Source organism: Pristis pectinata, chromosome 4 (assembly GCF_009764475.1).
Source record: "Pristis pectinata isolate sPriPec2 chromosome 4, sPriPec2.1.pri, whole genome shotgun sequence".
NCBI classification, from domain to species: domain Eukaryota; kingdom Metazoa; phylum Chordata; class Chondrichthyes; order Rhinopristiformes; family Pristidae; genus Pristis; species Pristis pectinata.
The window spans coordinates 91,927,175-92,071,353 of record NC_067408.1 but is presented as its reverse complement, the minus strand read 5'-3'; the positions used below and the strand labels follow the sequence as shown (position 1 = coordinate 92,071,353).

At 40.3% G+C, this 144,179-nt stretch overlaps 1 protein-coding gene across 3 annotated transcripts; it reads left to right on the top strand.

Moving 5' to 3' along the window:
- Positions 1-85,227: 85,227 nt before the first annotated feature.
- On the top strand, positions 85,228-143,026 carry hao2 (hydroxyacid oxidase 2 (long chain)). Of its 3 annotated transcripts, none has more exons than XM_052014186.1 (8): positions 85,228-85,372; positions 134,334-134,486; positions 136,732-136,883; positions 137,592-137,875; positions 139,242-139,460; positions 140,994-141,152; positions 142,202-142,271; positions 142,823-143,026. In XM_052014186.1, exons 2-8 carry the CDS (start codon positions 134,356-134,358, stop codon positions 142,876-142,878), a joined length of 1,071 nt encoding a protein of 356 aa, XP_051870146.1. In that variant the 5' UTR covers positions 85,228-85,372; positions 134,334-134,355; the 3' UTR covers positions 142,879-143,026. The 3 variants fall into 3 exon arrangements, with proteins under 3 accessions (XP_051870146.1, XP_051870145.1, XP_051870143.1); XM_052014185.1 differs by lacking the exon at positions 85,228-85,372 and adding an exon at positions 110,159-110,279; XM_052014183.1 differs by lacking the exon at positions 85,228-85,372 and adding an exon at positions 113,515-113,643.
- Positions 143,027-144,179: the final 1,153 nt, after the last annotated feature.

The window sequence follows — 144,179 nt, the reverse complement described above, 5'->3', positions numbered from 1 at the left end:
GAAATATTTGACTATGAAATAAGAAAAAAAATGATACCGTTAATGTCAATGCTGTCTACACCTGCTTGTTTCCTTAATAAACATTGATAAGGAATGCATATTTTCCATCTTTAACTTTGAACTGTAGAGTTCTTTGCTGTCTCTGCTAGAACAAGCCCACTGGGTTGCTTCTACTATTTATAACATGTAAGCACAATTTTTGGATCAGACCAGATACAGAATATGACAGAAATAGCTACGTTGTACATCATTTCATAATTCCCCAGATGAAACATACATTTATTCATTATCGGTTCATTCTATGTTTTTTTTTAAACTTTTCATCGTCTAACTACTGAGAAAATTCTCAGCTCAGAGACATAGATGTAACAGTCAGCTCTGCAACTGAGCACATAACCTGATCAGAAGCAATATATTCTGTTCCTTGTGCAGCACAGCTGCCTATTAACTGGAGTTATGTAATATAAGTGTTATAGTCATCAATGATTAATAATTATTAAAAATCATCTTAAAGAATGACTAAAGCATCACTCTTGTTGTAATTATCTGCTTATAGCATTTCAAGAACACAACGGCAGGTGATAATTTTATCTCTCTCCTACCCCAGAAACCAGCTGTGTAGGCTTTAATCTAGAGAAGGTTAAATGCTTGCTCAAAGGCCTGATATCTAATGCACTAAAGTGCAATCTGCACCACAATTGACTCAAGAGATACAATATATTTACGAACAATACATTTATCTGTTCAGAAGGCAACTTGAGCAAAGTTTGAGAATCAACTCCAAAGATGTGAATAGATTGACACTCCCCAGCAAAGACAAGATTTTAGATAAAATGTAGCTGACATTGATATTCAGTAATCACAAGAAGTAGGCTTACAGCAAATCGATATCTCATTTCACAAACCATCTAATTTTCTTTGTCATTTAGACAAACAGTTCTAATTCCTCAGCTGAAGGTAGATGTTAGACAATGATCAACATGTGATTTCTTTACCCATGCTTGATCTGATGTCAAGAGATTTTATCGTACCTAAAGTCTATGTTGAGGATAATCAGATCCACTGATTCCTAAGTGCCTACCCCTGACCTATCGGTGAAACAGGACATTACTTGTGAGATTGGTGGACGATTCTGGGATATTAGCCAAAGGGAATAATTCCTTGACTATGACATTGTCACACTGTTGCATTATTAGTTGTGGGACAGCTTTCCCAATTTAGATATCAGGCTCCAGATGTTTGTTAGGAAGAGCTTACAAAGTCAACTGTGATGGGGTTGGCACTGACGCATTCAAAATTAGTGCGTGGGCCAAACATGGGTGTTACATCTGGTTTTATTCTTAAAGGAGTTTGACTCAACTAAACATTTTCCCAGGCCATTTCAGAAGACAGTTATGAATCAATTACATTGTTGAAGATCTGGGTTGGCAGATAGCCCAAACTGTTCAAGGGGTGCAGATCTCTGACCCAGTAGGACATTAGTGAACCAAATTTGTTTTTGCAACAGTTTGGTCATTTTATGGTCAGATTTTAATTGCCAGATTAATAAATTGAATTTGAGTCACTTAGCTTTCTGAGGGGATTAGAAGTTCAACTTCTGTTAATGGCACAACGATCATTCTGTGCTCCAGCTCTGGTTCTGTCCCCTAGTGTTTATATCCCAGGTATTATGTTTCAATTCCCTCTGCCATATATATGCCACTAAAGAACAGGGGCTGTGCTGGAATTATGAAGCCAGGATTGCAGAGTTTTGGAAGTACTGAGCTCTGGCCAGCAATGAAAGGGTGGCCCTTGAACTGTCAACCAGCTGATCTGAATGGTATAGTGGGTGACTGTAGCCTGCTACTCCGCACAGGATGAGCAGCTTTATTTTTTATCCTTACAAAATATTAAACAAACCTCATAATATTAAACCTCAAAATATTAAACAAACCTAATAATTTGGTGAACATGTTGATAAGGAACTCATTTGAATAGATAATGCCTGCCACCTTTTGCCAGAACCACCCAACATGGTCCTAATGCAAAATGACATCCCATTTAATGTGACTTATTTTCAAGGAAAGCTGTTCTGAAAAACAAACAGGTTGAAAAGACTTTGCAGGTTGTGTCATTGTTGAAAGATGTTTTACAACTAACATAAACTGGTGCTTGTTTTGAAGTTGATGAAAATTGGTGAGCTGCAAGCTGTATGCACTCTACTCATTGGCAACGTGCCTAAAGGGCAAGAAGGAAGGAGGGCACCACCAATGACATTTAAAGGCAGTCTGCGCCCTGGTTAAATTCCACAGAATTCCAGTTGAATACCCAAATTGGGAAGTAAAGTTAATGCAGAAAGGCACTCCAATTTTTGACATTGCTCCAGTTAAATCCCTTTTTCATTCAGTAGCTGAATGGACCCTTGGGCAAACTTCCAGACATTACTGGGCAGGCAAGCACAAGAAGTCTCGCATCCTAACTAAAAAACAGAAAGCTGATGAAAGACCTGTTACCATGATGATAATATACACCATTCATATCTTTCCTGCTTGGGATATTTGGGAATTGTAGAAAAGTGGACAAATTAATGGAATTAGTAGTGCAGGCACCTGGACTAGTGAAGTATGGACATGAGTTCAAATTCCAATACTGCAACAGAGGAGTTTGAATTTAACTAATTAAATTATCCAGAATTATAAAGCCACCTTCAGTAATGTAAACTTGAATTTACCTAATTATAGTGAAAACCCATTTGGTTCACTAATGAACTTTAGGGAAGGAAATTGGTTATCCTTACCAATATGTGACTCCATTAGTAATGTGTAATGTGGTTGACTCTTAACTGTTTTCTGAAAGGGCCTAGTAAGTCTCCCAGTTGCATATAACCAATACAACAGAACAATAAAACTGTTCAGACCACCTAGTATCAAACCATGCATTTGTTTAGAACATGTCAAAGCACAACCAGCTACATCAACCCTGCAAAGTTCTCCTTGCAAATATCTGGAGCTTGTGCGTAAGTTGGGAAATCTATCCCATTAGGTCATCCCTACATACCCCTACTCATAGAATTAGAGATTTCAGGCCCCGATATGAATATGCCTTTCTAATCAGCAAGGTAAACCTACTAGCACATTGGTATACAGTTGGGAGAAATGCCCTGGGAATATCAACATTGCTTCCACTCCTATGAAGTCTCATGGCATCAGGTCAAGCATGGGAAAGGAAACCTGCATCTGAGGAATAAGTACTCCTCTTGGTTAAATAGCATTTGGAAGAAACACCGAGAGTATAGTATGTTTGTGGTGGGGACCTTCAATGTCCATGGCTCACTTCACTGACTGAGCAGGCCGGTTCATGAAGGAAACTCCAAGCTGGCATGGCCAGGACCAAGTGGATTGAAAACCAACAGAAAGGGAAAATCATGCAAACATTTTCTCACCAATCTATCTGTTGCTGATACATCTGCCCTTTATGACATTAGTAGAGTGACCACTGCATGGCATTTGTGGAGATGAAGCTCAGTGTTTAGATTGAGGATATCCTCCAACATGTTGAGTGGCATTACTATCAGACTAAATGGGATAGGTTCTAGCAGTTCAAAAGTGATTGCTATTGTATGTACCATCTGCAAAGTACACTGCAGCCACTTGTCAATGCTTCTTCAAAAGCACCCCCTAAAACTGTGACCTCTAAGACCTAAGAGGACAAGGGCAACAGACACAAACAATGCAGAACAAGCCAAATAAAGGCAGAGGTTATCATAGAAGAATAATAACCATAAATAATACAATTATGCATCCACATGTGACAAGGAGACAGAACAAATATTTTATGGGAAACCTGACAATAACTATTTAGAAAACTGAGCTCTCTTTCCAGTTGCAGCTACAATTTTCTTTTGGTAAGTTTAATCCATGTGAGAATTAAAGTGAGGTTGAAACTGACAGATTTCCATTAAGATGCAAAATTTGGAAACAATTGAATTATGGTCTTTCAATCTTTTCTAAATGAGTGTAATTTAATCTCTGTTCCTGCTATCTTGTGGGCTTCCTGGTCAGAACCATGCCATAGCTTTCCTGCCTTTGTCTGTGTTTGATTCTCCCCTCTTTCTCACAGAAACGGAAGTGTGGTCCTCCCTGCAGGGGTGTTGCAATTTTTTGATGTGAGAAATTCCCTGCCGTTTCTTTTCATCGTTGTATCATTCCACAACTCGTGCCCAATGCCAAAAGCTGTCTCTTCATATTTGGAAGCACATTAACCAGTCTGGATCTTAAAGATCTCCAGTTACATTTTAAAGACATGTATCTGGAACATGGAAAAGAAATCTGTCCACATGCTTTAATTAGCCTCCAAAGCAGTATAATTAGCAAATGTTTAAAATCTCAACTATAGTGCTCTGTATTAATAAATCACTTTGTTTTTATACCCACAAAGCACTTTATGCAGTCCTGTATATCTTTATTAAGTGCAAAATACATGCATGCATTCTAATGCCAATTGTTACAAACAATACTTACAACAGCTACCTGAATACTGGAGTAAAATAGTTTGCAATAACATCTGTAAGACATGAAAACACTTGCGCTACAGGCGGTACCTGGTCACAGTACCTGCTCACATTCATTTACTGATTAGGAAATTCTGCTTTGATCAACTAATTTAAGCATGTCCTGAAGCACCCTCTTAATTGGCTGTGCTACTCAGCAAAGATGTAGCAACTTCAAGGAAAGTTGATGTGTGGTGCCGTAGAAAACAGATTAATGTTCTTCATGGGTCTTTGAAACCAAACCTACCACGAAAAATTTAACTAACGCTGTTGCTCTTGGGTATACTGGGTTTATTTCAGCCACTTTGTACACCTGTATCAATGAATACTAGGCGTTGAAAAGAGAATATTCTCTTCATTCTTTGCTCCTTGTCGTAATTTTAGAGGCAGTCATCCCTAGCAAGTAATTGGTGATCATTTCTTGCCATATGCATTTTTTTTTCATTAATGAATCTGTGAAGTACCTCAAGGTGCTTCTATACCTTATATGTGTAATTTAAGCTTGATATTGTTGATGTTGTGGGTGAGGATGCTTTCTCACACTAATGCTATGAAATTTCACACGTTATCTCTGTACTTTTGGTGTGATTAGTGGAAGCTCTGAGAAATTGCAAAAGACACTTATGAATTTTCATATTTCTCATTGCAGCATAAAACAAGGTCATCCAGTCCATTGAGCTTATGCTGGTTCTCAGAGCAATTCTATGAATCCTTACCTATTTCTCTATAACACGTTATCGCTCACATGCCCCCAATTCTTTTATCTCCCACCGACTCTAGGAGTAATTTATAGTAGCCTATTAACCTACCAGCCTCCACACATTTGGGAGGTAAGAGGAAACTGGAACACCTGGAGGATGTCCATTCAGTCACAGGGAGAATGTGCAAACTCCATACCTACAGCACCAGAAGTCAGAATTGAATCCAGGTGACTGGAGCTGTGAGGCAGCAGGTCTACCTGCTATGCCAATGAGCCAAACTATTTCTATTATAGCTCTGCCAATCTTCCATTAAAGATAAGATAAGATGTCTTTACTAGTCACATGTACATCAAAACACACAGTGAAATGCATCTTTTGCGTAGAGTGTTCTGGGGGCAGCCTGCAAGTGTCGCCACGCTTCCGGCACCAACATTGCATGCCCACAACTTCCTAACCTGTACGACTTTGGAATGTGGGAGGAAACCAGAGCAGCCAGAGGAAACCAACTCAGACACGGGGAGAACGTACAAACTCCTTACAGACAGTGGCCAGAATTGAACCCGGGTCGCTGGTGCTGTAATAGCGTTACACTAAACCTTTGTGGAATTTCAAGCTTCAATAAAACATCCAATGTGTTGTATCACTGGATGGATCAAAATAATGTAGTGTTACACAATGTAGTAGAATTAACTAAAGTAAAATACTGCAGATACAGAGAGTGGAGTCTATAGTTATCTATTTGACTTTTTGAATGCTTTGTGATAGTTGCACATGTGACACTCACAGAACCCTGGATAACAAAAGTGGAAACCTCAGTAACAGGTAGAAAAAATGGTGAGAAGAATTCCAGATTGCAGGGATGAAACTTCAAAGCCTCCCAGGATCCATGTGTGCCGTGACTTCTCAGACTAACTGAAATTGAGTGAGAAAATTAATGCAAATGTCACGATCTTCCAGTCACCATAGTCTTGAACAGAAATGGAGATCGTTACTCATCTATTTTTCATGATCTTGACATTGGTTGCAAGGCCAACATTTATTTCCCATCCCTAATTGCCCTTGAACTGAATGGCTTGGAAGGCTGGTTCAGGGGGCATTTTAAGTGTCACCACATTGGTGGGTTTTGAGATACACATAAGCCAGCCTGGGTGAGGTTGGCAGATTAGATCCTCCCCTGAAGGATATTAAGGAACCAGATGGGTTTTTACAATAGTTCAGTAGTTTAATATCATCTTAAGTAATGTCCATTTGAGATGCTGGGTTAGATTGACCTGGATCTCGGCTGCTGTCCAGACTTCCAGTCTGAGGTCCCTGAGTGCCCATACGTACTGATCTCGCTGACCCTCCATACCTGACAGGCATCTGGTAAGGTAGAGAAGGATCCTCAGGCAGTGCACCCTGACACCCATCAAAAGTTTTTTTTAATGTTTTTAAATAGCTCATGCAGCTAAAATATTAAAGTTAAACAAGTAAAGCATTTATTTGTACTCACCTATTTTCACACACCAGTGACTCCATTCAAATGGCAAAGTGGCAAACCTAGTAGAGCTGTTGCCTCACAGGGTTCTGTACTGACCTCGGCCCCTGTCTGTGTGGAGATTGCACATTCCCCCTGTGACTGTGTCAGTTTCCTCTGGGTGCTCCAATTGCCTCCCACATCTCAGAGATGCATTGGGTAAATAGCCACTGAAATTGCCCTCAGTGTAGATGAGTGATGGACCCTTGGGGGAGTTGATGAGAATATGGGGCAGAATAAAATGGCATTAGTGTAAATGGGTGCTTCATGGTCAAATGGATTCGTTAGGCTGAAGGGCCTGTTTCCGTACTCTATGCTCTATATGAATGGGATGCTATTTGTCTACCAGTCCTCCCTGGCATAAAACTGTGAAATACATCCAGACTCCCTCGTAATAAAGTCACTGCACTCCTGCTGAATTCACTGTCGTTCAATGAAAGAACAAACAATCGCATGTACTGATTTAGCCTTGTATTCAATTTGATTTCCCATAAAATACTGATGCCAAATTATTCATCATGTCTATCACTGACTGCACATTCCAAGAAATTTTAGTGCATCAGTAAAATACCAATTAAAATACTGTCCCATGTTTCAGTGTGATGAAAATTCTAATAGCAGAAGAAGCAAAGCCTATGCAAAGACATGCATGTCTAACTACTGAGGAAGAGGTCGAGAGCTGCCCTGCACAACAGAATAAGACTTAGCTGGTACAAGTTCCATTGAAATCCCTGAAAAAGCCCACCAAGGCTAAGGTAATCAATCTCAATTATCATAAAAAACAAAATTTTGCTCCCTAAGGAGCTGAAGACTTAATAGCTTTCATTTTTGTTGTTTCTAGATTTGTCCCCAGTCAGAGCGGCTGCAAGATTTGGGATGGGCCAACGGTCTTTGATCATTGGAAGTCCTGCTCCACTAGACTTGTACCAGTGGAACCAGCCCACTGGAATTTCACGCTCCTTGAATTTCAGCCCCAGAGAGCAATGTTCAGGGATTCAGAAGAATGAGAGCCCTTCAAAAACATTCCATGATTGGTTATCCACAGGTATTGAAGTTGGAATCTACTTTTAACATAAAACTAACATAAAAATGACAAAACTTGCTCATGGTATCAGCAAATTTCCACCAAAGAAACTCCTTTGGCCTTGGATCAGATTTCATTGTTTGCACACGAGTGAGGAATGCAAATGCAGAGAGCTATGCAGCCACGTGAAATCTGATAGAGTACACCATTGGCATGCTCAGTGTTTCTGTTGCCTGGACCATTCAGGTGGGGCCTTACACTAGTCAGCTGATTTGGTGCCATGATTCGTGGTGATCTGCTGCAAGTTAACCACCTTGCATTCATGAGGGCAGTCACTGCCACAAGTAGTATGGCAAATAGAAGAAGGATAAAAACGAGAAAGAGGATGTGAAAAGGAGTAAACGCAAATCAACCTTCCTTTCAGCAAACGTGATCAGCACAATACCTGCTTTGTTGCAATGCAAGAATAAAAACTATCAAATAGATATCCCAAATTAAATCTACGTAATAATTCATACCATATTGCAAATAAAACTTAATTAATTATCCTTGCAAATCTCTTGATGCCTCTTTTATGTGTGCCTTTACCTATCCTTATGTTTCTGGGCAGTGAGGTAGTGGCTGCAACATAGGACGTTGTGGACTGTGACTCTAGGCGTTTCTGGGCCTGGAGCCCTGGCTTTGGATTGCATCATCTCAGCATACAGTCAAGTCTGGCTGTCTGACAGGCAATAGCAGGGAGGAGTGGTGAGAGGTCAAGGATCGTATTAGAAATGCTGTAATCCTGATAGAGGAAAGCAAGCTCATACTTCATGGAGCTAATGCCAAGCTTGAGGCAATGCCTCACCAATGCTGGTAATCTGTTGGAAGGTGACTACTGGATCTCTAAGACAACTTGCAAGACCCTTGAACATTGCAGGCGAAGTGAACATTGCAGCAAGTTGATCTTAGATGAAGACAGTGAACACCACTGCAGCACTTAGGTGTTAGATGTCTGCTGCAATGGAGTTGGTCAGCACGTCCATACAGGAAAGGATGAGCTCCAGCTTGTTCAAAGCCCATCCCAAGTTGCTGTGGGCTCATCCATGCTCCCTCACATTGCCCACAGGTTTACTGAAAGACTTCCTAATGCGACATGTATTTCATTGTACGTGCTCCTCTGTGGGCTGCACCAGAGAAATGATCAACTTGTCAACCTCATCAGCCACAAACTGGACGAAGCAATATATACATACAATGCTAGTGCTCGAGCTGATGGCTACCAGTGTGTAACCATGGAAAGCTGATTCTGCACCACCTTTGACTTCTTGCTCTTCTTTCAATATCTAGTCAGTTTGCAGCTCTGAGATACCTGAAATAAATCAATTGTCAAGTATTGGGCTGTACGGAGGAGAAGAATATAAGAGGTCATCTGCAGCTTGTAGCTCAGAGCCAAGTGAGTGTGGAGAAGAGGTGATATACAAACAGGAGGATTAGGTATGATCACAGAACCATCGTAACTCACAGCATGGTTGGGGACCATTTGGTCTCTTGTGACCAAACATGGACTTTAGATTAAATCCTTTTCTCAGCTCTTGGTCCATAGCACTGCAGATTACAGTTCTTGACAGTTCTTAAACTGGAGATGGCCAATCACATTGCATTCAATTAGAGAATAACATGGTTAATATTGATTGGACATTGTAAGCATGAAAATAGGCAAGTAACACCAATTTGAGTTGCTGCTGCATTCCATTCATTGTGATTCGTGCCCCTATTTGTGGAAACTGCAATTTAGACCCAAGTAACTTTGTGGCCTTGAGTCCCACCATGCTGTAGGAATGCAGCCTTCTGCCACCTTAAAGAAGCTGTGCTGAAATTAATATTTTAATGAGATTAATTCTATTTTCTATTTGTGAAGCTCAAAATTATTTTTCTTGTTAAGTGATTAATGCTACTTTGGATGGTCTCTTCACCTACTTGGAGGGGAACTAAGAGAAGCTCCATAAGCAAAGGAAATCTAAAGATTTGAATTTACTTCTGAGATTTTTTTGAATTCATTTCTGAGTTTTACAATAACTCTTTTGGTTTTGGTTTCTATTACTAATTCATGTTGGCATGTGTAGAAAAGGCAGTGCAAGTGCGTTATTTCACTATAACAGCAGCTCAAGTGCGTGATCATACTGTCTGAATTGTATATGGCACATCACTTCTTAAATATATCAGTTATCAGGATATTATTTTCAAAGATTTATAAATGATTCACTTTATTCCCTAGTATTTGTGTTTTGACAGTTTTCAGTCAAATTGCCGATAAAACAGCACTCCAATTATATATGGGTCAAATGACTGAGTGACAATAAAATTGGTGGTGGATGATTCCCTGTAACTTACAAACAATTTTATTGATATAACAGACAGATAGCTGGTCTTCATTCATGCACCAAATTGGTTTTAGCTTTGGAATGTATTAGATCTGAATCACAATTATTTCAGTCACTCCATCATTTTATGAAAATTAATAATCTTTTGCAAATAATATTGTGAAGCTGGAGTACAACTTTCATTCAGACATGTAACTAGAATGCTGTTGTAACCAAAGTCAAGGTACTCAGTAACTTGATGTGAACCTGCTCTGCAACTCTTCCCTAAGTTCAACATGGTTGCTAGAAGCTTTCTGTAGGACACAGTAATCTACATGTACCATTCAGATGCCAACCAGCTTTTTTTCCAGTTGTTGTAGTCATAAGGCAGACCACCCAGAGAAGAATGGTGAAGCCAAGTTGTTTTCAAATGTTGCACTAGCATTCATCTTGATGCCAAAGCTGGTAATTGCTTGGCCTCAATTCTAGTTCTTTTTGTCTATCATAATGCCAGCTGCAATGAGTCTTCAGGCTAAAGGAAACCTTAAGTAGATTCAGCTTTCAGCTGGTATTACATAAGCTTTGTTTCAACCTATAAATGGACCCATTACTGTTTTATTCAGGAATATATGCGTCATTTGAAAAAAAATTATATCACTGAAATAAAGCTAAACTAAGAGCCAAATTACAATCAGCACCCTGGTGTTAAGTTGTATCCTTTCAATCTCCTCTGCAGGGAGGACTGCTGAGTTGTTGACATATCATTACAATAAGGTTGAAACTCTGAGAGCCAAGCTCTTCCCATCAGACTGACAACAAACAGCTTCTTAACAAAGAACACATTGGCTTCAAACCTTGCCATCCCAATGATGACAGCTGAAGGAAACGACTTCTGTTTCTCATACACAAGCTGCAAATTGAATTTATTTGCAGTAACCAAGAGTCTTGCTGACGTATAATATTATCACTATTTGCTAAATGTCACCAATACAGCTCTGACTTTCAAGGAGATCTTGTCAACAATTTCTGTTGTACAGTAAGCAAAATGGCTAGTATGTAAAATTCAGAGTGATGATTCAGGTATGAGTTTTCTTCAATAGCACCATTCTTAGGGAATAGCAAAGCTGTTTTTCTTGTTAAGTGATGAATGTTAATTTGGACATTTTAGGTTTCTTCTGTCATGTAATGTGAAAAGCTCAGGCAGATCTAAATTCTTTCTACAAAAGTACCACCTCTCCTGACCAGCTGAGATTAGTCATATCATCATAATAAAAGATTATACATCATGCTTTATATATATTTGCGTACCAAAGTTTTCATGGAAATAGTAGGTGTGACTGTCACTTAAGCAGAAAAGATATTTCTTTCAGGGTGCAGAAACATAATAATATTTTTGTAATCTACAAACTGAATTAGGATTGTCAAATCCCAATGATAAGTCTTGGTATGGGGCATAAACATCCAGGGTAGAGAATTCTAGAGATTTACCACCCTCTGCAAGAAGAAGTTCCAACATACCTTGGTTTTAAATGACTGCATCCTAATCCTGTGACAATGTTCCCTCATTTGGGATTCTCACATTAGTGGAAACTTCTTGACATCTAGCCTGTCATGCCCTCTCAGGATATTACAAGTTTCAATAAGAAACTCCAAAGGATATAGATCCAATTTCTTTAGCTGTTAGTGATAGGTCAATCCTCTCATTCCAGGAATTAGCCTAAGGTACCTCTTTTGGACTGCCTCCAATGCTAATATTTTTTAAATATGTGGACCAAACTGTGCACAGTACCCCAAGTGTGGCCACACCGGTTACCTGATGAAATACTCTCCACTTGCCTGGATGAGTGCAGCTCCAACACTCAGAGAACTCCAAATCATTTGGGACAATGTAACCTACTTATCTGGAACCCAAATCCACCAACTTCAATATTCATCACCTCTAACATTGGTGCACTGTGGCTGCAGTGTTTCGACATCTAGAAAATACATTGCAGTTACTTGCCTCGGCGACTACTTTGACAGCTCCTCCCAAACCTGCAGCCTGTATCATAGACTCTGATAAGAGCCTCATGGGAACATCACCGCCTCCAGATCTCACTCCAAGTCATGTAGCATCATGAGCTTGAAATATATTACCATTCCTTCATTATCATTCTGTCCAGATCTTCAAACTCTCTATCCAACAGTATTGTGGGAATATCTTCATTGGTGAGGCTGCGGTGGTTCAGAAGTTGGCTTACCACTAACTTCTCAAGGATAATTAGGGATGGGAAACAAATGATGGCCTTGTCAATGACATCCACATCCTGTAGATAAATACAAGCCAGTGAAAAAGTTGATATCACTGTTATAAAATTCCTTTAACATGACCAATTTTCAAATTAAAATCTACATTTTTTATATTGCTGAAGTAAAATTTTGGGCCATTGCAAATTCTTTCTACATATGTGCTTTACCCTTATAGGTGACTTTTAAGGTAACAATAACTGCAAACTTTCCGCTTACAATACATGTGTATGCATATAATGTCAATTGGAATGAGCTCAAAATCAACTTGACAATGAATATGAAATGATTCAAGCAATGTTGATTCATTATCAGTATTTTGATCTAATTACCTGTTTGGTGGCATTGGTAGCATCTAACTTTTGAAAAGAAAATATCCATTCACCAAGGGATTACCTACCAACTTTTGCCCATACTTCTTTAGTAGAGGGGTGCCATTTATCTGTACTTCATGAACTAGTGTATCTGAAAATTTGAGATAGCTTTGTGGTTTTATGATTTTGGTGTTCTCTTTCTTTTGCAAGTTGTTATTCATGTTGCTTAGTGACTAATTTCAATGATGTGATAATAGCTATTTGTAGGTGGTCCCTCATACATGGTGGTCCTTCGAAACTATTTGTCAAATGTTGATGACTCCCTGGTGGTTTAGAGATCAATGTAGAATTGACTAGCCTTTGGTACAGTTTTACTGCACTTAATATTGATGACTAAATTATTTTGGGGCTGAAAACATCTTTTGATGTTATTTTTAAGTTTAGCAGTTAGTTAATCAAAGGATTTAAGCATTATAGTCCAAATAGTAAACCACAATTTAAAGTAATAGTGGAACATATGTGCTCAGTGGTTTGAATTAATTTTTTTTAGTGTTGTACTCGTGTCGATTAAGAGCTATTTGAAGCAGATTTTATATCTGCTCTCTGGTGCAGCAAATATTAGTCACAAACAATCAATATATTTCTGATACTTAGAAAGTATCAGTCATTTGAAGAGCTATTGAAATGTATCACCTTGCAAGTAACCAATGGTTTTATAGGTTACATTAAATTATTTATTATAATTTAAATATATTATTAAATATTGCTAATTTCCTTTCAAAACTGACCAGGCCATCATTTGCCTCAAAATAAGAGTTAGGCTAATGGTGCTCATTGCTATTCAAATAAAACTTCAGACATGTCCAGATGCATAGTTAATTGCAGAAATTCAAAATTGCTGTGCAAGATGCTGTTAACTTTGTGAAAATGAACAAAACTCCTCTCAAAAATTTTAAGTCTTGTTCACTTCAGTCTAAGTGCCCTTTTAACGATGTAACAATTATCAAACTTATTGACAATGAGAATTAACTGCCAGAGGAGGTGGTAGATGATGATACAATCACAACAGTTAAAAGGCATTTGGACAGGTACTCAGATAGGAAAGGCATGGAGGGATATGGGTCTAATGCAGGCAAATGGGATTCGCGCAGATAGGCATCATGGTCAGCATCAACAGGGTGGGCTGAAGGGTCCGTTTTTCTGCTGTACGATTCTATGATTCACTAAGATTCTTGCAGTTTTTAATTGTTGTTGAAGACTTAAATGAAATAAAACATCATTTCATCATGTTGTTCTTTTGCTTTTTATCCAAATCCAACTTTTCTTTCTCTCCCACTCTTTAATATACCCGATTTGACGTTGAATTCACATATGCTAATTTATACTTACTGCTCACTACTAGAGTTGTTAACTTCACGATTCTTCAGTCTGATTGGTTAAAGAAATATGGATTTGTTTGTCCTGTTCAGTCTCGTCTCACCTACCTCGTCACAGTAACATTGTGAGCTTACTTTTAGAAAGTTACAGTGCAAAATGTCATCATGATTAAATGAGCAAAGACATATCTAGTTAATGCTTGGTCATTTGTTGCCATGCTGCAGCAAATTATATCACTAAAGAACAACAGAGGATAATTAGTTACATTTTCAAGTGAACCATCAGCAGAAGAATTGTTTGCAGAAAGAATTCTCCACACTGCCACTCAAGCCACTCATGTCATCCGATATACAAAGGCTTGACTGAAAAAAGCTGGAAATACACAACAGTTCAAATAGCATCTGTGCAGAGAGAAACAGAATGGAAGCTTCACGTTGATGACCTTTTGTCAGATGTTCTGATAAAAATTCAGTAACCTTAAATGCTATCTCTATCTTATTCTCCACAGATGCTACCTGATTTGTTGACTATTCGCAGCTTTTTTTGTCTTTGTTCCATATTTCCAATATTTCTGGTATTTTGCGTTAGCATTAAAAGTTTGAATGTCAATTTTGAGCTTAGACTTTAATGTCTTGTAATAAGACCAATGTCTTATGTTCATCAAGGTATCAAGGGCTATGGAACATATGGGTAAATGAAATCAACATAGAAAACAATCAAACATGAGGGGCTGAATAGTCTACTTCTGTTCTTCCATTGCTATGGATGGGATAGCTGTAAAAAATAGTAACATAATTGAGTCAATTATATTTTATGCTGTTACTACATAGCGTAATTGTAAGGCTCACATAATGAATCTGCACAGTGCTAAATTTATTATGTGTGGCAGCTCAGATTGTAAGTAATTCCTATTGTCCCAGTGTGTCAAGATGTGGCGTACACAGAAGTAAAATGGCCAATCCTTAAGCTCTGTGGCTGCTGTTTTTTTTCATGTTTTACATGTCAGTTAAAATAAGTGTTGGATGATATGGGAATTAAGTCCCAAAATACCAAATTCTGAATCTGTAATTCCTTTATTTCATTTTCACATTTACACAATTTCTAAAGAATTTTATACACATTGAAATTCTCCTCAAGAGTATCTAGGGACAACATTTTTAAACTCACAGCAAAGCAGCCCTGGGAAGTATATATTTTTCCATTTTCAAGTTTTCATTTGTAACTCTTTCCCCTCTGCTGGACATAAATTATTTTTCTCCCATCTTTCTACCTCTTCATTTTTCTGTCTTGTTCTCCCAATTTAGTTTATTATCAACCCCTTTTTTTAAGCTGTTCATTTTTCTCTTTCACACTATTTGACACTGACTATATTTTCTGTACCACCAATGATCCCCCAAAAGGAAACAAAGCAGACAGCCCCAAGCTACCAAAATCTGCAACTCCCATTCTCTAATTTAATTCCCACATTTTCAGCATCAAAAGAGTTTCACTTCTTATGCAGCTGTCACATAAATCATAAGTTTTACACCTTGGGAAGTCCTTGTGGGTGTCAAGAAGTCTTTTTTTTGATCCAGACACAAATCTAGTGTATTTGAGCTAAACAATAACATTGCTTTCCTTTCTTATCTGTATTTATAAATTCTGCAACAGAAAGTGTTCATAAAAACAAAAAACTTCATGGAGGTATCAAATAACGGAATGCTAAACTTTATGTTTATCTTGAATTTTTAAGGCTCCATGCTCTCACAGATACGGTATGGTGAGTTTCTGAGATTTCCTGAGATAAAAAGACAGAATGGGCCAAAATTAACCCTCAGATATAGTTGGCTTGAGATTAAAATGCAAAAATTTTGAAAACAGAAGGTGGTATGCTTCAAGCTCAAACACTTCCGGACATAAGATGAAAAGAAATGGAAACGAGTCTAGGTCTTGAAGCCTCTTGAGCCTTCACTTCAATTCAGTAAGACCATGGTTAATCCTTCAGCTCAGCCCCTCTTTGCTGCCCAATGCCCATATCCTTTGATTCATATGGACCTTAAAATTCTATTGCCCTCAGCCTTGAATCTATTCATCAATGGAGATGCACAGCTTCTGGGATAGAGAATTTCAAAGATTTATAACTTTCTAAGTGAAGAAACCTCTCCGTTTCTCTGTCCTACATGACTAACCCATTATCCTGAAAACAATGAGTTCAAGTTCTAGATTCTGCAGCCTGGCGAAGTGGCCTCACAATGTTTGGCATGCTCTCTTAGAACCTTATGTGTGAATGAGACATCAAAATAAAATTCATAGTTTAATGGAGGCAGAACAAGGAGTTGGTGATCAGTCTGCTCTCCAGACTGGATCATACATTTAAATGCTGGCATGACACTCGTCATGTTAACAGTCTTCTATTTTGTAACTCATTTTAGCTTGGCTTCCCAGACCTTGGAAATCAGACAGCCAAATGAAACTCAGAAGAACTTATTCCTCAACAAAAAGCGAACTGCTGGAGGAACTCAGTGGGTCAGGAGGCAAAGGTACAGTTGATGTTTCAGGACGAGACCTTGCATCAGGACCGATAGCATAAAGAGGTGAGGGGGTGGGTTGTGGCAGGAGCTGGTAGGCAATAGGTGGATGTAGGTGAGGAGAGGTCGATGGGCTGCTCCCAATGAGCACAAGGCCTCAGTTCCAGCCTATCCAGAGTCGTAAAATAATGAAATATAGAAAAATAAACAAAAAACTGAGCTAAACATATGTTTTTAACAAAGTTGAGTGAAGCTGAAGGTTCGTGAAGGAAGTGTATCTGTTCTTTGGACCAGGAAGTTCCAGAGTTACCCTAGATTCTATGGTCCAAGGGCCAGACCTGCTTGCCTTTGCTCTCTAGTGTATTCCATATTCACAAAATAGATTTGACCATGCTTTGGCCAATGTTTCCATTTAATAACCTTTCAGTGACCTGAGAAGTCACCACCCTGAAATATTGACTCTGCTTCTCCCTCCACAGATGCTGCCTGATGTGCTGAATATTTCCAGCATCCCCATAGAGTCCTGGTGTCATACAGCACAGAAACAGGCCCTTCAGCCTGCCATGCCCATGCTAACCATCAAGTATCAATCTGTACTAATACCATTTACCAACATTCTCTGCTCTTATTTTCAGTATTTTATTTCTGCACAGAAGTTTACTGCCAAGCTAAAATCCAGGCAATTGGCCACACATAAAGATGGCAGTGATAGTTCTTTTTTAATTTTGCTTAATTATTTCACCTGAGAAATAGACCACATTTTATGACAGTATCATAAGATATTACACATTAACATTTTTAGACAAATATGAAAATCGCACTTAAGCTTCAAAGATATTTATGAGGTTAGAATAAAATAACGGTAGTTCTCCTGTCATCACTTGTTTAAAAGTATTGAAGCTTCTCAATCTGGAAAGACACAAAAATCACATAAATTTAGCAATTTTTACTAAAGATATCACTAAACAACGGGCTGGGTTAACATCATTCTGTGTTTTAGGAACAGCAAAACATTGACCTAATTGAAAATACTGAAGCAGATTTTGGTCGGGCCTGTTTCAGGGAGTGAGTGGTGGTGCAAAAGACCAAGGATCACTGGAAATTGGTCTTTGAGCCTCCTCAGCTTGTGTTACAAACTCCACAGCAAACTCCCAAGACAGCAATTCCAGGCCACCTGCCTCTCCAACTGTGAGTCCCTGATAAGACATGGGAGCAGTCAGGACCGTTATAGAGTTGGAGCTGCACTCCTGCAGTCTATATATTCATTCAGCACCTGAAGCCTGATATTGTTTTTGTAGATATAACAAAGTGCTAAGTAAATTTTAACATCAGAAGTTCCTTTTTAGCTTCTATATTTTAAAATCCCCATAACGGGACAATGAACTATTAACCACAGAGTATGCAAATCTTGATCATTCTACATATACAAGTTTTTTTAAATTTTGATTAATTTTTATCTTCACAAATAGGTTTTCCACATGTCAAGCAGCAGCATTATCAAATATGGCATGTTTAAACGCAAAGAAAAATTTCCTCTACTGCAGTATTGTGCTTTGACCAGAACCTCAGAAGAGTAATAGCATAAGATTTTCCATACTGGCCTTCATTATGGCCTCTTTGAGTAAGATTGCCAAAATATATGAACTGTGGGCAGTTTTATACTGTGGTCTAATCCCAGAAGGACTTGCATGAAGGTGGTCAGAATTATTTTCTCGAAGGACCATGTTAAAAATCCTTTTTGACTGTACCTTTGGCATTTACTCCTAAATTTCCTTCCATATCCTATTTGGTATCCATCATTATTACTCTGTCTATGTTATTTTTATTACATTTTGGGGTTTTTCTAACAACTTTTTCTCATGCTAACAGTCTGACAACAATTTCCTCAATTGTACCACATCTTTAACAATCTGAACTCTGTATCACTTACTCTCTACTACACTCACTTTGTGTACCTTGGGTCTATTAATTAGTCCTGATCAGGATAAATTGTTGGCTAGAAATTTCATAGGATTTCCATTATGTTTCCTGTCAACCAGGAAGTCATAAAATATCAAACAGTAGACACATTTTAGACCAAAGCTACTGGCAGAATTTATCTACAATTAGATGATTTACTGAAACAAAGATTTAAACAGACATTATACAAAGCAAGTAGCAATTTAAGTATGCCCAATGTGCATGAGCTAATGTAGGCCAGCAAGCACTGGGGTGATGGGCAAATTGGATTTGTTGTAAATTACAGGAAGTAAAGCTTTGGATAAACTTAACTTTATGAAGGATGGAGGGAGGGAGGCCAACATCGAGAGCACTTGCATTTTCAAGTTTGTAGACACTAAAAAGACAGATGAAGTTTCAGTGGCAGATGCACTTCAGCAGGGTAAAGACAGGAGATATTATGGAGGTGAAAATATGCACCTCCATAATATAAACCTTTGAATATTACACATTGCATTTGGAAAACTGGCACTGCCCTTCCTCAATCCTTCATTTACCATACTAATTTTTATCCCATATTTATTTTTGTCCTTTCTCAATACACATGCAAAACAAGATTCTGCTGCTAACCACTTAGAACATACAAACTGAAAAAGGAAGGCAAAATTTCATGTGTCACAAATGTACTAAAGGAGCTGTGTAATATTATAATATCATGGCAAGTTATGCATGTTGCTTTTGTTCTAACATAAGTGCACAGAGAGATGTGTTATTCACTTTCTCCTTGTGCACCTTATTACTGTTTTGAGTATTATGTTGGCGTCAATGGAATATCAACAGAGGTTATTATTGTCTATCAATAATTGACTGTGAATGATGAAAGGCACAGGATTTCCTCGCATTGCAGTCATCCATTCCTTTCCAGAACTCATCTTGCAAGTGTTATTATTGACCTGCTGAAACATAATAGGTTCATGTAAACCCCTTCACTAAAAAACTAAAAACAAATAAGCCTCCAAGATTAACTAAACTCCACCTCACAAAGCAGAATAATCATTATGTTCCTAGACCTGCTAAAGAAAGGAGACCAGCACAACTCTTTTTTAAATGCTGACTTCAGTGTATATCAGTTACAGTATCTGATTTAGCCTCTTGATTTTGTGGATTAGGTATGCAGTAATTTTTGAAAAGTCATGACACTGTTGAGCAATGGAAGAAGCCAATTAAGTCATTTCAGTATATTTGACAGTCCTGATGAAGGGTCTTGACCCGAAACGTCATCTGTTTATTTCCCTCCATTGATGCTGCCTGACCTGCTGAGTTCCTCTAGCATTTCATGTGTGTTGCTCCAGATTCCTGCATTTGCAGAATCTCTTATGTCTCCATATTTTACCTTCACTTCTCGTGAAGTAAAACTAGAGCTAAACTGCTTCAAATTAGAAACTAGGCTTCAGAACAATAAGTTAGAAGTACACAGGTGGGCATTAGCAAAGAAAGCTGCAGCGAGCATTATAACAATACAATTTTCTACAAAACTTTGCAATGTTAGGTGATAATGATCCCACAAGGTGATCACATAACACCGTTAAATACCACATGAGATACAGAAATAACACAAAAAATGACAGTTATATGTGTCTTCTCATTTTATCAGACTCTCCCAGTTATTTACTTTTGAAGTATATTTACTGCAATTATGTAGATAAATTTAGCAGCCAATCTGCACATTGCAAATTCTACAAACAGTAATGGCATAACTGACAAGCCGATCATTTTTGGTAGTGTTAAGAGATAAATATTCAGCAGTTGTAGAGTAAACTCCCTGGGCCTTGCATAATACAATAGGATTATTTACACCTTTTTCTTATTCAGAAGATGGTGTATCTTCGGTGTAGCATTAATGTGCTACTTAAGTTTACGTGCTCAATTTCCGATTTGGGATTTGAATCCACAATCTTCAGCAAGAGAGGGACAGAGACTATTTAATGCTTAAGCATTAAATAGACTGTGTTCTTTATGTTCAGAGTCCATAATATAATCTCATAAAAGAAATCAACAGGAAAGGCAACATTTCCTCAAAACTTTCACGTCTTATAATTTTCTTATTTGCTTTCATTTGGTAAAATTGATCTTGCTGATCATTTCAAGGCTTATTTACAACACTGCGAAATGGGCAAGTTCTGGATGAATAACTCCTTGTACTTTTTTTAAAAAAATCTCAGTTAAAAATGTAAGTGTAGGCCAAAACACATTAATTTCTTCTCTAATTTCCTAGCCAAACAGTTGATGATAACCAAATGGCAACAATAACAGGAAATCTGTCTTCACCAATTTGTGAACCTTGAGAGAGATATGGAGCAGGATGTTGTGCTGTGCAGTTGTATTGTACTATAATACATACAACATGTACTGTTTCCCTGTAACACACCGGAAATAAAATCTGTCTCACCTTCTCTTCCTATCACATGATACTACTCCATTATAAGGAATAATATCACAATTCCTACGTCCTCATAATACCAATCAATGACAGTATCACCTTCCCAGTGTTCACACTAAGTAGTTTTATTTTATATTTCAGAAACTGAATATGAAACTTATCTATGTTATATACTGAAAACTCTGCAAGCTAGCTGCTCTCTCTGTGGCATATTCATTTTTCTCAGCTTTGTTGTAGCTTAATTGCTGGGGTTCCGAGCTGTTAAACTTATGGTAGCATGTTGGTTCTTGCCTCCTGTTGGAATGAGTTTTTGAATCATTTCAAATTCAGGTAGTTATTCTCTGAAATATCGGTTTCTTTAAACCTAAATCAGAACTTTGACTAATAAAGGAGACATACGTGGCTGCAGATACCGGAATCTGGAGCAAAAAACAAACTGCTGGAGGAACTCAGTGGGTCAGGCAGCATCTGTGGAGGCAAAAGAATGGTCGCCATTTTGAGTCGAGACCCTGCATTGCGAAACATTGACCATCACTTTGCCTCCACAGATTCCTCTAACAGTTTGTTTTTCAGCTGACAAAGTCTCTGTTGTACCACCGGGATGTCTGACCACTCCAGTTATCCAAGTTGCATGCTTACAGTGAGACTGCAAGGGTTCCAGTCACACTTGGGTACCGGGCACATATTACAACCAGGAGCATAAAGCGAGTACGTAGACATCAAATGAGAAAACCAATTATGTATTTACAGATCCATTACAAAACTGTTATTCACCGTTATGAAGATGTTAACTTATTCATAAAGTCATCGATGAAAGATCTTCATCCTTCCAGATGGCATGTTTCTGGTGATCATCACTACGTATCTGAACACTTTCAGATATCTGCCTTTGCTAGTTCAGGATATATACCATCTGTTCTACCTAGAAACAGTGTCTTGGGTGAATTTCTTCAATCATCCAATAAGGGATTATGCAGTTTTAAAAGATAGCTCTTCTTGAAATCCTGATGTGATTCACTTCTTCCTCTCTGACTTTGATGATCAGACATATTGCTCTGTTTGTTAGAGCTACCCCACACAAACTAAGCAACAGTATTAATAAAGGACATTATTGTGAATGAAAAATTCATCACTGAATTCATTTCTTCTGTCAAAGTGATCACTGGATAGTAAGAATACACATCCCAGACCAGCATGAGGCAGAAGTTCAAGGAGACCAAGTGCAGGAATGGGAACCTATCTAAATGTTTGCAATGGATTATTCAGTTCCAATACAGCAGTCATTCTGACCATTTGGTTGTTGTATTTGTGGAAGAAAACTCTCCCAGATCCTAGGAACACCTGATTGTAATAACAGTGATTATTTTACTCATTGAAATTGGATCTGAATTGCATAAAGTAGAATGCACAGTAATAGATAGCCTTGTGTGAACCAAGCCACTGCATTTCAAGCATTGCTTAAGATGTAATTTTGAAAGTGAAGCAAACCCTATTGAACACTGCATATATTGCCAGGTGTTACAGGGTGCAATGTGAAATAGCCTATTACCTTAAAGAGGAAAAGCAGAATGGATATTTTCTTGCATTTAGTGGAATTGGTGCAAATGATTAATTAGAGAATGATCTTCCTGACAAGCTAATAAGCCAAAGCATTTTTCTAGCTGGCAATATCTGTACCTGATACTTGTTCTCATATATAGCAAAATATAAGCCAAATCCCAATTAATGACAGTTTTATCAATGACCGGGTGTATTTTAGTAGTATCCAATGCTGGAGCAATTAAACCACACACTAAGGTCTAGGTTTTAGCCTGCAGGAATGTGAGAGTGCTGTTTTGAGGACAGGAAGCCCAGAAGTAGGGGTTTCCTGAATGAACTGAAGTTTTTAACTGTAGTACTGTATGTCTTTAATTTTGTTTCTGTCAGCTTTTTTGGTCACAAGCATTATGATTGATGGATTTAGAGGCCATTCGGGCAGGGAAGTTGATTTATTAGAGTTAGTAGGGAACAAGAGCAATAATAAGCCTCCTGATGCTGGGGTAGAGGAAAAGGCTGACGATGAGGAGTATGTGAGTGGGTCTTGATCTCAGGGAGCTTGGTGAAGGGTATGTGGGTGGTTTTGATACCGGTGAACATGGACATGATGGTGAGGGGTTTGTGGTTTGCCCTGATCCCGGACAGGATGATGGTGAGGGGTATGTGGGTTTTACCAATCCCAGGGAGCATGGGGGTGATGTTGAGGAATATCTGGGTTGCCCTGATCCTGGGGTACATGGGGGTGATGGTGAGGGGAAGTGGGTTGCCCTTATCCTGGGGAGGGTGGGATTGAGATATATATGGGTGTTCTCCTGATCCTGAGGAGGGTAGTGATGAAGATGAAGGGTATGTGAGAGGGTCCTGATCCTAGGAAACATTGCACTCATGGTCTGTGGTTCCTGTGCTCACCAACAGTTTTCCAATAATAATCCTCTTCATCTGCTTTGACTTCTCAGTTCTGGGAACCCGTGTTACTTTGTCTTCCCATCACAGAATGCTTTTCTGGTGTGAAAGACTGGAAGTTATGGATTTCAGTCCCACTTCAAGATCTTGAGTACAAAACCCAGAGTGCTGTCAGAGTGCTGTTTTTCTGACTAGACAATAATCTTAAGGGTACATCTGCACTCTCAGATCAATATAAAAGATTTCATTCACAGTAGAACAGGAACATTCTCTTGGTGCTTTAGCCAATGTTAATCCCTTGAGTGACATAAAAACAATTTGTGACCTGGCCACGTGATTCACTGGGATGGAATCAAATGCAAAATCACCTGCTTTACAATAGGAACTACACTTCAAAAGGGGTTCATTGATTCTAAATACTTTGGAATATCTTGATGGCATGAAGAACACATGCAATGTTTTTGTCTGTCACGTGCTACAATTTTCTGGGATCACTTAGCGTGTGCTTATTGGTTTGCAACACTGTCCCCAGTGATTCTGACATACTTGCACATGCAGGCTACTAAATGCCCTTTAGATGGTGCAGACCACTTACACAGAAGCAGACCCTCACAATGAATGTAGGTCTGCTTTGACGATGCTTAAAGGGGACTTGCTTTAGCAGCTCACACACTGGAGTCTGGTGCTGGGAACCTGCAGCAAGGAGTTAAAAACTTACCCCTTACAGTGGGTTTCCCTTGAAGTTTCCTAGTCTAACCACAACAACCAGCATTGCATCTCGACACCAACTCCACATCCAATCACAACATTGATATTCCCCCCAAAATCTACCCCCCCCACCCACTAATGCCCTTATGCAATCCTCAAGATTCTAGTCTGCTCTCCTGACTTATACACTATGCAACTCCACGAAGCTTCCCTCCAGTGGAACAACTGTGTACCACTGCTGATCTACGGCCAACCTCCAATCCGACCAGTTCTGCTCACTCTGATAGGGCTTAAGATCTTGTGCACAATAGAATTTTGTTGCTGCACCCTCTAGCAATAAACTGGCCTGTCGATCATCTCCCAGTCTGTGTGCCCTTCCAAGTACAGAACAACTATAAGTATAGGACTTGGACTTTATAAATAAATGTAGATACATTAAGAAATAAAATGCATCTTGCTGGATAGACAATTTTTTACTTTTTGTTTATCTATTTATTGATTTTGGAGTTTGAAGTTTGGATCAGGTTTCTTGCTAACTTGGAAAGACGAGGTCAACAACACAGGAAATACCGTAGACTGTAAGTACAACAGGAAAATGCAGTCATTTCCTGAACTGCTTTCCTTTCTTCTCTTCAACATTCATATTCTCCAGGACAATGATTTGGCAGAAACCATACATAAGCATGTGTTAGAAAATGACATTGCTTAAACTAACTTGAAAGTGTAAAACTTGGCATGATTGCCAGATTCAACACTTTGGGATTTAAAGCACACTTAGCATTTTTAAAGCTATTAATTTTACATCTTAGGTTTTTATTATTCTTGTCTTTTTACCTATTTTTTAACTTAGAGTCATAGAGTTGTACAGCGTAGAAACAGGCCCTTCGGCCCACTACTTCCACCTGACCATTGTGTCTATCTGTACAAATCCCACTCTCCTGCATTAATTGCATATCCCTCTTTGCCTTGCTCATTCAAGTGCCTGTCTAAATGCTCTTAAATGTTGTTACTGTTCCTGCCTCCACCACCTCCTCTGGCAGTCCATTCCAGATACCAACTACTTTTTGTGTGAAAAATGTCTCCCTCAGATCCCCTTTAAATCTTTCCCCTCCTACTTAAATCTATGCCCTCTAGTTTTAGACACTGTTACCAAGGGAAAGTCTGCCTATCTACCCTTTCTATGCCTCTCAAAATTGTATATACCTCTATCATGCCACCTTTCAGGCTCCTACACTCCAGGAAAAAGAGCCTATCCAATTTCTCTTCAGAACTCAAGCGCTCTAATCCAGGCAACATCCTTGTGAACCTTTTCTGCTTAATCATATATTTCCTGTAGTGTGGTGACCAGAACTGTACACAATTGCAGCCTAACCAGCATTTTGTACAACTGTAACATGACGTCCCAATTCTTATACTCAATGCCTCGACCGATAAAGGCAAGCATGTCATATACCTTCTTCACTGCTCTGTCCACCTGTGTTGCCACTTTCAGGGAACTATGTACTTGTATCCCTAGTTCTTTCTGTTCAATACTCCCCAGGGCCCTGCCATTCAGTTTGTATGCCTTACCCTGGTCTAACTTCACAAAGTGCATCACTTTGTACCAGATCTGAGTTAAATTCGATCCGGCATTCCTTTGTCCACTTTCCAAGTTGATCTGGATCCTGTTGTAGTCTTAGACAACCTTCATCACTGACCACTGTACCACTAGCTTTGGTGTCATCTGCAAACTTATGCTCATGCCATCTACATTCTCACCCAAACCACTAATACTGTATATATGCTGAACAACAGAGGACTCAGCACCGATCCCTGCAGCACACCATTGGTCGCAGGCCTCCAATATGAAAACAACCCCCACTACCGCCCTCTGCCTTGTACCACCAAGCCAATTTTGTATTCAATTTGCTATCACCCCCTGGATTCCATGTGTTCTAACCTTCCATGCCAGCCTACCATGCAGAACCTTGTCAAATGCCATATTAAAGTCCACGCAGACAATGTTTACAGCCCTGACATCATCAATCCTCTTGGTCATCTCTTCAAATAACTCAAATCATATTCATGAGACGTGATTACCGACACCCAAAGCCATGCTGACTATTTCTAATCAGTCCTTGCTTTTCCAAATGCAAATATCTCCTGCCTTTCAGAATCCCTTCCAGTAACTTCCTCATCACTGATGTTTGACTGGCCTGTAGTTCCCTGCTGCCCGTCTTAAATAAAGGCACATTACCAATCATCCAACCTTTCAGTACCTCACCTGTGGCTAGCAAAGACATAAAAACCTCTGCCAGGGCCCCAGCAATCTGCTCCCTTGCTTCCCATAACATCCCAGGATACACCTGGTCAGGCCCCGGGGATTTATTTACCTTTATGCGTTTCAGGACCTCCAACACCTACTCCTTCAAAATATTGATATGGTCCAGAATTTCACTGTTCCCTCCCCTGAACTCAGTAGCTTCCATGTCCTTCTCCCTGGTAAATACAGATGGGAGGTTTTCATTTAAGACCTCGCCCATTTCCCATGGGTCCAGACATAGATTACCACACGGATCTTTAAGTGGACCTACTCTCCCCTAGTTATCCTTTTACTCTTAATATACTTATTATAGAATCTTATAGGAGTCTCCTTTATCTTACCTGCTGGGGACATCCAAACAGCACCTCATTTTCCATCTTGGGACCTTACAGCCTAATGGCATGGACATCGAATTCTCCCACTTTAAGTAAACTAAAACCTCACCCCCCCCTCCACCAACCACTATGTCTCTCCTTTTCTTTTCTTCCCTTTCCTAGCCTATCTCTCTTTTTTCTCCTTGCTTACTTCTTTTTTTTCCTCTCCTCCCCTCCCCCCATGGGATGCCTGCCTCCATACCTGTGACCCATCCCCTGGTGGATCTGCTCTCCCCTCCTCCCCACATCTCCCTTTCACTGTCTCTCACCTGCATCTACCTATCGCCACCTTGTGCCCACCCCACCTCCCCTCTTTTGTCCACCTATCACTGCTCTGCTTTTCCCTCCTATATATTGGGCTTCCCCTTTTCCTATCTTCAGTCCTGAAGAAGGGTCCTGACCCGAAATGTCTCCATGGATGCTTCCTGGCCTGCTAAGTTCCTCCAGCATCTTGTTTTTACATCTCTTGCCCCTGTTTTTGCCCTCCTAATTTCCTTCTTAGGTGTACTCCTACATCCCTTATGCTCTTAAGGGCCTCGCTTGATCCCAGATGCCTATATCTGACATAAGCTTCCTTCTTTATCCTGACCAGACCCTCAGTATCCCTCATCAACCAAGGTTCCCTAATCTTGCCAGCCTTGACTTTTACTCTAACAAGAACATGCTGGCCCTGAATTCATATCTCACTTATAAAAGCCTCCAACCTGCCAGACATCTCTTTCCCTGCAAACAGCATCTCCCAATCAACTTTTGAGGGTTCCTATCTGTTGCCATCAAAATTAGCATTTCCCCAATTTTGGACTTTAGCTTGGGGACCACTCCTATTCTTTTCCCATGACTATCATGAAACTAACAGAATTATGGTCACTGGTCCCAAAGTTCTCCACACCGACACATCAACCACATGCCCAGATGCATTTCCTAAGAGGGCCATCTGCATATTGCTTCAGAAAACTTCCCTGGATACAATTAACAAATTCTGCCCCACCTAATTTCTTAGTACTAGGCAGTCCCAGTCAATATTAGGGAAGTTAAAATCACATACTATTACAAGCCTATTATTCCTACACCTAATTGTGATTTTCCTATACCCCTCTAATTCCTGCTGACTATTTGGGTGGGGGAGGGGGGTGGGGGGGGGGGGGGGGAAGCCGACAAGATAATCCCATCAAAGTGATTTCCTCCTTTTTTATTTCTACTTCTATCCATGTAGCCTCACTGGATGTTCCCCTGGGATACCCTGTCTAAACTGTGATATCCTCCCTAATCTCTTACATCTTGGGTTAGAAATTCTTTCACCCAACATAATGCTGTTGTGCACCATGTATGGTAGTTTAATCTGAAATGCCATTGGTGGTCACTCAGTTCCCAAACTTTCTTCCTGGTCGTTTAAACATAGGATGTTTAATGTTGCTTGAATGCAACTTGCACAATAACTTATTTGCGTATCTGAGGCCTTTGAATGAAACAGACCACTCACACAGAGGTAAGGCTTAACAAAACAGTTGAGGCCTACTTCTGCATCACTTAAAAGGAACCAACCTTACCTAGTCTTTGGCCATAGGGTCTGAGGGATCAGTCTTCTGTCAGGTTGGTCTTGCTTTAGAATTTCCTCTGGTGTGTGATTCCACTGACTATCATACCATTGCTGTCAATGCTGCTTGAGCTCTTGGATTGCATATCTGACTGTCCAAATCTATTCCCGCAGTGGTCTGATCACATCTCCCATTCCTGATGATCTGATCCTTGATTACCCATTCCTCAATGTCCTGCCTCTATTCATTGATGCCTTTTCCCTCCATGCTCTGTTTCTCAATGCTCTGAACCTCAATTTCTTGTCTTTCAGTACCCCAACCCTCATTCTCTAAAGGTCTCAGTCCTCAGTATTCTGTCGTTCAATGCCCTGACTTTCCACATACTGACCGTCAATGACCTGTTGCTCAATGTCCTGACTCCTGATACATTGACCCTCAATGTTCTGTCCTGTGATGTCTTGACTTTCCATGTCCTGGCCCATATTGACACATTGCTCAATGTCCCAACCCTTGATAATCAGCCTATGGTGTCCTGACATTTGAAACTGTCAATATCCCATTCCTCTAATTTTTAATCCTTCAACCCCTAAGTCAATGACTGAACTCTCAAGGTCTCAGGTCCTCCTCTGAATCCAGGAGCCATTTCCAACCCTCTGTATTCCCTCAACACTGACCTCCCTCTATCCCACCATCCCACAACTGATCTGTTTATCTTGATCAATTCTGCTATTGTGGAACCAGCAAATAGGACTTTGAGTGCATTCTTCCACTGAGACCTCTTCTTTTGCACATGACACCTAATGCCTTGTATGTGACAGAATAATGCTGCTGGGCAGTTGCATGGCAAATTGGTGCCTGTCCCCTGGACTATGCAGATTTACTACCCTCTTTTATTGATGCTGGAGAATTTCTATGCCTGTAAGTTTCCCACTAGTAAACAAACATTTTAATTCTGGTGACGTCTTATGTAGATGTAAATATTCATTAAACACCTCCTGACATTTCCAAAGGTCCAGAACAGGAATTCAACTCAACGCTATTGTTCCCCAGAGGAAAGTCAAATTAAATAAATTACAATTCCGTTGTATTTCAGTTTAAATTAAATCTGCTGTACAATTGCTTTGTTGGCTTACAGTCAATTCCACTTAAGTCAGCTAGTATATTTTTTAAAACCTTTTCTTGCAGACGTATTTTTTGTTTTAATCCCCTCCCAATTCCCCCTCCCCCCCATAAAGAAGGCATAACAAAATGTCACATTGTGTATAACAATTTACAGTTATGAATACCAAATGCACATTGTTGTAATATGTACCAGATGCATTGGAATAAGTGATATAGGGTCATATATTGTGCCACAGAACTGACCTTGAGGTACTAACTTCTACTCTTATTCTACTTTTACAATAGTATTTATTGGTGTTTGCGTGCAAGAGTTTGATGAAAGGGTAGAATAAAGCAGAAGTGCCAATTCAATAATAAAAATATAATAGGTCAGTATATATTTTAGAGATTGGATAATTTTAATTCATTTTGTTGAATTTGAACTTTGATCCAAATGCCTTCATTAGAGAATGAACTTCTGATTGGTGTACTTGTGATTCAGTGGCAATCTGTTCAATAAAGGCAGCTGGCATTTTGAAACTTGCCTTGTTATAATCTGAAGGTTTATAGGAGTGTGAATATTACATGCACTGGCAATGGACCAACAAATACAAGACCACTCACAATAAAGCTCATTACTGACAACTCCAAACAAAATTCACAAGTTCATTAAAGTATAACACAAGTATTAAAGGCGATAAAAAAATAAAAAATAAAGACAAAAATAATATACACAACAATGTAACATTGTTGAAAAGTTTTATTTAATTTCTCTATCTGAGTTTAATTGAAGTAAAATCATTTTGTCTAAATGCTGGGATGGAGGTTCTCTAAACATGATTCCTGATCTTGGCCATGGCCCATTAGGGTGAGTGCTGAGCAGTGACAGTTACATACTTTCCCAGTGGGATAGAGGAAAAACAATCAATGGGTACTTTGCTGTAGGTTATTGCCCCTTAATGACTGATTGCAGAAGAAGACTGACAAGAACATGGGATAATATTCTTCTGTTCTCTTGGGCAATGAAATGTGCATGAATAGTGCACATTAATTGATGAGAAACAGAACTTTAAAAAAGGGATGTGATAAAAATGACAAATGTAAAATTTAACCAATAGATTTTACAGTTTTCCATGTTGGCATTAAACATTTTGTACATAATTCCTTCCTCCTCAAACTTAACAGAGATAAAACTGAATACATTATTTCAAATACTATATACATCCATTTACAGATATGAAACTATTAAAAAGAGAATAGAAATGAAACAAGAATACACATGCAACAAAAGATGTGTTAAAATTGTAACATAGTGTTACGGGTGACAGAATCACATAGCCTAGAATTTCTAAGTACTTCCTGGCTTTGTGATGGTTTAACAGGAATAACTCATCTGACTAAATCACAGTTATGTTAGCAAAAGGGTAGCCAGGTTCTAGGAGTCTCCACCATATTTGGATTGTAGTTTGTATTTAAGACACAGCAGAGGTTATCCTGGGTCTATCGGCTGAAAGCCACTAAAACAGATTAGATAAAATATTGTGGACATGCACTTGATTCAAGTGCTAAACTATGAGGAATTGCCTATAGTTCAACAAAAACAACCATTTTCATTTATATACCAATTTTAAAGTTTCAGAACATTCCATTGTTTTTCATCTGGGCACATGTAGATCACATTTATTGCTTTGTGGAAATTGTCTTTATTTGAATCCATTTACGAGCTAAATCTTCAGCTTCTGGGCAACTTCACATTTTGCTGAATTATAATAATTATTAAAAATGGATGAAAACCAGTTTCAAACCAGCACGTGCATTCAGCATTTTATCCACTTAGCACAGAACATCTCCTTCAATTTAATTAATAAAATAAATTAAATTAAATTGAATTAATAAAAACAATTGCATTAATATATTTAATTATTAAAGCAAATTTTTGCACCATTTGTTGCAATTCCCTCCTCCTCTCCCACACTTCATTTGACAATCATGCTAGCCCAGGTGGTCATTCATCATTTGTGAGGGCAGGGAATGTATTTCAGGTTATGTTTTGCTCGGATGGGGTTTATATAGTTCAGCTAGATCCTGTTCTGATCTATGGTGCAGACATTGAGGCCTAATCTCCGGGTGAAGTGGAACAGTGGCATCCAGAATATCTCTGTAAACTTTAACCTCCCTTTATTGCCAAGGCCAAAATGATCCTCTCCTCAGCCTACTGCTGAGCAGCTAAAGCCACCACTGAGCCAGAGGGCAAGCTCATTTCTGTGATGCATACAGCTAATATCGGACAGGGCTGGGCAGAGTGTACTTTATGCATGGTTCGTGTTGGGGCAATATAGAGCCTGAAATTTAAAAAAGATATTGTTTCAGAATTTGGATGTTGCTGGAAGTCAGCATTTATTACTCATCCCTAATTGCCCTTGAGAAGGTGAAAGTGAGTCTTTTTCTTGGACTGCTGCAATCGTTCAGAATAAGGTACTCACAGAGAGCTGTTGGGGAGGGAATTCTATAAATTGGGACTACTTACAATGAAGGAACGGTGACGCCCTCCAAGTCAGGGTGGTTGAAGAAATAGTGGATGCATTGATTGTGATCTTCTGTAAGTTCTTAGATTCTGGAGTGGTACCAAATGATTAGAAACTGCCAATGTGATACTCGTTCAAAAAGGGTGGGTGGCTAAAAGCGGGTCAATGCAGACAGGTTAGCTTAATGTCCTTAATGGGAAAATGTTAGAATCAAATATTAAGGAGGTAATAGAGAACATTTTGAAAGTCATAATCTGTTAAAGTGGAGTCAGCATAGCTTCATAAGGGGAAATCATGTCTGACAAATTCACTAGGGATCTTTGAAGAAATATCAGCCAGAGGTGGCAAGAGGGAAACTAGTAGATCTAATAATTGTTGGTGTTTCAAAAGGTATTTGAAAAGGTGGCACACAAGGGAGTATTTTGCAAGATAAGAACTCCTGCAATTATTGGCAATATATTAGCATGGATAGAGGATCTGCTAATAATCAAGACACAGTAAATAACAGGGTGATTTTCAGGTTGGCAACCTGTAACCAGTGGGTGTCACAAAATCAGTCCTGGGACTGCAGCTGTAAAGCAATAATTTAGAGAAAGGAAGCAATTGTAGGTCAACTTTACAGATGATACAGTAGTAAGGGGGTGGGCAAGCTGGGAGGAAGATACAAACACTTTACAGAGAAATACTAATAGCTTAAATGAGCCTGCAAAGTGTTGGCAAAAGGTGAGAAAAGTGAAGTTGATCACTTTGGAAGGAAGAATGATAAAACTGATCATTATTTACACTGAGAAAGACTTTTCCTTCTTGGTGATGGAGGCTGTAAGTTTGGTAAGTTGGAATAACCTACACAAGTTACTGCAGTGATTTTGCAGTGGAGGGAATGAAATGTTTAGGTTGGTGGATGGAGTACCAATCAATCAGGCTGCTTTGTCCTGGATGGCGTTGAATTTCTGAGCTTTTTGGAGCTGCACATGCAGACAAGATCCATCATATGGAATTGCACATTCCAACACATGGTGGAGATAGTAGATAGGTCTTGGGGTTTCAAGAGGTGAGTTGCTCACTGCAGGGTACCTTGTCTTTAATCTTATCTTGTAGTTACAGTTTTTATATGGCTGGTGCAGATGAATTTATGGCCAATAGAGATCTCCAGAATGTTGATGGTGGGGTACTCAGTGAGCACAAAGTGATTGAATGTCAAGGACAGGTTCTCTTGGCTCCATCATAGAATGTGTCACTTACTTAATCTCATTTTCTTTATTTGTCTCCTAGCCATCCAAACCCATTGCCAGAACTTACCTGCCGATGCATGTCCTCCAGTATTGGTGAGCCAATACTCGGGTTGCCTGTTTGTCCAAAACTCACTGGCCTGATTCAAATAGACCTGGGGCTCAAAACCTTGGAGGATGCTCTGCTACTGCACAGATGAAAAAAATATCCAACTGTAAAGCCTGATATTGAACAATAGGTTGAAAAGATATTTGTGCTAAACTTTAGACAAAGGAATAAATTAAAACAAATACAGTAGGAGATAAATGGCAATGAAGTTCCCAATTAGAACATGAGTTTTCAAATTCTATGCATCCAGTGTCCCAACACATAACTAATATAAATTGCTAATTCATGAGACCTCTGGCTACGAAACCAGTGATAAAGCAGGAAATGAAAGATGTCTATGAGGCTGCTGCTTGATAATTCTAAATAGCACATTACTGCTATTAGACAGGAAAAATTGCTACTATTTTGCTCTAACTAAATGAATGGATAAATCAAACTACCTTCTCCTTTAAGTAACCACCTGAGCAGAAACTAAGATGCATTGCTCCTTTGTTGTAGATATCAGAAAATGAATCTGATAAAAATGTGTTTGGACCTTTCTAATGAAATATTGCAAGGCTTTTTCATAATTTATGACTGGTATGCACATAATAATATATTCTTAACCAATCAGCACCTAAATATCCCAATATGAGTTGTAAAAATATCTAAAAAGCATGTTGATACAAGAATACAATTACTTTCAGTGATCCTTAAACACTCTTAATGCCTACTTTTAGAGCTCACAAAAAGACCAAAAGTCCATGACCTGAAAACAGATTAAACCGAGTACTGATTAAATGTCATTGATTTAAAATATTAACTCTGTTGCCTGATTGGCTGAGTATTGCTTTTGTGTTAAACAGAGTGCAAGTTCTTGGTTTCTAAATTAAATATAACTGGAAAAGAAATAAGTGGAAAACCATGAAACAAACGTATGTGTATATAAGTAAACATCTGTGTGTAAAACTAAAGCTGAAAGAGATTTGGATGGATGACACTTAACAGGCATAGAAAAGCTGAATCTGGACTTCCAAAATTGTACCAAATTAATGCAAAATGTCAACACTCTCATCCTTTTAAAGTTCTAAGAAGCATTAATCTCATCCTCGGGGCCCTCCTAGTGACACAAATTCACTTTTGGAACCGAGATGTAAATAGGAGAAATAAATTTGAATAACATAGGCATTTCAACCACCTGCATACATAAGAAGCAATAAGGATCAAAGATCTTTAACCTGTTTTATTTCCATCAGATTGGATTGGGTTGAAATCAATAACATGGCAAAATATTGTGGACCACTTCTTAGCAAGATAAATAGAATGGAGCATTCACTTTGAATCATCTGTTTTTAACAAGGATTAAAGCTTAATGTCGCCCCATTCTCAGTGTTAAGGTTTTCTTTCAGATTGTGTCCTTTTCTATGATTTTATATATGCGCAAGTTGAAAAGGAGCCCATTATTTTTGGATTTTTATGGCATTTCTAATAATGCAAAGTACAGCTGACTGATGAAAAATACTTTATTACATTACACTCATTACACATCGCTTCCTCCTGTCATTCACTGGATTCCCTTACCTCAGCTTGTTGTGTCATACCTTACATCTGCTTGTTGTTGTACCTATGAAAGTATAAGCCAGTTATTTTTAGCAGAATAAGTAATTGTTATTTGGAATTGTCTGAAGCAATGCTGGAAGAAGATCAGTCAAACTTCTCCCAATAGATTAAGAGATCTTCTGTGGAAGTTCTACACATTTGTATTGGATACTGTGTTTTTAATACTTAGAGCATGAAAGGGCTGAATTTCAGACCTTTAAATTCTAATCCATGCTCAAAATGAGAACCAGCCTGTTGTCATCTCCAGGCTGCACTTTTTGACTTAACAGCTATGATAAATGCATCCACATGATGAGCGTCAAAAGGCTGAAATTTTAGTCAGGGATGACAGAGGAATTTTCAAATCTTCCTCCTTACTTTGTTATTTTTTACACTATGTTAGTACATTTCCTTTTCAAACATACTGTATGTATTTCTCTTTAAGACTTGTTCAGTTCTGAGCACGCCTAGTGTACTGGTTGTGGCAATATCGAAAACAGCCATTATTTTACATCATGCTTAACAGTGAGTCTGCATAATTAATTACAAACTCAAGGGCCAAATCATCACAAGCACGTTTGCCTCAGTAGGGGATCCAATTTTGTGAGTGGCTAGCACCACTTAAAACCAACGTGCATCTCTTACAGGGAGACGCACTGTGCTTGCAAGTAGATGTTCTGCAACTCATTCTGATCTGACATAAAGCAAAGAAGACCATGAAAGACTGAGGTCAGTACAAAGTGAGAGAGATGTCTTGCTTCTGCAGAAGGCTGGGGCAGCCTTGAAAGACACACTACCAAGCTCATGGGAGGAGATATCTGTGGCCATCAACATCAAGATTTAGGTCCTGAGGATGTGAACACAGCACTGCAAAAAGTTTAGTTACTTCACGTTCATGGTCAGGCAATTCATCATGAGATGTCATACCCAAAAATTGAACCACCCGCCTTAGTCTGTGCTCTATGCAACTCTCCTACTAATAATTCTTAATATTCAGGACTCGTATCTAACTTACTTGTATTGTGTGCAGTCTGGTCGCCACACTATAGGAGGATGAAGTTGCGCTGGAGAGCGTGCAGAGAAGATTCACCAGGATGTTGCTTGGATTGGAGGACTTTAATTATGGGGAGAGATTGAATTGGGATCAGCTTGTTTTCCCTGGAGGGAAAGGGCTTAAAGGTAATCTGATGGAGGTATATAAAATTATAAGAAGCTTACGTAGGGTAGATAGCCAGAATCCTTTTCCCATGGTAGGGATATCAAAAACAAGGAAGTATAGGTATAAGGAGTTTTAAGGGAGTTTGAGGGGAAAGTATTTTACACAGAGAGTGATTGATATCTGGAACTCACTACCAGAGGAGGTGATGGAATCAGGTACAATCACTATGCTTAAGAGGCATGTAGACAGACAGTTAAATAGGCAAGGCAGAGAAGGATAGGGACCTAATGCAGGCAAATAGGATTAATGTAGATGGCAAAACAGTTGTCATGGATGTGGTGGGCCAAAGAGCCCTTTTCTGGTGCAGTACAACTCAATGTCTCTCACATTCATATGCTCCAACCAAACCTCACACACTGCTGCCACATCTCACAGCTATTTGACCACGTCAGCTACACCCCGCAGGCAAAGCATGGTAGTGGGCAGGCACGGTAGTGTAGCGGTTAGTGTAACGCTTTACAGCGCCAGCGACCTGGGTTCAATTCCGGCCACTGTCTGTAAGGAGTTTGTACGTTCTTCCCGTGTCTGCGTGGGTTTCCTCCGGGTGCTCCGCTTTCCTCCCACATTCCAAAGACATACGGGTTAGGAAGTTTTGGGCATGCTATGTTGGCGCCAGAAGCGTGGCGACACTTGGGGGCTGCCCCCAGAACACTCTACGCAAAAGAAAAGATGCATTTCACTGTGTGTTTCGATGTACATGTGACTAATAAAGAAATCTTATCTTATTCACTGACATGTCTCCCTCTTTCTTGCAGGAAAATGTGGTTCATAATTTGCAGGCAGCAGCTAACTGTGGGGGAATATGTTAATGTTCTATATTTGGTTTGGAATATTTAATGGTATTGTGGCCAATCAGAGGCTGTGAAGGTCAGCAACAGGGGGAAGATGGGTGAAGGTCAAAAATAGGGGGAGTGCTGGTGAATGGGAAATTGTGGTTGTCTGCAGCAGGATCAAGGAAGCTGGTGATAGGCAATGGGCCAGAAGAAGGCTGCCTGGATTCCCTACTTCTTCCTCCTCCACCTCTCCCTGCCCTGCAGCTGTTCACTATGGAGATAGTGGCGAGGGCTGAGCTCTCATGACAGTGGGCTTGTACAGCATACTGCAGACCACCACAACTCTTTCCTTTGCTGCGTCCTGCAGACGAACAACAGAATCATTGTTTGAGTTGTCGGTAGTCTATCACATTCCAGGTGGCTTTCACTGTGCCCATGTTTCCTGTGTGCATGTGCGTAGTGGACCAGAATAAAAAGCCACATCTCAGTGGAGAGCCATTGTCACTTAATTGTAACCCTTTGGTTAGTCATGGTGGCTTTAATGCAGAAAGTTTGATAACCACTGTAGAATGAAGACATCATGACTACTGCTAAAATACCGTGTATGGGTCACCAAGTTGGACAATGAACGGAAGCCCTTTTGGTTTCTTGGCGTTGCTCCACAGTACCTGGAAACAGATGTGTTCAATCAATGGCACCTTATATCACGGGGAAACTTGTGCTGCTCTTGCTCTGTCTCTTTCTTTTAGGCAAAAGTCAATGAAATATCCTCAGCTCCCTTTGATTCAAGAGTATTAGTAGTTGGCAAAATGTCAAGTCAATACAGTAATGTCCAGATGCAGAAAGTGCTGGTGATACTCAGCAGGCCAGGTAGCATTCTGTGGAGAGAGAAACACGTCTATGATGCTTCTTCAGAAGTGGTGAACAGAATAGTTCTGAGGACAGGTCATTGGCCTGAAACATTAACTCTTCTTTTAACTTTCCATTGAATGTGGCCTGACCTGCTGAATATTTCTGCATACTTTTGTTTTATTTCAGATTCAGCCTTGAGGGGACAATAACAGAAAATACCAGAAATACTCAGCAAGTCAGGTAGCATCTATGGAAAGAGAAATGGAATTAACCTTTGCCAGACCTCAGGGCTCAGACCAGAAACTCTGAGACCAGTCCTATTGAATGTTTCCAGCATTTTCTATTTTTGTTTCAGATTTCCAACATCCGCACCTTTTGATTTCCAGTCTAGAAATATCTCGATGCATAAATAGTTATCATCACATTGATAATGGTATTGACTGGCAATGCAGTCCAGCTCTGTGTTGAGGGTGTAGATGTGGGGGAGATGACAAATTCCTAAAGTGCTGATGTTTCAAACTATGTTCCTTGCTGAGGTTCAGATAGAAGAACCCTAAAACCTTGTACAGATGTGGACATCTGTTGAGAGCCCTTTTCTCCCTTCTCCACTACATCTGTGCAAATTCCCACAGTATCTGATGACCCTGTGATCTCTGTCTCAGAGGCCGATGTCTGAACATCCTTCAAGAGGGTGAACTCTCGATAGGCATCAGGCCCCCATGATGTACCTGGCCGAGCACTGAACATCTGTGCTGACCAACTGGCTGGAGTGTTCAAGGATATCTTCAACCTCTCACTGCTGCAGTTGGGGTTTCCTACCTGCTTCAAAAGGGCAGCAATCATTCCAGTGCCCAAGAAGAGCAGGGTGAGCTGCCTCAACGACTATCACCCGGTAGCACTCACATCTACTGTGATGAAATGCTTTGAGAGGTTGTTCATGGCTAGAATTAACTCCTGCCTGAGCAAGGACCTGGACCTGCTGCAATTTGCCTACCACCACAACAGGTCTACAGTGGATGCAATCTCAATGGCTCTCCACTCAGCTTTGGAGTACCTAGACAACCACAAGACATACAGGCTGATGTTTATCAATTACAGCTCAGCATTCAACTCCATTGTCCCTTCAGTACTAATAACCAAGCTTCAAAACCTGAGCCTCTGTATCTCTCTCTGCAACTGGATCCTCAACTTCCTTATTGGGAGACCACAGTCAGTGAAAATTGATAATAACATCTCTTCCTCCCTGACCATCAACACAGGCGCACCTCAAGGATGCGTGCTTAGCCCACTGTTCTACTCTCTCTGCACTCATGACTGTATGGCTCAGAACAGCTCAAACACCATCTAGAAATTTGCCAATGACACCACTGTTGTTGGTAGAATCACGGATGGCGACAAGGAGGCTTACAGGAATGAGATAGATCAGCTGGTTGTGTGGTATTGCAACAACAGCTTTACACTCAATGTCAGCAAGACCAAGGAACTTCAGGAAGGGGAAGTTGGGAGAACACACACCAGTCCTCATTGAGGGATCAGCAGTGAAAAGGGTGAGCAGCTTCAAGTTCCTGAGCATCAGCATCTCAGAGAATCTATCCTGGGCCCAACACATTGATGCAATCATGAAGAAAGCATGACAGCAGCTCTACTTCGTTGGGAGTTTGAGGAGATTTGCTATGTCACCAAGGACTCTTACAAATTTCTGTAGATGTACGGTGGAGAGCATTCTGACTGGTTGCATCACCACCTGGTATGGAGGCTGTAATGCACAAGATCACAAGAGGCTGCAGAGGATTGTAGACTCAGTCAGCTCCATCACGTGTACAACCTTCCCCTCCATCAAGGACATCTTCAAGAGGCGGTGCCTCAAGAAGGCAGCATCTATCATTATGGTCCCTCACCATCCAAGACATGCCTTCTTCTCATTACTACCATCAGGGAGGAGGTACAACAGCCTGAAGACCCAAACTCATCGATTCAGGAACAACTTCTTCCCCTCTGCCATTAGATTTCTGAACGATTCATGAACGCATGACAACTACCTCATTATTCCTTTCTTTTTTGCGATATTTATTTATTTTTGTAATTTATAGATTTTTATGTCTTTGCACTGTACCGCTGCCGCAAAACAACAAATTTCAGGTCATATGTCAGTGATAATAAACCTGATCCTGATTCTGATTCCTCCTCCTTCCTCCAGCAGCCAGTCCTGCTCTGCATGCCCTCTGCTCATTCTGCCAGACATGCTGCTCTCCAAGAGGGACATCTCCTCATGTACCTGTGAGTGGCAGCCACTGATTTATGCAGAGCCTTTGAAGTGAAAACAACATCCTTTGGCCCTGGCATCCCATTCCCTGTGACCTTGCAAAAATTTCTAAAAAGTACTGAGCAATTTTAGAGTTGTAGCAACAGCCTACAGTTCACAATCATCAAGTAACCTGCACATAGTTGATCCCATTGAATAGCACTCATGGGGTTGGGGGTCAGTCTTCCCACTGAACATCTGTTCACCTGAGTGAGGTTAAGAGAGGACATTAGTTGAGCAGTGCAGACATTAGATGAACAATGAGATGTAACTGATGTCCTGAGCAGCTTATCCTACAAATTTTCAGCAGGTGTTAGCTGCATCTTGCCACACCCTTCCCAATATGCTGGTTGCTGAGGCTCACTCAACAAAAATCTATATGTGTATCATTCACACACATAACACATAAACAGGCATAAATGGAGCAGTATTTTGCAGCCACAGCCTGGTGACTTGGTGCCAAGTGTTAAGAAGCTTAAGATACAATTTCAACTCTTGTTTTGCATGTCTTACAAAAGCTTCTGACCAACATGGACTCTTTTAAAACAAAAAGGTATAATGCAGTTGATTTTAAACATATAGTCCTAAGAGGGGGGCGGAGAGAGCAAGGAGAGGGGGCCGGAGAAAGTGAGGAGAGGGGGGCAGAGAGACTGAGGAGAGGGGGCATATTTTGGGAGGACTTTTGTACTTAAAATTCATTTTGGGTGCTACACCATTGTAGGGCCTTGATTTGAAAATTCAAACATCCTCCCAAATGCAGCTGTTGTTCATCGTTTTATTGGCTCTTGTGAAAATCGCATCTGGTGGGTGTTTTATATCCAAGCGTGTGCCTAAGAGTTTTTTATTAAGTTTCCCTGTACCAATCATCACTATTTGAAGTGACAGGCAAAGGTTGAAATTTGCTCCCAGTGTAACAGAGTATTTGGGGTAGAAATTCACCTTGAGGCACATGCACAATCCGGTAGTGAAATTCAGTTGCAATGTCAAAGGAACTGAATTTTAGCTCTGGAATACAAATATTGTACATTGGATGGAGATTTAATTTCTAATACATTATTGGTTGTTAACTTGTTGTATATGTGGAGAATTCTTGATACATTGGCCCACCAAATATCCTGGGTTAAGCACTCCCCAGCTTTGACACATTGGCAAAAATATTAAGTTTGCACCTTACAACTAAAGCAAATATGTATCACCAATCACCTCCTGTTCCCCCTTCACTATATCTTTCTCTACTGTATGGTTACATTTGATCCAATGTGAGCTGGTGCAGTTCTTCTGAACTCTCATGTGTTATGCCATAAAAAGTATGAGGATGACTTTCCCCAGATACCTTAAGTGCTGAGGAGCCTCTGCGGTAGCCAAGGTTGGGTCTAAAGTTGCAATACCATTTGAGCACACAGTTAGCACAAAATGCCGTCCTAATAAAGGAGTTGAAGAATGCACGAGGTCACCAAGTGAATCTTTAGCGACCTGATTGACAACTTAATTATCTCTGTAGGAGTAATATAGATATTCTTCAGGATTTCAAACATTAATTAATGCTATATTCAGCTTACAATATTCTTTTTTTAATCAATTGACTACCTTATATTTAAGGAGGACTTTTGCAACAGGAGATGAAAAGTCATTGAAATATAACTCTGTTTCTGTACTGGTGCTGTCTGACCTCTGAGTATCCTGTTTTTAATGCAGATTTCTGCCTCTATAGATTTTTGGCTTCTTGATTGTCTTGGATGGGTTACATGAGACAATATGGAGTTTAGGAGGATGGGTCTGGAGGATTAGAGATTCACAATAGTTGTGGAATTTAAGGAAGCACTGCCTTCAATCATGGAGTGTGATGTTAAACACATTTGCTTGACACCCAACCCCCACTAATGACATTTCTTGCTGCTGCGTGTTAAATGCTACTTTTTCCCTGAAAGAGAAAGAATGACAATTGTGAATAAGAGTTTTGATAGATGTAATTGTAATGGTTAAAGAATTATGAGATGTGCCTGATGTATGAATAGCGCTTGTTGAAGTGTAGGGTGTATAGTTTCGATGTGTGTTAAGGTTGTGATGCTGATGCAATTATTGAGCAGGGTGTTTCTGAGATGGAATCTTACCTTGACTAATTGTGCCAAATTGTTCAGTTATTCGTAGCACTGCACCCAAGGTTTGGCGTCAGCCCTCCTGGCCGGGAATTCTCTGGCGATTTCTTCCCACATGCACCACATAGCAGGATCTGTGCCCTCCTTCCTCAGTTGAAGGCTAGTGCATTTCTCCTTCTCTAGATCTGTCCGCTGGACTTCCCAAGCCTTGTCAGGAGCTTGGTGCCTTTTCTCTCAGTCCCTGAACATATAATATTCACTCAGTGGAAGTGGCTTCAGGAAAACTGCCTCTAATTGGTATTTGACAGCTTAACAGGTAAGTGGCTATTTCAGTTCTTAAAGGTGGGTTTAAATCATGGGAATCATGAATTAGCCCTGAAAACTATTTACTGAATCCACAATTTCAAACTGGCATTTCTTGTTAGCACAGTACTATTTTATCTTCTCAATCTTTAATCAGAATGACACCTTGCATATTTTATGGATTTATTCTTCTACTCAAGGTTTATCATTGCCAAGTGAGAAGTTATTTTAGTTACATTGTAGTGAAATAGCTACTAAGTATATTTTCAGGATCTGTATGGGATTCAGAGACTATCATATCATAGGCTGACATTTCTGTGCAGTACTGTGGGATCAAATGACTTTTATTAAACTGAAGCCTTGCCTGTTGTTTTAGATGGGCATGTGGAAGAAGAGTGGAGAAGTTCTCAAAGTTTCTTGCTCAATATTTATCAGTCTAGTACCAAAACTAAGAAATAGATTATCTGGTCATAATCTGGTTACTCTTTGCGAGATGTAGTTCTGTAATTGCTGCTTTGTTCTCTACATAATAACTATGTTTTAAAAGTACTTAATTTGCTATAAGGTGCTTGGGATGAGCTGAAGCTAAGATAGGATATTAAATCATTATTTCTTTTTGACTTTCATTTTCTTCTTTCTCCTTTCTTCTGTCCTGGGAAATATAACTATTTTTTGTGCGGTAGATCGCAGAGTTAAAGAATTAATTTTCATTTCTATAATATTAAACATGACAAACAATTTCCGAACATTAACATCCTACAAACGGCAAAGTACTAAAATAGTCTGCTTCAGTGGTATTAGTTAAGGGATATATATTGACCAGGAAAATCTCTGTTCTCTATGTTGCACTTTCTTTTACATCTATTGAAGATGTTTAACATTTTATTGCATAGAACACTCTCAGTATTGCATTAGAGAATCAGCCATGATCACACACCCAGGTCTTTGGAAGTGGAGCTTGATTCCATGCATCTGTGACTCAGTGCCCTGGGTATTATCATTGAGCCAAAACTGACATTTAATTAGTTAATGTATGCTTTGGTATGGATTTATCTTGATGATAAATGCATGTGAGATAGCACTAATTTGTTCCTTATAGGTCAACTGGAATTAATGCAACAAATACATTTCTATACTCATTCAATACATTTTTACACAAGAAGTCTATTTAAATAAATTACTTTCATATGTGGATCTCAGTCATCTATTTTCATAAGTCTGGGAAAACATACAAAGAGGTGGTGTCTCTTTTAATGATGTCCATAAAAATATCATTACTGATAATTACCATTCTAGGGAAATTTTCCAAAATAATAGAAATTTAAAAAGAAAATGCAAACAAGTTATCTGTAATTTGATTGTATAAAATTATGGTTTGTGTTTAGAAACACTCTCTAAAAAGCTATTGCCCATTGGAGGGTATTTTGCTGACAGAATTATTACTCCAAACAGTGTCTTAATCAGAAGTGTCATAGTTCTTCTCACGTTGGTTTGACAGGCTACTCCCTGCTGACCACACAGCTGCTTAAACTGAACAAGACTCCACTTGTTCACTTTGTTGGACTCACACCTATAGGAGGCCCAATGCATTCCAGCACCATCTAGTCCTCTTATTAATCACACCATAACTGGCTAACGCTGTGCATAGATGAATTGTATTATACATGTATAGTATAAATTTATTCAAATGTTACATAAGAGACTAAAGTATTGAGAGTTTCTCCAATCAGCTTTGAACATTATTTTAATGAGGCTAAACAAGGACATGAAGGGGAAAGATGGCTTCCCTCAGCTCTGGCACTCTCATTATAAAAACAATTTTGTTTTTGCTTCACGTAGTTACAGAGAAATCTTTCCCATAATGTCTCACAAAGCTACAATTTTGATGATAACACGAGAGGAAGACTGGAGATTAATCCCATGTGTCTTCCAATTTTCCTTCAATTTGCCAAGAAATTTAATTGGATGAAAGCTGCCAAAATATTGTTCACATTTCAGGGCCAAGATATGTGGCAATTTTTATTTCAAACCTTGTGTACATTGTTTGCAGCTGGATGCAGAGCAACATTTCATCATTATCAGCAGAGTGTGCCCAATCATTACTGGGGAAATCTTGCAGCTAATCAGTTTGTACTATTCCGAAGTAGGTGTGACCGAGCTTCAAATCTGCAACATATACTAGATTTCCGAATGATGTGGCAGTTGACGATTTGGGGAGAGACTGACATTTTGAAATGTTTTACCATTTACTCAGAATAACTGGATCAAGGAAGATAGTTAATCAGAGTAGATGACAAACATTGCACCTTTAATTTATAATGGGATCCAAGGAAGAGTTTCTTTCAGGCAATAGTGGCCAGGCCATTGGATTAATATATTAATATGGGATGTTTTGCCCTGATTAGGACAATAGCACCTTAGTTTATCGTCATACATGAAAGATAGCAGTGTTACCCTTTAATATTGCAAAGGTATTTGGGCAAAATTTCCACTGAAATCTGCCAGTAGATAAGCATAGAAATGAGCTATCACCAAAACAAGAAGGCATAGGTTTAAGGTGAGGGGTTTTAAAGGGGATTTGAAGGGGAATGTTTTTTTAAAAGGGATTTGAGGGGGAATGTTTTTTTGAGGGGGAATGTTGTTTGCTGCCAGAGCATGGTTGATATTTGAAACTTGCTGCCCAAGCAGGTGGTGGACTCAGATACAATCACTACGTTTAAGAGACATTTAAACAGGCACTTAAGCAGGCAAGGCATATAAGGATACAGACCTAATGCAGGCAAACAGGATTAGTGTAGATGGGTAGATAGGTTGGCATTGACATGGAGGGCTGAAGGGCCTGTTTCTGTGCAGTAAACCTTCAAGAACCTCACCAGTCAACCCATTAATGTAGTCAGTCACTTGGGCTGACAGAGACTCTGTCCCCCACTATACTTCTCAGCTGAACTCTAAACCAACTGCCCAGCAGAAGACTGCGATCAGACTACACTGAAAAAAGCAGTAATACTCATCAGGCCATGAAACATCTTTGGAGTGAATCAAAGGGTTAGGAACTCAGAGAAGGTAGAAATTAAACATGTCTTAAGTTGCAGAGAAAGGGGAGGGATGGGGAGAACTACGGGAATGTTTGTGATAGGATGGAGACCAAGAATGACGGAATGACACAAAAGCTGGTGGTGCCGGCTGAATGTGATAAAGGCTTGTTAATTGCATCTGATCTGTCTGTGGAAAATGTCAATAGAAGGAGGTGATGAGAGCAGGGAAAGAGGAAAATGCAATGATGAACTGTGAGATACAAAACAATGCGGTTCCTCGAAAAGTGAGAGAAAAGAGAATGAAAAATACTCAGCAGATCAAGGACCATTTGTGGAGGGAAGAAGATGGAGTTAATGTTATAGATTAATGACCTTTCATCAGAACTGGCCAGTTCTGATACAAACTAGAAAGCTGGTTGTCTGAAATTGTTGAATTCAATGTTGAGTTCTGAAACGTGTAATGTGACGATTCGGAAGAGTAAGTACTGTTACTCGAGCTTCATTGGAACAGGGTATGAGGGCCGAAGGCAGAGGTCAGAGTGGGACTAGAATGAAGCATTAGAGACAGGCAACTAGAAGCTCAAGGTCACACTTGCTGACTTAATACATGCGTTCTGAACAGAGGAGAATTCATTATGAGCACCCAATGCAGTACACCAAAAGCAGCATAATCCATGGGCAGACACCACCATTTTTCTGATAATTTGTTTAGTAAGTGTATTACTGAGAAGCTGTAAACTCTAAAACAGGAGAGCACTAAACTTTATCTATGTTGAATTAGTATAACTCAATTCTTCAGCATAACTGCCTCTGTGCTTGGGATGAATATAATCACGCAAATTGCTCTATACTGAATTTTTACACTATGTCCCTTGTCCCTTATCATGACCTCTTAACTTCCTGTCTGATGCCAAGGAGGGAATCTTAACTGCAAAAGTGGTGGATTCAGATGAAGGCAGCTTGAAGGATTCTGTGACCACCCGTGTGGACATTTCACTGCTGGTCCCTCTTTCCACATCTGCTCCAGCTCACTTGTGATGTGCAGAAACACAACAATTTTTCTTACCAGACCCATAGTGTGAGTATCTGAGCTGGCGAATGGCAGGCATGTGTCCTATGACAGTAAACCTCAGAGTGAGTGAGCACTTCTGGGGGAAAGGACTTGTGGCTCTGCTGCATGTCTCATGAAATAGATGACAGCACTGTTGGAGGTTAAAGGAATGAACTAGAACTATTTGTTATCATTATACATATTATCACCTGCTGCTGGCTTCAAATCCACACAAGCGAGCATTGCATAGACTGTAGTGGGACGAGATGAATTCTGTCACCTGGTATCCGTGAGAATTCATCTCCTTGTCTTCAAGCCCATGCATTCTGTCCTGCTGATTATATGGTGAGATGGCTGGAGGCAACATGAGGTCCTCCATCTCTCCCTCAAGTTATCTCTTCCATGGACAGACAGTGGAGATCCATGGGTGAGAATAATGGAATGCATTGAACAAATGAATTAGGAATGATACCGGTTATCACAAAAAAGGTCCATGGTGTTCAGTGAGGATAGATGAGGCAATGGAAATTGGAGAAAGCAAACAAATGGAGAGGGTTGAATGCACCTTAAAGTGTAGCTGCTAAGTGAAGTGTTGGAACAGACCTAAAAGGGAAGATTGAGGGGTTAGTGATATGCATCATAGGATGGAGGTGTCTGTGCCACTGTGTTCATCTTTCATGATCTACTGAGGTAATTAATCCACTCACAGAGGAGAATCTATAAATGGAAAGCCACACTCCCAATGTTCACTTCAATATTTCAGTCTTCTGCTATGTCTTGGTGTCAATGAGAGTTTCTGTCATCGCATCAGCATGTCCCTGCAGCCTTCACCAGGAGTCACTGAAGAATGGAGCAGCCTTGACACATCTGCATTCCATTTCCCACTGCCCCTGAGTTTAGCATCAAATGTCAGGTTTCCTATGTGCCTTTAAATAGTGGAGCTGAAAATGAATCATGCAGATCATCATCTTGCTAGCTCAGCCTGATTGGCCAGGAAACCCAAGAATAATATCTTCATGCCTGTGGCTGGGTTAAAGTAGTTCTGATAAACACATAGCAAAATATTTTGAGTCTGCCACCATCCCATATCCCCAGCTTCACCATTACAAGCGTGTTGGTAAGTTTAAATTTAGTCCAGTGAATGCCAATAAATCAAGTTTAGATTCCTTTCTATCTTCAAAAAGTGTAGGTGAAAATGAAATGGAGGATTTAGTATGTGAATGTTTAACAAAATATTATGAAGATCATTTGTCAGCTACGTTTGTATTTGACAACTCCCTTAAAATAGTGGTCAAAGACATTTCACATTAAAGGACAAAGCATGTATGCTCATGTTGCACAGAGCAATCTCTACCAATTATGTCATCTTTAAACACTTATTGTAGGTTAAGAGTAATCTGCACTTGTAGCAGATTTGAAACCTGCATTTTTGATCCTTTGCATACAAAAGTTAGCACTGCATTTCCAGTCCTAGCTACATGTATGAATTTACAACTAGAGGCCAGACGTCTAGCAGCAGGGGATAATAATTAGGTGGAGAGTTTTTTTTTTATAACATGCTTCCAATCCTGGTTTGGGTGCACACAACTTCAAAACTCACAGAGTTCAATTCCAGATCACAGCTCAAGGGGTCTAAGATTTGTACCCTTGAAAGCTAGTACCAGATTACACCAATTGTTTATCTGAATGTTCAGGAACTTTTTGAGATAGAGCAAACTGAATTTTATAATTTAGAGTCATAGAGTACTACAGCACAGAAACAGGCCCTTTGGCCCACCTAGTCCATGATGACCTGGGTTTCTGCCTAGTCCCATTTACCTGCACTCAGACCATAGCCCTCCATACCTCTCTCATTCATGTACCTATCCAAACTTCTCTTACGTGTTACATTTAAACCCGCATCCATCACATCTGCTGGCAGCTCGTTCCACACTCACACCACCCTCTGAGTGAAGTAGTTCCCCCTCAGATTCCCCTTAGATATTTCACTTTTCACCCTAAACCTATGACCTCTAGTTCTAGTCTCACCTAACCTGAGGGGAAAAAGCCTGCATGCATTCACCCTATCTATACCCCTCATAATATTGTATACATCTATAAGATCTCCCCTCATTCTCCTCACTCCAGGGAATAAAGTCCTAACCTATTCAACCTATCCCTGTAACTCAGGTCCTCAAGTCCCAGCAACATCTGTGCAAGTTTTCTCTGCACTCTTTCAAGCTTATTGATATCTTTCCTATAGGTAGGTGACCAGAACTGCACACAGTACTCCAAATGTGGCCTCACCAATGTCTTATACAACTTCAACATAACAACCCAACTCCTGTACTCAATGCCCTGGTTTATGAGGGCCAATGTGCCAAAACCTCTCTTTGTGACCCTATCTAACTGTAATGCCACTTTCAAGGAATTATGGATTTGTATTCCCAAGTCCCTTTTTCTACTGCACACCTCAGTACCCTACCATTCACTGTGCAAGTCTTGCCCTGGTTTGTCTTCCCAAAGTGCAACACCTCACACTTGTCTGCATTAAATTCCATCTGCCATTTTTCAGCCCATTTTCCTAGCTGGTCAAGATCACACTGCAAGCTTTGATAGCCTTCCTCACTGTCCACTACGCCCCCAATTTTGGTGTTATCCACAAATTTGCTGATCCAGTTTTCAACATTATCATCTAAATCATTAACATAGATGATAAACAACAACAGACCCAGCACTAATCCCTGCAGCACACCATTAGTCACAGGCCTCCAGTCAGAGAGACAACCATCTACCACCACTCTCTGGCTTCTCCCACTAGGCCAATGTTGAATCCAATTGGTTACTTCATCCTGAATACCAAGCGACTTAACCTTCTGGAGCAGCCTCCTACGCGGGACTTTGTCAAAGGCTTTGCTCAAGTCCACGTAGACAACATCTACCACCTTCCCTTCATTAACCTTCCTGGTAACCTCCTTGAAAAACTCTATTAGATTGGTTAGACATGACCTACCACGCACAAAGCCATGTTGACTATCCCAAATCAGGCCCTGTCTATCCAAATACTTATATATCCTGTCCCTTAGAATACCTTCCAATAGTCAGGCTCACTGGCCTATAATTTCCCAGCTTATCCTTAGAGCCTTTCCTAAACAACGGAACAACATTAGCTATCCTCCAGTCCTCCAGCACCTCACCTGTGGCTAAGGACGTTTTAAATATCTCTGCCAGGGCCCCTGCAATTTCTGCACTAGCCTCCCACAAGGTCCGAGGGGACACCTCGTCAGGCACTGGGGATTTATCCATCCTAATTTGCTTCAAGACAGCCAGCACCTCCTCTTCCATAATCTGGATACGGTCCATGACCTCACTACTCTTTTTCCTCAGTTCTATAGACACTGTGTCTCTCTCTCCCAAGTAAACAGAGATGCAAAAAATCCATTTAAAGCCTCCCCTATTTCTTTTGGCTCCATGTATAGATGACCACGCTGATCTTCAAGAGGACCCTTTGGATTCTCTTTCACCTTGTCTGCCAGAGCAACCTCATGTCCGCTTTTTCCCCTCCTGATTTTTCTCTAAGTGTTCTCTTGCACTTCTTATATTCCTCAAGTGCCTCATTTGATGCTATCTGCCTATACCTGATATGCGCCTCCTTCTTTTTCTTTACCAGGGCCTCAATATCCCTCGATAACCAAGGTTCCCTAAACCTGTTAGCCTTGCCTTTTATTCTAACAGGAACATACAGATTCTGTACTCTCAATATTTCACTTCAGAAGACTTCCCACTTACCAAACATTTCTTTGCCGGAAAACAACCTATCCCAATCCACGCCTGCCAGATCCATTCTGACGTCATCAAAATTGGCCTTCCTCCAGTTTAGGAGCTTAACCCCAGGACTAGTCCTATCTTTTTCCACTTCTTCACCTGATTTCATATAGAGGCAAAATATTCACCTTCTTTATTTCTTTTATGTAACTGATGAATTACACAGAAAATTAATGCCACAGGGTGGTGCTATTTTAGCAAAATTAATGCTATCACAGGATAATGAGAAAATGTGCTTGAGAATCATGAGACATTGTAGCTTGTCCTGTTTAATGGGAGCTATTAAATTCATGCATTCCCATTAACTATTAATGATGTCATCTCCAGTAGTAAGTCAGAAGTTTTAATCTGTCATTCACTCTTTGCTTCTCAATGTTGCATGAAAGAGAAATACTAAGGAACCCCTTGTTTTGTTAGTATTGTTTTTAGTGCAGGAGACTGAGTTCAACTTACCAAGGTTTCATTTATTTGTGACTCTGAGCAGCTGCTTCAGGTCTGATTAGTATAAAACAGGTAGGATGGTGTTAGGTTGTACCTACGGAGATATCTGCAAAAGCCAGATGCGTAACAGCAGCTGTGGAATGGCCATTTGGAGTTTTAATGAGATCTAAAGCCCCTGTGAGCTGATGAATGAAAGGCAGGATGACAGAGCAGCTGCAAAACTAATGATGAGCTTTCAACTGTGAAAAAAAAATCATAAAACCCTAAAGACACCTCTCACTTACATCTGTTTTCCATTTCCCTTCTCCAGTCTTTCAGTGCTGGAGCCCATCCACACAGCCCTGTAGTTTAATTAAAGCCTGATCGCTAAAGGAAGTAAGAATGCCAAGACTTTTTCCCACAATTCATGGGTCTACCATTCCCACCTCAGGCCTGCTTTTTTGGTGTGCTAATGGCTTGGGATGTTGGTTTTGGTCCTTTCTACACCCAACAACTCTACTGCACTGCAAATCAAATTAAATGTGGTCAGTACACCCAGGATACAATCTAATAGTCTACTGCTTCTAAGAATAGGCCTTTAAAAAGATTGACAACTCAGTGAAGTTTCAACTCAAACGGCAATGAGCACTTCGTAAAATACAATTAATTGCTGGGTTTTACATCTCTGGCTCAGACCAATGAACAAAGAGCTATTTAGAGCTTGAGGTGACTGTTACATTTTTATCTTGGAATGGATTCTGGGTAAAATGATATGAATGAAGAAAAGTATTTCAATGTAGTTTTCTTTTTGCATTTTATAGTTTATAATCTGCTGATCTCTCTCTCTCTCTCTCTCTCTCTCAATATAAGTTGCAACATTTCAATTTTTACAGGTAATATTTGGATATTTTAAAGAACTGAGATCATTTAAAAATGTAATACATTTATATTGTGAAAAGTAGGTTGCATACTGTAAGTTACATCAAACAGTCACAACCAGATATTCATTCATATATTTTTCATATAATGTCATTATGTGATGAAAATGCCTTTGTATAAAATAACCAGGATGAACATGAACACAGTAAAATTTCATTCAGAGCCCCAAAGTGGATTATTGAAAAGTGATGGCCATTACATGAAGGAACAGAGAGCTGTATATCCAGATGTGCTGACATTATGAAGTAAGATGGCACAATAAGCAGAACAGATGGGAGGAGAAAGATGCAAAGGGACGTTGATAGATTAAGTGAGTGGGCAAAAACTGCCACAGATAGAGTTCAGTGTGGGAAGTGTAAGGTCATTCATTTTAGGTCTTAGAAGGATTGATCAGAATATGTTTCAAATGGTTAGAGATTTAGTATTCCATGTATAGAAATCACTAAAAGCTAGTGGACAGGTACAAAATATAATTAAAAAGGCATAGAACTGCAGCTTTCATTTTGTGGGTGGGGAGTGGCTAGAATACAAAAAGGTGGAATTTATGTGACAAATCTACAAAGCTCTCTATTCAGTTCTTAGAAGCATATCTCAGGAAGAATACCTTGACCTTGAAGAAATTTGTGGCACAGTTTGCCAGAAAGATGCCAGGATCAGAAGGGTTAAAACATGAAAGTAGGTCTAAGCTTGTATTCCCCTCAGTATAAATTTTAAGGAGGAACAAAATTATTGTGTTTATGATGATCCAAGATTTTGACGGGATGTGAACTACCAAAAGAGAAACTATTTTCTCTGGTCGGGCAGTCTAGAACAACCTCAAAATTAGAACCTTGTTGTTCAGCAGTGAGTCAGTAAATACTGTTTCACACAAAGGGTGGTGAAAATCTGTATCTTCTTCCCACAAGGAGCAGTGGAAGCAATGTCACATGAAAAATCTTAGACTGGAATAGGTGTTTTTCTAATAGAATCAATGGTGGGTACATTGAGTTAAAGGATAGATCAAATGGAAAAATAGGTTTAAGCAATTGGATGGCTGACTGCTTCAATGTTATATTTCACAATGTCAGTGCACTAAAGTGTCAGGAGAGCTGTGTTGCTTGTTACAGGCTTCGGACCCTTTACATTGCATGTAACGATAGATTAATTGATCTGAAACCAACCAATAATACTACAAGAGGCAACAGAGCAATCCAAAGGAAGATTTTTGTTAAAAGCAATTTTGGGAATTGGTGAAAGAGAAAATTGTGTTTCTTGCTGTAAGATGTATTATTTTAACTTTGTACACATCAAGATTCACTGATCAGGCATTACATGGGTTGTACATGAAATAAAATTCCTTTGCCCACCAAACACTAGGGAGTGCCCTTCAAAAGGACTTCATTTGCTGCAAAGTGCTTTGAAATGATTTGAGATTGTGAGAGGTGATATCTAAATAATGTTAGTATAATTAGAAATCATGACATTATATCAACAAAATATAAGGTTTGTTTTTCAATTTATTATTTTACAATAAAATCTTCTTTAGAAATTTTCTTAAACAAGCGAAATGGTCTTAATGTAGAAATATCAGATTGAAGAATTCCCTGGTCAGGTCTCAATTAGTTATAAAGCTCAATATTCCCTAAAATCACAATCAACCTCAACCATATAAATGCCTCCCATTAGAAGAGAATGAATTCTTCAGTCTCTACACCATTGTGACATTTAATCTTTCCAAGTGAAAATAGATATTTAATGGCTATTTATACCAAATTATGTTGTGAACCTGAGTTGACTGGGTTGCAGAATCAAGTTGCTTAAATAAATTGAATTTGGGACCCCAGCAGATATGAGAGAGCAAGATGGAGACAGAGTGTGAGAGAAGGGGGCGGAGATTCCTACATTGGAATCCAATGAGCATTGCAGATATGAAAGAACCAAAGACAAATCCTAGAAGTATGATCTATTATTGAGCTGGAGCAATGAAGACTTTTTACCATTATTAGTTTCAGGCATGTCTTATGGCTATTCGTTTTAGACTAATAATCAATTGAACTTAATCTCCTGCAATATCAGTTTCATCTAAGTAACAGAACAACCAGGATACCACTGTAAGTGTCTTGAGAAAAAAAAATTGCTACTGATTAAGAATCCAGAAATTAACAGGATCCTAATCAAACAATTTGGTTCCAAGGGAGTTTGATTTTGTTTTAGTGTAGTGGTGTCCCTCTTCTTGCAGCTAGAATTTAGAATTATTGCTCTTCAATGTTCAAATATGCCAGTACTTAATGTTTGATAATTTCATAATAACTGGATTTAAAAAATGAAATCACTACTGAATTCTTTGATGAGACTGGCAGAGTGCGGTACAGCGGAGCATCTGCTACGGTGCTTTCTCATGGAGTCTGCACATTCTCCCTGTGACTGTGTGGCTTTCCTCCAGGTGCTCCAGTTTCTTCCCACATTTCAAGACGTGTTGCTTGGTGGGTTAATTGGCCGCTGTAAATTGCCTCTGGCGTGGAGGTGAGTAGTAGAATCTGTAGGGAGTTGATGGGAATGTGGGGAGAATAAAATGGGATTAGTGTTGGATTAGTGTTAATAGGTGTTTGATGGTTGACATAGACTCGGTGGGCTTAAGGGCCTGTTTCTGTGCTGTATGATACTTGTATTTTCTAGGAAACTCTTCAACCTTAATTGTGCCTCTGTTAAAATCAAATTCAGAGCAACTTCAGTCATTAATGTACAGAGTGCAGGTGACACTTGTGCATAAGCACCTCCAGAGGCTGACTTCTAAATCAAATGAGATCTAAATTGTTGACTCCTTCTTTGAAGGTAATGAGAGAATAGGCCTTACACAAAATATTCAGAAAGCAAAGTGCTGTATGACTTCTGTTGGTCATGCAACACTGTCCTCTTACAATCAAAATTCATGACGAGACCTGGAAAACATGGATCACTTTAAATATCTCAGAAGTCACCCCTTGATGTAGACATTGATGTCAAAATTCACCACTCCTTCCAGAGTGCCCAACAGCTTTTGGACATCTCAGGAAAAGACTTTTTGAACACCATAACCTCAAAACAGGCATAAGCTCAGTCTACTGACCTCCTTTATGACTCAGGGAACATTGACATCCTATAATAGGCACATCAAAGCACTGAAGAAATACTACCAATGCTGTCTTTGCAAAGTCCTCCAAATCCATTGGCAGTACAGTATAAACAAATCAAAATCTGGGTCCTTTCCCAAGTTAACATCCCAGCATCAAGGACTGTTCACACTCAACCAACTCAGGTGGGCAGGACACATTGTCCACTTGCCTGACACCAGACTCTTGAAACAATGATTATATACCAAATTCTGTGACGGCAAGATTTTTCCAGGAGAACAGAGAAATAGCTTCAAGGACATTCTTCAATTTGCCATGAGAAAGTATAATATACTCACTAACTCATGGGAATTGGAGAATGAGCATCTGGGAAATAATTCCATTGTCAATAATAGGAACATGCAGAGGTCATACACAATTAGCAAACAAAGTGCAGAGCGTCCCAAACAACTCACTCACCTGCTTGTCAAGAACCTCCTGCTCCACCTGTGATACTCTGCAGACTCTTCAGCCACTTCAAAAACCACACAACTGGAATGGAAGCAAGTCATCCTCTATCCCTAGGAACTGCTTGAACAGAAGGGAACATTCATGGAAGAATGATGACTAAGCTGCAAAGGAACAACATTACTCAACTTGAAGTCTGGCCCCTATTAGACAAAATAATTTTCAATTGACCAGATTAATAGGCCATATATGTGTTCTTATACTCCCAGAGTGCTTGAACGTTAACACTTCCTTCCACAACTTTCACTATTTGGAGCTGTGCTGTGATATCCAGCTGTTGCAATACATAAGCACCAAATAGTGACATTTGGAAAACTACAATTCTATTCTAAGAAATAAGTTTTAAATTTAGTTATACATAGAGAAAAACATACGGGAACCTTTTTCTACTGATCCTGCAGTCCCAAGATAATACCCCAAGCACTTTAAAGATAAGACCACACAAAGCACTGCAGTGTTGCCGGAATTTATGTCTCTTAAGCACTTTTGAGCTGTTGACTAATAGAGACTGAAACACATAACAGGGTCAACTCATCTCTCTTCTGAAATAAAATGCAATTCACAGTTATACCCAAATTAGTAACCAATGGTATGTATTTATTGAGCATTCTCCCTTTGTGGATAACCTTATAAACATGCACGGAGTAGATAATCAAGGCCGGAAAAAAACAGCATCAAATGCCCTTTTTGATTTCAGGGCTTCAGTGTTGATCCATCTCAAATGAATTACCTTTTAGCCACTCTTGACACAGATTGGACATATTAATAATATTTCTAATAAATCTTACCATTCCTTGTTTTCTGAGAGAGAAGAGTGGAGATACAAGTTTATGAGGACAATGAATGACTTAACTTTATTCATGACAAACCAATTTCAGCAAAGATTGATGTCTTGTTTAAGCTAAACAGGAGGAATGACTTCTGGATGTTGGCATTCCAGTTTACCTAATCAACTAAATCCTCATCATTTACAGATAAGAATTGAACATTTTAGTTTTAACTGATAAAAGCTGAAAGAATAGCCTGAAGTGGGTTGTTTATTTTTTTAAACCAATACAACTCCATGCTGGGAAAGCATATCAACGATGCAAGAAAGCATATCAACATAAATGCTTACATTTTCATTCATTTTGTTTTGAGGATGCAACACGTGGATTTCAAAATGCATGTATGGACTAATGATCAGACCCATTTTTTGTGGGATGCACTGGTCGATTACATGACAGTGGTGATCTGTACGTACGAATATATTTCAGACATATGTTGTGAAATTTGTTGTTTTGTGGCAAGACATAAAGACATAAAAATCATTATAAGTTACAAAATTAAATAATTAATTAAATAAATAAATAACTAACGAGATAAATAAATAAATAAATAAATAAATAAGTAGATAGTGCCAAAGAGGAATACCGAGGTGGTATTCATGGACCATTCAGAAATCTGATGGCGGATGGGAAGAAGCTATTCCTGAAACATTGAGTGTGGGACTTCAGGCTCCTGTACCTTCTCCCCGATGGAAGCAACGTGAAGAGGGTATGTCCCGGGTGGTGAGGGTCCTTAATGATGGAAGCTGCCTTCTTGAGGCACCTTCTCTTGGTGTCCTCGATGGTGGGGAGGGTTGTGTCCGTGATGGAGCTGGCTGAGTCTATAGCCCTTTGCAGCCTCTTTTGATCCTGCACATATGACTTTCAATGTGCACATGTTACTACTATTAATAATTTTGATTTAATGTAGTTTTATAGAGAAAATAAATTAACAGTTTTTTAAAACCAAAACAAAAATCCTGTTTTTGCAAACACAATCTGAAAAAAATACCTCCAAACTGAATTAAAAGTAAATATTGAAAATTTTACTAAGAAAATTAAATAATACCATTTCAACCTCTACTGTTCAGAGAGTTTATAGGATACATTACAAGGTTTGCATCTGCTATAAATTACCTTTTTGGTACAGAAGCACTGGTCACTGTTGGGAGTGGCCCAAGAGACTTATGTTCAGGAAGATGGTTGTACTGTTCAATTAGGCGCTACCCATGGGTGAAAATACGGAATCTCTTCAGATCTTAATAGGACATTCTGTCTTTTACATGTCCCTTGTCAGCACTTCTCAAGTTTTTTAACAGTGGACAGTCGGTGTGTCAATAAAATGTGGCAGCTTTTTCCTCCCCTCTTGCTCTGCTGTAGTGTGGGCCTGGAAAGTCAGTAGTATGGTACCTATTTTACAAGTATGAAAGAGCTTTCTAAATCTCTAGAACAGCAGCCAGAAAGTACATGGCCCTATACAGGTTTTAGGCTATTACCAAATTGGTAAATGCCTAAAATTTGTATAGTGTTTGAAAGTTGCCCTGTCCTCTTGTTGCATATGGCTTGAGGCACTCATATCAAGGCTGGTCCGGTTTGCCTCCACTGCCACAAGCTTCTCTCAGGAAAACTATACCTACATGCGGTCTAACAGGTGATCCTTAATGGAAGTACTCCACCAGAACTAGCGCAAAAGGAATGCAGGAACATTTTTCTGCTTTATGAACAGTCTAGGCAAGTCACTTAATAAAACATGGTATAGAGTTAAGAACTGGTTTAGTAGGCTACTTTGATATTTGTCACTCATGATATCAGGCCCAGTGCAACCAATGAATAATGCAGCTCGTCAATCTTCCAAGTATACAAGTAGTACAAAATTGGCATTCTCCCTGCATCAGGGAGATATGGAATTCAACCCAAGATAACTTTAAAGATGCCCACTTTAACCAGTCAGTTTTATCAAATAGACTTTGATTTTAGAGCACATGGAAGTCAGGAACGCTGGAGTTTTGAAGACCAATGCCTTCAAATCCCAAATGCATTATTTGCAGTTGCAAATTTCATTGCCAGAAATAATAATGAAATGCAGATAGGATGTAAGTCAGGAGGATCTAGAACCTGTCCTGAATTCCAGCACCTTCCACAAGGAAAGATCACACTATTAGGCTCTAGGGAATGGAATGCATCCCATACATATTGTATTCATCCCAGTGACCTTGCTGGGAATAACTGACTGACACCTGAACGTCTGATGCCCTTTAACTTTGGAAGGTATAAACCAAGTTGAGGTGCTGCCCCAGGCTTTTCCTTATAAAATAATCCCAATGCATGATCTTTTATTTTCTTGCAGGTACAACTATCATTTTCCAGTTCCCAACGAAAGAATTTTGAGCCCACAGGTTTAGTAAGCCGTGGCCAAAATTTTGAACTTCCCAAAATAATTTCTTCAGTCATATAAATCAATAACAGATACAAATAAATCGTACTGTGAACATGCAATGAATCACCTGCACATACTGGATGTTATTTTCTACAAAATAACCAATCGTGAATGATAGATCACGCATAGGGATCATTTTATATGGAGGTCAGCACCTCAACTTGATTTGCTCTTTCCAAAGCTGAAGGGCACCAGAAGTTAAAATGGTGGCTGGTTATTTCCAGACAAGTCACCATGGTGAATGCTGTGGGTATGGGATGCATCCCATTCCCAATGGTGGAGCCTAACAGTATGATCCTTCATTGTTTCGGTGTCATCCATGGAACATGGCCAAGTCTCCCCTCCCTCACAGTTGCATTGGTGCTAGAGAATAACTAGGTAAAGTATGTATCTTGAGAGAAATCTTTGAATATTTTTGCATTGAGGTCCCCAATAGAATAATAACTGACTGTAATTTGCCACATATTCTGTTTTGCCACTGGCTACAAACAGCCCTCCACCACCTCCACCAGCCACCCCCCACCCCCGCCACCCCACCATTTCCAGATCTCAGAGAGTCCAGTGTAATGTAATTCAGAACAGTTGGCTACAGGTTCAGGTCTTTGATTTTCCACACCTTATCTCTTCCCAGTTAAGCATTCTGAGAGTCTAGCAATTCAGCATTTTCCCACAAAAACAAATGCCTTTCAAATGACAGTAGTTTTCTTGCAACTATTATAATGAAACCAGCTGTAGAACAACTAAAGTTAATGGCAAATGCAATGTTAGCATTCATTTCAAGAGGACTAGAATATAAAAGCAAGGATGTAATACTGAGGCTTTATAATACGTCGGTCAGACCACATTTGGAGTATTGTGAGCAGTTTTGGGCACCATATCTAAGGAAGGATGTGCTGGTGTTGGAGAGGGTTCAGAGGAGGTTTATGAGAACGATCCCTGGTACGAATGGGTTAATGTATGAGAAGCGTTTGATGGCTCTGGGCCTGTACTCACCAGAGATTAGAAGGATGAGGGGGGATCTCATTGAAACCTACTCAATATTGAAAGGCCTGGATAAAGTGGACGTGGAGAGGATGTTTCCGGTAGTGGGAGAGTCTAGGACCAGAGGGCACAGCCTCAGAATAGAAGAACGTCCCTTTAGAACAGAGATGAGGAGGAATTTCTTTAGCCAGAGGGTAATGAATCTGTGGAATTCATTTCCACGGAGGGCTGTGGAGGCCCAGTCATTGATATATTTAAAGCAGAAGTTGATAGGTTCTTGATTAGTAAGGGCGTCAAAGGTTACGGGGAGAAGGCAGGAGAATGAGGTTGAGAGGGAAAAATAAATCAACCATTAATGAATAGTGGAGCAGACTGGATGGGCTGAATGGCCTAATTCTGCTCCTATGTCTTATGGTCTAATATCGAAATCAGTTGAAATACTGCTTTCATATTTAGAGGACCTTTTATTGCATTCCTGAACAAGATATTAAAAAGCAGGTTGTTATTTGATAGGTGGTTCCTTATTCATCTCTGGATTCTCATCAGCTTTTTTTGTTGTTAGCATTGTTTCTTTTTTCTATTTCATCCTCACTGGCACAATCTGTGGCCGTGAATTTTTCTTTCTTGCTTATTTAAGCTCCATATACACCATTCTGTACAATTTCCCTATCCCTACAGCCCCATTGTATTAAAACACAATTTGGCCATGCAGCTTTTCCTGATATACCACCAATAATAGTGATTGAGCTTATGAGGCTCATCTTCTAAGAAAGTAATAAAAAGTGTCTTCCTTCCAAGTCATGAACTTAGGTCATCCAGTCCTTTATATGACTACCATATGCTGTACTAAGTTGTTAAAGACACACTTATTCTTATTTATACTAGCCAGCTGATTAGCATCAGTCTTTACTGGATATTGGCTAACTCTTTGAATCATTGGAATAAACATACACTTTAGTCCATAGACTTTAGGTTGGAGCTCTGTGTGCAACAAGGCTCAGTTTTGGCTTTCAATGTTGTGCCCCATGTCCGTGTGCAAGTTTTCTTTGGTTCAACCATTTGTCAGTTGTCCCTGGTGGCTTCATTAAACAGGTGCCAGATCTCATATGTTCGTAAATAAAGGGCCTGACTTCTGACCCATTTCTGTGAAATAAAGTAGCAGGGGGGAAAAGTATTAGGCTGACCGAATGTTCGGTCATATTAAAATTTAATATGAGAGCTGTTGTTGCTGCTGTCTTGATTTGGTGGGTTTTACAAATACTGGTAGCAGTCACAACCGAAATAGAGGAATATATTACTGTGCTATAGAAACAATAAATCTATCCTTCACAATATCTACATAAGTTTGTTTATTAGACTATATGAAGGAGATATAATTTATCCAAAAATTACTTGAGATATTTGTCATTAATGCAACCACACTATGCATGTTGAGGTAGATAGTGCAGATTGTTTAGGGTGCATTAACATTTTGTGTGTTTGTGCTGACCTGGATGATGAAAATGATACCAAGGCAGAGTTACATTTGAGAAATAATTCCCATTAAAGATCCCTTATTCATTTCTGCCACTTGATGTTTCTATCGGCTTTCTTCAGGTTTCAGACAAAACATTCCTGAATGATGGATTTGTCTCAAATCCCTGGTCACTGACAAAGTATCAGCTGCAGAAGCTGGCTGTTGAAGTTCTGCTTCCTCCATTCAAATTCATTGTACGGCACAACTCAGAACACTGTCACTAGGAATTGCTACATTATCTCTAAGGTAGCATGTAATAAATATATTGTGTAGCTCTCGAGGATTATAAGGCAAAGTACTTCCCAATCTGTCCAAAAACATAATCAAAGAATAATGTTTCTGGTGTTTGAATTTTAGCACGCAGTCTGCACAAATCTGGTGTGGCTGCAGGCCCTTAATAAATCTCAGTGTAGTTTTAACTGAATGAGTGTCTAGAATGTCAACTGCCTGTTACACCTTTTAGATTTAAATCCAGTTTTCCAGTGTGTCTTCTGTTGCGTGATGTTCTCTTTCACTGTGAGTGATTCTTACGCCTGAATGTAAAAAATATCTTTTACTGTCAGTTATAGACTGTTTCATTCATCCAATACTGATGAATTCACTACTGTTTTTGCAGATTCTAGCAGCAGTTTAGCTGCAGATGATGTTAGGATTGCAGATCGCTATTACTTTCTAACCAATCCAGAACTATGCTCTGTAACATCATCTTCTGTGCAAGACCCATAATTTTTAGGGGCTCTGTTGCTTCCATATCTAGTTGCTGATGGAATCTACACTCTTGTTCCACATAACAATATCCGAAAGAGCGGGCCCTGTGTTTCTGCAGAGATTGACATAAAGGGCACTGCAGTGACATAGTGGCACTTCAGTGGCAGAGTGGCCACTGCAGTGACAGAGTGGGCACTTCAGATATCTTTAGCAGTCTCATTTTAAAATACCACATAATTAATTTAGTTTGCATAAATCTATTTGCATTTTTGATGTGATCTGACCAATAGGATACTTTTAGATATTACAGAGTTGTTTGCTCTGTGATGGAGGTTATCACAACAAAGTGGATAAACTAATATTCCTCTTTAATGCTCAGACAATGTGGTTTCTCAGAATACGGCATCACCAGTAAAACCAACATTTATTACCCACACCTAGTCGCCCTGTGAAGATCATGGTGGGCCCTTCTTGTGAACTGCAGCTTTGGTTCCTTTGAATGTCTTGCAAATGTAGTTCAGAGATCTACATGATGGTGTGAAACTGGAAAAAGTTGCCATATTTCCTTCTCTGAAGGACACCAGATTTTTTGTACAACCCACCAGCTGTTCCAGTCAATATGGCTGATACCAGGAAATAGCCAATTTTTAAATTAAATTCAAATTCCCAATCTGTGATGCAATTTGATCTCATTGTTTGAATTAATATTCCATCTCCTAGATTGCTAGTCCAATAGCATAACTATTAAAACACCATAACTGCTTAAATGTTTGAATATCTTTGTTAAAATCAAACAAAATAATAGAAATACATGTACATTAAATGTCATGGAGCCATACAGCATGGAAACAGGCCCTTCAGCCCAACTCAAATGTCTATATCATGATGTCATTGACAATGACTTCTACCCTTTCAGACTAGTCAAATACTTCAGTATGGAACAAAGCCATAACAATTCCTAGGAGTCGTACCGGATGGAAACATGCTGACCAAGATGCCTATTTACATTAATCCCATTTCCCATATCCTTCTGTTCCTTTCCTATCCATGTACTTGTCCAAATGCTTTTTAAAGGCTGTGATTACACCTGCCTCTGCCACTTATTCTGACAGCTTGTTCCATATACCCACCACCATCTGTGTGAAAAACTTTCCCTTTAACTCTCCTTTAAATATTTCCCCTCTCACTTATACCTATGTCCTCTAGTTTTAGACTCCCCTACCCTTGGAAAAAGCCTGTGACTATCTGACCTATCTATGCCCCTCATAATTTTATAAGCCTCTACATATCACCCCTCAGCCTACTTTACTCCAGTAAGAACAATCCCAGCCTATTCAATCTCCCCTTGTAACTAAAGCCATCCATTCCAGGCAACATCCTGGTTAATCTCTCCTGTACTCTTTCTAGCACCACTACATCCTTTCTGTAATGTATTGACCATAACTACACACAATATTCCAAGTGTGGCCTTATCAATGTCTTCAACAGCTGCAGCATGATGTCCAAATTTTATACTATGAAGGCAAGCAAGCTAAATGCCTTCTTCATTACCATATTTATCTGTGGCACTATTTTCAGGGAGCTATGAACTTGCACCCCAAGTTCTCTTTGTATATCAAAGCTTCTAATTTCCCTGCCATTTATTGTGAGTATTAGATGACCCAAAATGCATTACCTCATACAGGTCTGGATTAAATTCCATCTGCTATACTCCACCTAACTTTCCAACTGACCTATGTCTTTTTATATCCTTTCATAACCTTCTTCACTATCCACTACTTCACCAATTTTGTGTTGTCTACAAACCTATTTATCAGACCACAGACATTCTCATCCAAGTCATTTAAATATATGATAAACAACAGAGGTCCGAGCACTGATCTCTGTGGCACACCACTGGTTACAGATTTCCAGTCAGAAAAACCCTCCAACACTACCTTTCACCTCTTATCACCAAGTCAATTTTGGATCTAGTTTACCAAACCACCTTGGATCCCATGTGCTCTAACTTTCTGGACCAGCCTACCGTGCGGGCTTACTAAAGTCCATGTCTTTATACATGTAAAAAGACATGTATACCATGTCTGCTGCCTTGCCTTCATCAATTTCCTTCGTAACCTTCTCAAAAAACTCAGTCAGGTTTTTGAGGCAGGATTTCCCATGCACAAAGCCATGCTGACTCCCTCTTATCAGTCCCTGCCCTTCCAAGTGGTCATAAATCCATCCCAAAGATTTTTTTCAATTGTTTCCTGGCTTATCTCTCCCACCCTTCTTGAATATGATAACAACATTAGCTATTCTCCAGTCTTCTGCTACCTCACCCATGGCTAAAGATGATGCAAAAATCTCAGTCAGAGCCCCAGTAATCTCCTCCCTTGCTTTTCACAACATTCTGGGATAAATATCATCAGGCCCAGGGATCTGTCCATCTTAAAGTGTGTCAATATTTTTAACACTTCCTCCTTTCTGATATACTCATTTCAGACTATCGGCATACAGTGAATAGTGGTGAATAATGGTTCCACACAAAGACTTCCCTTTTGGTCCCTGAGAGGCCCTACTCTCTCCCCACCTACCCTAACTTTCCCTACACGAGCCTAACACAATACATTGGAGACGGAAGGGTATTGTACTCGAACATGGATGTCATGGTAATAAGAAATGTCTGTCCAAAGGATTGATTATAGAACATAGAACATTACAGCACAGTACAGGCCCTTCAGCCCACGATATTGTGCTGACATTTTAGTCTGTTCTAATATCTATCTAAACCTCCCCTCCCACATTGCCCTCTATTTCTCTGTCATTCATGTGGCTATCTAAGAGTCTCTTAAATGTCCCTAATATATCTGCCCTCACACCTCTGCCGGCAGTGCATTCCATGCACCCACCACTCTCTGTGTAAAAATCTTACCTCTCATATCCCCCTTATACCTTCCTCCAATCACCTTAAAATTATGTCCCCTCACGTTAGCCATTTTCACCCTGGGAAAAAGTCTCTGACTGTCCACTCGATCTATGCCTCTTATTATCTTGTACACCTCTATCAAGTCACCTCTCATCCTCCTTCTCTCCAAAGAGAAAACCCCTAGCTCGCTCAAACCTATCTGTCGTAAGACATGCTCTCCAATCCAGGCAACATTCTGGTAAATCTCCTCTGCACCCTCTCTAAAGCTTCCACACCCTTTCTCTAATGAGGCACCCAGAACTGAACATAATACTTCAAGTGTGGTGTGACCAGAGTTCTATAGAGCTGCAACATCACCTTGCGGCTCTTGAACTCAATACCCTGACTAATGAAGGCCAACACACCATGCGCCTTCTTAACAACCCTATTGACCTGCTCGGCAACCTTGAGGGATCTATGGACCTGGACCCCAAGATCCCTCTGTTCCTCCACACTACTAAGAGTAAAGATTACATGTTAGTTGAAGATTATCGTAAGATTATCGTAATAGCTTACAACTATTAATGAGAAGCCTGCAGGTTTGAAATGCAGGTGGTGATTACTTGCAATTTTCATGAAGGAGTATATGAGGGCCACACTCCTGCTTCCACTGAAGCCATGCACTGCTCTGACTGACATACAGCAATGCATTATGCATTCAAGAATGGTTCGGGGACTATGGGAGAGAGCTTCCTGTCTCTTGGCATTAGATGTTGAGGTGGAAGAGATGCAGAAAGAGAAGGAAGAAAGTCCTGTACCCAGAGGAAAGAAAGGATAGCACCTTATTCTTATCATCTCATCATTCATGGGATTTATAAAATTATGAGGCGGATAGATAGTAAGAATCTTTTTACTATGTTCCAGTGTCAAAAACAAGAGGGCACAGGTGCAAGATGAGAGGCAGGAGGGTCAGAGGGGACCTGAGAGAATTTTTTCACACAGAGTGGTTGAAATCTGGAATGTACAGCCTGAGGACATGGTAGAGGCAGGTACTGTCACAACATTTAAGAAGCATTTAGACAAGCACTTGAATCGCCAAACATTGGAAGACTATGGACCAATTGAAGGTAAATGAAATTAGTATAGATAAGAACAACGGTCAGCAAGGACATGGGGGGGGGGGGGCACAGGTAAAGGACCTGTTTCTGTACAGTATGACTGTATGAATCTATCCTGGTCTTCCTGTCCTTGTGCACTCCAACATTTCATGCAAACCAAGGGAGTTGCCCATCAGAATGAGACTGTCAGTAAATTTTCACCAATTCAAAATATAAACACTCCCTTTCTGCTGATGACCTCCATGAAATCTCCAATATTGTGACAATCCACTTAAACTTTCCAGATCCTCAGAGAACCTCCAGAATAAATATTGCACAAGTATTGGTGAGGTATTCAGAAAGTCAGCCAACACACTTGAGAGTCCTTTAAAGCCCTAGCAGCAAAGCCATGAACAACTAGTACTTTTTAATGTGGTAAGTATACCATTGAATAGCAGTTGACACTGAATTTAATGAAATGTTTACTTCTAACCAGCAAGTTACTGTTCAAAAATGCTGTTAACTAAAGTGCTAGCCAGCAGAATTAAGCACCTGCAGTAATTTTAAATGTCAATCATCTTCCAAGATCATTCCCTTCAAAAGCTCAACAATTCTTTTGACATATGAAATGAAGTACTTTATTTCTTATGCTCTGCCACATGCTAAATATTATGACCTTCTCGTTATTTGCTCCACCAGGCACTGGTTTCAAATCCTTTATCAAATGAGTCTTGCACTACAGATAGTCGAAATTGATATTTAAGACCCTGTCTCATTTGCACCTGTTGTATTTAGTGATAATTACCTTCAATGTTTTCATCTTTCTATGAAATGAAATAAATATCAGACTGATGAACAATTGTCAAGCAAATCATCTGAACCACTAATTCAGTTTCTCTCTCCTCCAATGCAGCCAATGGTGCATTTCCAATATTTACTCTCTATACCACTTTTCAACCCTTATGCTAGTATCTGAGAAGCTGTCATTTCCACCAATTTACCATACAGGATCCAATGGCTCACAACCATGACTGGATGCAAACCAACTTTTTTTCCTCATGTAGACCCAATTCCAGTTAAACTTGCACAAACTGAGGGGGAGAATGAGTACATTAAGGCAACTGGCACTGTAGCAAGTAGCATTTCAGCTGTCTTGTAAAAATCCCTGAATAATTCTACTGGAGCCCTGGGATACATCCCAAAGCAAGTCATCAGAATTAATCTAGCCTGCTGTATCTTTAGTAACATTGCTTAAAAGAAATGTTTGCTGTTTCCAGATGTGATAATGATGAAAAAGATAGAGGGAGCTTTTCTACTCTCACACCAGGTTACGCAGCAGGAGTGAAGGTAGAGCAAGGATGTCATCAGCCTATTCAGCAACAGGAGTGTAACTTATGGCTAAGACTTCCAATAAATAAAAGCTGTGAAATCATATCAAATTCCCCTTCCCCAATATACTCACCCAACTACCTCCCATGTCAACCACCTCAGGAAAGCCTGTTTTCTTAGCAGCTTATTTTGCTCTTTTCCAACTGTGATCTGTCAGTTTTTGGGTGGGCTAACAGATGAAAATTCAGCCCCAGACTGCCTCCTGTTAGAGTAACTATTGGCAATTTTTCAATCAATTGTTATGCTGTTCAAATATGTGTTGCACTTCCAAAACAAAATCTAAGCACAATCAAATAGAATTGTTTTAAGAAAAATGGAACTTAACATTTACATTCACAAACTTAATAAAATATTCTGGTTTATAAACCCTGTTTGAATATAAAGTTATTTCAAATACTCATACCTTTCCTTTTTTTATACTGTTTATTCTCCCAGCTGGACTTAGCACATTTAACCAGAGAGCTGTCTTACCTATGCAGTATGATGAGATGTACAAAATCATTCATATTAGGTTCTGATTATCACACTATGACTCTGGTGCAAAAATTTCCTGCAGATTGCGCTCTATTCTTTCAGTACTGTTGGATTTGTCTTTGTGACAAACGACTTTTGGCTTCTTTTCCTGGCAATAGACATGGTTCCACATCATTTTTCATAACGAAGAGGAAAAATGGCATCACCATTGCTGATGAAATGAAAACCATATTAGACTGAGTTGAGCCAGTGACCAATTGATGCTTGACAATTTTTTTTCTGAATATGTTCTTATTTCCAAACACTCCGTCAACAAACTATTTAAAACTTTGTGTTAAAGGTGGAATGTCCTTGGCTTAAAACTTTATCTAGAAGGTTAATAAAATCATACGTGCACTGATTTATAGCTTTCCCTTTTACATATATATGTTCTAGCAACCTTGTCTAAATAACCAAATTCCATCTTTTCGCCCCACCTCCACAATTTTCCTTACCTCTGAAATCACTGACACATACTTGGGCATAATCCTAGAGGCACCAGCTACCTTGCACCACTCCACCTAAATCATTATTCTTGAGTGAACCTAGAAAGTGGATACTAATGGGCTATTTTACCAATACCTCGTCAGAGCTAAATCTGTGTACACACATGCTTTTCCAGCAGGTCCCACTGATAGCATTCAGGAGCAGAAACTATAGACCAATGGTTCTGTGCCAACTGAAACAACATTGAGCTCCAGCACATACATCTCAGTATAACTACCCTCACTATTCTGCTTTTTTAGCAAACTGATGAGCAGATGAATCAGTCAGAGCTAAAACAAACTCAGGGCAAAGTTAAATGCTATAAACAAAAAAATCAAGATTGTTGCCATTGTTCTTTACAGTAAATAACAACATTGAAATATAAAGGGACTATATCACTAAGATTTCTGGCTCATCCTTACTCACCCAACCCCAGCTAATCCTTAAACAAGCAAATTAACAACAATAAATAATAAATTCAACTGAAAGTGATATAATCAAGAAAAGCTAAAACAGAAATTCAAGGTTGATCCAAATCCCTGCGATATTCATGTGTCTAACAGCCTCTTAAATGCCACTATTGTATCTGCTTCCACCACTACACCTGGCAGCTGGTTCGAGGCACATACCACTCTCTGTGTAAAAAAACTGCACAGGCAGATGAGATTTAGTTTAATTCAGCATCATGTTCAGTGTAGATGTTGTGGGCTGAAGGGCCTGTTCCTGTGCTGTACTGTTCTCTATTCTATATTATATACAGAAGGCAAGGTAGTGTAGTGGTTAGCAGAACGATTTACAGCGCCAGTGACCTGGGTTCAATTCCGGCCACTGTCTGTAAGGAGTTTGTATGTTCTCCCTGTGTCTGTGTGGGTTTTCTCCGGGTGCTCCGGTTTCCTCCCACGTTCCAAAGACGTACAGGTTAGGAAGTTGTGGACATGCTATGTTGGTGCCGGAAGTGTGGCAACGCTTGCGGGCTACCCCAGAACACTCTACGCAAAAGATGCATTTCACTGTGTGTTTCAATGAACATGTGACCAATAAAGATATCTCATCTCAACTCATCTCTCATCATTAATGGCTCATAAAGCCCATACAATCACATTTCACCTGGAGGAGATTATGCCCAGTGTTAGGCATGCACCAGGTGACGTCAATAGTTAGACACTGGTCATTTCCATAAGTAGCTACATACATTGTGATCTTCGTTGATCAGTCTCACTAGAATTCATTGAGCATGGAACTTGTTTGTTACATTTCTCACTTTTTAAAGAGACACTCTGATGACATTGGAAGACCTGACTGGGCAGTTTCAGAAGTCACTAAAAGCTGCTCAAACAGCCTCCTAAGTTCACAGGATGTGCTGCAACAACGGTGAATGTTTTATCTAGCGGTTAGCTGCTAAGATATTCCACAGAGGCATCCTTATAGCCATGACTGGCCACTCAGGGTGAATCGAGAACCTCCATGCTGGAAGGAAAGACGTGCCCATTAATGAAGTGCTTATTTCCACCGATTCTTCAGAGGCACCACATCATATCTGGACCTCTCTGATGAAAATTGGCCCGGATCGTGGTCATCTTAAGGATGTTCTTGACATGTCCCTGACATGCCCCTGTGCATTGTGGCATGGAAGAAATCAACACATTGGAGGTCAGGTGTTGGTGCATCTGATTTCCTGCTCCACCACCTGGACTCAGCACCAAACCCAGGGGCAAAACTCCATCATGCTGAGCAGAGAGGCTGCATACAATTTGCAACAGGCCCTTTATCTTTAGGCCAGCAATGGTTGCATATTTAGTGCAGTCCCATTCATCTGAATAGGGCACCTGCCAAGATGGCAAACTTAATTGATAAGGTTCTTTTTATAGTAATTAATATTAATACCTTTAATTAAATTATATTTGTTAAATAACTTTGGAAATAATTGTAGGGCAGAACAAATGTTTCACCTTAGCATTTAATGTCCCTCTATAATTTCTTTGCCTCTTGCAGGAATCCCTCCTCAGAGAGCTGGCTGGCCATGATAAATACTGTAACAGCAGAGCAAGTATAGAATTGCAAGGCAGTAATCATCTCAGGGTGGGAGTAGGTGTGGCGGGGAGGGGGAGGAATGAAATAGTGGTCATAAGCAATCAGTGCCACAATAACATGGCAACTAAGACATGAATTTATATATTTCGTGATCAGGTTATCCTCTGCAGTGACGCTATAATTTTTAAGGCAAGAGAATCACTCAGTGTCTGGCCACAACCAAGGTTTAGATTGAGCATGTTCACATGGTATGTCTGAGATGTGATGTTGCAACAACGATCTCGCACTCAGCATCAGTAAGACTAAGGAATTTGTTGTGGACTTCAGGAAGGGGAAGTCGAGAGAACGTGCACCTGTCCTCATTGAAAGACCAGCAGTGGAAAAGGTGAACAGCTTTAATTTCCCGGGCATCAACATCTCAGAGGATTTATCTTGTGCCCAACACATTGACGCAATCACGAAGAAGGCATGCCAGCAGCTCTAGTTCATTAGGAGTTTGGGGAGATTTGGTATGTCACCAAAGACTCTTGCAAATTTCTACAGATGTACAGTGGAGAGCATTCTGATTGGTTGCATCACCACCTGGTATGGAGGCTCCAATGTGCAGGATCGAAAGAGGCTGCAGAGGGTTGTAGATTTAGCCAGTTCCATCATGGGCACAATCCTCCCTGCCATCGAAGACATCTTCAAGAAGTGGTGCCTCAGGAAGGCAGCATCCATCATTAAGGACCCTCACCATCCGGGACATGCCCACATCTCATTATTACCATCAGGGAGGAGGTACAGGAGCCTGAAGACCCACACTCAACGTTTTAGGAACAGCTTCTTCCCCTCTGCCATCAGATTTCTGAATGGTCCATGAACCCATGAACAGCACCTTGTTATTCTTCTTTTGCACTATTTATTTATTTTTGTAACTTATAGTAATTTTTATGTCTTGCACTGTCCTGTTGCCACAAAACAACAAATTTCACGATATAGGTCAGTGATAATAAACCTGATTCTGAATTGTGTTATTGCCCTAAATAAGAATTCTATACTTTTATAACAGTGCCAAATGGATGCTGTATTAATGGAAATCATAACATCTTTCAGTAAAATTGCACTTTCCAGCACCTTTCCTGTTTCACAATCTTCAAGATGGTTTCAATGTTTTACTGTAACATCATAATACCCCAAGTGTGGCTGCTGGAAGGATGCTCCATTTCCATTGGTGTCCACAGAGATATTCTTGATGACCCACAAAAAGCTCTTGCCCTAGATGTAGGAGCAGTCGGGGATGGCTGGGCATAGGGCATGGGTGAGAACGCTGCCTCAGAGACTATAATGGGAAATGATCTGATGCTCTTGTTAGTGGGACATCAATGTCCTGAATCTGCACACCAGGTGACCTCTCAGGAGACTGGGTAGACAATGGTGCAATGAACTGCTGGCACTAAGACTGCTCCACCATTACTGCAAACTCCAGACCCCTGAGTCACAGGTACCTTGTCCCTATCTTCATCCTTCTCCTTGGAAACAGCTCTTTCAGCAATCTGAGCAGGACTGTGTGAATAGGGAGAAGACAGAAGAAGAGAGATGAGTCCCCACCAATCATTTCTCTGCTCTTGATGTGGCATCTATTTCTTCATGTGGACCAGCTAGCTGGTGAGAGGCAACAACTGCAAGTTACTCGAGGGATATATCTGTGTCTGTTTAAAACAGCAAGTTGCTCACAAATGGCATCTCACTGCTCAGTGAAGACAGTGAGCTGCTCATGAATGGCATCTCTCTTACTTTGAGAACATCAAGGTGCTCATCAGTATCACTGAGAAACTCCCATGTGACAGAGACCAAACCTCTGGATCAGAATTGTACTGCGTAGAAAGGGCATGTCATTGTGCTGCCTCTGTCTACACCTCCACTGTGGCTGGCAGCTGCTCCAGCTGGTGCTGTGTGACGGGAGTAACATTGAGCCCTTGCAAACAAGTGCACATGGCCTCCAGACCATAAGTCATGTTCTCCCTTCTCTGCACAACTTCCTGCAAGATCCTGGAGGATTCCTTCATGCTCGTTGCTTTCTCCAGCATTCTGTAAGGTAGGCTTGGCAATATGTTCAGCATCTCAGTGCCTATTGCACCAATATTGTTTTGAAGGCATTCCAACAACAACCTTCATCTGAGTCCTCTGGAGCAATACAGATGTGTAGATCGCCAGCTAGCTCCCTACTCCCCTCCAGCAAGCCCTCACATTAGGTGCCCTTTAACAGCAGCCTACTACTGCGCACTGTTATCTCCCGTTGCATCCCTACAACTTGATCCGCTTATTGCTCAAGGTGTCTGTTTGAAAGCTATGCCGTGAAATGTCAGACACAATGATGCAATCTGCTCTTTGTCATTATCTTGCATCTCTGTCTCCAATCTTCCTTCCTTGCTCCTCCAGGGCTGAATTATGATGATCTGGGTCGGGGTGGAAACAGGCGGCCCACATGCTGACGCATTGTGAAAACAGATGATAACTGCACTTCTTGGCTATACCCAAAACACATTGTCAGGTTCACCTTACAGAATGGTGGAAAGGCAACAAACATGGACGAATCCTCCAGGCTCTCACAGCAGCAGTTCAGATGGGAATGAGGTTGTCTAATGTTGATTAAATCCCAGATGTGGAAAGCAGTGCCAGTGAGGTTTTATGGCAGATTTCGTATAGCTTGTGCTTGTGAAATAACTTGGGCTTTTGTGGCCCCTCTGTCTATAAGGAGCATGGTCTCTTAAGACCTGGTGAACCATACTGTGCAGGTGGCCCCTCTCCTACTCCTTGCCGCCTTGGTCCTAATGGAGGGGTTGAAATACATTGAGTAAGCTTAGCGTTTTTCTGCCTTTGGAGGCTTGACGTCCATCTAGGGGAGGCTGGGGGGTGGGGAATGAGGTATATGTTGATGTGTATGGAGGGGATATGGGGTAATAATGTGTGCAGTGTCCCCAGCAAGTTTCTTGCTCCACTCTGCACGCAAGACCTCCGTCCTGGCACATTAGGACTTCTACATCCCTTCCACAAAGTTAGAGGCCGTCTCGTTCTTTCCTGCACCTTTCTTTCCTCCAGAGCAGCCATAAAGGATATTGCCATTGTCTGGTGGGGAGTGTGGCTTTAAGGGCTGCTGCCATTCTGTGATTGCTGTGCAGTGAAGGTTCTGCAGCTGCATTCAATTGTGTTTAGCTCTATTGGGAACTGCACAGGTTCAGTTCTAGCGCTGTTTTCTGGGTGTTTCGCATGCATCTTTGACGAACTTTGCAATTTTTTTAAAAGAAAACCCACAGCAGCCTTAATGCTAAATGGAACGTTGTTTTAGGGCACTAAAAATAAGTCAAATCCAAAACCAAGGCAAAAGTCTATTCACACAATGCACTACAAATCCTACTTAATGATAATTCTTTTTCTCTCATTCCATTGAAGCAATTGGTTCCAGGAACAGATTCATAATAAATGACTCCTGCTGTTAGGTTCTGAGCACATATTCAGGAACTTGTTTTAATCAATGCTCATAATAAAGATTTTTTAAATATCTGTGGTAATTGTATCAGCAATGCTTAAGTTTCAACATGAAAACAGAGTTGTGACATGTTTCATTTTCTTTGGAGCTGATCTGCATCCGGTTGCAGGAGGGACAGCTGATGATGATGCCTGTCAGATGAAAGGTCGGTGGCCTCCAAAAATCCATTGCTGGATGAAACTGGTTATCATAATGAGTAAGTTAAACATGTGTTTAGTCTGAATTCACAAATATGATCAACACATCTGCAGGAGGTTAAGATTTAATTAAGCAATAATGGACATGTGTCTAGCTAAATTGAATACAGGCTCTTCTCAATAAAGGACAAAAAAAATACTCAATTTTGTTTACTACAGTGACACCTAAGAGAAAACTAAATTTCTCCTTAGCTTATATCAGAATTCTTCAATTACTAGCAATGATGTGATGTCATATTAAGTTCACCCACAAGCTTGCATGGATTATAATAGTTAACTACTTCTCAATCGTAAACAAAACTTGTGATTAGATGGTGTTTTGACATCTCAAACTGCCAAGTACCAATTTAAATACAAGTTTATTCACAGCTGTAGAAAATATGGCAGCCAATTTACACAAAGGAAGATCCCACACACTGCAATGAGCATATGTCAAGTTAACTTAAGGATAAGTATTGGGCAAGACAGCAGGAATTTCTCTTCTTCAATAAATGCCGAAGGATCTTTTACATTCAGTTTGGAGAGAAGATTGAACCTCAGTTTGGCATTGTAAACTCAGTACCTCCAAAAGTGTCGTATTCCCTCAGCAGAGCACTAAGTATTTCTGTACTCAAGTCTCTAAAATGGGACTTGAACAAACAACGGTCTGACCCAAAAGCAAGAACATTGCCTACTGAGAAATGGCTGACATTCATAATGTTTTAATAATCAAAGTCCAAGTTTATTGTTTACTGTTTTTAAAATATCCTAACAGGTGGATTTCAAAGTTATTAACATTTTCTAACCAGGAGTTTTTGTCTTGCTTTAACTACTGGATTTTTAGTTATTAATAAGGCACAGACTGTACACTTCTCAGTCTGGTGTTTCTTCACTGCCAATGCCATTTCTCAAGATATCATGCAGTTTCTGGATTTTTTCCCCTGTATATATTAGGTGACATAACAAGGTGCAGCTGCAGACAGCTCACAAATTTGGCCTCGGTGGTTGGTGGGAGCACTAAAAGGTCTGATAAAATTGCACTAAGGTATCGAGAGGCAAGTTGGACTAAACAATTACATGTGCTAAATAGAAAGGAGCATGCATTGGAATTTGAAATCTTCCTGCCTGTGCAGTTGCAAGTACTTAAAACGCTTCCTTCACTGTGCATTTAACGCCCCCTCCAGTTACCTAAACGTCACTGTGTGGAAATAAATACATAAAACCCTTCAAAGAGTTGGCACCTGTCCCTGCCTCTCTCCACACACCATAGTGAGTGCACAGAATTGTTGCCATCCTTTCCATACACTATGGTTATACATATAGTTCTTCAGATCTTAATATATGTTGTAAGCTACTAAATATATATGAAAAAAATCAGTACTGTAAAATACATATACTACTTTGGAAAAACATGGTTCAGTCTGATTTCCAGTAGGTACAGTTTAATTAATATTTATTTATCTTAAAATATATGGCCACGAAGAAAATATGATCTGGACCGACTTAACAAAAGTATTCTGACACTTATTCAAAAGACTCTACATTTGAAATGATTAAAAGTAAAAAAAAACTGCAGAGGTTGGAAATTTGAAAATTACTGTCCTTCCATCTTACTGTGAAAAATAATTCACAGGATCATGGAACTTAATTGCATTGATTAAGTTTACAGTTAACAAAATAATTAATTAACTCTATTAATGTTCCATTTTTCACTTCAAATACAGATATTGTTACTTATCCCTGAATTAACCAGAAAATTTTAAATATAAACTTCCAAAAAGCTTCATTCCAGTTACCCGCAATATTATTAACATGTATTTTTTAAAAAAGCAGCACAAGATTAAATATATATGGAGGCTCACCATTATTAATCACTTCTTGTTTTCTGCTGCTTACAGCAACTGGTGGGGACATTTTGAAATCAATAATGGTGTAACTTAAATATAATTTTCTAGTTTATTTACTGGTGGATGGGATTCTTTCCACCAGTGCTTGTCAGACAATTAACACACTTCATGCATAATTCCATTCCATGGCATATCTTGATATTCCAATGGTAAACAGATGGGCAAATTTCTTCACTGATTATACTCAAATCTAATTACAACTTTACAATACAATGACAGAAACAACTGACTAAAACAATTTCCCCCAGTAGCAGGGAAGGCTGTGAAATTATTGAGTATATTTTCCAATTAGTTAACTGTTATGCGATATTCAACTGCCCTCCCCCCCCACCCCCACCCAAAGCCCTGCCATAGCAACTGATATCTGTTGTCTTGATATTGCATAATTCTCTTCATCCTGGAACATTTTGTCCCTTCCTCATATTGTTGCTTCAATCATGCTCCAGAATTCCTTACGTTTTTCATTGCACCTTCAAAATCTTTGTTCTTTATACTCCTTATAGAACTCCAGTTTTATTCACTCTATTTTTCCTTCTCCTGTAATTTTCGCCTGTCTGCTTTCAATTTTCCTGCCGTTATTACTTAACCTCCAGTTTCCATGTTCTTTTCACTGTCTCTAAATTTCTATTCCATTCGATCTACATTGCTCTATTTAAGCATTTAAACAACTGCTGAACAATTAGTATTCCACACAGACTATGCAAAAACAAAGCATATTTGAAATATTCAATATCAATTGAAAGGATATTTCACAATTAAATAGGGCAGGCATGGTAGTGTAGAGGTTAGCGTAACACTTTACAGCGCCAGTGACCCGGGTTCAATTCCGGCCACTGTCTGTAAGGAGTTTGTACGTTCTCCCCGTGTCTGCGTGGGTTTCCTCCGGGTACTCCGGCTTCCTCCCACATTCCAAAAGACATACGGGTTAGGAGGTTGCGCGCATGCTATGTTGGCGTTGGAATCGTGGTGACACTTGTGGGCTGCCCCCAGAGCAGTGAAAAAAAGATGTACGCAAAAGATGTATTTCACTGTGTGTTTCGATGTACATGTGACTATAAAGATATCTTAAATGATCTTAGAACATTTAGTAAAACATATACAATCATAATTTAAATAATGGCAGATATGCAAGAGCATCACTACTGCACTCATTTGTTCATTTTGACCATTTCACTTATTCTTGCTGACTTTCATGTTATCAATATCACCTTTCTGACAACATTGTTTTTAATATCAAATAATATCAGAATTTACTAAGATTATTTTAGGAATATTTTTGGTCAATACATCTAATTGAATTTTATTACCATTATCTTGCTTCCATGTATTCATCTGCTTCGTTAACTGTGAAGCTGTGTGCCTACTTGTATCAGTATGTGATGACATGCATCTGGCTGAGTTTGCTATGTCTATCCATAGGAAATTCATACCAATAGCACCCATGACAAATCACATTATTGCATTGTACAGATGGCACTAATTCTTACAAAATTCAAAAAATGTAGACAACCATTTTGTGTCATGTAGCTCAGCTTTTCTGTGTTTCAATTCAGTAATGGTACCATATAAAGGCAAATTTCTTTTGTTTTATTTTACATAATGCAAGGAGACTGGAAATTTAAAAAGAACGTTCCAGATTTACAAGAAAGCGTGTCCTATTACATTGAAGCAGGAAAAGATTTGTCAATCACATCAACAGAATAAATCCAAATGTCAAAATGCCAATCGTTTATTGCAACCAAATGCTGAATATGAAATTGGAACAATGGCAGAAATTAAAGTGATTGGCACCTCTACCAATTTAAAGCGAAAGAGAAGAGGAATGTTACTAAGTGGGAATGCCTGAAATGTGGATTTTATGGTGATCTAGTCCAACAGGTACCAAAGTGAAGTCTCCATCATTGTTGAGTAACGACCCAATGAAGATGTTAGTCTCATTGCCCCGATAGAAAATTGGTCAAATCCCACCTCAACTTGACTGTTGACTCTAAATATGACCATAAGGTCCCAATTTGGTTTTTGAATGGCTGAAATTTTCAAAAGGTAAAGTCAAGACTCCTTTAAAGAAACCCACACTTTGGTGCCTCGTAATTGTGGCAACGCTAAGGTGCTTTTGGGGATTGTGGTACGAGATCATAGTTTACCATTATTGCATTGGGGCACCGATATAGCGAATTAAAGCAGCACTTAACAGTTAAGTCTCTGAAGTGCCCATACAATACCTTTTATCTACTTCTTAAATCTGGTGTTTTTAAATTTACAGTTTACTTTTCATAAATGATTGCCACAGCAGACTGTTGTCAGAATGCAGATAAAGATGTGTGTTATATACATTTGTAATTAATAAATGATGCAAGGGGCATGGATTACATCAGCAACAAAACAATAAAAGAGATCAAATAACAAAATTTATTATGTAATGTCAGGGAGCACTCAATGTGTCAAAACAACAAGCTGCTCTTAAATACTATTTTAGTACGACCATTCAAGGTTCATTTATCTGACCTTTGGAAGATATTTCTCTGCTGCAGAAACATAAAATGACAAGAAACATAAAATAGTTCCATGAACTGAAATTGTCTCCTGAAAGAATATAAATAAATGACAGTCCATGAACCAAACATATGTTTGGAACAATGGTTTGAAACTGGATAAGGAATTTAAACTTGGTATTTCTAAAATTACTTGTGTGCAGAGAATTGCACCTGGGGTGGGTTAGGCAGTGAGTTAGAGGGGTCTGAACTTTGTGAAGCACACAGCACAGAAACAGGGCCACATCAGGAGGCAGATTGCTGCAGGGCACACTTGACCCCAGGTTTAGCCGAAGAGGACAGAAGTCCTGACTTCAGGGGCCCATTCTTCAAAAGAAAGCTCATTACAAACTTCGGATTCCAACATCTGCTCCACCCTAGAGAGGGGCATAGAGAACATAAGTAAGGGCACCATTCCAAATAAAGCAGCCATTCAGCATTACTCAGAGGCAGAAACTACTGTTAATTTCCATATGCTTCATTTCTAAATATTAGTGCAACACGTTCACCTACTGTAGGTGCAGGTGCACCGGCCCCCCTCAGGGGAGACACTGAAGCCTTCTGACAATGCCAAAGGTAAGTGCAGTGTAAGTGGCCTCAACCTCTTTGCCACCTTCTTTATGACTGAAACTGAACATCCTCTGGTAAAGCAAATAGGCCATGATTTATTTATTCTTTTCAATTCAAACTTTTTAACAATATTGCAGTCTCTCAATTGTAATGGAATTGTGCCTTTCCATTGGCAATTGTACTTTTCTAATTTGTATACTGAGCTTCATAGCAGGATTTAATATAGATCTACGATTGAACTCCAGCAGGAATTTTCCAGTTAGACCTGGTGAGTTAGTTGTATTCAGATAACATATGGACATCATATCATAGATACGGTTTTCTCCTCTTATCCTCCAGAGAACCTATATCTTTTTGTGTCTATTCTATTTTCTTCTCCTCTTGTTGCATTATGGTTGCATTACATCAAATTCACTTATATAGGTAATAATGGACAGATGATTTTATTACTGGAAGGCTCTCACTAGTGGGATTCCATAAAGCTCAATTTTCAGTCTATCGCTTTTTCTTTTTTATGTTAATAATTTAAACTTAAATGTACATGGCATGATGAAAGCATTTGCAGATGATGAAAAAGCTGTCCATATGATTGTCAGGGAGTTGGAAAGCTTTTGACATCAGGAGGATTCAGGAGGATACAGATGGTCTGGTCTCTTGGGCAGGAAAGTGGTAAATGGAATTTAATCCAGAGAAGTATAAGGTAATGCATTCGGGAGATCCAACAAAGCAAGGAAATGCATAATAAATGGGAGGATAATGAAAGCATGGAAGAGCAGTGGGACCTTTGAATGTATTTTTACAGACCCTTAAAGGTAGTAGGATAGGTAAATATGATTCTGGAAAAGGCATAATGGATGTTGCCATTATTATCAAAGGCATTAAAAAGGAAGAACAGTGAGAATTGTATACAATGTTTGTTAGGCCACAATTTCAGTATTGTGCACCATATTACAAGAAAGATGAAACTGTGTTTTCTTTTTATCGGGGTAGAAATGTCAGGTACAAAAGGACATGCATTCAAGGTGAGGGGGGGAAAGTTTAAAGGAGATGTGTAGGGCGAGTTTTTTAACACAGAGAGTGGTAGGGGCCTGGAACCAGCTGCCAGGGGTAGTGATGCAAGCAGATATGATATTGGTGTTTAAGAGGCTGTTAGATAGACACATGGATATGCAGGGTATGGAGGGATATGGATCATGTACAAGCGGAGATTAAGTTTAATTTAGCATCATGCTTGGTGCAGACATTGTGGGCCGAGGGGCCTGTTCCAGTGCTGTACTGTTCTATGTGTTCAAGAATGCACATAGAAGATTCATGAGGATGTTTGCAGGCCAGGAAAACTTTTGCTATTAGACAAGGTTGAATAAGGCTCCAAGGCTGGAGCAACACACAAGAAGGTGGAGGAGCTTAGCGGGTCAGGCAGCATCTATGGAGGAAATGACAGTTTGACATAGCAAAATAGTCTGGTGTTGTTTTACTTGGAACAGAGGAGGCTGAAAGAACACTTAATTGAGGTGTGTAAAATTATGAGTGGTCTAGAAAGAGTAAATAGGAAAGACCTAATTCCTTTAGCTGAGGGCTAAGATTAAGGGACATAGGTTTAAAATAATTGGCAGAAGTAATGGGGTAAGATTAGGATTTCTCTCCACCAAACAGGTGGTAGGGGGTCTGATATTCACTGCCTGAAAGGGTAGCAGAGGCTAGAACCTTGGTAGATTAGTGTCTGGGTTTTTTACTTGAGCTATGACCTGCACAGCCATGGATCAAGTACTGGAGGATGGGATTAAGTTGGGTAGTTCTTTATCAACCAGCACACACGAGGTAGGCTAAATGTTATAAAAAGGGCAGAAGTAGACCATGCCACCTCTCAAACCTGCTCCATCATCCAATGGCATCAATGCCCAACCATCAATTATGACGGCCCCGCCACATTCCTTGCGTCACCAGGTGTCCCTCACAGTGATAAGACTATTGAACAATTCCTTTATACAATGAGATGGACTCTTGATCTCACAATCTACCCTATGGTGACTTTGCACCTTACTGTCTACCTGCACTGCACTTCCTCTCTAGCTGTGACATTTTACTCTGTACTGTAATTGTTTTACCTGTACTACACTCTGTACTAACTCAGTGTAACTGCACTGTGTAATGAATTGACCTGTACAATTGGTGTGCAAGACAAGTTTTTCGCTATACCTCGGTACAAGTGACAATATACCAATACCTTTCCTCCAACTTTTCCATCTCCAGCACCCATGCTCAGACCTTTTTACCCTCATCCAAAAGGAATTTCCAACTCTGCCTAGCAACCCCGAAGTCTGTAAGAACCGTCGGCTGGGATCCCAGAGCCCCGTCACCTGCAGTTCGGGGTTTACCCCATGTTGTTTGCTCATCACCATGATCTGCCTCAGCTTCCCGCCCAAACCCCGGGACGTTCCCTGGTGAGCGCTACCCTATCCAGCTCAACACTTGGCGGCGAGGAAGGGCGGGCACCGGGCCGGGAGCGGCGCCGCGGCGAGGTCGCAAGCAAGTAATCCGGGGATACCGAGAAGGTCAGGAAAAGCATTAGCATGTAATACTGAAGATAAAATACCTACATTTAGTAAACGCCCTGCAATTATTGTTTGGGTGTTTAGTGTATGTTTGTCTGAAAATTATGTGTAACCAGACTTGGAAGAGGTTCACCTTTTGTTTTTGTGGTTACAGTAATTCAGTGGTTGCCAGTTCTCATACTATCCTGGACGCTCCTGGGATTTCCCGGGTTCCCGCAGCTGGATTCCCAATCCCCTGCCCAAACGATGTCGCCGCTCTCCCAAGGGTTTGACCTGCTGACAATCTTCCGCTTTCAGCCAATCAACAGTTGGTTCTATCCTGCGAGTGAGACTCGCTGGGATAGACATCTCGACTGGCATGCAAGTGCTGGGCCAAAGAGCCTTTTTCTGTGCTGCGTAGCTCTGTGACTCTGCACCTCCGTGACACTGATTTGCGGCTGCTCCGAAGCTGTGGGTTAGCAGGACGTGATTTTCATGAACCCAAGCGTGAATGGCAGAGAGGTGAATGGCAAGTGCAGTGCGGAGGATGCTGAAAGCACTCAGCATATCTGGCAATCTCCACATGGAGCTTGTCACTTTTTAGCGCATAGTCCAGGAGTTGATGCAGCATGACAGATAAATAGTTAATGTGCGGCCAAGAGTGCAGGGAAAGGGCACACAAAAGAAAGTAAGTTGCAGATAACATTGAACATCAGAACTGATGATGAGGGCAGACAAAATGCCATGTATACTCTCTTTCACAATCACAGAATGCGAATGATGCAAGGCAGTCAGTGTGGGGGCTGGAAAAGGAACACCAATGTATTTTTCCTTGTGGGCATGTGATGGATAACCCTGTTAGACCTTGCCCTGAGGGGTTTGGTGGTGGGGTGGGGTTGGGGGTGGTGGTGGTGGTAGCTTTTGTGGTTAGGTCCATGCCTTTATCTTTTCTCCCTTTACTGTGTTTGTGTCATGGAAGACTTTTCCATTCTAAAATCAATGTAGATAATGCTGAAACTACTCAGCATGTGAGGTGGTGTCTGTCACCTGGCACCAGCTATGCCAACGTGGGTGATCCCAGGACAGTGTGATAGTAGGCAACCCTTAATTACTGTACTACAACTACAAAACATGGTGAACCTGTTATGAAAGGAAAGGGGTCAGTGTATGTTTTGTTATTTCAGATTTCCAACATTTGCAGTGTGTTGCTTTTCTCCTCTGCACTAGATTTCCCTTGCTTCCCTCCCTTGTTGCTATTCTGCTGTAAACATTCTCATCCTTTCAGATGCTTTGGTTATTTCCCTAATTATTCTTTATCATGACCTTTGGATCTGTGCCATCAATCCTTATCCTTCATCTAATCACAGATTTTTCCGGCACTTCTCTTTTCTTCATGATAAATAATCAAATCAATCTCAAATTAATGACAACAATTGCACCATTCCTAAATTAGAATTGGATAAATAGACAACTGAATAAGCTGACATTGAAAACATCCAATTTAAATACAGATTAACATAGCATACTGGCATTTTAGCTGTTAATGAATGAAAGAGTAGACTTCACTCCCAAATACTTTCCAACTCATTAAAACCATTCTGTGGTTGGCAGAAATTGAAATATTTGCTCTTCCCAATCAGTTGCAACTTGTTTTGAGAGGTTATTAATCCTGGAAGATTGTACATGTGTGCATATATTTGAGCCTCAGGCTGTCATGTTTCTCACTAGCACTTGTCTACACTCTGTAAATGAGGATTAACCCAGCACATGGGACAGGTCGCTTGCTAGCACACTGGATGATGATTGCTCCCACTCTCCTGCCTCTAGCCCATTTTACTATCGCATCAAAATTGCCCAAAAGGTTTTGTTTGTGCATAGTTCTTGCTACAAATAACATAGAACATAGAACATTGCAGCACAGTACGGGCCCTTCAGCCCACGATGTTGTGCCAACATTTTATCCAACTCTAAGATCTATCTAACCCTTCCCTCCCACAGAGCCCTGCATTTTTCTATCATTCTTATGCCTATCTAAGATTCTCTTAAATGTCCCAAATGTACCTGCCTCCACCACCACTGCTGGCAGTGCGTTCCAGACACTCACCACTCTCTGTGTAAAAAAAACTTACCTCTGACAGCCCCCCCTCCCTTCCTCCAATCACCTTATAATTATGCCCCCTCGTGTTAGCCATCTTTGCCCTGGGAAAAAGTCTCTGACTCGATCTATGCCTCTTATCATCTTGTACGCCTCCATCAAGTCACCTCTCATCCTCCTTTGCTCCAAAAAGAAAAGCCCCAGCTCGCTCAACCTATCCTCATTAGGTATGCTCTCCAATCCAGGCAGCATCCTGGTCACTCTCCTCTGCACGCTCTCAAAAACTTCCACATTCTTCCTATAATGAGGTGACCAGAACTGAACACAATACTCCAAGTGTGGGCTAACCAGAGTTTTTTAGAGCTGCAATATTACTTTGTGGCTCTTGAACTCAATACCCCGACTAATGAAGGCCAACACACCATACACTTTCTTAACAACCCTATCAACCTGTGTGGCAACCTTGAGAAATCTAAGGATGTGGACTCCAAGATATCTCTGTTCCTCCATTGCCAAGAGTCTTGCCATTAACCATGTATTCTGCCTTCAAATTCAATCTTCCAAAGTGTATCACTTCACACTTTTCTGGGTTGAACTCCATCTGCCACTTCTCAGCCCAGCTCTGCATCCTATCAATGTCCTGCTGTAACCTACAGCAACCTTCTACACTATCCACAACACCACAAACCTTCATGTCATCTGCAAACTTACTCACCCACCCTTTCACATCCTCATCCAAGTCATTTATAAAAATCACAAAGAGCAGGGGTCCCAGAAGAGCTCCCTGCGGAACACCACTGGTCACCGACCTCCAGGCAGAATACTCTCCATCTACAACAGCCACATTTAAGGAAGAGTATCCAATGTGTGAGGTTGGTCTGAATACGTCTGATAAGATGAGATTTCTTCAAAATGCATTGTGATGGTATTTTATCAAAATTACTTCAATGCTGCAACTGACTCTGTTGATAAAGATAATAGTCATTCCAATAGCAATTTGAAATTTGAATTAGGGCACTGATGTGTTGATTAAAGATTTCCAACAATGTAATGCATAACAGCCTGGTACACCAAGTGATAATTAAAGGGTTATTATTGCCAAAATCATAAAGTTGCTGGGGTAGGTGTTGAACTCTGTATCAATGTGCCCAAAACATCGACGATCCATTTCCTTCCACAGATGCTGCCTGACCTGCTGAGTTCCTCCAGCAGCTCTTTTTTTTGTCCCCTTTTGTACCTTGTTGAAGCATAATTTAATAACTGGAGAAATGGCACCATTCTTTTCTTTTTTCCCTGTGTTTAAACTAAGTTTCACATGAAGACCTATGCCAGTAGCTAAGAGCTTAACCTATCTTTTTTGCTTTTCCAATGTTACTGCTGCTGTACATTTCTAATGTTTTTACAATGTTTAACAATATAAAATAAGGCTCAAGATTGAGGTAAAGTTAGGCATTGCATTTATTGACACCATTGAGCAAAAACTAATTGCACAAGAGGCATATTACCACCTGGAAAGATGAAAGTGGGTGAATCATTAGAAAAAGGCAGCATGTCAGAAACTTCTGAAGTTGAAAAACATTTATATACACATTTGGATAGATTAAGCCAATTAAATGTTAATTCCTCAATTACTATTGTTACTAACCAGCAACAAAAGAAACACACCGAGTCATGTATCAGTGTTAAAAACTACTTTATTAATAACTACTTATGATAATAAGAAAAATAAAAGTAAAAACGTTAGAATGTTAGAAGTAAAAATGTTAAATCTTGAACATTAACCCCAAAACTAAACTCGTAGTGGGTGTGTGTGGCAAACTCCCAAACTCCAAGTCCAGGAATAGTTTTCAAAGTTCAGTTCAGCAAGCTGTAAGGTGATACGTGAGCAAAGGCTTCTTCAAAACCACCGTTGACTGAAGGTAAGATGTAGATGTTGAGAGAAAATAGAGAGTAATTACGAAATCCAAATATTCCACGATGGAACCCATACGACACCTCAGTGTCTACTCAGCAGTGACTACTCCACCGCTTTGTTCCGAAGCATCTGCCACCCCGAAAGGCACTCGAATCGTGGCTGTCCACACAAATACCTGTTTCCTTCTACAGGTTAACGACAAAGTGGACTCCACTGCTTTGTTCCGAAGTATCTGCCATCCCGAAAGGCATCCGAGATGTGGCCGTCCATACAAATACCTGTTTCCCTCTGCAGGTTAATGACAAAGTGGACTCCACCGGATTACTCCAAAAATCCATACATGGATTGTAGTGACAGACACAGTTACTGTTTTTCATCCGTCGATAGAGACTAGCAGGCTGGTCTCTCTCTCTCTCTCTCTCTTCTTTCTGACTGAATCCGACTGTCTGCCCCAAAAACGTCATTACGTCCTTATTTTCTGTTGTCATCATCACGCCACACACACACACACACACACTCACCACACACACACACACACACACACACACACACACACACACACACACACACACACGCACACTCAACACACACACACACACACACACACACACACACACACACACACACCACTGTGCTCTATCTTAAAGGGACATTCACCAATAGTAACCTAGTCCGTGACACTATTATTTGCTGCTTCGAGGCGCAATAGCAAATTATGATAACTTAAGAATTACTGTGGATACATTTTTTTCACTTCTCCCATTTATTCTTTAAAACCAACAGAAGAATTTAATCAGCAAGTCTCTGCACCATAAGACTACTGATTGTCAATGTGTTTAAATTGTTTGGAGCTATGAGTGCATGTTTAAAAAATGTGGTGTTTTATAAAGCATTTTTCATACCACCCATACCCACCCCAATATGAAAATGTAATCTGAATTATTGCACATTATTTCCTTGCTTGTGCATGTCATGAGAATGCTCGACTACAAAGTTTATTTCACCTTGCAGTCTATATGAGTTTACCATCCTCAAAATAGAGAAAGTTACCATTAATATGAAATTATGAATTTTCCAGATTATGAATACCACACGACTAAGACATGGTCCAACATTGTAATTAACTCATATAATAGTGGATGTACTAGTGGATATGTTAGATTTTTCATACTACCTGTGTTTGAAAACTTTTTTTTAACAATATAAAAAAGGAATATTGAGATTTATTTTTAATTAAGATATTTTTTTCCTCAAAGTTCTCCTTGACACGTGAGACAGTGATCAAAGCCTTTTGAGTTAGTAATTGCATATAAATGAAACAAAATAACTCACCTTCTCATATTCCGATCCTGGTTGTTAGTCTCACTTGCTACCTTCCAGGTAGTACAGCCAAGAATGTCTGCTCGTCATTGGGCGGGAGTATTGTAGCTGCAACCTTACATCTGAACAATATATGATACCTTAAAATAGAAGACTGCACATTCTCACTAGACTGATTCAGAATTAATTTACTCACATTGTCAGCATTTCTGATGCATGGTTTGATCGATATTCAGTGAAAGGTTCCTTTCTTCAATAAATTCAGCAGCTGGGTTGTCAATGCCCTGCACTGAATAAAGTGGTACCACATTTAGAAAGTTATTGAGAAGGCAGCCAATTAAGTAACATCAGAAACTGTACTTATCCAATTAAGCTTGTCGAAATTATTATGCTACAGTGTCAAGACGTGATTTGTGCAGAGTCAAGACGTGACTTCCTTTAAAGCATTTTCTGATGCAGTTTTTAGAGCAGCAGTCCAGCAAAATAATAAGAAAATGGCAGTCTTTATCAGATCAGTAATGTCTCAATGATTCAGTTTAGAACTGTATATCACACAAAGGCAAAATGTCCTCTTTCTTGAGGCAGTTAATGAAGATAAAAGAAGATACAAAGGCTCAAATCTGGAAAAAAATTTTAAAAAATACTATTAAGCAGCTCAAATGATTGAGTGCTGGACCTTAATGAGTAGTTGGACGTCCTCAGGCTGGAAGAGAGCTGTTATTTCTTGGCACTCAGAGTATTGAAGCCCATAGTGAAGTAAGGTATTGAAACTGATATAATTGTCACACCAAGATCAAGATATTAAGTCATTAAGAAATTGAATCAAAATTATTAAATAAAAAAATCTATTGCGCTCACCTACAGTTCATGCAAAGGGCACTCTTCATCAATTTAAATATTCTGGTTTGGTCACTTTGTTTTATTCTTTGCAGGAGTTGGCCATCACTAACATGGCCAGAATTTAACGTCCATCTCTAAAAGGCCTTGAGAAGGTCATGGTGAGGCACCTTTTTGAACCTTTAGAGTCATGTGGTAAAAGTACCTGAAGACTGTTAGGTGGGAAATTTCAGGATTTTGACCCTGATGCTGAAGAAATGATGACACACACCAATAAAAGGGACATTTGGAGTTGGTAGTATTAATGTTTACATGTGTCTGTTGCATTCGCTTGTCTACTTGATTGAGCCTGCAGGTTTGGGTGGTGCTATTGATGCTTTGTCAAATTGTTGCAGTGTATCTTAGTGAAGGCACACACTGCTGCCACAGTACTCTGACTGTGAGGAAGAGAATATTTGGGTTTGTGGATGAGGTGTCAGTCAAGCTTCATCTTGGATGATGTCGAGCTTCATGAGTATTATTGGAGCTGCATTCATCCAAGCAAGTAGAGAGTACCTTATCATGCTTCTAGTATGTACTTTGCATGTGGTGGAGATACTTTGTAAGTTAGAAAGTTAAATGCTCAGCATAGCCCTGACTAGGTTCTTAAGTAGTTGTATTTTTGCAGTTGGTCACTTAAAGTTTCTGGTCAATGGTGGTCCCTAGAATAAAGATGTGGACAGAATTCAGTGATTTAAAAATGCCAATGAATGTCCAACAGGGATGGTCAGTGCCTATTCCTAGAACTGTGCAAACTCTTCTGCCACTGCAATACTCTGCTGTGATACATAGGCCAGACTGGACAACGATGACAAGATTTCCTTCTCTTAAAAGCACTCGTGTGCCAGATTTTCCCAACAATCCAGTAGTTTCATGATTGCCATCACGTTATCACATCGTGATCACTAACTTTTTACTCCAGATATTTAAAAAATAATTGAATTCAAATTCACCACCTACTCTGGTGATGCTTGAACTTGCTTTTCCTGATAATTATTCCAGGCCTCTGGATTGCTAGGACAGCAGCATCACTATTATGCTACTACCCTACCCCATGTAACAGCATAAAGAGCTAATGAAGAAGTCAACAGCTCAGATTGCCTTCCTTCTGCAATAAGGAATATACATTGCATGGAGTGGAAAAACAAAACACAAGAAATTATTTATGTGGAGCATTTTGGTTTAAAAGAAAACAGTTTTTTAACCAAATAAATTTCTTCCTGCTGATTTCAAAACATGTTTATGATTAACTGCATGGGAAAACCAAGACATGTTTTTAATGTTGTTGCTTCTTTAAGTGGGAATTCAGTTTGACTCCAATAATTTTACCCACAACCTACCAATAAATTTTCTGTGCACCACATCACATCTCAGATCCCTGCCCTTGATTGCACGTGACAGCTTGTTAAACCCTAAATGCCAATTACACACTTTCCTTGCTGAGTGCAGATTTTTCTCCAAATAATGATGAATCGAAGAATTAGTAATCGCTCGCCTTGAGCCCCATTCCTTACTGAATTATAAACAGGCAGGTAAACTGGATGCCCATCCCCGATAACTGCATTAGCCGTCAAAAAGATTCTGCTTTACCTAATAAATCTGTCAACACATCTTTATACCTTGCAGCATAGCCACTCTGATCAGTTAGCCAAGAGCATGTGCTGCCTCTCTATGAAGGAAACTATGTTTCTCAACAACAACAAAAAGTAATATTTTTACAATTTGTAGAATTAGTGTTCATTTTATCCTTGTGTCAAAAATCAGATTATGTAGATTTTAATGCATATGTATACATTTTTCTTAAATTGTGGAAAAAATGTCATTTAATCATGGACAGTTAATGTGCTTTCTGGCAGGCCAAGCTCCTTTGAACTGGATAATCAAAACTGGCTGTGTAATATAAAACATCTTTTGAACATAGAAACCGTGTAAATTCTGGCTTAAACAGATACAAACAGTTCAGTTTCACTAATCATCACATGTGTTTGCAGCTAAACAGGCAAAATTTGGGCTGTCTTTATGTAAAGTAGATAACACTGCAGAGAAGAGGACTTTTTTTGCCACTTGTCGATTGATGCCTATTTTTTTAATGTTCATTCGTGAGATATGAGCAATGCCATTCCCTTCAGGATAGTGTGGTGATGTGCCTTCTTGAACCACTGCAACCCATGTGACGAAGGGTACTCCCGTGATGCTGTTAGGGAGGTAGTTCCAGGATTATGTGATAATTCATCCATAATGAAGGAAGAGTGACATATTTCCACTGCATGATTTTAAAGGTTTTGGAGATTGTATTCCCTTGTACCTGCTGCCATAATCTTGTAACTAATTCTGGATGCTCTGATGAAAAAGGCTTGTTGAGTTGCAGCAGTCAGACGTTTTAGGTGGTACATCGTGAAACCACTGTGCATGGTAGGAAGGAATGAATACATAAGGTGGTTGATAGGGTGGCCAAACATGAGCCTGCTTTGTCCTAGATCATGTTGAGTTTCTTGAGGATCATTTGACCTGCAATCATCCAGGCTATTGGAGCATATTCCATCGCATTCCTAACTTGCACCATGTAGGTGTTAGAAATGATTTGGAGAGGCAATGTAGGTGAGTGCTGGATCTTAAGAAGCAAGTCCTAAGGCTTCAGGAGAGCTGTTACTTCTTAGCCCTCAAACTACAGAAGCCAATACTAAAGCAAGATATTGCTATTGCACAAATTATCACGACAAGGTGCGATGGCATTAAGAAGTTGAATCAAAACTATGAAATAACTAAGTCCATTGAGCCCATTGGCAGCTCATGCAAAATTCACTCCATTAGAGTTTACCATAATTTAAACATTCTGATTTAGTCACTTAGTTTCATTCTTTGCAGGAGTTAAACACCACTGGTATGGATTGGATTTAATGCCTAGCCCCCAAAAGGCCTTGAGAAGGTGGTGGGGAATACTGTTCTGAACTATTATGTGGTGAAAAAACTGTTGTTAGGTGGGAAATATCATGACTTCAACCTGACGATAAGTCGATGTGGACTGTATCTGAAATACAAAAACAGTGGTCCATTTGAGTATTGGGCTGAAGGTCTTATGACAAATATGTAGGGATTTGGTGACCCCCATGTGGAGTATTGTCTACAGTTTGGTGTCCTTATCTAAAATATCATGCTTGATCATCTACTTCATTGCCATTATCTGTACTGTGCCCCTATCCATTAATTCCCTTAATGTACAGAAATCCAATAATCTGTATTTTGAATTAGAATCGCAAGAGACTGCGGATGCTGGAAATCTGGAGCAACACACAAAGGAGCTGGAGGAACTCAGCGGGGCAGGCAGCATCTATGGGTGGAAATGAACAGTCGATGTTTCAGTTTGACGACTGAATTAGTGCTGCTTCTTGCACCCGTGCGGAGCTCATCAATTTCATCAACTTCGCTATCAACTTCTGCTCCATCCTCAAATTCACTTTGTCTGTCTCTGACACCTCTTTCCCTTGTCTTAATCTCTCTGTTTCCATCTCAGGAGACAGATTATCCACTGACATCTTTAACAAACCCACTGACTCCCATGGTTACCCGGACTATACCTCTTCCCACCCTGTTGCTAGCAAGGACACAATTCCCTATTCTAAGTTGGAGGAATTGTGTCTCCGCTGCATCTGTTCTCATCATGAGGTTTTCCGCTTCATGTCCTCCTGTTTCAGAAAACAAATTCCACCCCCCCCCCCCCCCCCCCGCTATTGATGGAGCCCTCACCCACATCTCTTCTATTTCCTGTAAATCTGGCCTTTCCCCATTCCCTCCCAGGCAAAACAGGAAGAGAGTTCCTCTAGTCCTCACTTACCATCCCACCAGTCTGTGCATTCAACATATCATAACATATCATTCTCCGCATCTCCTGCCATCACATCATCCCCTCCTCTCCCCTCTCCGCTTTCTGCAGGGATTTCGCTCTCCATGACTCATTTGTCTGCTCGTCCCTTCCCACTGATCACCCTCCAGGCACTTACCCTGCAACTGCACTGTTACGCCTGTCCCTACATCTCCTCCCTTACCACCAATTCAGGGCCCTAAATAGTCTTTCCAGGTGAGGCAGTCCACATGTGAATCCATTAGTGTTATTTATTGCATCCAGTGCAGCGGCCTCTACATTGGTGAGACCCGATGCAAATTAGGGACCGCTTCACCGAGCTCCTTCACTTCATCTGCCATACCAGTCAGGATCTCCCAGTGGCCAGCTATTTTAATTCCACTTCACATTCCCACACCAAATGCCTGTCCACAGCCTCTTCCACTGCCGACTCAAGGCTAGATGCAGATTAGAGGAATAGTTCCTTGTATTCTGCCTTGGTGGTCTTCAACCTGATGGCATGAATATCAACTTCTCTAACTTGTGGTAATCACTCCCCTCTGTCCCTTCCCCATTTTTGTCCTGATGCCGCTGGCCCCCGTCACACTATCTCTTACCCCTCCCTGCCCTCTCCATCTGCCCATCATCCACACTGTCCCCCCACCAGTTCCCCTGCTCACTTTCTTCCCTTTATTCCGTGGTCTGAACGTCTCCAATCAGATTCCATCTTCTTCAGCCCTTTGTCACTTCTACTTGTCACCTCCTAGCTTCTTACATCCTTCTCACTCTCCCCCTCCCTCACCTGCCTATCACCCCCCTCACCTGGATCCACCTATCACCCGCCAGCTCTTGCTCCACCCCTTCTCCCCGCCTTTTTACACTAACTATCTCCCTTCTTTCCAGTCCAGATGAAGGATCTCGACCCGAAACGTCAACTGTCCATTTCCCCCCTTTGATGTTGCCTGACCCGCTGACTTCCTCCAGCTCCATTCTGTGTTGCTCTATTTTGAATTAACTCAGTGGTTGAGCCTCCACAGCCACTGCGCATTCCCTCCCCCCAGTCCTGGAAAGGAGAATTCCAAAGATTTACCGCCCTCTGTATAAAGACATTTCTCCATTACCAACAGGCTTACCCCTTGTTCTGAGACCGTGACCTGTGGTTCTTGACTCCTCAACCAGAGCAAACTTCATCTCTGCATCCGGCCTGCCAGGCTCTGAAAGAATATTGGAAGTTTCAAATTGCCTCCTGTCGTTCTTCTAAACTCTGGAGATTACAGTCTCAGTCTGCGCAATCTCTCCTGATATGGCAAACCTACCATCCCTGGAACCAGCTTAGTGAATCTTTGCTATATTCCCTCCATGGCAAGAATTTTTAGATTAGGAGCTCAAAACTGTGTATAGTACTCCAGAGGTAGTCTCGTCAAGTCTTGTACAGTAACAGGAAGACATCTTTACTCCTGTACTCAAAATCTTTCATTATAAAGGCCAACATACCAATTGTCTCCCTAAATGCTTGCTGCACTTACATGTTTACTTTCACTGACTTGAATACAAGACTCGGAATGAACATCAACACTTCGTAATCTTTCACCGGTTAAAACTACTCTGATTGTGAAAGTGGATACCTTCACATTTTTCATGTTATGTTCCATCTGCCTACTCACCCACTTTGTCCATATCCCCTCAAAGCCTCTTCACATTCTCTTCCTCGCTTATAATCCCACCTAACTTCATATTATCAGCAAACCTGGAAATATGACATTTGGTGATCTTGGTTATGGAATGGAGGCAACGAAAGGTGAACAGTTTCTCGTTCATCATGCACCATTTTCTATACCTGAGAAGCCACCTCACAGTGAGGGCAGACATCAATGAAGAAAATCCAGCACCAACTCCAATGCACCAGCACAACTTTTGACCGCCAGTCGTCCCATCTACCCACTGTTTCAGCATGTGTCCTTTCCCAGGCCGATATCCCCAGCACTGAGGCCCCAGTTACACACTGTTGGTTACATTGGGCAGCATCTGCCGTTTGCATTATGGATGCCAAACTCCTGAACCTGACAAGTCAAAATGTGAAAAACTTCAATGACAAATGACCTTCTTTAAGGACAAGTGGTCAATTTTATGGATGATGCATACAATACCTTTTTCCAAAATGATGTTATAAAGCCAGTAGAAAAAAATTACCGAAATTCGATTTGATCTAAATATAACTTGCTATTAAACGTGATTGTGGAATTAATATCAGAACTCTTGTTAATAATATTAATGGAGAGATTGTGAGGTTGAATACAATTGGCGATAATTACTACTCTTTCAAACAGACAATATTGGGTTGGGTGCCCATTTCTATACTGTTTCTGATTTTCTGGAACACTTGGTTAATGAAGCTTATTTTATGTTATTGCCATAGAGTATGGTTTTATAATCTAAATATAAAAATTTAAAAATAAAGTTAACACCTGAAATTTAAAACATTTAAATTAAATCAAAATAGAATAGAGCTGCCTCCCAGCAGAGCACCATTCCCAGGGCTGCATCAGGCGTCTCCCGACACTGGCCGCCGTGATGGGAGCAGTGCCTGGTGCAGTGGTGGTGCCTGGCTGCCCCCAGCTCACTAGCTGACAAACCTGTCAGTCAAATCTTTGATGTTCAAACATCCAAGGTCACTCAGTGCCTGTGGAAAAATAATAATACTGTTAAAATAATTAAAACCATTAAAAATTAAAGTTGAAAGATTACAAAGACATATTTAAATCAATTAAAAGATTTTAATTAATTTAAGAATCACTGGCAAAAGTTAGCACCATGCAGCCTATTATTTATGTATATATGTTGCAATTTGAAATTGGGCGCACACCACCAGCATGAAAATTATTTCTCTTATTTTTAAAAACTTTAGTGAAAACATTTATACCTTTGTGAAAAATTTTAATTTCCACCTGCATTTTGGATTGTGCAACAAGTGACCTTGTCCTCTTTAAAGACAGTTGTTTCACACCAGGCAGACTTTGAGGGGAGCAGTCCATAAAGGTTGCAGTGTATCTCCAAGATGTGATATTCAGAAAGATGCATGCATGCAATTAATAGTTCCCTGTACTGTGGTGAAGACTGCCACAAGCTTTCTCTACCTGCAGTTCTCTGAAAATAATATGCATTTGGCTCTTTTGGAGTGGACGTCATCAAAGATCTTCCTTATCAGCAATGGCTGCAAAATATTAGACATTGAAAATATCTCAGGCATCAGGATATGACTTACGTTAAAAGCATTTTTCCTAGTCTGCTCTGTTTCCCCCCGCCTCCAAGAGGACTACCCATTGATCCACGCATGTGTGGGATCAATTGGCTTGTGCAGAAGCCTAAAGTCAAGACAAAGTCTTTCACACCATGGACTTTAACAATCTTAAAGGACTCCAGAAAGCAGCATGGTTACAACCATAGGAAATCGGCAACTAATTTACAGGAAGATAAAAATTTCTTCAAGTAGTGCTGATGCTGAGTCCTTTCTACTGGAGGAGGTGGGCATTAACTAAAATGTAAAGCTTCACCTCAGCAATGCCTACATCACATCAGCTATGCATGTAGTTTGATACCATAATCTACCTAATCCAAGTGCTTCTGGTAGATGTTAACGTTGCCTGCATTAATACCTTTCCAATGAGGTGGCCAATGCAATGTGTGTCAGATGCTTTATTGGAACTTATTCAGCTCTTATCATTCAAACAAAGGGCATCACTGAGCCAAACTTGGCACCCAAAATAATGAGTTACTGCTGGAGTGATGGCTCTCTTGAGTCAAGAGATATGAATATGTCTTAAAGAAAACAAGATGCTGGAGGAACTCAGCAGGCCAGGCAGCACCTGTGGAGAAAAGCAGACGATCAATGATTCGGGCCAGGACCCTTCTTCAGGACTGAAGATAGGAAAAGGGGAAGCAGTCCTGACCCAAAACGTTGACTGTCTGCTTTCCTCCACAGATGCTGCCTGGCCTGCTAAGTTCCTCCAGCATCTTGTTTTTTCATCTAGATTCCAGCATCTCCAATCCTTTGTTTCTCTATGTCTTAAAGAGTTTGTCAGATTAATTTCAAAGTTGATTTTTTTTTTGATTAAAAGAGAGCTCTGTACTGCTTAGGTCATTTTCCATTAATGCTCATATCTGCTAATTTATGTCGATAGACAAGAGTTTATATGTGGCCTCGGATGAAGCCTGGAGAAATAAAACAATTCCTCAGATACACACCAACACTAGAACTTCATCACAATTTAAATGGCAATGGTGTGAAATCAGTTAAAATGTTGCAAGGTTGCAGGTGCAGTATAGCCAGGGAAACAGGAGATCTAGAATGCAAGTGAATGGTAGCTAATGGGGTCTCTCCTGAAACAATCAATGGAAGGATGAGGAAGAATGCAAAATAAAAATTGATGGGAATTGTTGTGGGAGAAATTTAAGTCAAATAGAGTGTAGGAAAAGAAATAAAGAGAGGGGAATGATGAATAGGTTAAGAGAGAGGGAGAGAGTAAAAGAAAACAAAGAAAGAGAAATGTAAAGTTAAAATTGTTTAAATCTTCCCCAAGTCTTCAACTGAAGGAATAGAATATCATACTTGTGATGATTACTGCTAATTTTCAAAAAGATCGTTTGGTAGTAAGTAGTAAATCCATACAATGTTAAATGTGCTATTAGATTCTCATTCTAAACATCTACAAAGGGTTTTGTTCACAGTTTGTGCAAAAATATAACATCTTTAGGATTTTCAATGCATTGTTATGGTAGCTAATGAGAAGTTAATGAAGGAACAGCTCAACTCAAGACTGCATGTTTTGCCTATTGCCTTCTAACTTCACATCTGCTCCTGGCTTCAAGTTGCAATAACGTTTATGCAAAGTATTAATTGCTTTCTGAAAGGAACTCCATTCTCTTTTGGAATACTCACCTTGTACATTTAGAAGTTACTTTATGTTAATTGTACAGGTAGTTCTCTTTTGAGCAGTTGATTGATTAACATAGGGGATGTTTTGCTAAACATTGGGCTACATTTGGAGCCAGACATTTATTTATATAATATGTTATAGTTTGTGAAAAGTGGGGAAAATAGGGCATGCAATTGTATTGCATTTTTCACTACCTCAAAACCACCCAAAATGACCTCAAAGCAAAGCAATGCTTTTTAAGTAAAGTTACAATTTAGAAACCCTGATCCAATCAGAGTGCAGCATGTACTCACCTCAATCCTGAGTGAGATTGTCTTGCTGGAGCATGGAACATGTTCTAGTGTGGGCAACATTGAGTACTCCTAGATCATCAATCACGTAGAAAGACTTAAAATTAGGCTCCCTTTAACCTGCTTGATAATATGTAAACCAAAATGCAGAAAAATCAATGTTGCCCATGCAAGAAAATGTCCTATTCTTCAAGAAAATTCCACTGTAACAATATAATTCTCCCATTTCCTGCACCAATTAATTTTTCCTAATGACCTTTTGTGTACAATGTTGTTAATTTAATTTCAACCATGCTAAATGTATGGTGATTTGTGTTGTACACCAATAACTCGCTAGGAACTTGTTTAAGAATGACTAATTGCATCTACCTATCGACCCTTATAGCTGAAGAAGGAAGGTTCACATTCCGTCCTCCTGCACTGGGCGCAAACCCTGGGACTGAAAGGAGCATGTGTTAAGCTTGTTGCCACCCAGTTCTTCACAATTCCATTAATGGTACACATGCTGCAAAACATATAGTACATGATTGTGTAGGAAGTGCAAGGGAGTAATATTATTGGCGATGTCATGGATCCTGAACTTAAGTGAGTGTTTGTGAACTATAACTTAACTACAGTTTGAGTTATTGAAAATATGTAGCACAGGCCACCTGTTGTTTGCCAAGGATGGGGAGTTTTCAGAAACAGACAAAAAGATAGTTAATCCAAATAGAGCAAATCAAAAGAAAAATGCATATATGCTTTCAACTAGTAGACTTTCAGCAGGCAGCTTCTCATCGCAGTCCCAGTATAGAATAACAGTGTATTTACATAACACTCTCTATGTAAAGCCTTGTATATTTCAGTACATGTGTGAGAACAAGCTGCCTATAACCTTAAGGACTTTGTGTCTTCAATTAAAATTTGATTTTTGAAATTTCTTTTGGGTGATTTTAAATGGTTGGTCAATTTGATTTTAATTTTCTATATTTAATTCAATCTGAGGCATTTTTTTTCTTTTCATTTTGAAAGAATTTTTAAGTCTAATGAAACCCAGCAGCATGGGGCTCAGATCTGGGGCCACACCTCATGGTCTTAGTGTAACCGTTTTCTCATTACTGACGTGAAGTAGGCTGAAAACTAACTCCAGGCAACACAGCAGAACCAAAGCTTAATGAATTGGGGATATTAGGTGATATTTCACAGGTGCAACCTATTCAACTTGATTATATGTTTCCCAAAAGAAAAAGAAGCATCTACAACGATAACATTATAGAATGTATTAAGTTTTGAGAAATTCAGTTTCAAGAACACCTGGAGGAATTCAATAGAACAGTGAGATCTCCCATCCTGCCCAACAATCATTTCCCAAGTCATATTGAATCCTCTGTTTATAAGAAATAAATAAACTTCTGAACCTCTTGGAGATTTTTTTTAATCTCAAGCTCATGAACCTGAGAGATGTTTTTGTCATGTTAAGCTGAGACAAAAAAAGTGTTATGAAAACCATCTCTCCACACTTTCTTGTATTTTAGATTTTATGGCATTGTAGTAATTGATTTTTCTGAAATCCCAAGGGAACTATGAAAATGAATTAAGAACAGATCATGTTATTGGTTCCAGCTGGCAGCATGATCCAAGTAAGCAAAGAGTGTTCAGCAATATGTGTTTGGTGATGTGGTGCTTTGCCGGGGTATCAACATCTTAAATAGAAACAGAAAATTTTGGAAGTACTCAGCAGATCAGGCAGCATCTTTGGAGAGAGAAACATGAACTTTCATTAGAAAAGTTTTAAATTGCTGAATGTGTGCAGGGTGGTGACAAGAACAGAAGGGAAGGGCTGTGATGACCAGGTGAAGTTAAAGTGTGATGCCACCACCAGATCTCTGCCCTCCACTTTCAGCATTTCAGTGCTGTGGTCCATACTTCTATCTCTTCCAATATCTACTCACCTTCTCACAGCATGTTACCTGTGCAATCACAAGAGGTGCTGCACTTTCCCTTTTATCTTCTCCCTCTTTGTTGTCTAGGTGAAGCAACAATACACTTCTATTTCTTCCCATTTAGTTCATTGAATCTAATGCTTATGATGTGGTCTTCTCCACAGGGGAGTAAACCAAACACAGTTTGGTTGACCAATGTGCAGAATTTCTCTCTTCAGTCCACAGAGGTAACCAAGAGTTTCTAGTTGCCAGCCACTTTAATTCTCCATCCAACTCCCCCTTTCATCTCTCTGTTTTAGGGCTCCTGCATTGTTCCAATGAAGCTAATGTAATCTCAAACATCTTCCAAATAAGACTCAACAGCATTCAACAATTTCAGATAATTTCTGCTCTTTTTTCTGGCATTCAATTTTAATTTTTTTTTCTCTTCAGACTTCAATCATTTATTCACACTTACTTTACACATGCCTTGACCATACTCTTTCAGCTAGCACCATTACCCCATGTCGTTCAATCCCTCCTGGTCTCCACCCTATCACCGACCTTCCCCTTTGTTCTCTCCACCTCTCTCTCCTCACTCTGCAATATAAAGCATCTTCCATTTTTACTTTTCCCTGACTTGGAACTTTAATTCTATTTCTCTGTATTCAGATACTGACTATTTACAGAATCTGCTCAATTTTGCTTTTGGTTATCAACATATTTCCCATTTAGATGGAATCAACTCCAATATATCCTGAAGGTTCTCTTTTTATAAAGCTAAAACCTGCTGAAATAATAACTCATTTCCAAAGAACTGGGCTTGAAAATCAAGTGTACTCCTTTAAAAGGATTTCAGAGAATTGCTATCATAGAGTGAAATTATAAAGTTGATTCTATAACCCCAAAGTGAAGATCCTGGCCTGGAGGTGATGGCCCCCATGGATCTTAACAGCATATTTCAGTTAACAATGATGTTGAAGAAACCCACTCACCACTAGGAAGCTGCAGGAGCAGGAAGGGTCTGGGCATGATCTTGTCCACAGAGGAGTGCCTAGGGTTAGGGTTAGAGTTAGTAAAAAATGCCATGTCTCGGAAGATGGATGCCTTCTTTGTGAAGCTTGATGGGAAGGAGAAACCCCTGGCTCCCTAGGACCTTAAAAACAGAAAACATATCTGGGGTCTCCATATCAGTTTCTGCTTCTTAGCATATTTCTGCTATATGATAACAATGCAGACTATTCTCTGTGGTAAAGTTAATAATATGGTATAATGCCAAGGGTATCACTTAAGATTAAGTAGCCTCCCAGTGGTATTCAAGGAGGTTTGTCCAGAGCCTAAGCTGTAAAAATTACTACTGCCCACAATGTGACGATCTGGGGCTGGATTGTTTGAGTCCAGTATTTTAGCAATCCTTCAGAGGGGTCTTTATAAGGACAATTGGTCAGCAAGGATAAACTTACGTGTGCAGTCTCAAAAAGGAAGAAAATTGGTCTGGAAATTCCTTGGAAACGCTACCATTCTGGTGGTGTTTCTTTCCCAAAAAGTGAAAAATGCCAGTGAAGGCAGAGGAATTTCCCAGCCACAGCATGTGGTGTAATGTTCTTTTTCCACATGTCTGCTCAATATATCAGTGGACACAAAAAGGATGAAAATATTGAGATTATTATCTAAACAGAATTGATCCAATGTAACCCTGTTTTCAGGCAAAAATGATTTTGTATTTAGATAAAGAATGTTCCATTACACTAGTAACATTAGAGGCAAGAGGGAGTAATGAGAATGTGCTTCAAATTAGCCAATTCAGATGGACTTCTTTATACTAAGAACAACAGGAGGCTGAGCCCCAAATAATTTCACTGGATCTCAATAGCTTTTGTATTCATTCATGAGATGTGAGTTCCACTGACATCTATTGCCCATCCCTATTGTCTTTGAAACTGACAGATTTGCTGGGCCTCTTTGGGGCTTGGGGCATGAACCAGGTGAGCTTTTATTACAACCTGGTGGTTCCTTACTTGCCGTTACTGATACTAGATTTTTTTTCCATGTTAATCATCTGAATTTGAATTTATCCAGCTCCTTGGCAGGATTTAGATGTTGTTACAGTGCCAGCTTTGTCACAATCCGAAGCTGTCAGTCTGAAGTCTATAACACGTTTCCCTAAGGGCTGGCACTTCTGGTCGTTGAAAAATGTTACCTGAAATTCAGAGCTACAATCGTCATGTAATTCCTAAACCCAAGATTTATGGCTGTACACCCCCAGGCACTTGGAATCGGCTACTGATTTCAGAGAAAGTTAAATCTATTTGTGGAAGTATAATGTGTTTTTTTGTGAATATGATGTACCAAGAACATCTTGTCACATTATGCATTAGAAACTGTGATCCTTCAGTTATTGCAATTATTTTAAAAACAGTTATTCTTACTTATATAAACCTGTTTAGAACAAATGATTCACCACGTTTCGTTATTGGAATCCAGTATTGGACAATTTTCACAGCACGCACACATACACAGGAAATTAAATCAAAATTTGTTCTCCACATTCCGCACATTCTGGACTCCCTGACGCACTCCCGGAGCTCCCCTGTACTAAGAGTTAGCTACCTAAAAGTGTTTTATTAATATGCAGCAATAGAAATAATCTGCCAGAAAATCAGTAAAATGGCAGAAATACAGAAATGTGATGATAAACAGATTAAAAATACAGTTGTTCTAATACAACATCCAATAGCCTCTCAGTCCTAATGCAGAGTTTTGACTCGAAATGTTGACAATTCCTTCCACCCCCACTGCGCCCCCCCCCCCCCCCTGCCACAGATGCTGCTCGACCCACTGAGTTCCTCCAGCAGATTGTTTGTTGCTCCAGGTTCCAGCATCTGCAGACTCTTGTGTCTCCAATTGTTTCTTAATTGATCCCAGGTATTTTTCCTACACTATTTGATCTGGCAGTTTATTGTACAGGCTGAACACTGATTTTTGGAGCTTTCTTACCTGATGTAAATGATGGAGCAGCCCTGAAAGGTTATCTAGTTGGCCATCACCACATCTAACTGGCAATAACTACTGACTTGACTAGGGTTCTGGGATAGACTGTTGGATTGTACGACTGTTTGAGGCAGGAAGCCACTTGTAAATTAGTATTACATGTGTCTTGCTTCTAATTGGTTTTTCACAATGTTTGCATGGTTCTAATTTTATTTTCTCTAATTTAAACTATCTCTAAGCAACTGCCAACAATTAAAATGTGTATAAATGAGACGTGAGTAATTTGTAGCACTACTGCAGTTCGGGTTTCTCCGTCCCATTTACACCTCACTAATTACATCATCACCTTTAGAGTTCTGCACACTGTCAGATTCCAATGAAAAAGTCAACAGTACCAGCCAATGGAGAACTAATGGTCTCCTCTGTCTCTTAAACATACAGAGCTAATGCACTTGTGCTATCATACAGAATTCTCTCATTAATTTTAGTATTTTTTCACAGATAGATTGTTCATACCTTCCTATGCTGTTGGCCACCTGTGGAATGAACTAGAAAAGAAAGAGCTGATTCAGATCACTTTGAATAATGGGAGTTTAAGGGAGAAAGTCAAGATTAGTTGCGAGCAACCACTGGTGAATTGCAGATAGTGGTAACTGACAACTTTGAGGTCGACAAGCTACCATGCAACCAGAGGAGGATGAGCATTCCCCATGCAGGAAATAGTGTCAGCTATTATTGGACAGCTGATGTTGAGCTTGTGACCTTCAGTGGGGCCACAACTTTTGATTCAGTTGGGGGTGAGCTCGCTGTGCTGCAAACGTTGTTGCAAGTTCTGTTGAAAGTTGAAGTATGGGTTAAAAAAAAATCGGAGCTTTAGGTATGGTCCTAAAGGAGGAGAGGGTCTGAAGACTATGCCCATTGACCAGTGGAAGCCAAAGGAGAAGGGACAGGTAAATCTGGAAATGGGATTTTCAAATTAAGTGGTCACTGGGACTGTCACCTGCTGGGGACTTAAATCCACCCAGAGAGCCATGACTAGAAGATGAGAGGGGAAATATTTAATAGGAACCTGAGAGGCAACTTTTTCAACATGCAGGGTAGTACGCATATGGAAAGAGCATCCACAAAAAGTTGTTGAGGTACAATAACACTTAAAGGACATATGGAGAGGTACATGGATAAGAAAGGTTTAGAGGGATATGGGCCAAACACGGGCAAATGGGACTAGCTTAGATTGGCATCTTGGTCGGCATGGATGAGTAGGGCTGAAGGGCCTTTTTCCATACTGTGTGATTCTATGATTCAATGACCTAGACCTGATGTGACTTAACTGCTCTGCCTGTGGCAGTGAAGATTATAATAGCCCAAAGTGGGAGGTTTGACGTGCTACATGTCAGAGTTTGTAGCCCACTGCTGTAATTGGGTCAGCAGAAGCTTTCACCTTCTCCTCTTTGAGCAGAGAGCAACATTCAACATCACATGGAGCCCCAAATCTCACAGACTAGCTAGACAAATCTCAAGTTAGAATCTCAATCTGTTGACGAACCATGCATGACTCATTTCTTCTATTTCAATCTTCTGTTCCTGATATATTTCAGCTGTCATCCTGAACCAACTGAATCCTGGCTCTATGATGTGGTCTTGCAAACACTGTCAATTTCCAGAAAGAAATTCAAAGCTATAGGGAATTTTGTGAACATGACAAATGGATTCCTAAAATAGTGCATCAGAAATCTGGATCATTCTGGGGATCTCCATCTAGTGTGCTCCAGAAAGGACCTCCTGCTTCATTGTCATCCTCCTTGTTCATAATTATCTGAGCACTAAACTGTATATAACTAAGTTCTTCCTCTGGTCCATGAAGCATAATGATAGCATAACAGAGGAAAGCCCAAGTGTTCAAGATTGAACCCAGCTTTGCATAAAGACCAAGAAATTTTTTCTCTTGGCATAAACTTCTGTGCAACACTGAAAGAATTCCATAGCATTGTGAAGGTCAACACCATTTGCAGTTATGCATGATGAAATGAATTTGGTGAAATGATACCAACCTATATGTATTGTACCACCTGATACGTCTGTGCAAATCCAAGTGTTTCTGTAGGCATGTCACGTTGATAAAATTCCTTCACTTGGTGCACAAAAAGTTTGTACTGAGAGAAAGAATTTCTAGGTCACAGACCTTTAAGTAAACCAGATTGCATTACTGGAGTGGAATGCCAAGCTAGAGAAATGTTCGGTCCTTTGAACATTTTGATTTCCCTTTCAGGAGTTCATGTATTTGTCTTTCCTCCGCCCCAAGTGAAGTTTTCTGTGTAGGCATATGTGTGTGGATTAAATCTGTCAGCTCTGAATTGCACTCAAGGCTAATTATCCCCAACTAATACCTGTAGTCTAATGACAACATTACTGAATATAACATTGCTAGGCGCATTACAAAGGGTCACACCAGCAATACAAATGGGAGCGAAAAGGAAGAAAAATAGGAGAAAAAATATTTAATGTGAAAAGAAAATGTTAATTTTGACTGACCTGTCATAATTCTGAAGTGGCTACTGGATATTTCCACATTTGAAATGGGCTAATTCTTTTAGTGTTATGTATACATTATCAAAGTATAAGTGAATTTTTTAAATTGCTTCCACTGCTGTTAAAACAAATAGAGAATTCCCTCCTGCACAATGAATGTCTGATCAAATGAGACTGTTGTGAAGTTAAACACAAGACTGTAGTTTACTTTGGTTTTAAAAAATATTGTATTATCACAGAAGGCCTGGTTGAAATAACAGGATTTAAATGCTTAGTACAATCTACAATATTTTTCTCTCTTCGTTTTAATCTGTTTATCTGAAATCCAGAAGAATAGTGGGAGTGAAAGTACTTGAGGAGGGAGAACAGAAGGATATTGCACACCTGCATCAAATGTCCATATTGTCAAAAAGCCAATATATTAAATGATGTAAGCAATCTTCTCCAGATAGTCTGGGCACGGTAGTATAGCGGTTAGCGTATCGTTATTACAGCGCCAGCGACACGGGTTCAATTCCCACCACTCTCTGTAAGGAGTTTGTATGTTCTCCCTGTGTCTGTGTGGGTTTCCTCCGGGTGCACCGGTTTCCTCCCACATTCCAAAGACGTACAGGTTAGGAGCTGTGGGCACGCTATGTCAGTGCCGGAAGAGCAGCAACACTTGCGGGCTGCCCCCAGCGCATTCTCAGTAACACAAAAAGGCGCATTTCACTGTGTGCTTCGATGTACGTGTGACTAATAAATAAATATCTTATTTGATCTGCTGTTCATGCTAACTTTCAGGAAAAGAAAGTGAAAACACAAGCTTTTTTAAAAAGTCCCTTAGAATATATAAATGCAATGTACACAGAGGAAACTGAACATAGTAATATGGTTTGAATTTTCATCAGTCTGTCACATGCTGTGTTGTAATTCCACTTCAAATACACATAGTTTACAGCTCCCTTGTTCTTAGAGCAACTACATAAAACATCCTCAGCTTAACATGCTGCTCGTTAGAACATCATTTTGGCATGGTTCCTAAAAAACATAATAGCTAGAGTCTGCTGTATTATCTTTGGATGTCACTCATACCTGTTACTGCTGACCCACCAGCATTAAATCCTTATTTCAAAAAACAAACAGTAAAAAGGAGTTATGATTCAAAATTGGCATCTGTTACTTACGCAGGTTTTTACTATGGATTTTTTGATTATTTCATCAGGGATGCAATTTGAAGGAAGTATTAAGCTCAACTATAAAATGGAATAGACATTCTAGATGCACGCCTAGTAGAGCAGGAACCAATCTCTCCTCATTTTAGTAATGGAAATGTCAGTTAGACAATGTTTTATCTACGCAACTCTCGCCTTTAAATGTAAAAGAGATAATTCCCTGTGTGCACAGGCCAGCAAATATTTTAAGAATGGATAGGTCAAAGGGTATATGCTTAAAGTAAACTGTTTTTTTTTCTTTCTTTAAACCAATGGATCAACAGTCTCAGCAGATTCTTTGCACTGATGTGCATCCAGTCCCAGTTAGGTTTCCATAATTTTTGGGACCTGATTGATACATTGATTCCGAGGGTGGGGCCCAAACCCAGCAAATTCTCCCCTCATTACACATCTAGTCACTTTCTCCCATTAAGTTGCCATTGTGCAGATTTTAAGCCATTGGTGTACTTAATATGACCTGGCTCTTTCTCTCTGCAATGAGCCTCCCCTTCCTCTCAGGGTTTCAGCAGATTTGCTGCTTTATGTGGTCTTCTCCCCTATTCTGGGCTGAGGGACATTAGCAGAACTTCAGTATCATTGCTTCTCTCCTTTTTCCACATTTGTGAAAAGGCAAGAGAATGGTATTAGGTGTAGTGCTCCTCTCTCATTTGTAGAGCTACTTAAAGGGTTTTTTTTTATTGAATCATTTTGTTTAATAGGACTGCTGGGTTTTATTTCCTGTTGGAAAATGGCCAGTTTATACACAGCAATTGATTCAAAAACAGAGCTCACTGTACCTGGAATGATGTCTGACGTACATCCAATCCCTGTTAGGTAGAAATTTCTAAGAATGGAATTAATGTGGATAGATTGGCTGCTATAGACATGGTGACTATACTGTATGACTCTATGTATTACCACCTTGACAACCCTCATCTCTGGTTTACAACAGACTCCCAATTTCATCTATTGCTAAGCCCCCCCTTCAATGTTATGAACTGTGGGATTCTGGCTCTGGATGAAAAAGCTGAGATATGAACACTCTTCCCAACAATTTTCACTCCCACAGTCGCTCTTGACTCCTTTTGTCCCAACTGCAGCTTCACCCAGTGCATGGATTAAAATTAGATAATTCTGTCTCACTGCGTCCGACTCACTGAACTCCCCATCCCTGCAACTTTACGATGGTAAATAATGGCATCAAAGAGGCCTCCATTTGAAGGCTGGCAGTCAATTTTAACATTCAATGTCACAGGGTGATGAGATAATTAGTGCTGGAACATAATCCAAATCTTGTATCAGGGCCATGGTGGAGTGGAGGAGGGGTAGGAAAGGGGATGTAGCTGATTGTTCCAAATTAGTCCAAGGTCTGTTGGCCAATTCTTTGGGCCAAATGAGGAATTGGGTATCAATCTGCAATCTTGGTCCTACTCACCTTCAGGCTCATTTCCAAACACAGACTTACCCTCCAGCAGTCTGGAACACTTGCTGCAATTACCCCCACGTCCCGCTAATGCCTGTTCATTCCAGGATGCCTCCCCACTAACTGTTGAGCACTGTTTCTCCAAGTTTCCGGCTGCAACTTCTTGCTGTTAAATTCCCTTCATAGTGAATGTGAATGCATTTGGGCAGATCTTTGAGTATTTTATTGAAATAAGGCCTGCCCTTAACAATGACAGAGGATCCACACACACACTAAACTCTCTGGGTAACCTGCCCTTTAAAGGAAACCCGAAACCAATGGTCCTGAATGGACCAGGTTGAAAAGAAAATGAAAATCTAGCAAGTCCTTTTTGTCCCAAATAATCCCCTTTTTTAACCAGGAATAATAAACTCATAAGACTTGTTCTTCTTTCAAAGTTTAGAAATTCCACGAATAGGATTTTATTTCTTGCTAGGTTGCTTTGTTATTGACATAAGGTGTGACCTCACATCAACCTGAAAACCACACTCAATGTAGCTTCCACAGAAATTACATTGGTGACTAAGACTTTAGACTTGATTTAGTTTCTTTTCATCCATTGAAATTGTGGAACAAATGACCAGCTTGGTATCATTTAATGTAACCTCCAGGCTTACATTATATCACAGATCAGTGGGCTTACTCAAAGATGCTGTGTGATTTAGTACTGGAACAAGCCTCTATAGAAATTTCTAAACCTTCCAAATTTTGTTTTGAGATGTAAAACAACCTGGTACTCTCATTAAAATGAACTTTGGCATTTAGTCACAAACATTTAGAATCATAGAGTCATACAGCATGAAAACAGGACCTTTGGCCCACCAAGTCCATGACAACCATCAAGAACTGATTTGCACTAATCCTACATTAGTCCCCTTTTATTCTCACGTTCACTTATCTGCACACTTGGAGCAATTTACAATGGCCAGTCAACAAGCCAGCCTGCATGCTTTTGGTAAGTGGGAAGAAATTTGTGCAGCCAGAGGTAACCCACGCTGTTACTGGGAGAACATGCAAAACTCCCACATGGACAGCACTGGAGGTCGGATTTGAACCCAGATCATTGAAGCTGCGAGGCAGCAGTTCAACTAGCTGTGTCACCCATAATTTATAATGCTTCATCATTTATACATCATTTAACATTATCTTTCAAATGTTTAGTTAGTCAGAAACATGCAAATGCTTACTTATGTAATAAAATTGTATCCTCTGTTTTAATGGAGATAATATGAATAGGTTAGTTCTACTGCCAAGAAAGTCCAGAGATGACACTCAGATCGCAACTCTTGATGATACAACAGTTTAATTTAAAAGGTTTCAGATATACCCTGAGGTGAGGCAATTATAGAAAATAAATTTGAGGAGCAAGTACCTACATCTGACACATTGCCAGAGCCAAAATTCCTTGTTCACCATTGCATAAACTTCCAGTGGATTGGGTGGGGTCAGAGTGTTGGTGGAAGGGGATAAGATTAGGGTGAAGCATTCTAGGCTGGGAGGTTTACAAGGGAAGGTCCCAGGCCAGAGAAACAGCCTCGAATTTCAAAGATCAGCAAACGTTTTCCAGAAATGGAGATACATGCTCACCTTTCCAACAATACCCATATCTGGCAAACAATAATTATAGTATTTTCACATCATACCTGTAGTGTTCTCTACCAACACTGCTCTTCTTGCTTTATTTTCACTGGCAGGTTTCAGGAATCCTGAGAAACCCACTTAGCTGAAGTTAAATGAAAGAGCCCACATCAGTGATTCTCTTATTATGGGAGTCTCATACTGACAGAGGCAGCTGGCATTTCTTGATCAGATTGCTTGCAAACAGCCTGATTCAGTAGAGTTAAATGCAGGAGCCAGTTTTGGCTCACTGATGTACTTCCATCCTCCCATGCAGCCAATCTCACAAGTTCATTCACTTTAAATGTTTCTTTACTTCAATGAGACATGACTGTGCATGTAATAAATGTTCAAAATATTTTCCACCCCAAGAAATAGATCTGTGATGGACTTAAAACATTTGTCAAACCAGTTACTATTGATCTTGAAAATGGTGACTCCCTGAGCAAGCAGACTTTAAAATTAACAGATACTTGCTTCCTGTGTGGAGTAAGTGTACACGTCAGCATGATGTCTCCCTGAATCAGCAAACTTCAGTAATGTTCCTATTATCGTACTATAGGAACAACTGGGTCACGGCTGGGGTCAGTCAATATTCGGCAGAATGAACTGTCATACACCTACCATGCTTCGTAATATAATCTCCTTCTGCCCAGACTATAGAATGCAAGCTTAATAGAATCTTATTAAACCATAATAGGTCTTTTCTGTTTGGGATATCTATAAGCATTTATAATCTTAATCATACCCCGTATATCCTTCTGCTTAGGAATGAATATGCAACTGATAAAATTCAAATGACTTTCAGGAGTTTGAATGAAGCCAGTTGTAATCCTTTCGAAGCCCGGTTCTCATTTGCCGAATTTTAAAAGGTTAACACCACGTATGTGCATGACACACAACTCTATATGGACAATGGCTATTTTATTTGGTGCTCTGCCAAAGATTTTTTTTTGCGACTATTGGGGATGAGGCACAACAAGAGAGACAATTGTCTCGAAATGTTTGCATTTATAATACGTGCACTCGTGCACTTTTTTGATATCTAAATTTGGTGGTGTGCTATGTGAGTAGAGGACATGGGGGGGGGGGGTGGTAGGGTAGTGGGGGGGGTGGGATAAATCATGTCACCTACTCATGCTCAAATTTGTAACCATAACGACTGGCACTTGAAACCTGCCAAAGGAAATCAGTGTGCATTCTCCTTCCAGGCTTCCCAGTCTCAATGCCCTTAACTTCCAACAAGGACAAAGAAAATAAATATACATAAAAACTCACAGGCTTGTGTATACTTAGGAAAAGAAAACTGTTTGGAAAGGGGACACTTTCGAGATTTCAATGAGAATTCTGGCTCATGAATCATTACTCTTTACAACTTAAAAATATCCACAAACTGAATTATCTTGGCCTCTTGATTAAGGCAGAGGATGTAAAGGGGTAGTGGGTTCATCGGGAGGAGGTATATGGGTTGTAAGAACATTTTTTAAAATAAATTTGTGGAAAGGAACAAAGAAAGAAATACTGTGACAGATAAAAGTGCTAGTTATTTCACACAACACAGTAGCATGACAGAACAGCAATGGTTAGCTGTACAGCAAGATTCACAATAGTCAGTAATCACATTGGTCTTTTTGGAATGTCAAAAGGATGGGATTACTTCCCTTGATGGCACAGGCTCAGCACAATTCTGGCAGCTGATGCCTCTGCAACACAAAGGTTAGCACTGTTGGGTTTGCACAGAGAGTTAATCCCTGATAGTTTTTGTGTACTTTTTGTATTGCATGAACCCTAAACAGTTTAGTTAGGTGACAGCTTGTGTGTTTGGATCCATTTACATTTTGGGTGTCTCGCACAGTCGAAAAGAACGATGCTGATGACTTATGCTATTCTTAACAAAGAAATAAAAGAAAACAGAACTGGTTCAAATTAGCAGAAAACTGGGACTTCTTGGGGATTGAAGGTAGGAACAATATACATCCATCTGGATTTGGGTGCTTCCATAGCTGACTATAATAAAGCTCACAGATAAATTGCTTAGATGAGCCTCCGCCCCCTTTTTTACTTTCACATAAGCTTCATGTCTCGGTTTCGATGGTTGTATGTTGAAGGCCAAGGTCGGATAACAATGCTGCACCAATTGCTCCTGACAGAAACCGAAACCACGTAATGTTTTGCCCTGTTTTGTTTATTTCTTGTTATTTATTTCTGGTGTGTGTCGAAATTTCACTAATTGTCAGAGGTGTCTAAAATCAAAAATTTCAGTCTCTGGGAACAGAATAACTGCATGTAATGAAATTAAAAATATGTTTATTGATTGCTTAAAAAAACATGACTCAAAATATATATTTGTTGATACGGAGTTGTTTGAATATAATGGAACTTAAAATAGCTTAAAAATTTGAATATTATTATAAAATAAAATGAAGCATTTTATAAAACACCATGTTTAGGGTGTGAAATCATTGGTTTTAAAAGAAAAACAAAAAGGCACCCCTGAAGGCCCACTTGGAATTTTTTTTGCTGTTAGAACTCTGTTGGCAATAAATATAAACCATGCAGAATATACATATTCATTTAATTTGCTTTAGGAGTATCACACGTGGCTTTCAATATGCAAATAATAGGCTACTGGCCAACTCCATTTGTTTATGGTCGGGAGTCAGTGAAGTTATGGTGGTGACAAGGTAGAAAGGAGTAAATTTTAGTCAGGTAACATTGACTGGAAATTAGCTTTCATCACTCTTTGCTGTGCTAAGCAGATGCAGTGTATTAATTTTTTGGAAAAATTTTTGCAAATATGTACATAGAGAGATGTGTACATAGAATCATGCACCAAAATGGGACCCATGCAATTCTCATCAGGAGCGGCATGAAAAGTTTTCAGCTGCTGTGTCATTGCCACCAGGCATGGTAGTGTAGTGGTTAGCGTAATGCTATTACAGCGCCAGCGACCCGGCTTCAATTCCGGCCACTGTCTGTAAGGAGTCTGTACGTTCTCCCCGTGTCTGCGTGGGTTTCGTCTGGGTGCTCTGGTTTCCTCCCACATTCCAAAGATGTACGGGTTAGGAAGTTGTGGGCATGCTATGTTGGCGCCGGAAGCGTGGCGACACTTGCGGGCTGCCCCCAGCACATTCTCAGTAACGCAAAAAGGCGCATTTCACTGTGTGTTTCGGTGTACATGTGACTAATAAAGAAATCTTATCTTATCTGGGAGTACTATTGGACATTAAGGTACTCCCACCATGGCATCTGAAAAGCAACAGCATGATAAGAAGTTGTTGGGGTATGGGAAAACATGAGGTAGGGGGACACGGCAATTTATTTATTTTATTTTATTGTCACATGTACCGAGGTACAATGAAAAGTTTTTCCAATCATGCCATACATAAGTACATCGAGGTAGCGGGAAATGTAGACTGAGTCAATAGAGGGGAGGCTGGTTTGCGTGATGGACTGGGCTGCATTCACAATTCTCTGCAGTTTCTTGCGGCCTTGGGCAGAGCAGTTGCCATAACAAGCTGTGATGTTGTTGGTGATCGCTACACCTAGGAACGTGAAGCTTTCAACCATCTCCACCTCAGCACTATCGATACAGACAGGGGCATGTACTCCGCCCCACTTCCTGAAGTCAAAGCTCCTTCTGACGTTGAGGGAAAGGTTGTTGTCTTGACACTATGCCACCACGCTGTCTACCTCCTACTTGTACTCCATCTCGTCGTTGTTTGAGATCTGGCCCACTACAGTGGTGTCATTTGCAAACTTGTAAGTGGAGTTAGAGCAGAATCTGGCCACACAGATGTGAGTGTATAAGGAGTATAGTAAAGGGGCTGAGAAACCAGCCTTGTGGAGCACCAGCGTTGAGGATAATTGTGGAGAAGGTGCTGGTGCCCATCCTTAATGATTGCAGTCTGTTGGTCAGAAAGTCAATAATTCGGTTGCAGAGGGGTTATCTGGGCCAGCGATGGTCTCCCCCAATCAATTCCTGTGCCGCGAGTGGACCCCTACCACTACGAGGTGGGGGTGATCAAAGGGCAGAGATAGTAACATTTGGTTTACACAAAAAGGCTGGGAATGGTGACGGCACAACCAGCGATCAGCTTTCCTATTCCTGAGCATTAAAAACAGAGACTGGCAGATGCTATGTGCAGCTCATCAATGAGCTACAAACAATCCACTGGAAGAACTTAGTGGGTCAAGCAGCATCTGTGGGAGGAAAGGAACTGTTGACGTTTTGGATCAAAACCCTGCATCAGGACTTTAAGTTTAGACTTTAAACTAGAGAAATTTATGTTGCAGGAAGAGGACATTTGGTCCCATCATCTCTCTTCAAGAAAAAAACTAATTTTATTCCTCCACGATTTCTCCATATACTTTTGTCTTCTTTGAGTTCAAGCATTTATTCTATTTTCTTTCCAAATATGCCATGAACCCATTCTCATCCACCTTCTGTAATTTTTTTAATCAAATGTCTACTGAAAATCTGCATTAACTACTACTGAATTTCTGCAGTCTGGTCATTTTTACAAAAGCTGTTGAGTTTCCACATAGTTCCTTTCAAATTCTTTTCTTCCTCTTTTTTTACTAACCCCGCGCCCTTCCTTCTCTCCTCAGCATTTGTTAAAGTGCCATGAAACAGTCTTGTATGCTATTGCGCTTTATAAATGCAGGCTGATATTGTTGTCACAGATTGCAGTTTCAGAACCTATTTGAAGTTTAACTCCGTCCATTTAGGTCATGTTATTAATATATGGTGGAGAGCAATTGTCTATAAATGATAATCAGCATCAACTTCACAGGCAGTTCCAGCGACCCGGGTTCAATTACGGCCACTGTCTGTAAGGAGTTTGTCTGTTCTCCCTGTGTCTGCATGGGTTTCCTCCGGGTGCTCCGGTTTCCTCCCACATTCCAAAGACGTACGGGTTAGGAAGTTGTGGGCATGCTGTGTTGGCACCGGAAGCGTGGCAACACTTGCGGGCTGGCCCCCAGAACACTACGCAAGAGATGTATTTCACTGTGTGTTCTGATGTACATGTGACTAATAGAGATATCTTATCTTAAGATGCACAGGTCTTGAACAAATAGGATGCTTTAATGTATTGGTGCATTCATGGGATGAGGGTTTCTCTGGCAAGGTCAGCATGCACAGCCTGCTGCTAATTATTTTTAAACAGCATGGTTAGGAAAGCCAGTTAGGAAAGCCAATTCAAAGGTCACTGAAATATCAGCCAAGTTGCTATGGGTCCCGTGTCACATATAGACCAGATCCTCTGCTACAGAGTGAACCAGGAGGAATTTTGTCGGGTAGCTTCATGGTCACTTTGCAGGTACCAGCTTTTTATTCCTGTCTATTTTATTAACTGAACAATCCAAAGCCAATTAATCACTTAACTCATCGCAATGTGCAACAGTAAATGTTTACTTACTTTTTGTCAGTTGCTCCAACACTCCATTCTGTCCGAAACACTTCAAGGCATTTGTTAAAGATAAACAGGATTACGTAAATGCAAACCTTTATATTTTGATACAAAAAGGATCAACTAGTTGTGGGTGTAGTTTAATGAATTGAAGTTAAATTCCTCAGATTTGGCAGAATAATAGTTTTGTTTCTGTTTTTGTAATCCCAATAGCAATTACCCGTTGCTTGGCTATGAATAGTCCAAAGATATGAGTTCAAATTCTACCATGATGGTAAAATTTAAATTGAGTTAATTACATGAATTTGTAATAAGTAACCAGTCTCAATTCCTTTGGTCATAAAAACATTGCATTGTTATAAAATTTGACCCAGTTCACCAATGTTCTTTAAGGAAGGAAATCTATCACCCTTTTCAGGTCTGGAATATATGTAACATATTGACAATTAATTGACTTCTGAAAGACACTTTGCTCTGTGAAACTGCTCCATGGTTCAAGGAGGCTGCTCAGCATAACCATCTCAGGATAGTGAAGAATGGTTAATAAATACAGGCCTTGTTAACGATGAAAACAGCCCATAAGTGAATATACAAAAGCTCACATTATTCAGTTTCTGAGCCAAAACCTCCACAGTAGTGGATCCATTGTTCCGATCTGAGTTCAATTGATACAGCTGATCAACATCTCACTAGCTGTCCTGACTTGGGTACCATTGACAGTCCTGATGGCCTCCACTGACATTCCTGACATGGTTCCACTGGCATTCTAGACCTTGGTATCCACAGGCGATCTAAGATGATGTCCACCGACATTCCAGACTTGGTGGGCACTCACAGTTGGACCTGGGTTCCACTGGCAATCATAGAATCGTTACAGCCCAGGAAGATATTCAGGATTTCAGGTCCATGTTAGGTCATTGTAAAGCATCCAGCCAGTCCCATAACTCTGTCCGTTGCCCATAGCCATGAAAATTACTTCCCTTTATACCTATTGCATTTCTTTCTGATTGTCCAAATGTCTTTCTGAATGTCCGAAACTCTTATTTCCAGAATCATTACATAAAGTGAGTTCTAGTTCATAAATATATTCATAAAAACTCTGCATAAGATTGTTTCTCATCACATCTCCATTGTATTTTATGCCCGTCACTTTAAATTTGTGACTACTTAAACTATCCGCTGATCAGAACAGCTTCTCCCTGCTTGCCCCAAATAAACCCAACATGACCATAAATACGTCATAGAGTCATAGAGCAATACAGCATGGGTACAGGCCCTTCGGCCCAACCAGTCCATGCTGAACACAGTGTGCACCCAGCTAGTTCCAATTTCCTGTGTTCGGCCCAAATCCCTCCATGCCACACCCCTCTATGTACCCATCCAAGTGCTTCTTAAATGATACTATTGTACCTGCCTCAACCACTTCCTCTGGCAGCTCATTCTGTATACTCACCAACCTCTGCTGAAAAAATTGCCCCTCATGTCACTTTTAAATCTTTCCCCTCTCACCCTAAACGTATGCCCCCTGGTTTTGGACTCCCCAACCAGGGGAAAAGACTGTTACCATCCACCTTATCTATGCCTCTCACAATTTTAAACACATGTATTAGGTCACCCCTCATTCTCCTACATTCCAAGGAATGAAGACTTAGCCTGGACAACCTCTCCCTATAACTCAGGCCCTCTAGTCCCGGCAATATCCTGGTTAATCTTCTCTGCACTCTTTCTGGTTTAACTATGTCTTTCCTATAACAGGGTGACCAAAACTGTACACAGTACTCCAAGTGCAGCCTCACCAATGACTTACACAACTGCAACATAATGTCCCAACTCCTATACTCAATGTCCTGATTGATGAAGGCCAGCATGCTAAATGCCTTTTTTACCACCCTGTCTACCTGTGATGCCAATTTCAACAAACTATGCACTTGTACTCCAAAGTCCTTCTGTTCTATTGCACTCCCTTATACCCTACCATTCATAGTATAAGTCCTATGCTGGTTTGACTTTCCAAAATGCATCACTTCACACTTATCTGAGTTGAAATTCATTTGCCACTCCTTGACCCACTTCCCTAACTAATCTACGATAACTTTCTGCACTATCAATAACACCTCCTATTCTCTTGTCATCCGCAAACTTACTAAATGTTCTCCAAAACATCTCCACTTGTTTCCCTGTGGCTGGAGACATAGGTGACCCTGCTGATCTCTCAGGGACCTACTCTCTCCCTAGCCACCCTTCTACTCTTAATATAGCTATAGAACCTCATGAGATTTTCCTTACCTGCCAGTTCTATTTCATACCCTCTCTTTGTCCTCCTGAGTTCCCTCTTAAGTATATTCTTAATCTTCTTATGGTCATCAAGGTATTAATTCGTGCCCTAAACCCAATGCATGCTTTCTTATTTTTCTTGACCAGAGGCTCAATATCTCTCATCAGTTAGGGTTTTCCCTAACTTACCAGGTTTACCCTTCACTCTAACAGGAACATGCTGCACCTGGACTCTTGATATCACACTCTGAAAAGCCTCCCACTTACCATTTGTTCCTCTTCCTTCAAACAGGCTCACCCAATTGACGTCTGCTACATCCTGCCTAATTCCCAGTTTAGGACTCTAACCTATGAACCTGTTCTTTTTCCATCACTATCTTAAAACAAATAGAATTATGCTCCCTAGAGCCAAAGTGTCCCCTGACTGCCACTTCAGTTGCTTGCCCTGCCTCGTTCCCTCAGAGAAGGTCCAGTATTGCACCCTCCCGAGTAAGGCCCTCTATATACTGAATCAGGAAACTTTTCCTGGACACATTTCACACATTCCACCCTGTCCATGCCCTTAACACTCTGGCCCAGTCAATACCAGGGAAATTGATATCTCCCACGAATACAGCCCTATTATTCTTACAACTATGCACAATTTCTTTACACACCTGCTCCTCAAGTTCCCACTGACTACTGGAGAGATCTATAATACAGCCCCACTAGAGTGACCTTCCCCTTCTTGTTTCTAAGTTCTACCCACATGGCCTCACTGGAAGATCCCCCAAGGATGTCATCTCTAAGTACTGCTGCTATGTCCTCCCTTATCAAAAAGCAACACCCCCTCCTCTCTTACCTGTACCTCTGTCACACCTGTAGCATCTGTATCCTGGAACACTGAGCTGCCAATCCTGCCCTTCTCTTAGCCATGTTTCTGTTATATCTATAACATCCCAGTCCCCAGAGCCAATCCACGCTCTGAGTTCATCCGGCTTACCTAGTGCATTGAAATAAGTGCAGTTTAATTGAGTATTCCTTTCCCTCCCTTAACTGTGCCCTTGACTATCCTGATTACTAAACTTTCTCTTGCTGGCTACTGCATTATCACATGACTTTGCTCCTGCTCAGAGTCCCCCCCCCCCCCCCCCCATTAAATCTGTCGGGTCTCCTCTCAACCTTCTTTGCTCCAGGGTGATTGTTCCCATGTAAACTTGTAACTCAAGTCTCAAGTCCCTCCTCTCTGTAATCATGCTGGTGAATTTTTTGGGTAACAATTCTTGGATCGTTGTATCTTTCCTGAAGTGTAGTGACTAGCATTAGATGCAAGCCCTCAAGTTGTGACTTAATCAATGTTCTATAAAGATTCAACTAAACCCTTCTGCTTTTGTACATCATTCTTCTATTTATGAATACCAGAATTCTACATGCTTACTAAATCTGTTCCAAATATGTTCAGCCGTTCTCACAATCAATGTATGCGTGCACCAGGTCCTTCATATTCCACATACATTTTCTTTATTGTCTCACCTTCTTCTTTCTGTCAGAATGTATTTCTAATCTTGATTTCCCTGGCTGTTGTAATTTGGGTTCCACTGATGTCACAAACACAATTCTGGCTAGCCATGCCAATCTGAGTACTTTTCCACTAGCTGTGCCATCCCACCTATGTTTGAGATCCCATTGCATGTATATCTAGTTGTGTGCTCCACAAACACATCTCTCATTTCCACTTCCGCACCATTTTATAGAGAGGCAGGTCCTGGTTCATGCAGTCTGCACCTAGTTTCTCTCCTTATCCAACCTCACCCCACCTTTGTACCGGCATCATATCATTTCCCTCCAAACAAATATTCAATTCCCTTTAACAAAAGTGAAATAAAAACGAGAGATGCTTGAAACACACAGCAGGTCAGGTAGCGTCAGTGGAAAGAGAAAAAGTTAACGTTTCAGATCGAAGACCTTTCATCTGAACTGTTTATCAGTTCCAATGAAGAGTCTTTGATCTGAAATGTAAACTGTTTCTCTTCGCACAGATGCTGCCTACTTCTGCTGTTCATCCAGCATTTTCTGTTTTTATTTCAGATTTCCAGCATCCAGCAGTTTTTTTTTATTATTTTGATTTTGATTTTAATGCACCCAAAGTGACTGAAATGTGGTTGAGGATTCCACATTTCAGCTATCCTGTGTGTAACTATTTTTGTAAAGGTCATTTTAATATTTTAATTATTAAACTTTGCAGTGTTGCATAAACATAGGTTTGTACTCCTTTGAGTTTAGGAAGTTGAGGGTCAATTTGATTATCAAGGACTTTGACTGGGTAAATACGGAAAATAACCATTGCTTTGGAACACAGTGGTTTGCTTAAAGGTAAATCATTTAAGAGTGAAATCAGGGAGCACTTTTTTTCATAAGGCAGTGGAAACAGAAAATATACATCTTCAAAAAGCCATGATTGTTAGGACAATTAAAATTTTCAAAGTTGGTATTGATAGATTTTTGTCAGCTAAAGGTTTGAGGGATCCAGAACAATGTTGTGATACAAATTAGCTATGACCTACATGAGTGGCAAGAGAAGGTCACAGAGTGGTGTACATCTGTTGTTATATTTATCTTAGCTTTCTGCCTTTCAATATGGCAGTACTACCAGGTAAAGACTAATGATGTAGACATTCACTGGCATGCACAGAGGCACAGTGGACTGCGGATGCACAGAGATACTGTCATTTGAACATTCAGTTGCACCCAGAGTCCAAGGGTTGGGCGCTACTGAATGAACCTTTTACGCTTGGGGTGGAACAGTGGTGCAGCTGGTAGAGCTGCTGCCTCACAACTCCAGGGACCCGGGTTCAAACCTGACTTCGGATGTGGCCTGTGTGGAGTTTGCACATTCTCCCTGTGACTTTGTGGGTTTTCCCCAGGGTGCTCCATTTTCCTCCCACATCCGAAATGCATGCAGGTTGGTAATTGTCCACAGTGAAGTGCCCCTAGTGTGTACTGAACGGTAGAATTTTGGGGAGTTCAGGGGAATATATTTCATTCCCACTCCGACCAGTCCACCCAGTTTGCCTCTCCCTTTGTTCACCTCCTTTCCCTCCCCCCCAATTACCTGGAATCATCACCCACCTCCACCTGGTTCCTTCTGCCCATCATCCCTCACTTATCTAGCTCCACCTATCACCTTCCAGCCTCTTGTCTCTACCCTTCCCTCTCCCCTCCCCCACCTGGCTTCACCTGCCTAATATTTTCTTTTCTTATGTCTCCACTTACCACCGACCAGCGTCTGTGGAGGGAAATGAACAGTCGATGTTTCAGGTCGAGATTCTTCATCTGGACTGAAAGATAGAGGGGAGATAGCCACTATAAAGAAGTGAGGGGAAGGGGTGTAAGTGATAGGTGGATCCAGGTGAGGAGGGGTGATAGGTATTTGGAGGAGGGAGGAGTGGAAATTGTGGAGGTTAATTCACAGATTGTCCTCAAAGCTGAGGAGATAGATTTCTGGATACTAAAGGAATTAAGGAATATCGGCAGGAAAATGGTGCTGAGGTAGAAGATCAGCCATGATCTGTTCTGGGACCCCTGCTCTTTGTGATTTTTATAAATGACTTGGATGAGGATGTGGAAGGGTGGGTTAGTAGGTTTGCTGGTGATACAAAGGTTGGCGGTGTTGTGGATAGTGTAGAAGGTTGCTGTAGATTACAACAGGATATTGATAGAACGCCGAGCTGGGCTGAGAAGTGGCAGATGGAGTTCAACCCGGATAACTGTGAAGTGATACACTTTGGGAGATCGAATTCGAAGGCAGAATACAAGATTAATGGCAGGACTCTTAGCAGTGTGGAGGAACAGAGGGATCTTGGGGTCCACATCCATAGATCCCTCAAAGTTGCCACACAGGTCGATAGGGTTGTTAAGAAGGCGTATGGAGTGTTGGCCTTCTTTAGTCGGGGTATTCAGTTCAAGAACCGTGAGGTGATGTTGCACCTCTATAGAACTCTGGTCAGACCACACTTGGAGTATTGTGTTCAGATCTGGTCACCTCATTATAGGAAGAATGTGGAAGTTTTCGAGAGGGTGCAGAGGAGATTTACCAGGATGTTGCCTGGATTGAAGAACATGTCTTATGAGGATAGGTTGAGCGAGCTAGGGCTTTTCTCTTTGGAGAGAAGGAGGATGAGAGGTGACTTGATAGACAGTACAAAATTATAAGAGGCATAGATCGAGTGGACAGTCAGAGACTTTTTCCCAGGGCGACAATGGCTAACACGAGGGAGCATAATTTTAAGGTGATTGGAGGAAGGTATAAAGGGGATGTCAGGGGTAGGTTTATCACACAGAGAGTGGTGGGTGCGTGGAACGCACTGCCAGCAGAGATTGTGGGGGCAGACACATTAGGGACATTTAAGAGACTCTTAGATAGACACATGAATGATAGAAAAATAGGGGGCTATGTGGGAGGGAAGGGTTAGATAGATCTTAGAGCAGGATAAGATGTTGGCACAACATTGTGGGCCGAAGGGCCTGTACTGTGCTGTAGTGTTCTATGTTCTGTGATCTTACTGAATGGCAGAACATGCTCCAGGGGCTGAATTGTCTATTCCTGCTCATACTTCTTATGTTCTTGTGTTCCAACTTGGTATTGGTATTGGTTTATTATTGTCACTTGTACCAAGGTACAGTGAAAAACTTGTCTTGCATACCGATCGTACAGGTCAATTCATTACATGGTGCAGTTACATTGAGTTAGTACAGAGTGCACTGAGGTAGTACAGGTAAAAAACAATAACAGTACAGAGTAAAGTGTCACAGCTACAGAGAAAGTGCAGTGCAATAAGGTGCGAGGTCACAACAAGGTAGATTGTGAGGTCAGAGTCCATTTCATTGTATAAGAGAACCGTTCAATAGTCTTATCACAGTGGGATAGAAGCTGTCCTTAAGCCTGGTGGTATGCACCCTAAGGCTCCTGCATCTTCTGCCTGATGGAAGAGGAGAAAAGAGAGAATGACCCGGGTGTCTGGGGTCTTTGATTATGCTGGCTGCTTCATCAAGGCAGCAAGAGGTAAAGACAGAGTCCAAGGAGGGGAGGCTGGTTTCTGTGAGGCACTGGGCTGTGTCCACGACTCTCACCTTACAGCCCTCAGGCTCAACGTCAAATTCAACAAATTTGGGTAATCAGCCATTCCAGTCTTGTACTTTACAATCCCAGCAGCCACATTTTTTATCTCTTCTTCTAGTAATTTAAGATTACATTCACATCCTCCACTTTTTGTCTCCCTAAACAACCCTTTTATTAGTCAATGTTGTGGATCAATCACCATTTAGACTCCGGAAGCACAAATACAGAGAATCTATGACAAGAATCTCTCTAATTGTTAGAATACACTGAATTTTCTACACAGTTAGAGACAGAGATGATAATTAATAATTAACATGTGGCCATACATAAGCATTGCCACCCTCGTCCATCCCATTTGCCCTCCATGATGTTCTCAGCTCCCTGCTTAGAACATGCTGGAGCATGAGGTCTTTGTTCTCTTCAGAAACACCACCAAACCAGATATCTTGTGATTTTGGTTTCCCACTCATCTAGACATTCTCACCTTTATCTCCTAATTCTAAAGTACTAACAGAATGAACTTTCTTATGGTGACTAATATACAGTATATTAAGTCGGCAGTACTGGACTCTCACTTTTGTCTCATTATTAGGCCTAGTGGTTGGGTGACATTCACAAATTTTTTATAGTGCAAAGTATATTTTTAAAACTGTAGATTGCAGAATTAGTAGATTTACATAATGCCAGCTAGTGATTTTGCACACTCAAATAATCCTACACAATCATAACATGGAATAAGAATACCCGAGCTGGTGCTTGTGGTTAACATTTCTAAAGTCTACTTCTCACTGTATATACCAAAGAGTTACATCTGATGCTAATGCCACCCTCTTTCAGCCAGTACCACCATCCCTTGTGTCAATCTATTCTGGCCCACACCTCAGAATCAGGAATCAGGTTTATTATCACTGTTTAATATGACCTGAAATTTGTTGTTTTGTGGCAGCAGTACAGTGCAAAGACATAAAAATCTATAAATTACAAAATAAATAAATAGTGCGAAACAAAGGGACAATGGAGTAGTGCTGATGGCTTCATGAACTGTTCAGAAATCTGATGATGGAGAGGAAGAAGCTACACCTGAATTATTGAGTGTGTGTCTTCAGGCTCCTGTACCTCCTCCCTGATGGTAGTAACAAGAAGAAGGCATGTCCCAGATGGTGAGGGTCCTTAATGATGGATGCCGCCTTCTTGAGGCACCCCCTCTTGAAGATATCCTCGATGGTGAAGAGGGTTGTGCCCATGATGGAGCTGGCTGAGTCTACAACCCTCTGCAGCCTCTTTTGATCCTGTGCAGTGGAGTCTCCATACCAGGCTATGATGCAACCAGTCAGAATGCTCTCCACCGTACATCTATAGAAATTTGCAGGAGTCTTTGGTGACATACCAAATCTCCTCAAACTCCTAACGAAGTAGAGCCGCTGGTATGCCTTCTTCGTGATTCCATCAATGTGTTGGGTTCAGGACAGATCCTCAGAGATGTTGACGCCCAGGAACTTAAAGCTGCTCATCCTTTCCACTGCTGACCCCTCAATGAGGACTGGTGTGTGTTCTCCCGACTTCCCCTCCTTGAAGTCCACAATCAATTCCTTGGTCTTGCTGACGTTGAGTGCAAGGTTGTTGTTGTAACACCACTCTAACCTGCTGATCTATCTCATTCCTGTATTCCTCCTTGTTGCCTTCTGAGATTTTACAAACAACAGTGGTGTCATTGCGAATTTATAAATGGTGTTTGAGTTATGCTCAGCTGCACAGTCATGAGTGTAGAGAGAGTAGAGTAGTGGGCTAAGCACACATCCTTGAGGTGCGCCTGTGTTGATTGTCAGTGAGGAGGAAATGTTATCACTGATCCATATTGACTGTGATCTCCCAATATGGAAGTCGAGGATCCAGTCGCAGAGGGAGGTACAGAGACCCAGGTTTTGAAGCTCAGTGATTAATACTGAAGGGATAATGGTGTTGAATGCCGAGCTGTAATTGGTAAACAGCAGACTGATGTATGTTTTGCTGTTATCCAGGTGCTCCAAAACAGAGTGGAGAGCCAGTGAGATCGCATCTGCTGTAGATCTGTTGTGGCGGTAGGCGAATTGCAGCGGGTCCAGGTTCTTGCTTAGGCAGGAGTTAATTCTAGCTATAACCTACCTCTCAAAGCACTTCATTATGGTAGATGTGAGTGCTACCAGTCGATAGTCATTGAAGCAGCTCACCCTGCTCTTCTTGGGCACAGGTATGATTGATGCCATTTTGAAGCAGGTGGGAATCTCAGACCGCAGCAGTGAGAGGTTGAAGATGTCCATGAACACTCCAGCCAGTTGGTCGCACAGGCTTTCAGTACCCAGCCAGGTACACTGTTGGGGTCTGACTCCTTGTGAAGGTTCACCCTCTTGAAGGATGTTCTGACATTGGCCTCCGAGACAGAGATCACAGGGTTGCCAGATGCTGTGGGGATTTGCACAGGTGTAGTGTCATTCTCCCTTTCAAAGCATGCATAAAAGGCATTGAGCTCATTGGGGAGTGAAGCATCACTGCTATTTGTGTTGTTAGGTTTCGCCTTGTAGGAAGTAATGGCACACAAACCCTGCCACAGCTGCCGTGCATCCATTGCGTCTCTAATTTCACATGGAATTGCCTTTTCGCTCTTACAATGGCCTTCCGTAGATCATACTTGGTCTTCTCGTAGGATTCTGGATCGCCGGTTTTGAATGCCACAGATCTAGCCCTCAGCAGACTGCGAATCTCCTGGTTCATCCAGGGCTTCTGGTTTGGGAAAACTCGGTGTGTTCTCAAAGGCACATACTCGTCCGCACAGATCTTGATGAAGTCGGTGATGGCCGTGGCATATTCATTCCGATCTGAAGATGAATCCCTGAATATGGTCCAGTCCACTGATTCAAAGCAGTCCTGTAAACGCTCCTCCACCTCCCTTGTCCATACCTTTGTCGTCCTCACCACTGGTGCTGCGGTCTTCAGTCTTTGTCGGGAGTAGGAGTACAGCCAGGTGATCAGACTTGCCAAAGTGCCGATGCGGGATGTCACGGTGAGTGTTCTAGATGGAGGTGTAACAGTGATTGAGTGCGTTGGCTGCTCTGGTTCCGCATGTGACATGTTGGTGGTAGTTTGTCAGAGACTTCTTCAAGCTCTCCTTTGTTCTCTTTGCCCCTCCCTGCTTTCTCCACAATTACAAACTTGTTTTATTTCTAACTTTTACCAATTATGATGGTAGGTTATTAACCTGACATGTTAACTCTGTTTCTCACTCCATGATGCTGTCTAACCTGCAGATTATTGCCAACATTTTCTCTGCAGCTAATTACTGTTAACTTGCTTCAAGAACTCAAGACTTATGTGTAAAATGCACTTTTCTATGAGGATCACCACTCTGCCAGTGCAAACAATGCGTGCACATCACCATGAGATATCCTCAGACACTGTGTACATAAATTGTTCATAGATTTCACTCCCAGCGGAGGTTTCTCTTTGCATGATGCGTCTGGCAATTCTCTTAGGCCCCATTACACAGGACCTTCCTCCTGGCATCTACCTCACTGACCAGGACTTACATTTTCCTTTTAGAGAATATGGGAGCTCCCTCCCTTCTCTGCCTCAGTCTCCTTCCTGCAGCCATCTGTTTGCCAATGGGAGTGCGCCTTTATGGTCTGACACCCTAATTTGAATGCTCCACATTCATGTTCCAGAAGTTGCACTAAATTGCGTGAGGTGCCATGGGGAATTGCGCAGGTTCCATTTTTATGTTTTGTTTTCTAGGTTTAAACCTTACATTTTACTTTGGATTTTGGCCAATTTTACAATCACTTTGTAGGAAACCTGATTCAGTGTTAGCACCAAATGCAAACATGATTTAGTGAATCAAAGTAGGCAAAATCCAAGTTCTAGCCCAACATATTTGCAACAAACCAAGACAATGGAAAGATTAAAGGCTTGAGTAGTATTTAATTAATGAATTTGTTTGATCTAGCCTTTTGGAGGTCACAGGTAGAGATTATATAGGATTGGTGCTTCAATAGACTTGGTGCCTCCGTGAAACAGTAATGTGCGCTCTGAAACATAAGCCTAATAGCAATAAATCAACCAAATAGATGGCACACCATGGCAGGACTCAGCAAATTCTTCATATTCCAGAAGACTTCATAGTCAGAGGGAAGCAACACAGATCTTAACACTTTATTTTATTACTATTAAAGTTAGTTGGAAATCTTTAATTGAGAAAGTGTTCAGTGTCTCGTTCTACTAAAGAGATCTTCAAAATCAGTAAAGTTAGGATATCAGTGAGGCCATGTCATTCTAGATATTTGTACCTGGCATAGTTTAGAATATTAATGAATTACAGATGTATGTTAGGAGTATTTGCATTTTTGCTCAATGATAAATCCAATAGGTCTCTCTGCATTGTTCTACCTTTCAAAACCACCATTTCCCTCACTTGAAAAAGCCACTCAGTTGTGCTTCAACAGTTCACATTAAGAATACAAGCAGATGCACCATTGGGCACTGAACCAGACACCAAGTTGGGATGCCACAAAGGCACACCAGCCCAGTCAACCCTGCAGAGTCCTTTCACAAATGTGGTGCCTTAATTAAAAGTCCAGCAAAATCCTGATGCAACCATGTTCGCAAATCGTGCCTTCCAGCTCTTGTCTCAAACTCCCAACCACGACAATTAGATACATCAAGACATACTGGCGGACAGTACCCACCAGAGTTTGTGGCCCAGTCAGGAAGGAGGGAGTAGCCTTGGGAGTCTTCATCATTGACTGAATTTCATGAAATCTCATGGCATCAGGACAAGGAAAACTCTTGCTGATTGCCACCTTCCTTCTTTACTCAGTGGATGAATTGGTAGTCTGTGCCAAACAGCATTCAGAAGAAGTACTGAAACTTCTGCAAGTGCACTTCTCAGGAACATGAGAATTCAGCCACCTACAAACTTCCCTTCAATTTGCACACTAGCTTTAGTTGGAAATACATTGCTGTGACCTCACCGGTTTTCACCGGGTGCTCTGGTTTCTTCTCTCATCCCAAAGACATGCGGATAGGTTAATTAGCTACTGTAAATTATACCTTAGTGTAGGTTAGTTGCAAAAGAATCAAAGGGGAGTTGATTGGCATGTTGGAGAGAATAAATTGCAGGACTACAGGGAAATAAGGAGAGGGGAATTGCAATTGATGAGATTGCTCTGTTGGGAAGTAACATGGACTCGACGGGCAGAATGGCCTTTTTTGCCATAGGAAGTAAATATTAGAAAGTCCTGTAACTCCTAACCTAACAGTATTTTTCCAATGGCAATTAGGGATTGGCAGCAAATACTGGCCTTTCCAGCGATGCCCGTGTCCTGTGAATGAAAAAGGGAAAATCTGTCTAAACAAAGCCAGCTTCTCTCTAATAATGTTTTTCCCCTCATGTATACAGTATGTATATGCATATATAAGAGAAGATCAAGCTTCCATACTTCATTTGCTTGTTGACCTTTGGTGACCTGAGCAACGAGCACTGAAATAACTTCCTCACTAATGACGGCCACTTCCACTCCTTTGTTGGGACCCTTGACTATATCATGGCCGCATGACTGTGAGATTACTCATCCAGTATCAAAATTGCTTCCAATTTCCCCTCTCACCAGCTCTCAACCCGTCCCACTGTAGTATTGCAGCCTGTTCCTTTTCTTCTGCGAGTCATTGCAATAGAACATCTTGATAAATGCCGATTTTTATCGTTAACTTGCAATATGTTTGTGCAATGTGGTCACTTGGGAAGGAACATGCATACAAAGTTAACCTAACTCGAATGTCACTTAAAATGTACTGATTGGCCAATCGATTTAAAAAACCCTTCTGACTGGGTATCAGTAACTAGGGTGTACTTATAGTGTGTTTATTTCTATAGAATTTTTACTCCTTGTTGTTTAGAGCCATTACAGTGAAGTTAGCATTAACAAAGTGGTGTAGTTTCAGTTACTAGACAGGGTTTAGGACCTCAGAGACTCCTGTCTTCCTCTTCTTGATTTACAGAAAGATTTTCAGATGAAAGTAGATTCATGCTTAGATTGCTGAGTTCTTCCACTGCGTCTGTTAGTACAGCAGGGATCTTAAGTACCAGCCCAGCAGATGAGCAGAGATGGAATTTGCTTCCATTGACAGCAACACACACACAAAACACTGGAGGAACTCAGCAGGTCAGGGACCATCTGTGGAGGGAAATAAAAGTAAACGTTTCAGGTCGAGACCCTTCATCAGGACTGGAAAGGAAGAGGGAAGAAGCCAGACTGTATCTGGCTTCTGCCCTCTTCCTTTTTCTGGCTTCTGCCCTCTTCCTTCCAGTCCCGATGAAGGGTCTCAACCCGAAACGTCAACTGTTTATTTCCCTCCACAGATGGTCCCTGACCTGCTGAGCTCCTCCAGCACCTGGTCTGTGTTGCTCCAGATTCCAGCATTTGCAGAATCTCCTGTGACTCCGTTTTGCATCCATTGAACCTGATTTGGGCTAAAGTGCTGGTTTGAAGCTAAATTCATTTTCAGAAGATAAAGCTATTTTTTGTAAACCCACATTTAATTAAGCATAGATATTTTTCTATGAGCTACAATACATGAAACATGATTATATAGTAACATTTAGAGGGCGCAATCTGAGAACAACTTTAACAAGTATCTATGCAATTTAGTTAAGTTTTGAGTTGTTGATCACATGATCTAGCTTGTCTTCAAATGTTGCTTCTTTCTTCTAATTCTTCATCTTCATCCTCATCCTCCTTCATCCTCCCCACTCCTCCCCACTCCTACTCCTACTCCTCACTTCTACTTCTCCCCCACACTGCTACCCCTCCTCCTCTGCCCCACCACTCCTACCCCTCCCCCCACTCCTCCCCCCACTCCTACCACTCCTCCCACTCCTCCCCCCACTCCTACCACTCCTCCCACTCCTCCCCCCCACTCCTCCCCTCCTCCCACTCCTCCCCCTCCACTCCTCCCCTCCTCCCACTCCTTCCCCACTCCTCCCCTCCTCCCACTCCTCCCCCCACTCCTACCCTCCTCCCACTCCTCCCCATTCCTCCCCCTCCTCCCACTCCTCCCCCCCACTCCTCCCCTCCTCCCACTCCTTCCCCCCACTCCTACCCTCCTCCCACTCCTCCCCATTCCTCCCCTCCTCCCACTCCTCCCCCACACTCCTACCCCTCCTCCCACTCCTCCTCCCCCACTTCTCCCCCCCTCCCTCTCCTTCCCCACTCCTACCCCTCCTCCCACTCCTCCTCCCCCCACTTCTCCCCCTCCTCCCACTCCTCCCCATTCCTCCCCTCCTCCCACTCCTCCCCCCCTCCTCCCACTCCTCCCCCCTACTCTTACCCCTCCTCCCACTCCTCCCCCCACTCCTCCCCCCACTCCTCCCCCTCCTCCCACTCCTCCCCCCCACTCCTCCCCTCCTCCCACTCCTCCCCCCACTCCTCCCCCCACTCCTCCCCCTCCTCCCACTCCTTCCCCCACTCCTCCCCTCCTCCCACTCCTTCCCCTACTCCTACCCTCCTCCCATTCCTCCTCCACTTCCTTCTTCTTCTCCTTCCCTTGAGAGTGAGGATGACTTGCTTCCACTCCAGGTTTGTGAGTTCTGAGGTGGCTGATGTTCCCAATGTGGGAACTGCAGACTCGTCCACAGATAGGGCAAGTGGTGGCTGACGGGATGGGTGGTAGGTAGTCTGTGATGTGATCTGCTCCTTCTGTCAATTGTACAGGCCTTTAGAGTGCTCCCAATGCATGGCCCTGAGGTTTGTAATACCACCCTGAATGCTTCTTCACCACATTGAGTGGTCATGGGCCAAGATTCCTAGAAGTTAGTGGGGATGTACACTTCCCCAGAGAGACTTTGAGCACATCTTTGAATCTCTTGTTCTACCTGCCTGGTAATTATTTCCTGTAATCGAGCATCTGTTTCAGGCATGCAATTGATGTGGTCTGCCCAATGGAGCTTTGTGTAATTATGACCTAAATATTGGGAGGTTGGTGTGAGAGAGGACACTAATATTGGTTCGCTTATCCTTCCAGTGAATTTGGTGGACGAGCAAACTTGTGGATTTTGAGTGTAAGGCCCATCCTCTTCTATGCTTCAGTAAACAAGACAAAAATAACTTGGAGTTTAGCTTCCAAATGCGAATGTAAGCAACAGCTGCATTCTACAGCCTGACTACAGAAGTTTGGATGATCTTAATTCTACTGTCAAGAGTCAAACACTTGGAGTCACAATTATTTTCATTTTATAAATATAACTACAACAATTTTTAAACCAAAATCCATCACAGGTTAAGCTGGTTAAAGAATTAAAAAGATTCAGTTATTTTCTCATTTAAAACTATCCCTTAAGAAACAGACATACACATGTAAGTGGCTCACTTCACTCTCTTAATAACTTCACTGCACTTCTTCACAAGTGTAACTTCATTACATGTACATTGCATTATTACCGCATTATTATGCACCAGCTTTACATTAAGGACGCCGAGCAAGTGCCCGCAGTCAGGAAATGTTATTGTAATGAGACCAAAAAGAACCATAAATTGTCAGAATTCTAATGAAAACAGGTAACAGGAATCAGGCCCAGACCTCTGGGTGAGCTGCATCTGTGAGCCTCATCATGTCTGACAACAGAAATGGTTTTGAGTTGGAGGTCCTACTCACACTGTCTAATGTAAAATGTGGGAGCAGATGGGAGTTGGAGCAAAGATTGTTGATTCTCTGGTCCCACCAGGAATCCTTGCTCTCTCAAACCTAATATGCTACATACTTCAGCTGTGGACTAAGGGTACACCCTGTGAGTAACTACAGCTCACAAGTGAACAGCTTGAGATGTGTGAACTGTTATATCGTGATGGGCTGTTTTACTTTCCTTCATGTTCTGCAGTTCATATTGGAATAAACGGGTCAACGTGAATTTGTGAGTTCCTACAGCTTTGATTTGTTCGCTGGGATTTGTGGTGGCTGGGGGCAGACATTAAATTTGAGTTAAGGCAGAGCAATTAGCTCTTGTTCATTAATGATAATCAAATAGAATATGCTGAACATACTCAGCAGATGGGTTAATGTTGATTCTGTTTTTCTCTCCACAGATGCTGCCTGACCTGCTGAGTATCTCTAACATTTTCAGTTTTTTTAATTCAGATTTCCAACATCTGCAGCGTTTTGCTTTTAGAGCTTTCCATTTACTCTTGGCTTGTATTTGAGCCAGTTAAGTGGTCAGTTCAGCTGTGTAAGTGATATTATACTGTAGCAGTTAAATAGATTGCCTGCTGGAAAAAACAGGCATTTGACAAACAGGAGGTACTTTAAGTGGTGGTTGACACGACCATTTCAGCATTGGGGCTACGTTTTACGTGTTATTATTCCTTGCGTGGAGCTTTCTGTGGCTGAGTGTAAGTTGGAAAATTGAGCATGGAGATGCATTACTAATGCACAAATATGTAAAACTGATCTCTTTTACTGTCTATTCAATTATTGGTAAAATGAATTAGTAAGCTGTGAATCTGGTTGTAAGAATCCATTGAGTGATTGATTGCAAGTTAATAAGTAACATAAGAGCCTTAACGTAAAAGTAGTGAACAACCATGGACTTTTCAGTTGTGCATAGCTTTCTCATGGAATATTGTTACTAGGAGGTTTTCAATGTCATCTGCAGAAGTCTGATATTTAAAAACCTGCACAGCTTAAAGTGGATAAAAATGCAATGGGAATGTTCAGAGAAGTATGTAACGTAACGACCTGCCCTTATCGTATAATGGCATTACCACTGCTGAATCCCTCCCAACATCACATTCTGGGAGCAAGTTAGCACTAACGTTCTAGTGAACTGAATGACTAAGGGAGGTAGCAGTTCCTGGTGAAGGAAGCAATGAAGGAAAGTGATTGATTTAAGGAGAACCAAACTGTATCAGGAAGAACATACAAACAAAATGGAGCACAAAAAGGGTCCAGAAAAGAGAAATAGACTAGGCTGTTCAAAAATGTTACAAAGACAAATACAAGTATAAATGTGTGAAGTATTTTTAATAAATTAGACAAATTAGTTGTCGAAATAGATGTGGACAAATATAATATAATTTCCATTATAGTGACATGGCTGCAGGGTGAACATGGCTGGGAGCTCAATATTCAAAGATGTTCAATATTTCGGAAGGACAGGCAAAAAGGAAAAGAGACAGGCTGTTGTTGATAGCAAAGTAAGAAAGCAGGCAATATTGGCTGCATATTGGCTCAGAAAATCAAGACGAAGAATCAGTCCAGGTGGAGCTAAGAAGCACCTAGGGATAGAACATAAAGGTGGGAGTTGTCTATAGCCCCCCCTTTCCACCGCCTCCCCCAACAGTAGTGGTGATATAGGGAATGTCAGCAAACAGGAAAGTAGTGATGCATGTCACAAGGCTACTATAGTAATCATAGGTGACTTTAATCTACATTAGGATGGGTCAAACCAAATTAACAGTAATGCTGTGGTGGATGAATTCCTGGAGTGGGTATGGGAATTATTTTCAGTCCAATACATTGAGCCAACCAGGGAACAAGCTATCCTGAATTGGCTGCTGAATAATCAGAAGGGATTCATTAATAACCTTGTTGTAAGGGATTCTTCAGAAAAGAGTGACCGTACATGATAATTCTTCATTAAGGTGGGAAGTGAAGTTGTTCAATCCAAAACTAGAATCCTAAATTTAAACAAAGGAAACTGCACAGGTATGAGGAGGGCATTTGTTGTGGTAGTTTGGGAGCTTCATTGAAAGGCAGACAGAGAATAGGCAGTGGCGAACATTTAAGGAAGGAATGTAGAAAATAGGAAATAAATGCTAGAACTCCCCATCCAACAGCACTGTGGAATACCTTCACCAAAAGGACTGCAGCAGCTCGAGAGACAGCTCATCACCGTCTTCTCAAGAGCAATTAGTAATGGGCAATAAATGCTGTCCTTGTCAGTGATGTCAGGATCCCTCCCACCAAAAAAATGTTTAAATGCCTTCAAAATCACAGTGAGATTTTCAGCCCTCAATGTTTATGCATAAATGCTAAAACAGCATAAATACACAGTAGACCTGAAATAATTGAAAAGCTGGTGTCTGAGTCACACTGGCAACCCATCAGCTTCATAAAATTGGCATCTTACTGTCTGCTTCATCATCAGTGAGCTTTGAATGGTGTGAAGTAGCTGTACTTGTCCAGTGGTCATAAACTAAATCCATTATCTCAATCCAAAGTTTGTTCTTAATGACTGCTAGATGACCCCCACACCCCAGTACTGAAAATTACACCATGACATGTCAAGAGTCTCATATCTTAAGGATTTAATTAAAAATTTTAAAATATAAAACCAGAAACTTTTAATATTTTACTGCCATTTTTTTCTTTTCATATCCTTTCCCCTCTCTTCAATTTTCTTTTCCTCTTTCTTTTGCTCTCTGTGCTTAATTTGGCATTAATTTAACCCACTCCAACTAACTTTTCCTTCTCAGTACTTTTACTTTCACGGTTCTTCAATGTGATTGGATATGGAAGTATCTGGTTGCTATTCCTATTCATTCAGGTCCAGGTCCCTGTTTTCCTGGATGTCACATGAATAACTTGTGCTTTAACGTCTGATGGCATTAGGTGCTCTCCATTGACAACTTCAGTGCCAATAAATTTATCAATAATAAACATTCAATAACCAAGAATAAAAGTTTGTTAGCTATTCAAGGATTATTTTTCCATTTCTGTTTTCCTAATTTTCTATGCAAATAAGTCACTTCACTACCTTACATATTTCAATCAATCTCCCTGAACTTGAATTTTTTTTTCCCTAACTGTATCATTGTAACCAAGAACGTTTGTAACATCTGGTGTCAATCCAATTGCATATCACTGCCTATGTAAAGTGATCAAAACTGAGGACACAGTATTTAGACAAGGATTAACCACTGCCTTAAACAAAGACAGTATTGTATTTTTGTGTTACATTGGAGCACTGTGGTAGTATATGTTAATTCTGTGTTTGCTTTGGTATATTTATGCAGCACTGATCTTTTTCCTTTAGTGTTTTATACTACCAAAATTTTGCTCCTACTTAGAATTCCAACTACTCCGATGTTTAATGCGACAATCTTCATAGTATGGTGCTCTCACCAGCATTGCAGTACTTTGGACAACAACCTCTGGTTCACCACCACGGGGTACCCACTTGCAGTCCTTGGTGGTAGAAGGCATCAAAATTACTGCAAAGCCTAGAATTACATGGATTAAAGACTGAAACAAATAGGGCTGGTACATTTAGGAGTTGGTGTGTTTTCAACAGCATAACACATAGTAATTAGTGCTGAACAAACTCCCTGCCCGAAAAAGTAATTACAAGGGTAGAATCTCAGAAAAAAGATTTTAAGACAGATGTTTATTTTTTCTGCCTGTCTTTTCATTTCTCTTACTTAATCCTCTTTAGCTTGTATTTTGTATATTATTTAAATTTAATTGACAATTTTGGTTTAAACTCCCAGTGTGGAAACTGTATGGTTCAGTGAGGATTCTTCAGTGTGATTGATTGAAGAGGCTCCCAGTACTTTGACCTGTTCCCAAAACCCCATATGTCCTCTGTAGAGGGAGCTTCTTTGGAATGGCCTACAGATTAGAATTGTCTGAACCCAAACAAAATTTTCAGGCAGCTCTCAGTGAGGTGAACAATATCAAATAACATTCTTCAGATTTGCATTTATTTTCCAGCTGTCATTCAAAATGGTGGAAATACCCAGCAGACATTATCTGCTAAGAAAGAAACACAGTTATAGGCTTTATTTCAGATTTCTAGTCTCTGCAAAATTTTACTTCTGCAATTGTTATTTCTTGTTATATTTTTTAAAATTTCATCCAATGTTCGTGCAAAGTTGTGGACAATTCCTAAGTGTTGTTCAGTATAAGGCTGCAGTTTTATTTTATTCTTATCATGGGTTTTAGTAACACTGGTAATACAGGTTGGTAGAAATTCTTGTGCATTTGAAAATATGTACTAAAATATGTCTCTGCACAGGGCATATTTGGAGTAAGGGTTTTGATTAAGAAGCAAAAATTTAATCCCTGAGTAACTCTTGCTACTTGTGAGTTGAGATTATACATTTTCTCACTCTGTGCATCATGCTAATCATTACTGTCTTTTCTTTCTGTAATAGTGGTAGAGTTTGAGGTGTGTGTTAAAATATTCCTGCAACCATTATCGTTTCAGAACTTCTCTGTGTGACCCAGAGATGTCTTTGGTATGTCTGTCTGACTTTGAGATGTATGCTAAAGAACATTTACCAAAACCACCTGGGATTACTACGCTTGCCGGGGCAGATGAGTGCTGTACTAGAGATGACAATCTGATGGCTTATAAAAGGTTTGTATTATCCCAAATCCTTGCAAGAGCCAAGTGCCTGAATTGTGGAATAATGCAGTATTGAAAGATTATAGGAAATGAAATTTCACATATTTCACATAGCCCAGTAATTTACTCCAGTTCTTCCACTTGGTTAGGTGATAGCATGGAATTAGTGAATGACTATTTCTGAGTTTTCATCCACCAAAGAAATAGTTAATTGTGGAATTTCAGGTTTGCTGTAATTCTAAGTAACACTGCATTCTTTGGGCCTGAAACTTTGTGTGTTAGAGAAGATTCCATGATGTCACTTTTGCATGATCCAGTGGATGCAGGAATCCAGACAGAAGCCAGTTCTGATGGAATTGCACACACCAGCAGAAATCCATTGGGAAGGAGGGCTACTCTTCATCTTGCCACCGTCCTCACCTCAATATCTGAGAAGTTTCTGGGCTACCTCACAAATACCTTCATTTCCATTCCTGTTCAACCATCTCAAAAGTGGCCAAGAATTCTAATCAGAGCCCAACAAAGGCCTCAACGTTTCTAAATGCTACAGGCTTAATTGAGCCCAGGAGAAACTGAGTATATTTTTACTCATGGAGATCTGAAGATCATTTCTGCTGCAATTCAGTCCAGTGATCTGCATGTTAATTTTAATAATAGGATTGCAGGAGAAATAGGCCTTTGGTCTTCCATCAGAGTGACATGATGCTAGTTTCTCAAAATCTTAAAGATGTCAATTAGATCCCCTTTATCTTTTCTGTTTAAGTAAAAATTTAATTTTGATTCATTGTATCTTTTTATTTATGATACTATTCTGAAGCTTTGATGTGTCGTCTCTGTGGCTTTAATATAATGGGATGCCCAAATTTGGATCTATTACTCCTCACATGGCTCAAACAATATGTTATAGAAATTCAACAAACAAAATATGTTTGTTTTAATATTCACCAGAAACTCATTTCCCCTTTCCCAAGGCCAAATCTACCTGCATTATCGCTGTTTAAATCCATGTAGCAGTACCACAGAGAACCATTTAAAAAGTATATTGTAGCTCTCTTTACAGCCCAGTGTTGCTACTTATTAGATGTTAATAGTGAAAATGCATGTGGAATTAGACCTGTCATCCTGACATGACTTTAATTCTGCCAATGGCTACCCATTCATGATTGCTTTTCCTCATTGTGCATGTTATTTCGATTGAACTTCTTTTCTGTTAATCTACCTATATTTTCTTAATATTTCCCAAGTTCTTCCCAGTTTGCCATATTCCTAACAAAATCCTTTCTTTGTTATTTTAAAATATCTGGCTTTACACGCCGCATCTGAGGAAGAAGTTGGCCACATGTATGTTAAGCATTCTGAGAGCAGCAGCACAAGTCCCAGTGCATCAGCCAACATGATATGTTTGGTAATTCATCAGCAGCCAAGTGAGCTGTTGTGGTCATTTGGTCCCATAATGTTTCTCTTTCCTCCAAGACTTTGATCCCACAGACAGCATCCACTGGAGTGTAATAAATCACTATCAATGATAAACAATCTTACCATCATATTAGTAAAGGCAGAAAGTCAGGAGTGTCTATAATGTACCACTTCAATGTAATTTCTTTTCTTAATGTTATCTACACTTCACTTCGACTGCCTAGAGAAGACAGTTGCTAATGAGACATCAGTTTGTTTCGTCGATCTAATGTTCCACCACAGTCTGCTCCACCCATCAACATGCAAGAGAAAACAAAAAAATAAGTGTACAAAGACAAACATAAACATATCCCAACAAATTGCAGCCTCCAGTTAGGGCCCTGCCAGTCAACATGCTCAGACTGGGATCCAGATGGACCAGGGATCAAAACCCCATTTGTTCCATGGGTGTGAGGGTTAACACTAATGACATTGGATTGGTTATTCCAATAAAGCAAAAGCTCTACTGAAATTACAAAGAATTATTGGAATAGATTTTGCTTAATTGTACAGTTTTTTTAGGCCAGAGGCATGATGCAATATCAGGTAGGGGCACTTGCTTGCTGATATTTCATTCCATTCATCTAAATGGAACAAAGATTGTGCAACATAAGTAATAAGTTTAACTCTTCCTTCACGTTTGCTTCTGCCTTCTTCCTGGGCAATACTCTGCACCCAACCGGAGGAACCTAACTTATAACAAGTGAGACAGTTTAGCTTATGAAGAAAGGTATTAATGATGATATATAATTATTTGGATCAGAGAGTTCAATCTAATTTCAAATATTTGGTAACTTTGCAGGATCCGTCTGCGACCCCGAATGCTAAGAGATGTTTCTGTAACAGACACGAGAACAACAATCCAGGGCACAGAGATCAGTTTTCCGATAGGGATTGCACCCACTGCTTTCCACTGCATGGCATGGCATGACGGCGAGATGAGTACAGCCCGTGGTACTTCATCACCGACATTTTCTTTTAAAAAGATAACTATGTTCTTGATTGTGATACTATGAACAAAGATGTGCTTGCACAGCCGTATAATGAAATACTAATGTGCTTTTTGGCTATCAGGTTTTTTTTCTCTATTACTTGCCAGGATGAATGATTAAATAAGTCATCAAATTCAAGATACTAAAAAGTTTGTGGTTTTCTATGGCCCAAACAGGAAGTGATGTAATGGAACTTGGCCACCATTATGAAGGTCTCCAATGGCTTAAGTGCAGAAAATGTCCATTCATGTTGATTTTAATGGAAGCGTGGTTATTCTAATTAGCTTTTAGTTCTCTTGGCAAGGATAATGGTGCAGCAGCCCAATGTCCCACCAGCTATGACATGGTGTAAGTCACAGTCTAAGTCACTCATGCCACCGTGTCCTGAAATTCTGCGTAATAATAACAGCACAAGGCACCCTGGCACAAATATTTGGCAAATTTAGGCAAGATACTTTCCAAGGATACCATTATGTGAACAAAATATCTAAATTAGTTTCTGATTTAAAAAATACCTTAAATATTCATGAAAGAAAAAAACAATCACTTTTCTTGAGCTGAAAATGAATGTGTCTAAGATATCAATCGATTCTAACACGATCTTTTCAGAACAAAGGAATGCTAAAATCTTGCAGTCCACTTAGAACAAATGAAAATGTTTGTCTTCTAGCTGCTGAAGCCATGAATACTTGTTACGTTGCCAGCACATACGCCACCTGCTCAGTGGAGGAGATTTCAGCAGCAGCTCCAAATGGATTTCGTTGGTTTCAACTTTATGTCTACCGGAACCGTAAACTTTCAGAGCAGTTAATACACCGGGTGGAGGCACATGGATACAAGGCCATTGTCTTAACTGTGGATGTTCCTTATACTGGCAAGCGGAGAAATGACATCAGGAACAACTTTAAGCTACCACCTCATCTCAAAGTAAAAAACTTTGACGGCATTTTTGAGGTATGAATTTTCAAGATACTTCATAAATTTATCTGCTGTCAGCCAGGATGATAGCAGAACTATGTTGGTATCCTCAGCGTCACATTGTTTGGAGGGGAAAGTTGTCTCCCCACCCGTGATTGGCACAAATCCCACTGAAGTATCCAAATACAGATGAAGACAGGAGCAGGGTCAGTTGAGATGATGATTGCTCATTAATTGGCTTGTACTTGGGCAAGGCCTAATGCTCATGAACAATAAGTAGGCAAAACAGTCAGCACTTTGAGGAGAGATGGAAAGGGGATACGTTCCTCCCCATCTACTCTTTTCACACCATCTCCTCCTTGTTCTGACAGTGTGCTGAGCTAGGTAATGACGGAAAGTTAAGTGTTCCATTGTGCCCAGTCTTTAGGCAAGGTGTTGAAAACTGCTATGTGACCCACGATATAGACAGGCTCAGGCCAAGCACCTATTTCAGACCCTTTTGCAATATTAAATTGTCATATTGTGCTATCAGATTTTCTCAGATACTGAGCAGCCAAATTAGTGTTGTTTAAATTGACCAAAGAAGACATTACAACATTAAATACTTCCTTAAATGTGGAGCCAGAAGAGACTCAATTGTTCTCTTGGTTACGTACAGTAGGTCATTCACAGCTCCTAGTCATCCTCCTCCATCCTTAATTCCTCTCCACTGACACACCTGTCAGCCTCCATCAATATCTCACTTCCATATGCATCTGGTAAACTGCCTTCGGGCCACAGCTGGTGCCCGAAGGTTCCCGACAAAATGAAACTGATCTGGCAGATGAATTATCGGTGGTCCTTTTGGCACTATCAGTAGGTATAAGCAGCAGCTGTCTTGACTGTGTTGCTCTATAGTTCAGACACAATCCATTTCTAGGTCTCATTTTCTGTTTCCACTGATCATAATTCTCACCTGAATAAACATACTGAACTTCTCAGTGCACACTAACTCTACCTATTGTTTGTTACCTACATATGCGTCATTATGATAGTGACTTTTTATGCACATTGCCATGAAATTCATTATTATTTGTGCGACAATTTAAAAGTCCACGGTTAAAAGCAGCCCTAGTTATAGCTTAAAATCAATCACTTTAAGCTACAGTTATTTTGTATGTAAAACCTATTTTTTATTCAACAAAACTAATATTGAAATGCAATCTGCAGATTAAGTTTAGAAACTAGCGATACAATCCTGATCATTAGTCCCACTTGAAATAGAGTTAAGCCAAGAAGGTTTAAAGTACTGAGGCAAAATGCTCAGCTCCTCCAATCCTGATGTTGAGTTCACCATACAGCTACAGTCTCTTTCTACTGCATGTACTATGCTGATACAGGTAATTATTCTTTAACCCAACAGGAATTTAATGGAGCTGAGGTGTATGGAGTACCTGCTAATTCTCTTGATCCATCAATCTCTTGGAAAGATATTTACTGGCTTCGGTCATTAACTCGCCTGCCTATAATTATCAAGGGTATTCTAACCAAGGAAGATGCAGAGCTGGCAGTGGAACACGGTGTCCAAGGTATCATTGTGTCGAACCATGGAGGCAGGCAACTTGATGGAGGCCCAGCTACGGTCAGTTTATCCGTCTCTCTTGCTCTCTCTTGCTGCATCTTTATTTCCTTCTTGTGATTTTCATCCATGACCAACGGTTTGCCTGGAAATATCATGACTTTTTTCTCACAGAATTGTAGACATTGCTAGCAAGGCCAACATTTATTGCTTACACCTCAGGGCCCTTGAGAAAGGGGCACTGAGCTGTCTTTCTGAGCTACAATCTTGTGGTTAAAGTATTTCTATACTGCTGTTGGGTTGCGAGTTCCAGGATTTTAATTAAGTTCCCGTGTGCCTCTTTCCCTTGTCCTAAACGGTCACAGGTTTGGGAGGTACTGCTAAAATAAAGTCTTGGTTAATTCGGAAAGAGTGAATATTTGTGATCAAGCTTTGTCCTGAATGGTGTCAAGTCCCTTGAGTGTTGTTAGAACTGCACTTACTCAGCCAGTGTATTAAGTTCACAAATTGTGCCCTGTGGATAATGGAAAGGACCTAGGAAGTCAGGAGATGAGTCACTCATTGCAAACCACCCAATCTCTGACTTACAGTACTCTTGTGTCCACAGTATTTATAAGGCTGGTCCAGTGAAATTTCTGGTCAAAGGTAAATGTACATCTTGAATTTGATAGTGTGGGGGTGGGGGCGGGGGGGGGGGAATAGGTCGTTACACACTATCTTGTTGAAATTTGTGTGGCATGAAAATTATTTGCTGTTTATCTTCCCAAATGTAATTGTTGTCCAGTTCTTGCTGCACACGGGCATGGACTGCTTCATTTTCAAAGGAGTTGTGAATGAAACTCCAACCACCTGTCAATTTTCACTAAACAAGCTCACGCAGACAACAAACGAGATGATTTTGCTTTTGATGGTGTTGGATGGCGCAGAAGTTCTGTAGCTATGGCAGCTGGGGAATTCTCTCTTCTGTTACTCAAAATGTGACAGTTTATAGCCATTTTAGACATTGCCTGGAGTTTCTACATTTTATCCAGTTGTTACCTCATAAAGGCATGTCCAACACTGTCTCAGAACAACCCTGATAATATGCTAAAATCCTGCAGAGGGGTTTAACCCATAACCTTACCACGTCAGCGGGAATGGTACTAACTGAGCTAGGCACTGTTTAAGAAGAATTTAAACGTAATATCACATCAGCAATCTGCTTTACTGAAATATCTTTTAAAGTGTGAAGATAGCTTATATTGATTAATGCAGACTGATGTAGTGCTATTGTGGGTGAAGTGGTTTCAGCACTGTCAGCAATAGGGAACAACAGTTAATAGTGTTTCAGGAAAACCATCACAGTGATTTCACTGCAGGAAATTGCTTAAGGTAAAATTGACAGGTCAACGAGATTTGTTCCTCACTGCCCAAGAAAAGGAGATCTGTAATCCTTTTCTTTCTAGGAAGCCTAAGATGTTGTAACATTTAACTTTGATTAAAGTTTGTCACTTCTTAATTAATTATAAGCAAATCAAGAAATAATGCCATTACAATTAATGCGAAGCAGAAGATGGACTGAGAAACAGCAAGTAATGCTTGTTTGAATGTTTGCAGATAGATGCCCTATCAGAGATTGTGGAGACAGTACAAGGAAGAATTGAGGTTTATTTGGATGGAGGAATCCGTACAGGAAGTGATGTGCTCAAGGCTTTAGCTCTTGGTGCCAAGTGTGTTTTTATTGGTCGGCCTGTGGTTTGGGGCCTTGCCTTCAAGGTAATTAATTGATGCTTTATGTCCATTATTGCTGCCGACCTTCGACTTCTCCATGTTTCCGTTTCTCCCTGCTAGAGGAAAGTTTGGGCATCCTTAAATATCTGATGGAGGCCAAGCAGATTTGAGAACAGGTGAACAATTGTCCTTAATGGCAGGGAGGACTAAACTTCCCCCTGACCCCTTAAGTACTGTATCACACAAATACCCAATCAGGATAATGTAGCAAATTAAAGGATTTACAGTATAGAAATGTGAATTTCACACAGCATCTTTTTTTTAATCTATACTTCCATTCCTCTGTGTACCCAGTAATAGCTACTTTGTATAAGGCACTGCTGATTTAAAGAATATATGTCAAGAGTTTTTTACGGGGTAAGTACAGTTAACAGATACAAGTAAGGGGATGTAAGTCAAAATCCTCTTAGACTTTGTTTTACATTGCCAATCAATGACCTCCATCACTACCTCATTCTTCTACTTTCTTCAACTACTCCTCATCTCTCCTCCTCCTCCAATGCTCACGTTGCTATTCTTCACTCCCCATCCCTCTGCTCTTTACTCATTTGCCATGTCACAATTCCGACCAATCTCCCAAAATTTCTGACTACTCCCCATTCCCTTGCTCTCAAGTTCCGAGTTTCACTTTATTCACTTAACCGCTTCACTTCCTTTCAGTCTGTTACTGTTTAGATTGGTAGAATGAGACCAATGTGATTTATTGAAGCTATCTCAAGATATGCATCTAGATTACAATAGTCCACAAGCTCTGTGTTATTCTGCAATATAACTGTTGTGTGAATTCCTTCATTCCTACTAATTTTTTTTTAATTTGGGCAGTATTTAAGAATAAGGATTACATGACAAACTCTGTGGCATTGGCAGGTGAAATATCAACATTTCTTTATGTGACAAACCGAGACGAATAGTATAGCTTTTACCTACAAAACTGAGAAGTGCATGTTTATACACACGGCAGCTCTGAAATTACGAAATACAAAGGCTTTGCAGAAATGATTTTGAAATTATAAGTGCATTTGTTTTATCACTAGGGTGAAGAAGGCGTCAAAGATATTTTGCAGATATTGAATGATGAATTTCGTTTATCAATGGCTTTGTCTGGTAAGATCCTTCAAAAAGATTGTAGCCTTTACTGACTAAATACCAGAATGCATTAAAAGAAACCACAAAGGAGTCTGACTTGAAATGCAGCTTGGATGGGGCTTGTTTGTACATGCTGGATTCTCCTGCAACCAAGAGACAGGTGCTTTATTTTTCCCAAAATTAGTAAAATGAATGTCCTTGATAGCTCATTTTAGTAATTTTGGGAATATTAGCATACATTGTAATACATCTTGTGTAGAATGTTATGTGTGGTAAAAGGTTTTGCAAGATTACCACTGATATAAAAAATGATGTACAAAATTTGAAATGATTTGCAGAACAGCTGCAATGGGAGCAGACAACTGCTGTTTCCCAAGTGACAGCAGTTGTGAGCCTCGTGGTAAGCTTTTTGCTTTGGAGATCTCTGATCTCACTTCAGACAGAACCAGGTGATGGAGTGTGGCACATAAGAAATAAATATATTTCCCTCGAATTACAGGATCTTGGCTTGAGTATGAAACGCAGTTGGGTTTTGCCTCATATCTCCAATGTCCCGTTCTCCAACACAGGTTGCAGAAATATCTCCGAGATCAACAGGAACCTCATTCAGTTCTCCAAGCTCTAGAATGATTCCTGAAATGATATCAAATGGCACATCTGGATTGAGGCCACCACTACTGGAAGATTAATCTATCTAGAAGGAAAAGACCATTTTGGATAAATATGAAGCAAATTGGAAACACTGTAGCAAGGCAAATAAACAAATCAGAATATATTGATTAAGTTCATTTTGCAATGCAGTAACTGTTGAAGTATATCTCTGTGAGAAATAGTTCTCAATTTGTTCACATGTATAAATGTTCTTTATCTGGAACCTTAGAACTGCAGCCCACATTAATGTCCTTTCTCTCTGCAACCCCCTCTACCACCCTTTCTTCCTTTCAAGATGCTTCACAATATCCATCTTTTCACCAGCATTTTTCTGTACCTTCCATTCTTTCCTTCAACATCCATTTCTTCCCATGTCTCTGTTAAATTTTGGGAGGAGTTAAAGGTGCAATATAATTGTGATTTATTGTTTTTTCTGGTGCACTGCTGTGTGAAGCATAGGTACACAAACTAAATTCTGTTCAAAACCACAAATCATAGTGGTGGAACCAGGTAGTTTCTTTTGCAAGTGGGACTTGATTATGCTTACTTTTTCATTCTGTTGCCATGAGTTCGATTGCAGTAAAACCAGAGGAGCTGCATGGTTTCTTATGTAGTGAATTGAATGTCAATGTTCATAATTTCACCCCTGGAATCTAATTTGCAGCTTTCATGTCATTCTCTCATGTCAGGTAAACATTAAAGAAATATACTGGGGCACAATTCATGGCTGGCTGCCTGTGCTCACTGTTGCCTTCCAAAGTAAAACCTAATTTACCAGAGACAATCCCCCCACTTGTGGGGGAAGCCAGGTTGATCCTTCAAGGCAAGGCTCCATTTAGTAAAAGGACTTTCCACACTACGATGCGATCATGTGGGGGTGTGAGTGAATACGGACATTTCAGAGCCCTTGAATGTTTCAACATTCCAAAACTATTAAAATTATGCATTTTGCAGGGATATTATCAAGTGAAGAAATTGGATGTTCAGTTGCTTGAGAAAATATTAGGGCATATAATCAAAAACATAGTCAAAGAGGTAGATTCTAAGGAGTATCTTAGAGGAGAATAGAAAGAGAGATCCAGGGAGGGAATGCCAGAGTTAGGGCCCATGATATCTGAGAGCATAGTAGACAATGGGGAAGTGATTGAATCTGATGATCTCAAAAGGGCAGAACTTGGAGATAACACAGAAAAGTAGGGATTTGAAAACAAGGATGAGAATTTTAAAACTGTGGCGTTGAATAAATGGAAGTCAATGGTCATCAGCAAACACACA

What these genes read in the sequence shown, in the direction of transcription:
- hao2 (XM_052014183.1), top strand. Translation starts at nt 113,555, where the DNA reads ATGGGTCCCGTGTCACATATAGACCAGATCCTCTGCTACAGAGTGAAC. An exon ending in ACTTTGACGGCATTTTTGAG is followed by an intron (nt 137,876 to 139,241) that starts GTATGAATTTTC and finishes TTAACCCAACAG; the next exon opens with GAATTTAATGGAGCTGAGGT. An exon ending in TTTATCAATGGCTTTGTCTG is followed by an intron (nt 142,272 to 142,822) that starts GTAAGATCCTTC and finishes TCTCCAACACAG; the next exon opens with GTTGCAGAAATATCTCCGAG.